Genomic DNA, 136,893 nt, shown 5'->3' on the forward strand with positions numbered 1-136,893 from the left:
GACTCAGGCTGAGGCAGCAGCCCTGTGAGGTGAGGCTGGAGAGCAGAGACAGAGCGATGGGGATTCCAATCCTGGCCGCAGCACCCCCAAGCTGGCCGACTCTGCTGCACTCCCATCCTCTTTTGGACCTCAGTTTTGGTTAAGTGTAAGATTAGAGGTCAGAGAAGAGACGGCTGCCTCTCTCCATTGCGGGGTCCATGTCAGACATTGCTAATCAATCCCCCCGCCCTCAACCCCCAAGCTTGGATGAGCCCTACGAATCCTTTTCAACACAGTGCCCTGGGTGTTTACTACCAATTGGATTTGAGCAATGCAAAATAAGACCTACTTCCCATCCTGGGACATCTCCAAGGGGCCAACGTGAAGTGGGTACTCAAAAAATATTTATTAGATGAATAGAATTTTTTTTTTTTTTAGTCCTTACTACATGTTCTAAGTCCTTTCTAAGCAGTGAACAAAACAGAGTTCTTGACCTTAATCCAATGTGTCGGGGAGACAGGCAATAAGCAAATAAGCAGAGAAATATATGTATCAGACGTCAGGTGATGACCAATGCTGTGAAGCAAAAAGAACCAGAGTAAAACAACAGAGAGTGATAGAGTGTGGGTGTGGCGGAGGGGGGGCACATTGTAGATAAGGTCATCAGAGAAGGTCTTCCGAGGAGGTAATAGCCAGCAGAGAACTCAACAGAGTGAGAAATCTCTTAAGATTCCATCGCTCTAAGACTATGAGTGGTTTGACACTGCGATTCTAATTCTTGTTGTGTAAGATTCTAGAATCCCATGAATCTAGGAACCTGTAACTAAACTGCTTTCACATTCCATGACAATGATTCCAGAATTTTGTGACTCTGAAATTCTAGGATTCACTGAAGCATCTTTTTGCTTGAATAGACCAGGATTCATTGCCTACCCTCTCCCTGCTACCCCTAGGAAACGGAGCTGAAAATAGAAGCCGTCAAAACAACAAGCCATTCCAGCTCTAAGTGCCATAGTAAAGAAATGGTCCAATGTTGCTCCAATGGTTTAATTGCAGCAGCCCATTCATGAAGGATCTTCAGTTGATGAAGAGGAATGAGGCCTCGGGGAAAGGCGTGGCTTGTGGCTACCCCTGGGGAGAGGTCTGAAGCACCACCCTGGGTGAGGCTGATGCTCTAGGGAGCTGGCTGGATTTTAGCAGCTAAAGCCCTGTTTGGCTGGATCAAATGCCCTCTGCCTTTGGGAATCAAGAGGGTGGATATTTTAACTAGGAGATTAGGAAAGGCCTCTCTGGGGCGGTGGCATTAGAGCTGGGTCTGAAGACTAAGAGGATGCCTGGTTGACAGACTGCCAGGGGAAGCCAGTTCCAGGCAGAGGGACGAGCAGATGCAAAGATCCTGAGGTGAGAGAGAGCTTGGCTTGTTCCCAAAGCAGTTGGAACACAGAAAAATGAGGAGATGAGACCAGAGGGCAGGAAGGGGCTGGGTCCTATATGGGTTTGTAGGCCAGGACTAGGAATGTGGAAGCTCCTGGGATGTTTTAAACAGAGCAGTGACATAATGTTAATTCCATATTTAAAAGATTCCTAAGTACTCTGAGTAGAATGGACTACTTCGGGCAAGAATAGAAACTCAATCAGAAAGAAACTGGTAATTTGTCCCAGTGAGAAATGACGGTGGCTTGGATTTAGATGGTAGCAGTAAATTCATCTGTTCATCTCTCCCTTCTTCCTTCTCTCTCTTTCTTCCATCGCTCTCTCCATCCATCCATTCATCCATTTATTAACCAAAACACGTATTAAGTGTCTATGGGGAGTCAGGCACAATGCTGGGATTACAAAGATGAATTAAACATGCTTCCCAACCATGAGGAGCTCACAGAATGGCAGGGTGCATGTCATTGCAATGTAACGATGTGAACACTCCAGTCAAGGAATGCACCAAGAAGGGCGCGAGCTCAAGGGAGGAAACGTGTTGAGCCCGGGAAGCTGGAAAAGGCCTCATGGAGGAGCAGTTGATTGAGCTGGGCCTTTTGCAAGGCACAGAGGAGTTGGATAGGCAGGAGAGTGTCCCTGGCAGGGGGGCAGCATGAGTAAAGGCAAGGAGGTAGCCTGAGAGAGCATGGCGTGTACTGGAGATGTGTAGATGTCCAGGCTGGTGGGATCAACAGGTGTGCGGAGGGACACTCTGGGAGAGGCGGAAGGTGTGCTTATGGCTGCTCGGCTCTGCCTGCCCCTAGCAGAGCCGAGTAATTTCATTAAGTACCAGCTCTTAACGAAGATGCAGCTGTTTAGCAGATGTTGCCTTCCACCCCAGATGGAGGTGCATCTTAGCGATGGGCACAGTATTTCTAGGGCGTCTAATTTGTGAGGCTGCAGAGAGGAAAGAAATTCAAATGCCGCCATTATTATCTAATGGCCATCATTCACTCTGCACCCCCCCTCCCCCAGTGCCACTGCCACTGCCGCTGTCAGACATTCCTGTTGGCCTTGGACTGGAGACAGAGAGGTGGGCTGGCAGGTGGGCTGGGAGTTTGACTTGCTGGTTGTCACTCAGAAAACAAGAGAAGAAAGCAAATGAAAAAGGCGCCAATCCACAGAGCCCCCAAGAACTTTTATGGTAGTGGAAAGTGACCTATGCCCCAGAAAAAGGTACAGATAATAACTGCTATCTATTGAACTCCTACTCAGAGCCAGGTGCTGTGCGAGGGGCTTCACAGACCTTGTCTCTGGTTCTCTAATCCTGTCCCCCATGCAAGGTTCCTGCCTCAGGCCCTTTGCCCTTGCTTTCTCCCCTGTCTGGGAATGCTCTTCCCCCAGCTGCCCACATGGCTCATTCCCCCATGTCTTTCAGTATCACCTCCTCACAGAGGCATCCCCTGATCCCCGCCCCCCCACCCCCACATAAAATAGCACCTTCTCCATCATTCTCTACTCCCTTACCTTGCTTTATTCTCCTTCATCACCCGATATGTATATGCTGTTCAGTGTCTGTTTCTCTCCTCTAGAGTTTAAGCTTCTGAGAGCAAGGATTTTTTTCTGTTTTATTCATTGCGGCCCCTCCAGCACTCAAAAGAATGCGTGACACAAGGCAGAACTCTGTAAATATTTGTTCAAAGCGTGGAAGAATGACCAACAGATCTCACTGAACGTATGAGACCAGCGTCGGGGAGAGAAAATCACTTTCCCAAGAGTTACACAGCCGGCAAGGGGCAAGCTTGGATTTGAATTCGGGTCTGTCTGATTCTAAAGCTCTGCCCTTTTCCTTAAAAGTTTCTCTTCCTCTCTTTCTCCATAGCACTTATCACCACTTACTTGTTATTATCTGTTCCTGGGTTTGGTGTCTGTCTCCCCCACTAAAACGGCAGTCCCACTGCAACAGAGTTCATCTGCTTTGTTCACAACTGACTCCTCTCACACTCACACAACTTCTTTAATCCTGGAAGCAATCCTACCTCTGCAAGGTAGGTTTCATCCATGCCATTTTACAGATGGGAAAATTGAGAGTCAATCAGAGAAACAATTTGCCTTGCCCAAGGTCACCCACCCAGTGCGTGGAGAGCTGGGATTTTCATTTGTCCAACCAGAGGCACCAGCTGCCTGGCCAGATGCAACTTACCAGGGCCCGTCTTTCCCCTCAAGTTTGGCAGTGTCAGGGCCAATGTGAAGCTCGCCCTTAATTCACAACTCCCCAGTTTTGTCCATTTAAGTGAGAACTTTCATGTTAGTTTAACCCAAATTCTCCGTTGACTTCAGTGGAAGCTTTGAATCCATGAGGAAGGTCTGACAGCATATTTGGAGGTAGCACAGGCACCCAGTGGAAATCACATTAGCATACTCATTATCTCAACGTCCTTTGAATGTGTTTTTCAGCTGTTCCTTTAAAGTGGCTCAGTGACAATGGATCCTTTCTATTCACTAATTCCTGGGACTGAAGTGGGCTGTGGTTGGCTCCTAGGTGCTTCTCTGTGCTTTCCAAACGGTGACGATGATGTGAACCCGTGTGGCATAAGGTAATGGAGAGAATGTCATCCAGGCAGATACCCTGAAGGTGCGTGAAGCACATGGTCTGAGTTTGGAAGAAACAACTCCTCAAGTCACGTAGGCAGGTGTGGTGGGACCCCGCAGGGGTGGCAGTGGGGGCACAGGTAACAAAAGCTGTTGCTCAACTGCCTTCCAAGGAGGCGGCCCCCGTTAACAGGAGGCCTCTGGAGGCAGCACAGAACCAGGGATGGCTCTGGGTTGACAAGATGGCTGCTCAACTCTGGAAAGTGCCAGAATCACCTGGGGAGCATTTACCAACACTCAGGGTCCAGCACCCCCTCAAAAGACCATTAGGTTCCAAATCTGGGGGACTTGGGGGAACAACTGGGCTTCAAAGATTTTTGAGTTTTCCCCGATGACTCCAGTACGCCAACAGGCAACTAGTAAATGGAGCTAAACTGCTTTCAAACCAGAGGGGAGGGGAAGTGAGAAGTTGGGTGATGGGTGATGGTGGGGAGGGCGGGGGAAATAAGAAGTCCTTCAAGGATGTGTGGCGAAGAAGGAAGGTCAGAGAAAAACACTCTTGGTTTTGTTTTGGTTTTTTTTTAAGAAAAATTTCAAGTACAGCAAAATGGAGAGACTAGTACAATGACCTGCTTACCAGTTACAGTCTCATCAGTTATCAACATGATGTCCCTCCCTGTGGGGGGCGTTGAGGTGTGTGTGGGAGGTGAGGCACCCCAGCTTCCCCGGGAACCTCCTGGAAAGCCAGCGCTTCTCACCGGTGGTTCTGTGACAGTGGATCCCTGGTGGGAACGCAGAGCGCCAGCACCAGCTCTCAGGGTAGGACAAGCTTTGACAGGGGAACCAACAGCTGGGACGCAAGGACTTTTGTATTAAGGAAAAAAAAGTTAGACTTAAGAAGAAATTCCCACCTATTTGAAATAATTCCTCCTTGACTAGTTCTTTGGTTCTGATGTTTTGGGACGGGGCTGTGGGCCTTACCCCTAAAAGGATCAAGGAAGTGAGGGGACTAGCCTGGGAACAACCAGAGGGTGCAGCTAGGGGAGTGGAAACTGGGCTGGGCTGTCTCCAGGAAGCCCTCTGCTGTGTGCTTCTTTGTTCATAGGACAGTGATTCACTGAGCACTTACTACATGCTGGACGTTGTGTTCTTGATGATAAGGACACACTGGTAAACACGATGGATGAAGATGCTTCCCCACAGGCAGCTTACATTCTAGTGCAGGAGATGGACCACAGGAAGTAAAATACACAGCGTGTCAGATCGCACGCAGTGCTGTAGAGAAAAATAAAGCAGGGAACAGCCTGGGTGGGTGACAATTGTTAAGGTACCCAGGGAAGGCCTCTCTGCTGAGGTGACCCAAACAAGATGATGGAGGGAGCCATGTGGGCTGAGGAACTGCATTCTAAGCTGAGGGAACTTCAAATACAAAGGCCCTGGGTATGGGGTTGTGGGTTGGGGCGTTGGGAGTGCTTCTTTCAGGAACAGCAAGCCCCTTGCATGGCTGGAGCAGAGGGAGAGTGTGGGACGGGGCTGGCAGGGAGGCAGATCTATAGGGAAAACTGATGAGGCCAGACATGTAAGACCTTGAAGGCTTTTGTAAAGACTTTTGCTTTTCTGCTGCATGAGAAGGGGAGCAATGGGTGGGTTTTGAGTGAGAGGACTGAAAGATCTGGCTTACATTTTAGTGGGACCTCTCTGGCTGCTGAGTGCAGAACAACCGTGAAAGTGAGCACAGAGCAGGAGAAGGCTATTGCAGTCACCCCAAGTGACAGATGCTGCCAGCTCAGACCGGGGTGGTGGCGGTGGCCTGGGGCAGAAGTGGGCAGGTTATGCGTCACTTTAGAAGGTAGAAGCAATGGGATTGGTTGACTGAAGGAATGCAGGAGTGTGAGATGAGGAGAGCGGTCAGGGATGGTGCCAAGGTGTTGAATCTCAGCAACTAGAATTATGGGGTTGGCTTTCCCTGAAATGGAAATCCTGCAGGAGCGCTGGGTTTCGGAGGAATGGTTGGGAGTTCTGTTTTGGACAGGTTAGACTTGAGATGCCTGGACAACACAAAATGCAGATGTTGATTCATCTGCGGGACATATGAGTCTAGAGTACAGGGGAGAGGCCTGGCCTAGAGTCAACCCTGACGGTGGGTGAGATCACTAAGGGCATGGTCATAGATGGAGAAGTGAACCAAGGACTGACCTGGGGTTCTGGTGTAACAGGCACGGGGCCAGGCTATTTCTCCTGGCCTCCACTGGCCAACACCAGGCCTGGGGGTCTATGGAGGGGTGTCTTAACCCTGCCTTCCCTGGGTATTTACCCTAAGGTTAAAGGCAAAACCTGAACTAGCCTCATTTTGGAAGAGCAGAAACTCTCAGGTTATATGGAGCCCTGGTGATTGCTGTAAAGCTACTTGCAGGGAGTGGAAGGCAAGAGTTTGACCACGCCTCACAGAATGCATCTTAGCCACTGAAAAATCATTCAGCGCTCAGTGCTCCGGGGACTGAGTCCGTGCACGGTGCGCTCAGCAGCAGTAGTCTGCTGGTCTTCACTTCCTCTGTGCCTTCCCACTGTCTTTGCAATAACTGACCTTGTGGGGTCTTTCAGTTTTTATGCATTTTCCCAACTCTGGGATCCAGATTCAAACACACATCCCTGATGGGCGCTGATCGGTTTAGTTAACTGTGCTCAGCCCCACTGGGTGGAGCTTCTGCACCAGGCAATACCGCTGGCAGCTGACTGGCCTATGTTGCAGAAGCATTTGGGTCGGGTGACATCTCCTGCTCCAATAAGCTGTTGTGGCGGTTATGGGGGCACTAGCGGGTACAGAATATAAAGTCTGAACGGGAATGGAACATGGATTAAGGTGGACTCTGGGGCAGAGAAGCCCCCTGTGTTCGGGTTCATACCCAGCCTCCACCACTTACTGTGACCTTGGGTGGGTTATTCGAGCTGACTGTACCTCCGTCTCTGTAAGTGGAGAATAATAATGTTAACTGCATCTTTGGGTTGTGGTGAGGCCTATGTAAGATGATCAATGAAACGCACAGTACAGTATTTAAGTAGAGCTCAAAAAGTGTTCATCACTGTTGCCACTGCTATCAGGGGACAGTTTATCTGCACTAAGTTAGATGCTTTAAATGCACGTTCTCATCCAGTTCTTCACAAAATCCCAATGAGATAGGTTGTCTTTTCAGTCCCATCATATAGGTGTGAAAATGGAGGCACAGGGAAGTTACCTGACTTGTTCTAGGGTCCCTCAGCTATTAAGCATAGAGCCGGGATTCAAACACAGGTTTATCTGGCTCCAGAACCATTGCTCTGATTCACTGTGCCCCCGGAAAGGACACCTATGTATAAATGCCCACCCTTGGCCACTTCTGCAGGGCTGTGGGCAGGAGCTCTACACCTCTCCAGGAGGTGTAGCGAGCTCTCTGAACGTCTCCCCGCCCTGCAGCTGTCCCTGCCCTCCAAGGATGCAATCTGCTGAAGTGGGGACTGCATCCCTCACTGGCTCTGGTCTGCAAAGGCTGTTGCTATCCCTTGTCCTATGTGGTCCTCAACAAGTGGATAAATGAGCAGATTAGGGATTATATTCCTCCCATTTGACAGATGCAGAAACTGAGACTCATCAAAAAGATGGAATCAGAATTTGAACCCAGGTCTGTCTGTCCTTTTCCCTTCCTCCATCCCCCTTGCAGGGCAAAACTGAATCCAAAGGGATCAGGAGCCGCTGTAGGTTCTTGAACAGGGTAAATTAAAGGCAGGAAGAACTTGGGGTCAGAACAGAGAACCTCAGAGCTGGAAGGTGCCTCATTTAATTGGGCCCGGAGAGGCCAGGGGGTCACTGGGTCTGTACCCTGATCACTGCTGAACAATTACCCAGTTCTGCAAAGTTTCTTACTCATGACCTGGGCTTCTTTCAGGGTGTAAAGGAAATGGAAAGAGATGAATTCCAGGTGCCAGTTTAATTCCATGAGGCTCAGTATGCCTGACTGACCCTGGGGTTTCATGCAGGCTCCCTGACTGAAGGATTACAGTGAGGAAGGAGTATCTGCAGGCTCTTGGCTCTTCTAACAATCACACACCAAGCAGGGCCTCGCCCGTCCTCCAGGGTGGTTACCAGTAAACAGTCCCTGGGCTTCACATGTGTGGGTTCCTCAGCACATCCCTGAAATCTGACGTCAAGGATTTGAATCTCTGTCTTGCACCTACTCACTGTGTGACCTGGGGCAAGTCACTTTACCTCTCTGGATTTCTGTTTCCTCATGTACAATCCTCTCGTATTTGGTTACTGTGAGGACTGAGTAAGATGTTCATATAGTGCCTGGTGTAGTGCCTGGTGTGTGACGAATGCTGTTACTGTTATTTTAGGCATTGAAATCCCATGGCCCCCACACAAAAATCTTCAGACACTTGCTGTTGGCATGGGAATGATGAAAAGATTTACCTTTTAGAAACATAAAAGAATAACATAAAAGAATAATTTAGAAAGAAGGGTTATTTTGGTGACAGTGTGGCAGTTGTATTAGGAGGAACAAGACTGAAAATGAAACATGTCCATTAGGAATGTATTTGGCTGTTGGTAGTAAAAAAATCCAACAATGGAACAGATTTCTACTCTTGCCTCAATATTCACTCTCCCTGTCTTCTTTAGGCAATAGAATCCTTAATTTTAGCTGGGCATGTGGCAGTCTAGAATGAAGATGACAGTTCCTAGCTTCCCTTTCATATTTTAGGTATGGCCATGAATTTCTCTTGCCAATGAGAAATGGTTTATGTGATTTCTAGAAAATGTCTTAAAAGGGAGGGTATACACATCACTCCTCTCTTTCTACTTGCTGGCTGGAATTTGACATGTGATGACTGGATCTCAAGCAGCCCTTTTGGACCATGTGGTAAATTAAAGATGGTTGCTAATTCTTTGACCCTCTTTCCTTCAAAAGGAAGAGTCTACTTGAAAGAGTAAATTCACTTCACTTAAATCTGGGCTGGCCTGTGACTTCTTAGATAAACAGAGTAGAATGGAAATGATGTTCTGCCATTCTGGGCCTTGTCCTTAAGAGGACTGGCAGCTTCTGCCATGGCCTCTTGGATCCATGAGCTACCATGGAAAAGGTCAAACCACTCTGCTGGAGAGAACACCTGGAGAGCCCCTGAGACTACAAAGAAAGGGAGAGGGACCCAGCTGGGCTTAGCACTGTAGTCATCCTCACTAAAGCGTCAGGCATCCCAGTAAAACCATCAGCTGAATATGACAAGTGACTAGTTGATGCCTACAGATCAGAAGGATCACCTAGCTGAGCCCGGCCCAAATTTCTGATCCACAAAACTCTAGGAAACAATAAAATTGTTATTGTTTGGGGGTTGTTTGTTATATAGCCAGAGATAACGAGAACAGACCATGAGGTAGAAGCTATTTGCTGAGGATGGTGCACCAATTATACCAGCTCTGGTCTGGCTACCTCCAGATTTCTTGTTACACAAGCAAAGTAAACCCCATTTGTTAAAGCCTTGTGATACCTTGGGTTATTGCTCAAGGCCTCAGTTTCCCAATTGTTAAATTAGACACTAGCTCCTGTCCTATTACTTCCCAAGTGCCCGACAGGATAAAGCAATAATCAGGAGGAGGGGTCCTTTTTCATGTAATATAAACAGTGCTTGTATCCAACAAGACCAATGAGTGACATGCTCACGCTGTTATAATATATCTAACCTGTTCATGATGGGTGTGAACTCACCATGAACCAATTACAAAGGATTTTGGAATCAGACACTAGGGCTTGAGGCTCAGCTCTGCTCCTTTCTAATGTGATGAATTGGGGTAGTCACTAAATCTCTCCAAGCCTAGTTTCCTCATCAATAAAACACAGACGATGCTACTTCCCTTGTAGAGTCTGTGTGAGGATTAAATGAGATTAATCCATCCATTTGTTAAACACTGAATTTCTCCTATGTTCTAGGCCAGACCCACTCCTAATGTTGGTGGGGCCTGGGGCCCACTCACCTCCCAAATCTAAATATTTAAATGTTATATATCAAGCTAATACATTGTTTTAAAAATGTTCTGTCCTTCTTGATGAATATAACTTCATAACAACATGGAAGGCCAGGTTCAATTTGGAAAACTCAGACTCCTCAGACATCTGCACTGAGATGTAGAGTGGCGGTGGGCAGAGCCGCACCCTAGCCTCCAGCTCCCCAGATGCCTCTCCCTTCTCACCCCTGGCTCCATGCCACACTGTGTGACTCACATGTATCCCAGGCTGCCTGTCCCTTCACCTCGTGCTCCACACTGCCTTTTGGCTACATCCTGGGCCTAGTGTTTTGCCTCCAGAGAACAAACTAAGGAGAGGCCTGCACAGGCCCTGGAAGCAGCTGGGACCCTTGGGCAGGGAGCTCAGGGATCCTGGGGCCCCAGAGTGTGCCTAGAAAGAGAATGAAGTCTTGGGTGGGTATGTCCCCTTGGCCCTGTGAGTACATATGCAGCTGGTGGAGGGCCAGAGAGAGGCCCTTTAAAGCATGAGAACCAGGGAGGAGGGCAGGGTCCCCCTTGCCTGGATCTGAGGCCTGTGCTGGTGGACGTACATCAGTGTCTGAAACAGACACCGTCCCTGCCCCTTTCCTTCAGTGTGGTCCTCTGTCTCACCCCTGCCTGTAAGATGAGGGTTTAGCTGATCTGACATCTCCAAGTTTGTGTTGGAGACCAAGGGCTGGGGACTTGGTGAATGTCAACATGAATCTCCTAGATACCAGGAGATCAGATGTGATCAGATGGGTATCAGATGGGTTTAAGACCTGAGTTATCAACTTCCTCCTCCAGCCCAAGCCTGGTAGAACAGGAAGGGCCTCCATTGGCTAGTCCAGCCCATTATTCACACAAAACTTCAGCAGCCATAATAGCAACATGACTTCCCATCACACCTGGAATAAAATCCCAGCTCCTTGCCAAGACCTGCAAAGCCTCTTCCACCCGGCCTCTGGCCACCTTCAGTCTCCTCGCCCACCACCCTTGCCCTTGTTCACTGAGCTGCAGCTCCCTTGACCTCCCTTGTGTTTACGAAATGTAAGGAGTCCACTCCTCCCACCTCTCGGCCTTTTCCCTCACTCTTCCCTCTGCCTGGAGTACCCAGCTCTTTGCACAGCTGGATCCTCTCATTCAGGCATCAACTTAGTAGCCCCATGACGTAGAGATGTTCGGGAATAGCTCTCCTCTAGCCCAGCGCTCTCTTTTTAATGTCTCCATTTTACATCTTTACACCACCAGAAGTGGCAGATGGAGTGATTAAGAGGTCACCCTTGGAGCCGGACTGAGTCTAAAGCTGGTCTCCATCATCTACTGGACACTTGAGTAAATTGTTCAGCCTGTTTTGCCATGAATATATTATTCAACCTCTAATTTTCCTTGAATAGTTAATTCAACCTCCATTTTCCCATCCGTGAAAGGGGGTGATAATTAATCTGTCTCATAGGTCTTTTGTGAGACTGGATGAGCAAACGCACATATTTATAGCATTTAGAACAGAAGACTGGCACTGGCTGTTTGTGTTTGCCATTTTATTAACACTTGTTATTTGAAATTATCTTGTCTGTTTATTTCTTTGTGTATTGCCTCCCTTCTCTCTATGAAAGGCAAACAACTTCTTGTGCTTAGATAAACGGATTCCAGCAAGGAGTGGGCAATTGTGCCGAGCCCTTCTGTACATCTCCGGTACAGATGGGGAAGCCGAGGCAGGGATGGAAGGCCGGGAGCGAGAGCCCTAAGCGGCCAGCCCGCCGCGCTGCCCGGAGCTCTCGGCTGCCCCTTTCGCAGGCGGGCACTGATATGCTCCGAGCGCGAGAGCAGCATGGGGTTCGGCGGTGCCGGCGTTTTGGTTCCCAGCGCGTTGGTCTTTAAGGCCCTACAGAGCGATCGCGGGAAAGCGGCCTGCAGCCCGCGTCAGCTGCGGTCCCGTCCTGTCGACGCCGGAGCAAGAACAAAGGCATTTGCATGAGAACAGGAACTCTGTTTGCTGAGAGGGCCTGTTTGGGGGTGCCCCTTGCGCTCCCGCGCCCCGCAGACTCCCCTCCCCGAGCCTCGGGACACTCTCCTGCCGACTCATCTGTACTCTGAGGAGGCGCCGGAGTCCCGCAGCGGCCGAGCCGGGCAGGAGCGGCCCCAGGCCTCCGTCCGGGTCTCAGCCCCCGCCGGCTTCTCTGTCTGACAGTGCGCAAGCGTTATAAAGCCTAACTCCACGGCAACACAGCCTCCTCCAAGGATGCGCACCTGGCACGTAGGAGGGGCTCAGTGAATACGGGCTCCGATGTCCCTTTCCGACGCTGTTTCTCAGCCATCTCTTTTGAAATCCCACCCAGCTGCCCTCGGAGGCAAGATAAGAGGTAAGAGCAGGGGTTCAGGAGCCTGGGAAACCTGGATTCAAATCCTACTCTGGCGCTTACCAGCTGCGTTGCCAGGAGCAAGTTACTTTGTCTTTTGAGGCCACAGCGTCCTCATCTGTAAAATGGGGATGAAATAGTCTATAGGGTGCTTAGTTCAGTCATTCTCACAGAATAAGTGCTTAATTCACTCTTACAGTCATCACTTCCAGTTTACAGGGGGTCAATGGCAAACCCTCCAGACCTCCTGAGGGTCAGTCTTAAGCGGCCTAAAGGTCGAGATCCCCAAATGGTTTTATAGAGCCAGGTAGAGGTGCGCTCCTCTTCCCTCGTGCTCTCTCCCCAACCCCCAACCCCCAACCCCCATAAGATACACAGGCTTCCATGTGAACTGGAAGAGTAATGGCTGGCTGATCAGTGACTGGAGTGGGGTTCTGGGATGTTTTTCTCCCAAGTCGAAACCTATTATTATTATTACTATTATTACTATTGTTATAACTATTTAATTAAGTACGGAAAGCCCTGGATCTTTCGCTTGGAGACAGCCTGCTATTCAGAGCAGCCCATAATCCCTCCACAGTTCCCTGCCAGGAAGGCAGCCTCACGCTGCCCTCTAGTGGCGGGCAGGGTTGTGCAGGCCCAGTGAAGCGGACCAACAAGGGAACCAGAGAAACAAGCTTCACTTAGTACGTGGTGGAGGCTGTCTGGAAGAGGGAGGGAGAGAATGCAGCCTGGTTCCCCCACCGCTATTTGTGGTCCTGCTGGATCTCTCAGGAACCTTGGGAATAGAGAATAAGACTGAAGAATAAGACTGAATTTGAAAGGCACTGGAGTTTTTCCATTCTGCTTTTATTTATTTTTGAATAAATTACACATTTACATGATTCAAAAGATAAAAAAGACTGTAGAGTGAAAAGGAAGTCTCCTTTCCACTCTTGTTCCCTTGCCATCCAGTTCCTCCTCCTAGAGGCAGCCGTTGTCATGTGTCTTGTGGATCCTCCAGCAGAAAGTCTGCAAATACAAATATTTTACAGGATCGGTAGCTTCCTCTGTATACTCTTTGGCATCTTGCTGCTTCACTTAAAAATGTATCATGGAAGTCCACAACTACTGAGCCCACGTGCCGCAACTACGGAAGCCCGGGCGCCTAGAGCCTGTGCTCCGCAACAAGAGAAGCCACTGCAATGAGAAGCCTGAGCACCACAAAAAAGAGTAGCCCCCGCTTGCCACAACTAGAGAAAGCCCACGTGTAGCAACAAAGGCCCAACACAGCCAAAAATAAATAAATAAATACATAAAATTGCCATCTCTCAAACCACTAAAGAAAAATAGTTTAAAAAAATGTATCATGGGATTTGTTCCATATTGATTCATGCAGATCTGCCTCATTCTTTTGAACAGCTGCATAATATTCCATTGTCTGATCTCATAATTATTTGATCAGTCTTTTATTGGCAAGCCTTTAAATTGCTCCTAATCTTTTGTAATCACATGTTACAATCACAATCTTGTATAGACACTGTTGTGCGTACGAGTGAATCACTTAGCTATTGCTGTATAACAAACAAAAGGCTTTAAACAAAAAGCTTTTGTTATTGCTCATATGGATCGCTGGTGGCTGGGTCAGGCAGGGCTCATTTTGTGTTGCCTCTTGTGCCTGGATCGGAGGGCGGGTCTTGCTGGGGGGGTGGCTAGTCTAGGAAGAATGGGCTCAGTTACAGCTCTGGCAGTTGGCTGGTTATCAGCTGGGGTAAGAAAGGTGCCTGGGCCATGTCTCTCATCATTCAGCAACATGTAAGGCCTCTGGAAACTCAGTGACTGGCATCGCATTCCATTACATTCTGTTGGTCCAAGCAAATCACAGGCTATACTCAAGAGGTGGGGAAATGGAAACCACCTCTCCAAGGGAGAAGCAGCAAAGTCACATTGTAAAAGGTATGACCCAGGGACATAAACTATTGTGGTCGTTAAAAATTATGTTTCAGGGGGCTTCCCTGGTGGCACAGTGGTTGAGAGTCCACCTGCCGATGCAGGGGACACGGGTTCGTGCCCTGGTCCGGGAGGATCCCACATGCTACGGAGAGGTTGGACCCATGAGCCATGGCCGCTGAGCCTGCACGTCCGGAGCCTGTGCTCCGCAACGGGAGACGCCACAACAGTGAGAGGCCCACGTACCGCAAAAAAAAAAAAAAAAAAAAAATTATGTTTCAATAGTGTTTTTATTTTATAATGGTTAGATTTACAGAAAAGTTGTAAAGGTAGTACAGAGAGTTCTTATATACCCCTGCACACAGCTTCCCCTATTGTTAACATCTTGTATTACTGTGGTACATTTGTCACAGCTAATATTGATACCAATATTAATATATTATCATTAGCTCAACTCCATACTTTATTCAGATCTCATTAGTTTTTCCTTAATGTCTTTTTCTGTTCCAGGATCCCATCCAGAATGCCATGTTACACGTAATCATTATGTCTTCTTAGACTCCTCTTGGCTGTAACAGTTTCTCAGACTTTCTTTGCTTTTGATGACTTTTATGGTTTTGAGAAGTGCTGGTCAGGTTTTCTGTAGAATGTTCCTCAATTTGGGTGTTGGGCTTTTTTCCCACGATTAGGCTGGAGTTACGGGGTTTGAGGAAGAAGACCTCAGCGGTGAAGCGTCATTCTAAGCACATTGTATCAAGAGGACATGCCATCAATGTTACTAATCATTAATGATGGTAACCTTAGTCACCTGGCTGAGGTAGTGTTTGCCGGGTTTCTCCACTGGAACATTACTCTTTTTCCCTATTTCTATGTTGTTCTCTGTAAAAGGAAGTCACTATGCACAGCCCACACTTAAGAAATGGAGAGTATTCTCTACCTCCTTGAGGGGGCAGAATCTATATAAGTTATTTGGAATTCTTCTGCTATTTGCTTATTCCATCATTTATTATACCAGTGTGTTTTCTCCAAGGAACATAGTTCCTTTTATTTAAGAATGATATTAGAAACCAAGATCTGGATGCTGAGTGTACTTGTTGCTACCGGGGTCCACTCTCAGTGGGCAGAGCCAGGAAATGCAGGCAGATGGTGGGAACCTGTATGTACACGTAACTATAATTATTTCTACATCTACCCATTAGCATCGATATTAAGTTAAACATGAGCTCACGCTAATGTCTCCAACACAAATTCGTTCATGCAGTTCATTCTATTCTCCTCTCCTTGCTTATCTGTAACCACCCCCCACCACCTCAACAGTAAGAAACCTGCCTCCCACCATCTGCCATCCATTTACTTCACTGTTCAATTCTAGTGCACATGTATGGAAGTTTCAGAATTGTCAACCCATACTCCTGTGAGATGTAATTCTACAAACTAGAGAACTGCTATGGGCAGTTCTTTTGGTCTTTAGTCTTACTGTTTTCAGTTATTTCTAGAGTTATTTAGGTCAGCACACCTATTCCCCATACCCTTCAGTGAGATTATGTCACACATTTGTAATGTAGTTAGATTCTCTTATAAAATTTGAATACATTAAGATTCGCTCTTTGTGCTGTAAAGTTCTATGAGTTTTGACGAATGGATGGTCATGTACCTACCACTGCAGTGCCATGAAGAATGGTTTCACAGCTCTAAAATATCTGCTGTGCTTCACCTGGTCAACCATCTGCCTCTCTCCAATCCCCTGGAAGCCACTGATCTGTTTTTCATCTCTATAGTTTTGCCCTTTTCTTAATCATATAAATGGAATCAAACATTAAGTAATGTTCTGAGTCTGACTTCTTTCACTTAGCAACATGCAATTAAGATTCATCCATACTTCTGTGTGGATTAACAGCTTGTTCCTTTTTTTTAATTAAAGTAGAGTTGATTTACAATGTTGTGTTAATTTCTGCTGTATAGCAAAGTGATTCATTTATACATATATATATTTTATATATTCTTTTCCATTATGCTTTACCACAGGATATTGAATATAGTTCCCTGTGCCGTACAGTAGGACCTTGTTGTTTATCCATTCTATACATAATAGTTTGCATCTACTAACCCCAGACTCCCAGTCCATCTCTCCTCCACCCCTCTTTCCCCTTGGCAACCGCAAGTCTGTTCTCTCACAGCTTGTTCCTTTTGATTGCTGAGGAGTGTTCCATAGTATGGGTGTACCACTGTTTATCCATCCACTTATTAAAGGACATCTTAGTTGCTTCCAGCTTTATTAGGAATATAAATCTGCTAGAAATATTTGTATGCAGGCTTTTGTGTGGACATAACATTTCTCATCAGTTGGGTAAATGTCTAGGAGTGCAACTGCTGCGTCATATGGTAAATCTATGATTAGATTTACAAGAAACTGCCAAACTGTCTTCCAAAGTAATTGTACCATTTTTCATTCCCACCAGCAATGAATGAGTCCCTGTTCCTCTGCATGTTCATCAGCACATGGTATTGCCAGCTTTTTTTGGAATTTGTCCATTTTAATAGGTATGTAATTGTTGTTTCAATTTGCATTTTATTTTAATTGGCATTTCCTTAATCACAAATGATGTTGAGAATCTTTACCTATGCTTATTTGCCACTTGTATATCTTCCTTAGTGAGGTGTCTGTTCATATCTTTTGCCCATTTTTAATTGGGTTTTTTGTTTTCTTATTGTTGATTTCTAGAAGTTCTTTGCATGTTGTGAGTGTGATTTCTTTTTATCAGATATGGGATTAGCCAGTATTTACTCTCAATCTGTGGCCTGTCTTTTCATCCTCTTTACATTGTCTTTTACAGAACACAATTTTAATAAAGTCCAACTTATCAACTCTTTTCTTTTGTGGATTGTATTTTTGGTATTGTATCTAAAAACTTTTCACCAAACCCAAGTAAAGCACAGATTTTCTTCTATGTTTTCTTCCAGAGTTTTGTTGTTTTGTGCTTTACATTTGCATCTATGATATATTTTGAGTTCATTTTAGTTACTTTTCATGCAAGATATAAGATCTATGTTGGGAATCTTTCTTTTTTGCATATGGACCTCTAGTTGCTCCAGCACTAGTTGTTAAAAGGCCATCTTTTCTCCGTATAAGTTCAATCTTTTAAAATGTATTAAGACTTGTTTTGTGGCCTGATATATGGTATCTTGGAAAATGTCTTTCCATTAGAATCTTTAGCATTTTAGTTATAGTTATTTTAAATTCCCTGATAATTTCAACATGAGTTATAGATGAGTTGCTTCTGATGATTGTTTTGTCTCTTCAGTCTATATTTTTTCTTGCCTTTTGGCATATGTGGTAGGCTAAATAATGGATCTTGAGATGGGAAGATTATTCCGGATTATCCAGGTGGACTTTGAGTGCAACCGCACGCATCCTTATGAGAGAGGCAGAGGGAAATTTGGCATAGAGAGAAGAGAAGAGAAGAGAAGAAGGTGATATGACCATGCAGAAAGTGATTAGTCATTCAACCACAAGCCAAGGAATGCTGGCAGCTGCTGGAACCTGGAAAAGGCAAAGAAGGGAGCTCAGCCCTATGACATTTTGATTTCAGCCCAGTGATGCTGATTTTAAATCTCTGGCCTCCAGAACAGTAAGAGAACAAATTTCTATTGTTTTAAGCTACCAAGCTTGTGGTAGTTTGTTATAGCAATCCTGCCTTGTAAATTTTTGTTGAAAGTTGTACGTGTTGTATAGGATAATAAATACTGAGGGAAACAGACCTTTAGTGTGAGGATTGACGTTAATCTTGCTGGGACTCGGGCCACATTTAATGCTTCTTGTAGCTCTAGGCACCTGGGGCTTCACATTCCTTTGTGTCCTTGTTTCCGCCTCCCTTTTGGCTCTGGAGCTCCCCTTTGTACAGCACCTCAGCGTCCGTGTCTTGTAGCTTTATCAGCTGTAATCCACTGTGCTTATTTACACTGGAGCCTTACTGGTGTGGTGGTGGTAGAGCAGGGCAGAGGGAGGGCATTCTTTAATCTTCCAATTAAGTCTCAGCCTTTTTGTGGGCTTACGTCTCGTCTCAGGGATGTGGCCTTTAAAAGTGTTGCTGTGCCTCTTCTAGAGGTAGAGCTCCTGCCATCCCAGCTTCTGGTCCCATCCTCACCCCAGGTGCAACATCCCAGCCTATTTCTTCTGTTGTGTATGGTACGTGGGCCTCTCACTGTTGTGGCCTCTCTCGTTGCGGAGCACAGGCTCCGGACGCGCAGGTTCAGTGGCCATGGCTCACGGGCCCAGCTGCTCTGCGGCATGTGGGATCCTCCCGGACCGGGGCACGAACCCGTGTCCCCTGCATCAGCAGGTGGACTCCCAACCACTGCGCCACCAGGGAAGCCCGTCGTTCGGGTTTTTATAACATCTTGCAGAAAACCTGAATGAACTTTTTGGCCAGCCCAATATATTTATACATTACACACACACACACACACACACATACTTTCCCCCTTAGGTGAAACAGAAGGGCTGGAGAGGGCTGGAGTGGTGCAGAGCTCCTTCTGCCTTAGCTGAGAGAAAGTATCAGACTTGCCCTTTGGCACAATTCTCTCCACTGGAGGTTAGGGAGAAGGTCCAGAAGGGCTGTCCATGGCTGCTCTTTGCCTCCTGCCAGAGCTACATGGGGAACTGATCCTCTCCATTAGAACCTGGTGAGGTTCCTGGAGGAAAACTCTGCAAAAATACGAGGTCTTCCCCACCCCCCATGACCGGGGTCCCCGGGAGTTTCTTTCTCACTCTTATGTTAGCCCACACTCAGCCCTCGGTGATTCATCAGAATTAGTCCTTAAGCGTTCCACTGACTTATGGCGTTGCTACAGGTAGGTCAGTTTTTGGTGCTGTTATCTCTTTGCGTGCACTTGACTCACCAGATTTTTGGGTGGCGTTTGCCCTGCAAGCTCAGGTCTGTGACGGATTCAAGAAAAGTCATTGATTTTCAGCTTGTCTAACTCTTTCTTGTTGTAAGGACAGGAGTAATGACTTTCAAGCTCTTTACAAGTTGGCGTTGAAACCAGAAGTCCCTATTGTGGCCTTTTTTTATATCAATCTCCCACAGAAAGTAAGAAATATTAAGGGTCACAAAAGTCATAGGACTATAATCTTGGAATCATAAAGACTTTGGCATAGACTCAGAGTTTTGCAACTGGGGAAGCATAAATTCTAAGATTAAAATTCCCCAGATTGAAAATCTCCATGGGCTCTTCACTGCTTACAGGATGACACGACATAAAACACTTTTCATTACCTGGCCCATTCCAGCTCTCCAGCCCCATTTCTCACCCACATCTTACCTCCCATCCAGATCCTGTTCTCACTCCCACTCCCCCCAGAAAACAAACTCGGTATCATACTCAGGGTCCAGCCACGTGGTAAACTAATTGAGATTCCCTGATGCACTTTGAACATTACCTGAAACATGGCAACCCCTCACCAATCATTTGTTAATCTAATTAATGAATAAAACAATAAAGCCCTTAGCACAGAGTGTAACACATGGAAGTATTAACAGTAGCCAGTTTCTATCACGTACCTGATTTGTGCCTGACACTCTTCTAAGTACTTCACATGTATTGAGTTATTTTATTTTCATAAGCTTATGTGGTCCATATTCTTCCTATTTTAAAGATGAGGAAACTGAAGTACAGAGAGGTTAGAAACTTGCCCAGGGTTACCCAGATGGTAAGTGCAGAGCTGGGATTCAAACTCAGGGAACCCTCATCAGCGGGTTGTAATCAACACAAAGCTCCTACTGTGCTAATGCTAGATGCATCACGTACATGATCTCTAATCTTATGATAACCTCCATTTAGAAGAAATGGAGGCCAGAGAGGTTAAGTGACTTGCCCAGGGTCACACAGCTAGTAAGAGCTGCAATGAAAGTTCAAACTAGATTTGCCTGCTCTAAATCCCACACTCTTTCCTGTTCTCAGCATGGCTTCCGGCCTGTCTCTTGAGAAAATGAATGCCTTTGGCATCTTGGTAAGCCATCAAACTCCTGTTCTTCCTTCAAGACATAACTTAAGGGTTCCTTCTGCTGTGACACTTGCCCTGACCTCTCCCTCATGCCACCCCAGCTGCCCCAGCCAGTCCCTTCTTCCTTGAGCCTTCACACCCCCACCTCTGCCCTTCACACCACAGTCCAGTGGTTAAAAATGCAGCTCTGCATGCAGGGTGTCTTGGGTTCAAATTATGGGCCTGCTGGGGGACTCTAACTTTTCATGGAACCATCTGACCTTGATTTTTTTCTCATCTGCAAAACGGTGCTGAGAAAAGCACCTCCCTCATAGGACTGGGTGAAATATGCACCAATCTTAGCTGAGGGCTTGCCGAAGCACGTACCATTCTGTATTATAAGTATCTGTTTAAATGTCTGTCTCCATCACTTGACTTGAGGGCAGAAGCTGATTCTGATCTATTTTTTTTTTCCCCTAGCACCCAGAATGGCTTAGAAGAGTATTAAATAAATGTGAAGTAAATGGATGAAAAAGAAATAAATGAATCTTAGAATCTTAGTCTCATAATTTCATCCATAAAATCTAAAAACCTTGCCTCACATAACTACAAAGTAGCAAGGATCTTAGAGATCAGCTTCCTGAGGCTTTTAATCATTTTGACGAGCAACCACAGTTAATAATACACTTTCTACTGCCATCCAATATGCACGCATGTGTGTGTGCGTGCACACACACACACTGAAAGTTTCAAGAAAGAGTACTTTCCCTAACTATGTAGGATAAACCCAGATATTTATTTTTTCTCCCTTCCCATTCTCTCCCCTCCCCACCTCCTTTCTTTTTCATTTTTAAAAAATGTTGGATTATGTCCACTACATTGATTTCATGACCCATGAATGCTTTGTGGTCTATGGTTTGAAAACCTCTTCTCCAATCCAGCTGCTCAGCCTGAATCTTCATCCCTGACGTGGGAAGGGAAGTTCCTGCCTCTGAAGGTAAGAGGCTTCATTGTTGAGCAGCATTATTGTTAGAAGGTCCTCCTTTCTCTTAAGCGAAACGAGTCCCCCATCACTTCCTCTTTGGTTCCCTTCCACCTGCTGCTCTCTAGCTGCACGCTATCAAGCAGTCGCCTCACGTCACTGGGTTTCACTTCCTCCCCTGCTCCCACACATACGCGCCCACAGAAGTGCATGGAGCCTAAAGGTCCATTATCAAAGCCACTTTTGGGGGTTAAGGGCTTGATCTTCACCCGTCATTTCCCATTATTGTATTTGTTTGTTTTCATGGGGCTGGGGGTCACTAGAGCCAATCCACCCATGTGGCTGAAGTCTTCAGTTCCTGGAACAGAGAAGTTGTTGGGATTTGTGGGATGTCAAAGAATCTGGAGGGGTGGTGGGAGAGCGGTGCTAGTGATGTCAGGGACCCGGATGCCACAGAGGGGTCCAGCCAGGGTCCTCAGTTGGTCTTGGCACACAGCAACGTGAGGGGCCTCCTACCCCCTGCCTCATGCCTGCTACCTCTGGGACAAGTTTGCGTCCCCTCACCCCTGGAGGCCAAGGGCATGTGGCAGCACAGGCCACATATTTAGCAGGCCCTGTGCAAACTGAGAATGCAGGGTCCCGTGTTCCAAAAGTATTAAGTGTTTCAAGGCGGTGACAGAAGAGCAGTAAATCAAGTGTGAGCCCTGTGTGTACAGGCCCTGTGCAACTGCAGGGCTCGTACACCCACGATTATCAACCCTGGCACTTTGCCTGGGAGGCAGGCTCAGCAGACAAGGTGGACGAGGCCTGGGCTTGGGCTGGGACTCCAGAGTGCAGGAAGTGAAACCAGGCCCGTGGATATTCAAGGAACAAGGTCCTTAGAGATCACTGGGCCCAAACCCCTCCAACTGTAGAACCTGGGAACCCAAAGATCACATGAAAACTGGTGGCAGAGCCAGATCCCAACCTCAGCCCTGGGACCCTCCCCCTCTGTCCTCTCCATCCTTTCTGAAGTTGGTCTCATCCTATGCAGTGTCTGTGGTTATTTACATGCTTACAACTTGCAAGTTTCCAACCCCTTTCCCCACTGTCCCTCTTTCTTGCCCAGGCTCTAGACTCCTCTAGACTCCCGTGTCCAACTGTCCACAACAGCAATGGCCTCTTGCTTTTTCTCCTCCTTTGCCTCTTCCCTGACCCTCTCCTACCATCCTCATCACAGCCACCAGAGTGGGAGTTTTTAACTTACAAATTGGATCCCCGCACACCTCTGCGCACTGATGTGTTGCACACAGATTGCAATCTCACCTCTTTACCATGACCTACAATGTCAGGCCCTGTGGTTTCTCTCATGATTGTCTGCTTCTCCCTCTGCAAGTGACCTTGCTGTTGATCAGAAGCCCCAGCTCATACCTGCCCCGCAGGGTGGGTCCTCTTCCCCAAGGTCCCCCATGGCCCCAGCCTCTCCTCCCTTTGTCCAGGTCTCAGCTCACACACCCCTTCCCCTGAGGTCTGGTCTTCCTATGCACTGTCCCAAACACACGCCCTCACTCTCTCTCCCACCTTCTTTACTTTCCTTCATAGTGTTAACTCTCCTGAATCACGCTGTACATCTGCTCCTTTGTTTTCAGCCTCCTGTCTAGAACGTAGCTTCCTTGAGGGTGGAGACCTGTCCTGCTCAGTTGCTCGGTGCCTTGAAGGGCACCTGGCACATAGCTGGTACTCTACTAAGAGTTGTAGGAATGAACAAACTGCTAATGAAACGAATTCATTCAGCAAACGTGTGTTCAGAGGCCATTCTGTGTCACGTGCTGTGCTGGGCACTGAGGATTCCGACATGGAGCCAGTGGACAAGAAGGGGTCCCTGCCCTCAAGGAGTCGGGTGACTGTCTTGGGGAGAGACGGAGCTTTGTTTGGAGGAGGCAGCGTGACATGAGTGGTTGTCTAAGCTGAGTCTGAGCCCCTCTAACAGGTGGTGATGGTGAAAGATCATGGGTCCTTGCAGCAAGAGGTTGAATTTTAGGGACCATGCATGCCCCTTTCTGAAGAGCTAGGGCCTCTCTGCCCCTCTCTGGTCCCTCAGCCCATTAGGCCAGGGCTGCGCTGGAGCTCACACTCATGATGAGGGCTCCTGGGGGCCCGGGACCCCTAAGAGGTGGAGCTTGCAGCCTGGGGGACATCCGTGTCCTGTGGCACTGGAATCAGGAAGAAGATGACTTGGCTCCACTCAGAGGAAACTGAGCCTCCCCCAGTGGTCATATGGTCCAGCCTGAGTGAGCCCTGTGGGTACCTTGGCCTCCTTGGACCACCCCCGAGAGGACTCCAATCTCCCCACTTCTCTCAAGGCAGGCAGTCCATGGCTACCCAGCCCCTGCAACCCAGCCCTGGTGTCACCAGTCTCCTCCTTCCATGCAGATGGTGTGACTGAAGCTGAAGGGCAGATGCAGGGGCCCTTGAAGGCAAAATCACTTCCTCCAGGAAGCCGTCTCTGCTTTCTCTTTGGTAGTGCTTCCTCCTTTTCCTTATCCCCATGGCACACATTTCCTCTCTGTTTATTTATCCAAGCATCCATCCATCTATCCATCTAATCAACAAACATTCATTGAGCACCTACTACGCTCTCAGCACTTACAGTAGTGAACAAGAACATAGCCCCTGCCCTCGCAGAGCTTACTGCCTAATGAGGGATATTATGCAACTGGTTGCTAATTAAAAGTTAAATTACAGCTGTGATAAATGCTATGCAAGAGAAGTACCTGAACTTCACTGTAGGAAGGCTTTCCTGAGGAAGGAACATTTCACCCAAGACCATGCTGTCCAATGTGGCAGTGGAGCCCAGCCAGTCCGGAGAAACTGAAGTTTTAATTGTACTTAGTGTTAATTACTTAAACATTTAAAAAACTGAAGCAGTGTAATATATATATTTTCTGTTAATCACAACTTTATTGTTTGGGTAGGACTACATTTCACTGTAACTGTGAAGATCAAAGGAAAAAATAAGGTAATAATACAACAGTATTTTTATCTTTATTTATTTAAATTTTTGAATTTTATTTTATTTATTTTTTTATACAGCAGATTGTTATTAGTCATCAATTTTATACACATCAGTGTATACATGTCAATCCCAATTGCCCAATTCATCACACCACCCCCCCAACCCCCGCAGCTGTCCCCCCTTGGTGTCCATATGTTTGTTCTCTACATCCGTGTCTAAATTCCTGCCCTGCAAACCGGTTCATCTGTACCATTTTTCTAGGTTCCACTTATATGCGTTAATATACGATATTTGTTTTTCTCTTTCTGACTTACTTCACTTTGTATGACAGTCTCTAGATCCATCCATGTCTCAACAAATGACCCAATTTTGTTCCTTTTTATGGCTGAGTAACATTCCATTGTATATATGTACCATATCTTCTTTATCCATTCATCTGTCGATGGGCATTTAGGTTGCTTCCATGACCTGGCTATTGTAAACAGTGCTGCGATGAATACTGAGGTGCATGTGTCTTTTTGAATTATGGTTTTCTCTGGGTATATGCCCATAATGGGATTGCTGGATCATATGGTAATTTTATTTTTAGTTTTTTAAAGAACCTCCATACTGTTCTCCATAGTGGCTGTATCAATTTACATTCCCACCAACAGTGCAAGAGGGTTCTCTTTTCTCCACACCCTCTCCAGCATTTATTGTTTGTAGATTTTTTGATGAAGCCCATTCTAACTGGTGTGAGGTGATACCTCACTGTAGTTTTGATTTGCATTTCTCTAATAATTAGTGATGTTGAGCAGCTTTTCATGTGATTCTTGGCCATCTGTATGTCTTCTTTGGAGAAATGTCTATTTAGGTCTTCTGCCCATTTCTGGATTGGGTTGTTTGGTTTTCTAATATTGAGCTGCATGTGCTGTTTATATATTTTGGAGATTAATCCTTTGTCCATTGATTCATTGGCAAATGTTTTCTCCCATTCTGAGGGTTGTCTTTTCATCTTCTTTATGGTTTCCTTTGTGGTGCAAAAGCTTTGAAGTGTCATTAGGTCCCATTTCTCTAGTTTTGTTTTTATTTCCATTACTCTAGGAGGTGGATCAAAAAAGATCTTGCTGTGATTTATGTCAAAGAGTGTTCTTCCTATGTTTTTCTCTAAGAGTTTTATAGTGTCTGGTCTTATATTTAGGTCTCTAATCAATTTTGAGTTTATTTTTGTATATGGTGTTAAGGAGTTCTAATTTCATTCCTTTACATGTAGGTGTCCAGTTTTCCCAGAACCACTTATTGAAGAGACTGTCTTTTCACCATTTTATATCCTTACCTCCTTTGTCATAGATTAGTTGACCATAGGTGCATGGGTCTACCTCTGGGCTTTCTATCTTGTTCCATTGATCTATGTTTCTGTTTTTGTGCCAGTACCATATTGTCTTGATTACTGTAGCTTTGTAGCATTGTCTGAAGTCAGGGAGTCTGATTCCTCCAGCTCCGTTTTTTTCCCTCAAGACTGCTTTGGCTATTTGGGGTCTTTTGTGTCTCCATACAAAATTTAAGATTTTTTGTTCTAGTTCGGTAAAAAATGCCATTGGTAATTTGATAGGGTTTCCATTGAATATGTAGATTGCTTTGGTTACTATAGTCATTTTCACAATATTGATTCTTCCCATCCAAGAACATGGTATATCTCTCCATCTGTTGGTATTATCTTTAATTTCTTTTATCAGTGTCTTATAGTTTTCTGCACACAGGTCTTTTGTCTCCCTAGGTAGGTTTATTCCTAGGTATTTTATTCTTTTTGTTTCAGTGGCAAATGGGAGTGTTTCCTTAATTTCTCTTTCAGATTTTTCATCATTAGTGTATAGGAATGCAAGAGATTTCTGTGCATTAATTTTGTATCCTGCAACTTTACCAAATTCATTGATTAGCTCTAGTAGTTTTCTGGTGGCATGTTTAGGATTCTCTACGTATAGTATCATGTCATCTGCAAACAGTGACTGTTTTACTTCTTCTTTTCCAATTTGTATTCCTTTTATTTCTTTTTCTTCTCTGATTGCCGCATAAAGGACTTCCAAAACTATGTTGAATAATAGTGGTGAGAGTGGACATCCTTGTCTTGTCCCTGAACTTAGAGGAAATGCTTTCAGTTTTTCACCATTGAGAATGATGTTTGCTGTGGGTATGTCGTATATGGCCTTTATTATGTTGAGGTAGGTTCCCTCTATGCCCACTTTCTGGAGAGTTTTTATGATAAATGGGTGTGGAACTTTGTCAAAAGCTTTTTCTGCATCTATTGAGATGATCATATGGTTTTTATTCTTCAATTTGTTAATATAGTGTATCACATTGATTGATTTGCATATATTGAAGAATCCTTGCATCCCTGGGATAAATCCCACTTGATCGTGGTGTATGATCCTTTTAATGTGTTGTTGGATTCTGTTTCCTAGTATTTTGTTGAGGATTTTTGCATCTCTATTCATCAGTGATATTGGTCTGTAATTTTCTTTTTTTGTAGTATCTTTGTCTGGTTTTGGTATCAGGGTGATGGTGGCCTCATAGAATGAGTTTGGGAGTTTTCCTTCCTCCGCAATTATTTTGGAAGAGTTTGAGAAGGATGAGTGTTAGCTCTCCTCTAAATGTTTGAGGGAATTCACCTGTGAAACCATCTGGTCCTGGACTTTTGTTTGTTGGAAATTTTTTTTTTTTTTTTTTTTTTTTTGCGGTACGTGGGCCTCTCACCGTTGTGGCCTCTCCCGTTGAGGAGCCCAGGCTCCGACGCGCAGGCCCAGCGGCCATGGCTCGCGGGCCCAGCCGCTCCGCGGCATGTGGGATCCTCCCGGACCGGGGCACGAACCCGCGTCCCCGGCATCGGCAGGCGGACTCTCAACCACTGCGCCACCAGGGAAGCCCTGTTGGAAAATTTTTAATCACAGTTTCAATTTCATTACTTGTGATTGGTCTGTTCATATTTTCTATTTCATCCTGGTTCAGTCTTGGAAGGTTATACCTTTCTAAGAATTTGTCCATTTCTTCCAGGTTGTCCATTTCATCGGCATACAGTTGCTTGTAGTAGTCTCTTAGGATGCTTTGTATTTCTGCAGTGTCTGTTGTAACTTCTCCTTTTTCATTTCTAATTTTATTGATTTGAGTCCTCTCCCTCTTTTTCTTGATGAGTCTGGCTAATGGTTTATCAATTTTGTTTATCTTCAGTAAGAACCAGCTTTTAGTTTTATTGATCTTTGCTATCATTTTCTTTGTTTCTATTTCATTTATTTCTGCTCTGATCTTTATGATTTCTTTCCTTTTGATAACTTTGGGCTTTGTTTGTTCTTCTTTCTCTAGTTCCTTTAGGTGTACGGTTAGATTGTTTATTTGAGATTTGTCTTGTTTCTTGAGGTAGGCTTGTATTACTATAAACTTCCCTCTTAGAACTGCTTTTGCTGCATCCCATAGCTTTTGGATCATCGTGTTTTCATTGTCATTTGTTTCTAGGTATTTTTTGATTTCCTCTTTTAATGCTTCAGTGATCTCTTGGTTATTAAGTAGTGTGTTGTTTAGCCTCCATGTGTTTGTATTTTTTACAGATTTTTTCCTATAATTGATATATTGTCTCATAGCGTTGTGATCAGAAAAGATACTTGATATGATTTCAGTTTTCTTAAATTTACCAAGGCTTGATTTGTGACCCAAGATCTGATCTATCCTGGAGAATGTTCCATGAGCACTTGAGAAGACAGTGTATTCCGTTGTTTTTGGATGGAATGTCTTATAAATATCAATTAAGTCCATCTTGTTTAATGTATCATTTAAAGCTTGTGTTTCCTTATTTATTTTCATTTTGGATGATCTGTCCATTGGTGAAAGTTGGGTGTTAAAGTCCCCTACTATGATTGTGTTACTGTCAATTTCCCCTGTTGTGGCTGTTAGCATTTGCCTTATGTATTCAGGTGCTCCTATATTGGGTGCATAAATATTTACAATTGTTATGTCTTCTTCTTGGATTGATCCCTTGATCATTATGTAGTGTCCTTCTTTGTCTCTTGTAATAGTTTTTATTTTAAAGTCTATTTGTCTGATATGAGAATTGCTATTCCAGCTTTCTTTTGATTTCCATTTGCATGGAATATCTTTTTCCATGCCCTCACTTTCAGTCTGTATGTGTCCCTAGGTCTGAAGTGGGTGTCTTGTAGACAGCATATAAATGGGTCTTGTTTTGTATCCATTCAGCAAGCCTGTGTCTTTCGGTTGGAGCATTTAATCCTTTTACTTTAAGGTAATTATCGATATGTATGCTCTTATTACCATTTTCTGAATTGTTTTGGGTTTGTTCTTATCGGTCCTTTTCTTCTCTTGTGTTTCCCACTTAGGGAAGTTCCTTTAGCATTTTTTGTAGAGCTGGTTTGGTGGTGCTGAATTCTCTTAGCTTTTGCTTGTCTCTAAAGCTTTTGATTTCTCCATTGAATTTGAATGAGATCCTTGCCCGGTAGAGTAATCTTGGTTGTAGGTTCTTCCCTTTCATCACTTTAAATATGTCATGCCACTCCCTTCTGTCTTGCAGAGTTTCTGCTGAGAAATCAGCTGTTAACCTTATTGGAGTTCCCTTGTATGTTATTTGTCGTTTTTCCCTTGCTGCTTTCAATAATTTTTCTTTGTCTTTAATTTTTGCCAGTTTGATTACTATGTGTCTCAGTGTTTTTCTCCTTGGTTTTACCCTGTATGGACTCTCTGCGCTTCCTGGACTTCGGTGGCTATTTCCTTTCCCATGTTAAGCAAGTTTTCGATTATAATCTCTTCAAATATTTTCTCTGGTCCTTTCTCTCTCTCTTCTCCTTCTGGGACCCCTATAATGCGAATGTTGTTGCATTTAATGTTGTCCCAGAGGTCTCTTAGGCTGTCTTCATTTCTTTTCATTCTTTTTTCTTTATTCTGTTCCACAGCAGTGAATTCCACCATTCTGTCTTCCAAGTCACTTATCCGTTCTTCTGCCCCAGCTATTCTGCTATTGATTCCTTCTAGTGTAGTTTTCATTTCAGTTATTTTATTGTTCATCTCTGTTTCTTTGTCCATTATTTCTTCTAAGTCTTTGTTAAACATTTCTTGCATCTTCTCAATCTTTGCCTCCATTCTTTTTCCAAGGTCCTGGATCATCTTTGCTATCATTAATCTGAATTCTTTTTCTGGAAGGTTGCCTATCTCCACTTCATTTAGTTGTTTCTCTGGGGTTTTATCTTGTTCCTTCATCTGGTACATAGCCCTCTGCCTTTTCATCTTGTCTATCTTTCTGTGAATGTGGTTTTTGTTCCACAGGCTGCAGGATTGTAGTTCTTCTTGCTTCTGCTGTCTGCCCTCTGGTGGATGAGGCTATCTAAGAGGCTTGTGTAAGTTTCCTGATGGGAGGGACTGGTGGTGGGTAGAGTAGCTGACTGTTGCTCTGGTGGGCAGAGCTCAGTAAAACTTTAATCCGTTTGAGTGCTGTTGGTGGGGCTGGGTACCCTCCTTGTTGGTTGTTTGGCCTGAGGCAACCCAACACTAGAGCCTACCTGGGCTCTTTGGTGGGGCTAATGGCAGACTCTGGGAGGGCTCACACCAAGGAGTACTTCCCAGAACTTCTGCTGCCAGTGTCCTTGTCCCCATGGTGAGCCACAGCCACTCTGACCTCTGCAGGCGACTCTCCAACACTAGCAGGTAGGTCTGGTTCAGTCTCCCCTTGGGGTCACTGCTCCTTCCCCTGGGTCCCGATGCACACACTTCTTTGTGTGTGCCCTCCAAGAGTGGAGTCTCTGTTTCCCCCAGTCCTGCTGAAGTCCTGCAATCAAATCCCACTAGCCTTCAAAGTCTGATTCTCTAGGAATTCCTCCTCCCGTTGCCAGGCCCCCAGTTTGGGAAGCCTGACGTGAGGCTCAGAACCTTCACTCCAGTGGGTGGACTTCTGTGGTATAAGTGTTCTCCAGTCTGTGAGTTACCCACCCAGCAGTTATGGGATTTGATTTTACTGAGGTTGTGCCCCTCCTACCATCTCATTGTGGCTTCTCTTTTGTCTTTGGATGTGGGGTATCTTTTTTGGTGAGTTCCAGTGTCTTCCTGTCAATGATTATCCAGCAGCTAGTTGTGATCTACCACAGTATTTTTATATTGCTTACATGTTGAAATGATACAATTTCAGATGTTGAGTTAAATAAAATATAATTTGTTAAAATTTATTTCATGTGTTACTTTTTACTTTTCCAACGTGGCACTAGAAAATCTAAAACTCCCTACCTGGCTCACACAGTGTTTCCAGGGACAGAGCTGAGCTAAGAGCAGACAGGCATGTGGAGGGTATGGAGATGGAGGGGTCACATTTCTTAGGTTGGAGACTCTTATTTAGCTCCTATTTTGTGCTTAGCACTTTAGACCTTATCTGAATTAGACTCAAACAGTCACGGGTAGATATCATTCGACTCTTGCTACAGATAAGGAAACTGAGGCCCGGGTTTGACCAAGGTCCAGGGGCTGGTGGGACCACTTACTTCACTGCACTGTCTGAACTTTGCAGGGGTGTCACCCTGACCTGGTTTTACTTGTGTACATTGGCTCTGTCACATTTCTCCTGCCTGCCTATCTCTGTCTCTCTGGCAGAGCCCACTGCTTTTGGACACTTGCTCTGTAATTGTTGAATGAATGGGTGACCAGGGATGAATAACTTTATCAAACTTTTAGGGAAAAGTTATTGTGTGAAAGCCCAGTTCAAGCTAGGCTGCTTCCAAAGGCCAACCTTCCATCTAGTGTAATATGAACATCATACCCTCCTTCCCTCACCACGGCCCGGTGCTTCCGCCCAGTCCCTGCTGAGGAATCTGGAAGGGGTGCAGTGAAGAGTTCTTCCATTCCTCCTCCCATCTCTGAATCAGGTCCCAGGTGTGGATCGTTTGGCAGGCCCTTTGTGCGTGCATCAGAGACAGTCAGAGCCAAGGCCAGAGGCTGCAGACGCCTCCCAACTGGAAACCTCAGGTCTCCCTGAGGGTTTGGGGTTTTGGAAGGAGACCTGGGTCACAGTGGCCACTTCTCTCGCTGCAGCTCAAACCACTGCTCCAGGTCTGGGGATGGGTGGGTGGCCAGGACCTGCGAGGTCCGCCCCAGGCTGTTAGGAGACCAGGCAGTGGTTCCTGGGCTCATGTGGAGCCTCATCCAGGGCTTGAAGCGAGCATATTCCAGGGATGCTGGGAGCCTCCTGCCATGACTGCCACACCTGGGCAGGTGCTGGGCACCCTCCTGCTCACCTTTTTGCTAAGGCTCACAGGTGAGTCGGAGTGCTACCCACAGAGACCCTCAGAAAGGGCAGGGATTACCAAACCCAGCCACCTCGTGCTGCAGGGGAGGAGTAGCTACGCTGTTTGCCTGCCTGCCAGGGTGCTTGTTTCATGCCTTTTCCTCAGTGTGGACCTTGTGGATAATGGGGATGATGGGAGCTTTGGGGGTCAAGAGATGGAATATGTGACATGAAGGTAAGGGGCTGGGGAGAGGTCAGGGAATGAAAGAGGAGCACCGCCCCACCCAGTATCTCTGATGTCAGCTCTGGTCTGGGTGGCTACCAGGTCTAGTTCAGAGAGGGTGTGGGGGCGCAAAGACAGAGGGACCAAGAAGCCCCCTGAGTGATGGAGCCTCTGGCATCGTGAAAAGAGTGCTGGACCCACAGTCAGGTGGACATGCTTAACATCCCTCCTTGGCCACTCACAGGCTGTGTGACCTTGTGCAAGTCACTAAACCTCTCTGAGTCTCTGCTTCTTCTGGAAAGTGGGCAATAATACCAGCCTCCCACAGTTGGTATGCAGATGAAAATGAGCACATGCCCCTGAGAGTGTGTTTTTTTTTTTTTGCGGTATGCGGGCCTCTCACTGTTGTGGCCTCTCCCGTTGCGGAGCACAGGCTCCGGACACGCAGGCTCAGCGGCCATGGCTCACGGGCCCAGCCGCTCCGCAGCATGTGGGATCTTCCGAGACCGGGGCATGAACCTGTGTCCCCTGCATCGGCAGGCGGACTCTCAACCACTGCGCCACCAGGGAAACACTCTGAGAGTGTTTTATGATCCACAGGGTGTGGTGTGCGGGAGGGGAGATGATTACCACTAGGATTTACTCAGAGGAGAGCATGATGCAGAGCTGTGTGCTAAGGGGACAGGCTCCCACGGCTTCCTGAACTGCGCTCCATCATCTGTCACCCTGTGTTGTTGCTGCTGGTTTATTTCCCCACCCCCTCCCCCCCAGCACGGGTCCTGTATGATACATCTCTGTGTCCTCAGTACCCAGTTCACACACTGGCACAGAGAAGGGGCTCAGCAAATGTAGTGAAGACTTGGAGAGGCCCCTGCTCTCAGATCTCTGTAGTCTGTCCTGATGGGGAGGGAAGAGTCTAGTCCTGCAGTTGTCAGGATGACTCTAGGAGATAGATCCTAGGTTAGGAGAAGAAGTACTCTGGCCTCACCCTAGCTTGTGAGGGTGGATGAAGCTGCCCCCAGTGCAGCGAGCCCCCTGTCACTGGAAGTGAACAAGCAGAGGATGGAGGCCCAATGGGGTGATAACGGGAAGGCCCTGAGGACGAGGGCCAGCCATGCCTGCCCGCAGTGATTCTTGGCTTCTCACTTATGTCCAAAATGGAAATCTTGATTCCTCACCAAACCTCACCCATCCCAACCTGGTCCATTTAGCCCCATCTCAAAACCTAGAACCACCATCTACCCAAATGCTCAAGAGGAAAACCTAGGAATCATTTATCCATAGTTCATTCTGTGCCTTGGCTCCCCTCCAGTCCATCACGAGTCTTGCTGGCTGTATCTTCCAAATGTACCTCAAATGGGTCCCTCCCTTTCTCACCACCCTGGTCCAGGCACCATCACCTCACACCTGGAGCTCTGTGCTGCCTCCTCGTTGGCTTCCCTTCCCCCAGGTTGCCACCCTCCTTTCCATTCTCCACACAGCAGCCCCAATTATCTTCTAAAACATGCCAGTGAGACCAGCTTGCTCCTCTGTTTAGAATCTCTGATGGCTTCCCATCACTCTCAGAAAGGAATTAAGAGCATCCCCATGTCCCACAGGCTCTTCCCCATCTCGACCTCTCCGCCCATGATGTGGAGGTCCTACAGACATCTCAGTTTCTCAAGCCAACCAAGCTCTGCCAGCCCGAGGTGCTTCTCACCTGCTGTTCCCACTTTCTAGAATGTTATTCCCCTGCCCTGGCCCATGTCTGGCTCCTATCTGTTCCTCAGTTTCAGCTCAAGATGTCACCTCCTCCAGGAATCCTTCTCATACCGCCTTTCCAGAATAAGTCCTCCAGGCATTTCCTATGTCTGCACTCTTTGAGTTTCCCTGAGGTCACTGAGGCCCAGTTGTAGTTCTGTATTTGCTTGTTTACTTGTTAGCATCTGTTTATATGCTCCCCGAGGCTGCAGCCAGACCGGGCACATAGTAAGTCCCCAGGGCTGCACACACCACGGCGCCTCTTTCCAGCTGCTGCTGTGGGACGCGGCGGGCTCTCAGCGCGCAGTCACAGCCATCTCTTTCCTAGACGGGCAGCCCTTCATCTCTCTGGCGGGCCCGGCTCACAGGACAACCCCTGGGAATCCGGTGCCTTTCAACTGCACCGCTGACTCCTTCGGCTCCTCAGACTTCAATGTCACCTGGATGAAGGACAGAGATGAGCATCCAGCCTCAGCTCAGCACCTGGTGACCGGCGACAAAGGCAATTACTCCATCACCAGTAAGGTGTGGAGACACTGTCCCAAGACGTCTTGTCGGAGATGACCTGCGAAGTCACGCACGGGGTCCTGGCAGAGCTCTGCGGAAGAGCACGAACCTCTCTGAATGCTCCAAGCTGCGGAGGCGGAAGGCTGGGTGGGGGCATCGCTATCCTGGATCGACTTTCAGAGTCTTTTGCCCGAAGCCCCCCTTGGACTTCCAGTGGGAAATTGGAATTCCGCCTTGCCGTGGCTGATCCCGCTGTAGAGTTGTTAAAGATACAGGTTCCAGAGGCCCCCATGTGGCTTTAGTCCCGACTGTACCACTTCACAATCAATGTGATCTTCGGTAAGTTAACCTCTTTGTGCCTCAATTTCCCCTTAGAATGAGAATAAAATTATCACCTACCTTGTAGGTTTCATGTGAGTATTAAATGAGCTATTTCTTGTAAAGCACATAGAACACTGCCTGACACTCAGTAAGTTGTTTGTGTATATTTGATTTTATTATTATTATCTGGACTAAGCGCCCATTCCAAACATCTTTGTTTTATTAATATCATTACTATTTTTAATTTTAAATATGTATTCAAAGGGGCTATTCAACACAGATGAATTAATTCTTCCATTCATCCACAATATCTACTGTGTGTCAGGCACTGTTCTTGGTGCTAGGGATATAGAAATGAATAAAAATAAGTCCTTGTTCTCATGGAAATTATAGTTTATAATTCTTAAAATAATATTTCATGATATGAAATATTTCAAATGCACAGGAAATAGCATAGCAGACACCATGTACCCTTACCCATATTTAATGAATGCTAACACTTAGCTCTCTTTGCCTTACATTGAGCATACAAGAAAAATTTATTTCTTTTTCAAAAAAGGTAACTTATTTAAGAATGAAAGCTCTAGGGTTGGTTCCTGGGAGAGAAAGACATAGAGGGCAGGCAGATAGGGGTAATTTCAACAGATGTTCCTTTCTGTTTCTCTGTCCAGTGGTCCCCACCCCGAAGATCACCACCACGAAGCCCTCTGGAATGCAAATCCATGTGCATTAGAGAGTGAATCTCCTGTGCCATGTGAGCCACTTCTATCCATCCCAGCTGCACCTCACCTGGATGGAGTACGCCTGCACGACACAGACCATGAAGTCCCCTCAGGTTGTCAGAAGCCCAGACGAGACCTACGCTCTGGAGCATACCTGGCAGGCAGAGACCATGCTGGACAGCAGCAAATTTGCCTGCTGGGTGGTCCAGGAGGAACAGCCCCCAGTCCAAGCCAACACCACCCTGTGGGCCCAGGGTGGAAAAAGGTGGGTGCAGCTTCTTGCCCAGCCCCTCTGGGCAGCCAGGCTGGAAACAACTGCCATCTGCCTGGGGTGCAGACAGCAGTAGGTCAGGGACTCAGGGCAGCAAGGGATGAAGGTGAAGGAAGGGAGGATGCCCTGGGGTTGTGATAAAACTCAAGCCTTCATCCCCAAGTTCCATTCCCGCCTCCCCTCTATCCTCCTCAAGAAGGAGTAGGACTTCCCCAATGCCATGAACTCTTCAGGTGGAAAGTTCTCTTGACTGCAGGAAAAGGCAAAGATTAAGGAGAGATGGGCACCAAAATCCCTTCCAGGAAAGCTCTAATCAAGACTGGTTCAGCTGAGAGTTTCTGGAGTTCAATTTTAAAGAGAGGTCAGAATTCTTGACAGGATTGCCTGGGAAGCAGGGAGGGTGCAGGTGCAGGATTCTCATTCTCTCTGCTACTGAGTTTGCTCTCTCTCACTTCTTTCTCAGTCTCTTTTTTCTCTCTTCTCCCCTCCTCTGTCCCTCATTTTCCTTCTGCTTCTTCTCTTTCTCACCCCCACCCTATCCAAATCAGATTCTATCTCCTCCTATCTACCTTTTGTGTCCTAGATAACATTCTCCACTAGGGAGAGCTGCCCACCAGCAGTTCAGACCTTGAGGACGGATCTTTCCTTGGTCCAGCTGGAATCAGCTTGGGAGAGTGAATGACTGGGCCAGAAGGGATGAATTGGGGAGAGGAGGAGAGGTGGAGAGATAGGAGTATTAGAATTGGCCAGACCTGGACCAGCCAAGGGTGAGCTAGAGTATGGACTGAGCTCTCCAGAACCACAGGAAGTGGGATAGGACAACTCCCTACAGGCAGCGTGAGCTTCTGGGCCTGCAGCATGTATTACAGCCCAAGCCACCACCAGCAAAAGGGTAGACAGGATGCTGGGCTGCAAAACCACACATCTTCACAACAGGAGCATTGACCCTGCATTCTATTTCTCCCTGAAAGAACTGGCCTTTTCTGCCTGCTCTAAGAATTCTCAGGGGCAATGAACCCACTACCTTTCAACTTCTCAGTGCCTTTTTTTGTGTGTGTGTCTAGAAGAAATAAGAAAAACGTCCACCCAGCGGGATATATAGATCTGTGTGAAAAATTACAGACTGGTCCTTTCTGATCCGAAGCAAGTTACACTATTTCTTTATTGACTCATGCTGAGATTTTTCTCTCTGTCTTACTTTTCTCCTTTGCCTGCATGCATGTATCTGTCCCACTGCTGCAAGGTTAGCCCCGTGAGAGCATCACTTTGATACTACCACTCCCCTGTGTGGTGTTTGATGTGCCTTGTGATCTGCAGCGGGGAAACTTCTTTTTCTGACGTCAGACCCCCTTCTGTTCATTGTTAATGTGTCTTTGCAGCAACACCTTCTCAGCCTGACCCCTAAAGCCCTTCTTCAGCTCTCACCCCTTACACACTCCCACCTCTGTGCTTCTGGTCATGTTTGCTGACACCTGTAGAGCACTTACTGTGTGACAGGCATCCTCACATATGTTGTTTGATGTTTGACAGCCAGGATAGGCAGCAGAGGGACCAGGTCTCAGGGGTCTCAAATAGCAGAGCGTGGATTAGAAGACAGGGCTGTCTGTTCACAATTCAATGTGTTTTCTGTATTTTTTCCTCCATCCTGTCTAAGAATACAAATCTTAGTGTTATCTCAAGTCTTTTGCAAATCCCCCTCTTAAATGCTCTGTATTCATATTTATTTCTTCCTGAATTGTCATGTCTGCCCACATCATTCAGTTCTCACCATTGGCTCTGAAACTATGGGGCCTCTTGCAAGTCCCTACAGGGGGTTTTGTCCATTTATGCGTCTCCTCCGTGCTGAGACCCTCACAGATCTGAAGCAGATACTGGCTCTTAAGTTCGGTCGTGGCCAGACTTTGGAGTCAAATGGATCAGTGTCACCTAGCAGAGCTGCCACGGGCCATCTGGGACCTCAGGCAAAGCACTGCTGTTTCTGAGCTCAGTTACCTCCTCTGAGCAATGAGGACTGCCCACCAGGTGGGGACCAGCTGGGACTCCTTCCCTTGACCCCTGCTTGGCATCCAGACATTGGAACGCACAGTGGGTGCTCTGTAATGACTGATGGCAGTCTTCATGATGCCTAGACCATGCTGGGTTGCAAGCAGGAAATGACTGAAGTTCACTGATTATTATGAAGAAGCTATGGAGAAATAGAGGCAGCTGTGATGTAACAGAAAGAGCCCTTGACTTGGTCTGGGGTTGGAATGTGAGTTCTGTTTGCTGTGAGGGACTTGGGTGAGGTACTAACCCTCTCAGCCTTTCCCCCTCTAACATTAGAAATATGATTAATAACAATTCTTTAGGTGGTGGTTGTGAGTATTGGATGACGATAGTTATCATTTATAGAGTGATCACCATGTGTCTTATATTCTTTACTAGTTACTGTATGTAATTTATTAATTAACTCTGAGAATTAAGAATCAGCCCCATTTTACAGATGAGAAAACTGAGGCTTAGAGAGTTGAGTTGTCCAGGCTTATGCAGTAGAGGGGCTGGGAATGCAAACTTGGGCTGAGTGTGACCCCAAAGCCTGTGGTCCTACCCTGTCTCTGTGCTGTTCTGGGAGCAGTGAGACACCCTTCCCTGTCCAGGGACTGAGGACAGAGCTGAGCCTGGTCACTGAGCACAGACCCTGGGTCCTTACTTCCTGGCTAAGAACCCTGGCTCTACTGACCAGCTGTGGATCTTGGACAAGGTACTTAGGGTCTGGGCCTTAGTGTCTTCGTCTGTGAAATGGGGATAGGAGTAGCTCCCTCCTCTTAGGGCTGCAGTGAGAACTTGGTGGGATAGGTCTCAGAGTCTGTAAGCAGGGTTGTGGGATGTGGGTGTTGGCTGTGAGGTGTGGTTGGGAGTCGGACTCCTTACAAACTGCTGTGGTCCCTGTAGCTTCTTGTCTGGCCTCTGATATCAGCTTTATAACTGAACCGTCAGAATGTAAACTTTAAAGCCTATGGAAGGGGAGGCGATGGGGCTTCTCCACGGTGATGCTGAGGATTTGTTCTCACTGAGTTCGGGCTCCTCTGCATCCTCACAGGTGGGGTCTCTCCTACAGGCAGGAGCAGACACGCTTATGCCCTGCAAGGCCCCCTTCAGTGATCTGAGCCGGGCAGTAGCATCCAACTGACCATGTTCTCTGGATTCTGCACATGTCAGGTTACTGTGACCTGCATTAAAAACACCCACCAGGGCTTCCCTGGTGGCGCAGTGGTTGAGAGTCCGCCTGCCGATGCAGGGAACGCGGGTTCGTGCCCCGGTCCGGGAAGATCCCACATGCCACGGGGCGGCTAGGCCCGTGAGCCACGGCCGCTGAGCCTGCGCATCCGGAGCCTGCGCTCCGCAACGGGAGAGGCCCCAACAGTGAGAGGCCCGCGTACCGCAAAAAAAAAAAAACCACCCACCAGCGATTAAAGCCCTGGACCAGCGTCTACCTTAGTGGAGACACCTACAATGTGACCAGAAGTGTGCTCATCTCTCTGCAGGCTGACAACGTGTACTCCCTTGTCCTCTGCCAAGTCAAGCACAGGTCCACACTGGTTTCCCAGAAAACCATCCAGCTAGACCAGTACCTCCGTGATAAGGACATTCTCTTTGTCCAGACGGGTTAGTGCAGAGTTGGGCTTGAAGTTTCTGAACCTTAGTTTCCTCGACTGATAAATGGGATATCCCTCACTTTGTTGTGGCAAGAATTCAGTGAAATGATACTGGTAAAGTAATTAACACATCTCTTGCTCATTAACCACAGAGAAGTGACAATTGTTATTTGTCTTTATTATTAATATTCACATCACTTCTCAGAACTCAGTTTCTTCAGCTGTAAAATGGAGAAAAAATATCTTCTGGGAATTTAATTTTATTATTATAATTTTTTTATATGAAGAGGATTTAAAGCCCTTTGTGAATGTCTAAATTTTAGATGCAAGGATGATTTTTTTTATCTTTACTCATATCTGGGTAAGGGTCTAATTTTCCATCAGCTTTTTTTAATTGATTTTGATTTTCTTGGCCTAGATCAATACTTGACTGGTCTGCAAATCACATTATATGAAAGCCCTTCATAGTGTACCTAGTAGGAATCTTAGTGATCATCTCATTGTTTACAACTCTAAAGCCCAGAGAAGGCAAGTGAGTTGTCCAAGGCTGCACAGCAGTAACATTAATTCCTTAAATATTTATAGGACTTTAAAGTTTACAAAATATTTTCCTCATTTTTTTGCTATTATTGTGGAGGGAAACACATCATTTTATATGGATAAAATATTGATACTAATGACTCAAATGAGCACAGCACACTGTCAATATACACATCTGTACGGATTGGCTTATTTAATGTGTACAACTGCCCTGTACTGCTTATCGCATTCATGGTTTATAGAAGGAAACTGAGGTTGTAGAAAGTGAAGTCTGCCCGAGGCTGGGAAGCTGGTGAGTGAGAGACCTTTTGACATGAATTCAGGCTCTGACTGCTATTCACCAGCTGTGGGACCTCCTGCTTGTTGTTTAAGTTCTCTGAGTCTCCGTATCTTTGAGTGTAAAATAGGAAAATGATCATTCAGGGCATATTTTATATAATTCCCTGGAGTTAGGACAATTGTTTGGAGAAGCAAAAGTCATAGATAATAAAAATCTTAACAAACAAATTAATTATTTATAAATTAGCTCCCTCATTAAACCCTCCCGGCTCAACACTTCCTGCATCTCAGGTTGGGTTTCCCATCATGGAAATAACTTTCTGGGTGTCTTTCTTTGTGTTTCCCTGGAGGCACAGCCTGAAACTAGGTCTTGGGTGCAGGTGGTTGTGAGATGATTCAGTGAGGCTGGGATAAGAGATGGAGCTAGTGAGACAGGGAATAAGGGACACCCCAGAATGGGTATTATTGAACTGGGTGCCCCTGTGGGTGACTGAGGCTCAGTGCCACTGGGGACCTTCTGAGGAACTCTGTAGACTCTTCCTCAGGATTGTCCATGGAGGGGGAAGGCTGGGATGTGCCTGCATGGGCTGCATGGCATTTCACGATTGTGGAGAACTCCTGAGGCAGAGGATTGCGGAAGAGCTTCAGGAATCTGAGATAGAAGGTGGCACCACCCAGCACTGCTGCCCTGAGATCAGGTGGCTGCAGGAGGTGGTGTGGCACCCAGAAACCCTCTGCTCTAGGGGGTGGGTCTTTCCTTGATTGAAATGTGGCAAACCTCAGACCACATTGTACAATTAGAATCCACATCCATTGCTAAGTGAAATCAGAAACTTGGCAAAGTGTATTTCAAGTAATTGATGTAAATGATATTTTAGAACTGCTGGTATCCCAAGTGAATCTTCCCACATTTAAAGATGAAACAAGAAAGAAAAAAATCTATGATCAAATGATCCTGCGGGCACTTCAAAAGATAAAATTTTGATGAGAAGAGGTCCCTTAAAATTGATAGAACAGTTAAATAATTTCAAATAATTTTTCAAAATTACCTTTTAAATTAAATTTTATTTTTTTATTTTTTTAATTAATTTATTTATTTTTGACATCTTTATTGGAGTATAATTGCTTTACAATGGTGTGTTAGTTTCTGCTTTATAACAAAATGAATCAGCTATAAATATACATATATCCCCATATCTCTTCCCTCTTGCATCTCCCACCCTCACGCCCTCCCTATCCCACCCCTCTAGGTGGTCACAAATCACCTACCTGATCTCCCTGTGCTAGGCTAGCTGCTTCCCACTAGCTATCAGTTTTCCATTTGGTAGTGTATATATGTCCATGCCACTCTCTCACTTTGTCCCAGCTTACCCTTCCCCCTCCCCATGTCCTCAAGTCCATTCTCTAGTAGGTCTGCATCTTTATTCCTGTCCTGCCCCTAGGTTCTTCATGACCGTTTTTTTTCTTTATTTTTAGATTCCATATATATGTGTTAGCATACTGTATTTGTTTTTCTCTTTCTGACTTACTTCACTCTGTATGACAGACTCTAGATCGATCCACCTCACTACAAATAGCTCAATTTCATTTCTTTTTATGACTGACTAATAGTCCATTGTATATATACGCCACATTGTCTTTATCCATTCACCTGTTGATGGACACTTAGGTTGCTTCCGTGTCCTGGCTATTGTAAATAGAGCTGCAATGAACATTGTGGTACATGACTCTTTTTGAATTATGGATTTCTCAGGGTATATGCCCAGTAGTGGGATTCCTGTGTCGTATGGTAGTTCTGTTTTTGGTTTTTTAAGGAACCTCCATACTGTTCTCCATAGTGGCCGTATCAATTTACATTCCCACTAACAGTGCAAGAGGGTTCCCTTTTCTCCACACCACCTCCAGCATTTATTGCTTGTAGATTTTTTTTTATAAATTTATTTATGTTTTATTTATTTTTTGGCTGTGTTGGGTCTTCTTGCTGAGCACAGGCTTTCTCTAGTTGCGGCGAGCAGGGGCTACTCTTCCTTGTGGTGTGTGGGCTTCTCATTGAGGTGGCTTCTCTTGTTGTGGAGCACAGGCTCTAGGTGTGCGGACTCAGTAATTATGGCTCGCAGGCTTTAGAGCGCAGGCTCAGTAGTTGTGGCGCATGGGCTTAGTTGCTCCGTGGCATGTGGGATCTTCCAGGAGCAGGGATTGAACCTGTGTCCCCTGCATTGGCAGGCGGATTCTTAACCACTGTGCCACCAGGATAGCCCCTGCTTGTAGATTTTTTGATGACGGCTATTCTGACTGGTGTGAGATGATATCTCATTGTAGTTTTGATTTGCATTTCTCTAATGATTAATGATGTTGAGCATTCTTTCATGTGTTTGTTGGCAATCTATATTACTTCTTTGGAGAAATGTCTATTTAGGTCTTCTGCCCATTTTTGGATTGGTTTATTTGTTTTTTTGATATTGAGCTGCATGAGCTGCTTGTAAATTTTGGAGATTAATCCTTTGTCAGTTGCTTCATTTGCAAATAGTTTCTCTCACTCTGAGGGTTGTCTTTTGGTCTTGTTTATGGTTTCCTTTGCTGTGCAAAAGCTTTGCAGTTTCACTAGGTCCCATTTGTTTATTTTTGTTTTTTTTCCATTTTTCTAGGAGGTGGGTCCAAAAGGATATTGCTGTGATTTATGTCATGGAGTGTTCTGCCTAAATTTTCCTCTAAGAGTTTGATAGTTTCTGGCCTTACATTTAGGTCTTTAATCCATTTTGAGTTTATTTTTGTGTATGGTGTTAGGGGGTGTTCTAATTTCATTCTTTTACATGTCCAATTTTCACAGCACCAATTATTGAAGAGGCTGTCTTTTCTCCATTGTATATTCTTGCTTCCTCTATCAAAGATAAAGTGAGCATATGTGCGTGGGTTTATCTCTGGGCTTTCTATCCTGTTCCATTGATCTATATTTCTGTTTTTGTGGCAATACCATACTGTCTTGATTACTGTAGCTTTGTAGTATAGTCCAAAGTCAGGGAGCCTGATTCCACCAGCTACGTTTTTCTTTCTCAAGATTGCTTTGGCTATTCAGGGTCTTTTGTGTTTCCATACAAATTGTGAAATTTTTTGTTCTTGTTCTGTGAAAAATGCCATTGGTACTTTGATAGGGATTGCATTGAATCTGTAGATTGCTTTGGATAGTATAGTCATTTTAACAATGTTGATTCTTCCAACCCAAGAACATGTTATATCTCTCCACCTATTTGTATCATCTTTAATTTCTTTCATCAGTGTCTTACAGTTTTGTGCATACAGGTCTTTTGTCTCCTTAGGTAGGTTTATTCCTAGGTATTTTGCTCTTTTTGTTGCAATGGTAAGTGGGAGTGTTTCCTTAATTTTGCTTTCATATTTTTCATCATTAGTGTATAGGAATGCAAGAGATTTCTCTGCATTATTTTTGTATCCTGCAACTTTACCAGATTCATTGATTAGCTCTAGTAAATAGTTTTTCTGGTAGCATCTTTAGGATTCTCTATGTATAGTATCATGTCATCTGCAAACAGTGACAGCTTTACTTCTTCTTTTCCAATTTGGATTCCTTTCATTTCCTTTTTCTTCTCTGATTGCTATAGCTAAAACTTCCAAAACAATGTTGAAAAATAGTGGTGAGAGTGGGCATCCTTGTCTTGTTCCTGATCTTAGTGGAAATGGTTTCAATTTTTCACCATTGAGGAAGATATTGGCTGTGGGTTCATCATATATGGCCTTTATTATGTTGAGGTAAGTTACCTCTATGCCTACTTTCTGGAGAGTTTTTATCATAAATTGGTGTTGATTTTTTTCAGAAGCTTTCTCTTCGTCTATTGAGGTGATCATTTTTTTTTTTTTTTTTTTTTTTTTTTGTGGTACGCGGGCCTCTCACTGTTGTGGTCTCTCCCGTTGCAGAGCACAGGCTCTGGACGCGCAGGCTCAGTGTCCATGGCTCACAGGCCTAGCCACTCCACGGCATGTGGGATCATCCCGGACTGGGGCACAAACCCGTGTCCCCTGCATTGGCAGGCGGACTCTCAACCACTGCACCACCAGGGAAGCCCTGTCGAAGATTTTTAATCACAGCCTCAATTTCAGTGCTTGTGATCCGTCTGTTTATATTTTCTATTTCTTCCTGGTTCAGTCTTGGAAGGTTGTGCTTTTGTAAGAATTTGTCCATTTCTTCCAGGTTGTCCATTATATTGGCATAGAGTTGCTTGTAGTAATCTCTCATGATCCTTTGTATTTCTGCAGTGTCAGTTATTACTTCTTTTTTTTCATTTCTCATTCTACTGATTTGAGTCTTCTCCCTTTTTTCTTCATGAGTCTGGCTAATGGTTTATCAAATTTTTATCTTCTCAAAGAACCAGCTTTTAGTTTTATTGATCTTTGCTATTGTTTCTTTCATTTCTTTTTCATTTATTACTGATGTGACCTTTATGATTTCTTTCCTTCTGCTAACTTTGGGTTTTCTTTGTTCTTCTTCCTCTAATTGCTTTAGGTGTTAGTTACATTGTTTGAGATGTTTCTTGTTTCTTAAGGTAGGATTGTATTGGTATAAACTTCCCTCTTAGAACTGCTTTTGCTGCATCCCATAGGTTTTGGGTCATCATATTTTCATTGTCATTTGTTTCTAGGTATTTTTTGATTTCCTGTTTGATTTCTGCAGTGATCTCTTGGTCATTAAGTAGTGTATTGTTTATCCTCCATGTGTTTGTATTTTTTACAGATTGTTTCCTGTAAGTGATATCTAGTCTCATAGCGTTGTGGTCAGAAAAGATAGTTGATACGATTTCAGTTTTCTTAAATTTACCAAGGCTTGATTTGTGACCCAAGATATGATCTATCCTGGAGAATGGTCCATGAGCACTTGAGGTAAAAGTGTATTCTGTTGGTTTTGGATGGAATGTCCTATAAATATCAATTAAGTCCATCTTGTTTAATGTATCATTTAAAGCTTGTGTTCCCTTATTTATTTTCATTTTGGATGATCTGTCCATTGGTGAAGGTGGGGTGTTAAAGTCCCCTACTATGTTGTGTTACTGTCGATTTCCCCTTTTATGGCTGTTAGTATTTGCCTTATGTATTGAGGTGCTCCTATATTGGGTGCATAGATATTTACAATTGTTATATCTTCTTCTTGGACTGATCCCATTATCATTATATACTGTCCTCTTTGTCTCTTGTAATAGTCTTTATTTTAAAGTCTATTTTGTCTGATATGAGAATTGCTACTCCAGCTTTCTTTTGATTTCCATTTGCATAGAATATCTTTTTCCATCCCCTCACTTTCAGTCTGTGTGTGTCCCTAGGTCTGAAGTGGGTCTCTTGTAGACAGCATATGTATGGGTCCTGTTTGTGTATCCATTCAGCCAGTCTATGTCTTTTGGTTGGTGCATTTAATCCATTTACATTTAAGGTAATTATCCATATGTATGTTCCTATTACCATTTTCTTAATTGTTTTGGGCTTGTTATTGTAGGTCTTTTCCTTCTCTTGTGTTTCCTGCCTAGAGAAGTTCCTTTAGCATTTGTTGTAAAGCTGGTTTGGTGGTGCTGAATTCTCTTAGCTTTTGCTTGTCTGTAAAGATTTTAATTTGTGTATCGAATCTGCATGGAATCCTTGCTGGGTAGAGTAATCTTTGTTGTAGGTTTTTCCCTTTCATCACTTTAAATATGTCCCACCACTCTCTTCTGGCTTGCAGAGTTTCTGCTGAAAGATCAGCTGTTAACCTTATGGGGATTCCTTTGTATATTATTTGTTGTTTTTCCCTTTTAATATTTTTTCTTTGTATTTAATTTTTGATAGTTTGCTTATTATGTGTCTTGGTGTGTTTCTCCTTGGATTTATCTTGTATGGGACTCTCTGTGCTTCCTGGACTTGATTAACTATTTCCTTTCCCATATTAAAGAAGTTTTCAACTATCATCTCTTCAAATATTTTCTCAGTCGCTTTCTTTTTCTCTTCTTCTTCTGGGACCCCTATAATTTGAATGTTGGTGTGTTTAATATTGTCCCAGAGGTCTCTGAGACTGTCCTCAATTCTTTTCATTCTTTTTTCTTTTTTCTGCTCTGCAGTAGTTATTTCCACTATTTTATCTTCCAGGTCATTTATCCATTCTCCTGCCTCAGTTATTCTGCTATTGATTTCTTCTAGAGAATTTTTAATTTCATTTATTGTATTTTTCATCATTGTTTGTTTGCTCTTTAGTTCTTCTAGGTCCTTGTTAAACGTTTCTTATATTTTCTCCATTCTATTTCCAAGATTTTGGATCATCTTTACTATCATTATTCTGAATTCTTTTTCAGGTAGACTGCCTATTTCCTCTTCATTTGTTTGGTCTGGTGGGTTTTTACCTTGCTCCTTCATCTTCTGTGTGTTTCTCTGTCTTCTCATTTTGCTTAACTTACTGTGTTTGGGGTCTCTTTTTCACAGGCTGCAGGTTCATAATTCCCCTGTTTTTTGGTGTCTGCCCCCAGTGGCTTAGGTTGGTTCAGTGGGTTGTGTAGGCTTCCTGGTGGAGGGGACTGGCACTTGTGTTCTGGAGGCTGAGGCTGGATCTTGTCTTTCTGGTGGGCAGGACCACGTCCGGTGCTGTCTTTTGGGGTTTCTGTGAACTTATTATGATTTAGGCAGCCTCTCTGGGTGGGGTTGTGTTCCTTTCTTGCTAGTTGTTTGACACAGGGTGTCCAGCACTGTAACTTTCTGGTCATTAGGTGGAGCTGGGTCTTGGCGGTGAGATGGAGCTCTCTGGGAGATTATTGCTGTGTGATATTATGTGGAGCTGGGAGGTCTCTGGTGGACCAATGTCCTAAACTCAGCTCACCCACCTCAGAGGCACAGGTCTGACGCCCGGCCGGAGCACAAAGAGCCTGTCATCCACTCGCTCAGAAAAAAGAGAAAAAGGAAAAAAATATATATAATCATTGCTCCCAAAGTCAACCTCCTCAATTTGGGATGATTCGTTGTCTATTCAGGTGTTCCACAGATCCAGGGTACATCAAGTTGATTGTGGAGATTTAATCCGCTGCTCCTGAGGCTGCTGGGAGAGATTTCCCTTTGTCTTCTTTGTTCACACAGCTCCGGGGGTTCAGCTTTGGGTTCGGCCCCGCCTCTGCATGTATGTCGCCTGAGGGCATCTGTTCTTCGCTCAGACAGGATGGGGTTAAAGGAGCAGCTGATTAGTGGGCTCTGGCTCACTCAGGCCGGCTGGGGGCGGGGTGGGGGGAGGGAGGTGAATGGAATGCGGGGCGAGCCTTCATGATGTTGCAACAGCCTGAGGCGTGCCGTGTGTTCTCCCGGGGAAGTTGTCCCTGGATCCCTGGACCCTGGCAGTGGCGAGCTGCACAGGCTCCCGGGAGGGAAAGTGTGGATAGTGACCTGTGCTCGCACACAGGCTTCTTGGTGACTGTAGCAGCAGCCTTAGCGTCTCACGCCTGTCTGTGGGGGCCGCGCTGATAGCTGCGGCTCGCGCCGGTCACTGGAGCTCGTTTAGGTGGCCCTCTTAATCCCCTCTCCTCGTGCACTGTGAAACAAAGAGGCAAGAAAGTCTCTTGCCTCTTTGACAGCTCCAGACCTTTTCCTGGACACACTGCCGTCTAGCTGTGGCGCACTAGCCCCCTTCAGGCTGTGTTCACGCAGCCAACCCCAGTCCTCTCCCTGGGATCTGACCTCCGGAGCCCGAGCCTCAGCTCCCAGTCCACACTCGCCCTGGCGGGTAAGCAGACAAATCTCTCGGGCTGGTGAGTGCCGGTCGGCACCGATCCTCTGTGCGGGAATCTCTCCGCTTTGCCCTCCGCACCCCTGTTGCTGTGCTCTCCTCCGTGGCTCCGAAGCATCCCCCCGCTCCGCCACCCGCAGTCTCCGCCCGCGAAGGGGCTTCTAGTGTGTAGAAACCTTTCCCCCTTCACGGCTCCCTCCCACTGGTGCAGGTCCCCTCCCTATTCTTTTCTCTCTGTTTTTTCTTTTTTCTTTTGCCCTACCCAGGTACGTGGGGGAGTTACTTGCCTTTGGGGAGGTCTGAGGTCTTCTGCCAGCATTCAGTAGGTGTTCTGTAGGGGTTGTTCCACATGTAGATGTATTTGTGGGGAGGAAGGTGATCTCCACGTCCTACTCTTCTTCCATCTTGAAGCTCCTCCCTCAAAATTACCTTTTAATGATTGTGTGTGAATTTTAAATGAAGGGTTTGATGGTACTTGGTATAAGTTTTTAAGAAAAAAGTAATGCCAACTTCCTTACACTTCCAACACTTGTTCCTTCCAAGCGTTGGTGCATAGTTGTCATTATATTCTATGCTTAATTAAAATATAACTTAAATAAAATTATTTTAATAATTGAAGTGTTTTTCAAGTTCAAATTTGAATCAATTCCTCTTTGACAATTTCACTGAAACTGGGACATGATTTTGTAGGGTCCTTCTATTGGCTTTTTGTTGTCTTTTCTAATACCAAATAGCTGTATGTGTTTATATCATTTGGTTGTGAAGAATAAATAAGTTAACACATGTGCAGTGACTCAAACATTGCTCTCAGTGCGTGGGAGCAGTTATCCTCAGCTGTGCCTGGGTCTCTGTCCTCCCGACACTGTCCTGGACCCCTTACAGCCCAGAGAGCTCACTGGTGACTGGAGTGGTCTCGCTGAGACCCTCCATCCTTTTATTGGTCCTTGTCACCCTCTGGAGACCATGGCACTTGCTTGGTGGTACCTTGCCCTGGCCTGTTCTCCACAGGCACCACCTAGTTACCAGACCTTCACAATCTGTTCTCAGGGTTCTGCTCTTTCCTTGGTAGGAATCCCTGCCTGTGTGCTGACGGGGAAAGACTGAGAACAGATAGTGACCTTCTAGGGATGGTGTCTTGCTTGGTTGTCCACACATTAGCAGTATCATTGATGTAACCATACAGGTCGAGGTGGGTTGAGTATAAAGAAACAATATTTGGAGAACAAACATATGCTTAGTTTTTTTCAAATTGCACTACATAAAAGGAGTTTCTCTCTCTACCCTAGACCAAGAGCTGAAGTCTGTCTTAACTGGACCCCTGAAAGCTGATCTGACCTTAGACAATTTCATAATAAGGGTCTTGGAAACAGAGGGAAGGTGACCTGCACAGGGTCTTGCATTTGCTTGTGGTTTCAATGCAGGGACCAGAATCTGGTTCTCCCATCCCTTGGTTTAGTGTGAAAACTGCACCGTGCTGTGTGTTCCTATGAATTCTACTGAAGCCCTTAATGGCTTTTAGTAGTTTAGAAATCTCCCAAATTTTCTTCAGTATACATATATTCTACTTCATAGCTGAAAAACCTGGTTGAAAGAAATTCCAGAAGTTTTTAGGTAATAATTCCAGCAGCCTGCAATCATAAATGCTTATAGCCTTATAATTTGGGTGGGTGTCAGAATAGCAAATGGTTAAACCCTGTGTCTGGCATAACTCCTGCTTTGCCACTTGTGACCTTGAGTAAATATTTAACTTCTCCAAACCTAAGTTTCTTCCTCTGTCAAATATTAGTATTGTGGAGTCATGAAGATTAGAAGCTAGGAATCTTCATAAAGTTATAGAGTAAGTGAACTGATGTATAAGTTCTTAAATAGAATTCAGGTTCACCTTTTCCTATTTAATGGCCACAGTGGAAAAGAAAGGAAGGATTAGGACAGCTTCATCATTCCATGCTTCCGTCCAAGCATGCATTCACTCATGCATTCCCACTGTCTTTCAACCATGAGATTATTTATGCATGCATCTGTTAACCAATATCTAACTCCTTCTAAGTGGCAGGCCCTGGGCAGACGACCCCATGCTCAAGGAGCCTCCAGGTTCCCACAGTGAACTTCCTACAGTAATTGTCTGCTTTCTCTGGGCGGTGTCAGTTTCCCCTTGCATGACCGTTTCCAAGTCTTCACCCTCCTTGGACTTGGTGGCTGTTACCTGCCTTGTGCAGTGATTCTATCCACAGAGTATGCATCTCACCTGGTTGAAGAACTTCCGTACGTTCAAAGGAGCTGAGCAACCCAGGTCAAAGCAGAATAGTGATGGGACGTACACCTTGGAAAGCTTGCATTTGGTGAATGTCTCGGTGCAGGTGTCTGAGCGTGTGCTTACCTGTAAGGTGCAGCATGAGGCACAGTCTCACATCCAGGCCAGCCTCATACTGTTCGCTGCATATACAGACCCATTGTATGTGCCCCGGGCACATACAAATGTACTGGGAGCCCAGGTAAGCTCACCTCTACACCTGTGAGAAACTGGGTGACCTCTGTCTCCAAGTGGAGTGAGATATTAACTCACAGAGTCCCATTTGCTATCTTCTCTGCCTATTGTCACCTAGGTCCAGAGATGCCTGCCCTTATCTTTGTGGCTTTCCTCCTGGGCTTCACGGTTCTGCTGGTAATCAGTTTCATAGTCACCTACTTCCACAGGTGCTGGAGCCTATAACAGGTGAGTTGATGGCAGTCTTAATCCTTAGAGAGGGAGATCAGGGCCTTCCTGAACTGGCAAGAGGAATCAAGGGCGAGCCCAAAAGTCACACAGCAATCCAGCCTCAAGGAAGAGTTCTGAACAATCTTATTTCCTCCCAATGTGTCTTGGAATTCTCAGAGGCTTTCAACTCTCATACATTATTTAGTACCCTGGAATTTGAAGTTTTTACAGTTATGTTCGTTGGGACCCTAGAGATGAGGATCCAAGGTATGGAGTTGCGATAAAGGTCCAAGATTGGAGACCCAGACTCCAAAGAGCCCTTCCATAAACTGTTGTATATTCAGTTATCACATGGTATATCCTAGGAATGAATAAGGAAAGTATTATTAAAATCAACTAATGGAACCTATCTGGGGTACTTGGATGTGCTGACTAGTAACACAGGTGAATGTGGGTATGGGAGAGAGTTCACAACTTAGAAAGTGGTGTTGGGTGTAGTGAGTAAGGACTTCATTTCTGATCAGTGCCATGAACCCAGGCCGTGCTGAGTGCCTGCCACATAGTATGTACTCAAAAAACATTTGAGGAATTAATGAATGAATGTTTTCCCCAATAGCTGTTGCATACTCTTCGATACACTGCTTCCTGCCCTGTGCAAGGGGCTCAAGTGGAGAGAAGCTGTAAGGACCAGAGGTGACCCAAGACCGCCCCCCTTCACTCTGCTGTCCCCACCTCCACCATGCACATGCTCCCTTCCACACACCCTCCTATGTTTCTTCTGTCTGAGCTTTGGAGCTGAGTCAAGGATGGACGTAGGTCATGGATATCCGTAATGTCTGACCCTGATGCTTTGAGCTTCAAACTTCCTCCACCCAAAAGAGAAACAAGTAGATCCAGAAAAGAGGTTTCCATTGTGCCCCTGATCGTGAACAACCTTTAATTTTCAGAGCACTTCTTACTTACATCCAGAGCTTTCACAAGTGTGATTTCATTTTAACACATATATATTTAAAACCACTAAGTTGAATAAGCATTTTTCTATTCTGAAATTTATAGAGAATAATATAAAAATATCCATGGACCTATCTACCATGCTATCTTTGCAAACTGTTCACATTTTATTATGATCTGTTGTTCCTTTTAAAATTACTGTCCTGGATTTGGTATTTATAATCTCAATCATGATTTCATACTTCTACAACATATGTATAAATCCTTAAGCAATATATAATATTACTTGCATGTTTTAACTTTTATATAAATGCTATTATACTGTATACAGCATCCTTGAAGTTTTATTTTTATACTTAACACAGTTTGTGGGATTTACTTATGTTAGCATATGTAGCTTCATTTTCTTAATTTCCACTGCTCTATAGCATCTATTATAAGAGTATGCTACAATGTATTGATTTTTTTGTGATGGATATTAAATCTTTAATGTTTTGCTAGTACAATTTTGCACAAATATTTTTATCTTTTCTTCCTTGGCACATATGGGAGAGTCCCTCTTCCTTTGGTGTGGTCCACAAAGCAGACTATTGGTATCATTTGGAGATTTTGTTATATATTTTTTAAAAAAGGTTTTCAATTCTTTTTCTAAAATAATTTTTATTGGAGTATGGTTGCTTTACAATGTTGTGTTAGCCTCCACTGCACAACAAAATGAATCAGCCATACACATACAGATATCCACTCCCTTTTGGACTTGCCTCCCATTTAGGTTCCACAGTGTGTTAGGTAGAGTTCCTTGTGCTATACAGTATGTTCCCATCACTTGTCTATTTTATACATAGTATCAATAAAGGATATGTGTCAATCCTAGTGGTTTTCACTTCTCGATCAAGTTTTGCTCTTTCCATTAATGCCTTTGATCTCACTTTATTTTTCGTGTGTGTGTGTGTGTGTGTGTGTGTGTGTATTACAGGTGGGGATCTTATTGAGATATTATTATTATTTTGATCCACACTGCCCCTTTGCCGTACATCAAGTTTCCATAAATTCCTAGTTCTTTTAATGCAGTTTTCATTCCATTGAGCTCTTTGTCTATCTCTCTGACCAAACTACCCTGTCTTAGTTAGAATAGCTTTATAATAAATTTTAGTACCTCAGTTGGGTAAATCTTCCCACCTTTTCTGGTTGTTCAAAGCTGTCATGGCTATTTTTGGCCCCCATGTGTTTTATTTTACTTTATTTTCTGCTTTTCAGAAATTGAAGTATAGTTGATTTACAAGATTATGTTAGTTTTATGTGTACAACATAGTGATTCAAGATTTTTATAGATTGTACTCCATTTAAAGCTATTACAAAATAATGGCTATATTTTCTTGTGCTATACAATATATCCTTGTTGCTTTTTTTTTTTTTTTACATAGTAATTTTTAGATCTTAATCCCCTTCCCTCTCCCCACTGGTAACTACCAGTTTGTTCTTTATATCTATGAGTCTCTTTCTGTTTTGTTATATTCATTCATTTTTTTATTTTTTACATTCCATGTATAAGTGATAACACAGTATTTGTCCTTCTCTGTCTGACTTAGTTCACTAAGCATAATACCCTGCAGGTCCAACCACGTTGTTGCAAATGGCAGAATTTCATTTTTAAAAATGACTGAGTAACATTCCATTATATATATGTATATAATATATATAATATATATTATATATATATACCACATCTTTATTATCCATTCATCTGATGATAGACACGTAGGTTGCTTCCATACCTCAGCTATTATAAATAATGCTGCTATGAACATTGGGGTTCATGTATCTTTCCAAATTAGTGTTTATGTTTTCTTTGAATAGAGTGGAATTCCTGGGTATATGGTAGTTCTATTTTCAGTTTTCTGAGGAACCTCCATACTGTTTAACACAGTGGCTGCATCAATTTACAATACCACCAACAGTGTACTATGGTTCCCTTTTTTACACATCCTCACCAATATTTGTTATTTGTAGAATTTTTGATGATAGCCATTTTGACAGGTGTAAGATGATGTCTCATTGTGGTTTAAATTTGCATTTTCTGGTGATTAGCAATGTTGAGCATCTTTTCATGTTCCTGTTGGCCATCTGTATGTCTTCTTTGGAAAAACGTCTATTCAGGTCTTCTGTCCATTTTTTAATCAGGTTGTTGTTTGGTATTGAGTTGTATGATCTGTTTATATATTTTGGAAATTAACCCCTTATTGGTCATATTATTTGCAAAATATTTTCTTCCATTCAGTAGGTTGTCTTTTTGTTTTGTCAATGATTTCCTTTGCTGTGAAAAAGCTTTTAATTTTAATTAGGTCCCATTTGTTTGTTTTTCCTTTTCTTTCTTTTGCTTTAGGAGTCAGATCCAAAAAATATTGCTACAATTTATGTCAAAGAGTGTTCTGCCTAGGAGTTTCATGGTTTTGGGTGTTACATTTAGTTCTTTAATCAGTTACAATTTATTTTTGTGTATGGTGTGAAGGAATGTTCTAATTTCATTCTTTTACATGTTGCTATCCAGTTTTCCCAGCACCACTTATTGAAGAGACTGTCTTTTCTCCATTGTATATGCTTGCATTCTTTGTCATAGATTAACTGACCGTAAGTGTGTGGGTTTATCTCTAGGCTTTCTGTTCTGTTCCATTGAGCTATGTGGCTGTTTTGTGCCAATACCATGCTGTTTTGATTACTATAGCTTTGTAGTATAGTCTGAAGTAAGAAAGCATGATACTTCTAGCTTTGTTCTTTTTTCTCAAAATTGCTTTGGGAATTCAGGATCTTTTGTGGTTCCATATAAATTTTAGGATTATTTGTTCTACCTGTATGAAAAATGTCATGGGTATTTTGATAGGGATTGCATTGAATCTGTAGATTGCTTTGGGTAGTATAGCCATTTTCACAATATTGATTCTTCCAATCCACGAACATGGTATATCTCTCCATCTGTTTGTGCCACCTTTGATTTCTTTCATCAGTGTCTTATAGTTTTCTGAGTACAGATCTTTTACCTCCTTAGGTAGGTTTATTCCTAGGTATTTTATTCTTTTGTTGCAACGGTGAACGGGATTGTTTCCTTAACTTCTCTTTCTGATCTTTCATTGTTAGTGTATAGGAATGCAAGAGATTTCTGTACATTAATTTTGTATCCTGCACTTTATCAAATTCATTGATTAGTTCTAGTAGTTTTCTGGTGATATCTTTTTAATTAATTAATTAATTAATTTATTTATTTTTGGCTGAGTTCAGTCTTTGCTGCTGCACCCTGGCTTTCTTTAGTTGTGGTGAGCAGGAGTTACTCTTCATTGCAGTACGCGGGCTTCTCATTGCGGTGGCTTCTATTGTTGCAGAGCATGGGCTCTAAGCATGTGGGCTTCAGTAGTTGTGGCTTGTGGGGTGTAGAGAGCAGGCTTAGTAGTTGTGGTGCCCAGGCTTAGTTGCTCCACAGCATGTGGGATCTTCCTGAACCAGGGCACGAACCTGTGTCCCCTGCATTGGCAGGTGGAATCTTAACCACTGTGCCTCCTGGGAAGCCCTCTGGTGGCATCTTTAGGATTATCTATGTATAGTATCATGTCATCTGCAAACAGAGACAGTTTTACTTCTTCTTTTCCAATTTGTATTCCTTTTATTTCTTTTTCTTCTATGATTGCTGTGACTAGGACTTCCAAAATGATGTTGAATAATAGTTGTAAGAGTGGATATCCTTGTCTTGTTCCTGATCTGAGAGGAAATGCTTTCAGTGTTTCACCATTGAGAATGATGTTTGCTGTGGGTTTGTCATATATGGCCTTTATTATGTTGAGGTAGGTTCTCTCTATGCCCACTTTCTGGACAGTTTTTTATCATAAATCGGTGTTGAATTTTGTAAAAAGCTTTTTCTGCATCTATTGAGATGATTATATTGTTCTTATTCTTCAGTTTGTTAATATGGTGTATCACATTGATTGATTTGCACATATTGAAGAATCCTTGGATCCCTGGGATAAATCCCACTTCATCATGGTATAGGATACTTTTATGTGTCGTTGGATTCTGTTTGCTAGTGTTTTGTTGATGATGTTTGCATCTATATTCATCATTGATATTGATCTGTAATTTTCTTTTTTTGTAGCATCTTTGTCAGGTTTTGGTATCAGGGTGATGGTGGCCTCAAAGAATGAGCTTGGGAGTGTTCCCTTCTCTGCAATTTTTTGGAAGAGTTTGAGAAGATGGATGTTAGCTCTTCTCTAAATGTTTGATGGAATTCACCTGTGAAGTCATCTGGTCCTGGATTTTTATTTGTTGGAAGATTTTAAATCACAGTTTCAATTTCATTACTTGTGAATGGTCTGTTCATGTTTTCTATTACTTCCTGGTTCAGTCTGGAAGGTTATATCTTTCTAAGAATTTGTCCGTTTCTTCCAGGTTGTCTATTTCATTGGCATAGAGTTGTTTGTAGTAGTCTCTTATGATGTTTTGTATTTCTTTTCTTTTTTATTTTTTAAAGGGAATGCTCTTTATTTATTTATTTGGCTGTGTTGGGTCTTCATTTCTGTGTGAGGGCTTTCTCTAGTTGTGGCGAGTGGGGGTCCCTCTTCATCGCGGTGTGCGGTCCTCTCACTGTCGCAGCCTCTCTTGTTGTGGAGCAGAAGCTCCAGACGTGCAGGCTCAGTAGTTGTGGCTCACGGGCCTAGTTGCTCTGCAGCATGTGGGATCTTCACAGACCAGGACTTGAACCCATGTCCCCTGCATTGGCAGGCAGATTCTCAACCACTGCACCACCAGGGAAGCCCCAATGCTTTGTATTTCTGCAGTGTCTGTTGTACCTTCTCCCTTTCCATTTCTAGTTTTATTGATTTGAGTCCTTTTTCTTGATGAGTCTGGCTAAAGTTATCAATTTGTTCATCTTCTCAAGGAACCAGCGTTTAGTTTTATTGATCTTTGCTATTGCTTTCTTTGTTTCTATTTCATTTATTTCTGCTCTGATCTTTATGATTTCTTTCCTTCTGCTACCTTTGGGTTTTGTTTGTTCTTCTTTCTCTAGTTCCTTTAGGTGTAAGGTTAGATTGTTTATTTGAGATTTTTCTTGTTTCTTGCAGTAAGATTGTAGTGCTATAAACTTGCCTCTTAGAACTGCTTTTGCTGCATCCCATCGGTTTTGAATCATCATGGGGTTTTTTTTGTTTTTTGTTTTTTGTTTTTTTTTTTTGTGGTACGTGGGCCTCTCACTGTTGTGGCCTCTCCCGTTGCGGAGCACAGGCCCTGGACGTGCAGGCTCAGTGGCCATGGCTCACGGGCCTAGCTGCTCTGCGGCATGTGGGATCTTCCTGGACCGGGGCACGAACCCACGTAATTTATTTCTAATCTCATAGCGTTGTGGTCAGAAAAGATGCTTGATATGATTTCAATTTTCTTAAATTTACTGAGGCTTGATTTGTGAGCCAAGATGTGATCTATCCTGGAGAATGCTCTGTGTGCACTTGAGAAGAAAGTGCAATCTGCTGTTTTCGGATGGAATGTCCTATAAATGTCAATTCAATCTATCTGGTCTATTGTGTCATTTAAAGCTTGTGTTTCCTCATTAATGTTCTGTCTGGATGATCTGTCCTTTGGTGTAAGTGAAGTGTTATAGTTCCCCGCTATTATTGTGTTACTGTCAATTTCCTATTTTAGAGCTGTTAGCAGTTGCCTAATGTATTGAGGTTCTCCTATGTTGTGTGCATATATATTTATAATTGTTATATCTTCTTCTTGGATAGATCCCTTGATCATTATGTAGTGTTCTTCCTTGTCTCTTGTAACATTCTTTATTTTAAAGTCTATTTTATCTGATATGAGTATTGCTATCCAGCTTTCTTTTCTTTTTCTGTTCTTAAAAATAAATCTTTATTGGAGTATAATTGCTTCACATTACTGTGTTAGTTTCTGTTGTACAACAAAGTGAATCCGCCATATGCATACATATTTCCCCATATCCCCTCCCTCTTGAGTCTCCCTCCCACTCTTCCTATCCCACCTCTCTAGGTCATTGCAAAACACCGAGCTGATCTCCCTGTGCTATGCTGCTGATTCCCACTAGCTAACTATTTTACCTTCGGTAGTGTATATATGTCAGTGCTACTCTCACTTTGCCTCAGCTTCCCCTTGATTTCAATTTGCATGGAATATCTTTTTCCATCCTCTCACTTTCAGTTTATATGGGTCCTAAGGTCCTAAGTGGGTCTCTTGTGGACAGCATATATATGGATCTTGTTTATTGTTTTGGTTTTTTTTTTTAATTTTTATTTATTTATTTATTTATGGCTGTGTGGGGTCTTCGTTTCTGTGCAAGGGCTTCTCTAGTTGTGGCAAGTGGAGGCCACTCTTCATCGTGGTGTGCAGGCCTCTCACTATCGTGGCCTCTCTTGTTGTGGAGCACAGGCTCCAGATGCGCAGGCTCAGTAATTGTGGCTCATGGGCCTAGTTGCTCTGCGGCATGTGGGATCGTCCAAGACCAGGCCTCAAACCCGTGTCCCCTGCATTGGCAGGCAGACTCTCAACCACTGTGCCACCAGGGAAGCCCTGAATCTTGTTTCCATTCGGTGAGCCTGTGTCTTTTGTTTGGAACATTTAATTCATTCACATTTAAGATAATTATCAATATGTATGTTCCTATTACCATTTTCTTAATTGTTTTGGATTTGTTTTTGTAGGTCCTTTTCTTCTCTTATGTTTCCCACGTAGAGAAGTTCCTTTAGTATTTGTTGTAGAGCTGGTTTGGTTGTGATTAATTCTCTTAGCTTTTGCTTGTCTGTAAAGCTTTTGATTTCTCTGTCGAATCTGAATGTGATCCTTGCCGGCTACAGTAATCTTGGTTGTCGGTTCTTCCCTTTCATCACTTGAAGTATATCATGCCACTCCCTTCTGGCTTGTAGAGTTTCTGCTGAGAAATCAGCTGTTAACCTTATGGGAGTTCCCTTGTATGTTACTTGTTGTTTTTCCCTTGTTGCTTTTAATAATTTTTCTTTGTCTTTAATTTTTGTCAGTGTAATTACTATGTGTCTTGGAGTGTTTCTCCTTGGGATTATCCTGCCTGGGACTCTCTGCACTTCCTGGACTTGGGTGGCTATTTCCTTTCCCATGTTAGGGAAGTTTTCGACTATAATCTCTTCAAATATTTTCTCAGGTCCTTTCTCTCTTTTCTCCATCTGTGATCCCTATAATGCAAATATTGGTGTGTTTAATGTTGTTCCATAGGCCTCTTAGACTGTCTTCATTTCTTTTTATTCTTTTTTCTTTATTCTGTTCCATGGCAGTGAATTCCACCATTCTGTCTTCCAGGTCACTTATCCATTCTTCTGCCTCAGTTATTCTGCTATTGATTCCTTCTAGTGTATTTTTCATTTCAATTATTTTATTGTTCATCTCTGTTTCTTTGTTCTTTAATTCTTCTAGGTGTTTGTTCTTTAGTTTTTCTAGGTCTTTGTTAAACGTTTCTTGCATCTTCTCAATCTTTGCCTCATTCTTTTTCCGAGGTCCTGGATCATCCTCACTATCATTATTCTGAATTCCTTTTCTGGAAGGTTGCCTATCTGCACTTCATTTAGTTGTTTTTCTCGGGTTTTATCTTGTTCCTTCATCTGGTACATAGTCCTCTGCCTTTTCATTTTGTTTATCTTTCTGTGAATGTGGTTTTCATTCCACAGGCTGCAAGCTTGTGGTTTTTCTTGCTTCTGCTGTCTGTCCTCTGGTGGATGAGGCTATCTAAGAGGCTTGTGTAAGCTTCCTGATGGGAGGGACTGGAGGTGGGTTAGAGCTGTGTGTTGCTCAGGTGGGCAGAGATCAGTAAAACTTTAATCCACTTCTCTGCTGGTGGGTGGGGCTGAGTTCCCTCCCTGATGGTTGTTTGGCCTGAGGTGCCCTAACACTGGAGGCTACAGCCTCTTTGGTGTAGCTAATGGCGGATTCCAGGAAGTCTAATGCCAAGGAGTACTTCCCGGAACTTCTGCTGCCAGTGTCCTTGTCCCTGCAGTGAGCCACAGCCACACCCCACCTCTGTAGAAGACCCTCCAACATTAGCAGGTATGTCTGGTTCAGTCTCCTATGGGGTCCCTGCTCCTTCCCCCTGGGTGCTGATTTGCACACTAGTTTGTGTGTGTGCTCTCCAAGAGTGGAGTCTCTGTTTCTCCCAGTTCTGTTTAAGTCCTACAATTAAATCCCACTAGCCTTCAAAGTCTGATTCTCTGGGAGTTCCTTCTCCCGTTGCTGGACCCCCAGGTGGGGAAGCCTGATGTGGGGATCAGAACCTTCACTCCAGTGGGTGGACTTCTGTAGTATAATTTTTCTCCAGTTTCTGGGTCACCCACCCAGTGGTTATGGGATTTCATTTTATTGTGATTGCGTCCCTCCTACCATCTCATTGCTGCTTGTCCTTTGTCTTTGGATGTGGGGTATATTTTTTGTTGAGTTCCAGTGTCTTCCTGTCAATGATTGTTCAGCAGTTAGTTGTGATTCTGGTCCTCTTGCAAGAGGGAGTGAGCACACGTCCTTCTGCTCTGCCATCTTGAACCAATCCCTCCTTTGTCTTTTGTTATAGCGTTTCCTTAAAGTCTATTTTGTCTGATATGAGCAATGATACCCCTGTTTTCTTGGCATTTCCATTTGTATGATTTCTCTTTCTCATCCCCTTAGTTTCAGTCTCCAAATGCATTTTAGAATCACTCTTTCAAGTTTCATGAAAAACCATTTTAGAATTATTATTTGATTATATTGAATTTATATATTAATTTGGGAAAATTGAAATCTTTTCCAATATTGAGTTTTCTCATTCATGGATATGATGTAATTCCATTTTTAAAGTAATTTTAAATTCATAGTTTTACAATTTTTCCCCCTAATTGTCTTATGCATCTTTAGTTACAGCTATCTTTAATAATTTCTAGTTTATGTAATCTTTAAAAATTATTATTACTGCTTTCACTAGTTTTGACTACTGGTTGTAATTGAGGTAGATCATCAATATTTGATCCAGCAAGCTTACAAAACTCTCAGCATTGCTAATTGTAAGGGCATTTGTGTGTGTGTAACTCTGTTAACTTTAATCCAATCATCAAAATTAGTTTCATCTTTATCAAAGATTCATATCCAAATGATTTATAAGACAAATAGTTCTACAAGTTCTACATATGAAAACTTGAGTCTCTCTAACCTTCTGCCATTTTCCACCTCTGAGAAGAAACCACTTTCAAATCTTTTAACTGATTATTTTAGGTTTTAATGTCAAATGTCATACAGCATGCTTCTATAGCACTTCTTGTTTTCTCACTCTTAGGCATTATTTATTGATATCTCACTATGGAAGATGGGTATGTAATGTTTTGTTACTCCTGACCTCATGACACATACACACATTTTATATCCTTATCATCCTAAAATAAGCACAGTTTTGGATAACTTAATAGACAGTGTCTATGTTATTGTGTCTATGAAATTCTTAATAATAGCTGAGTTTGTAACATTCTCAGTTTTGTTTCACGTTGATCCTCTTGTGTGTATGTTTGTGTAACCACCACCATGGTCAGGATGCAGAACTTTCCATGACCACAAAGTCTCCCATGTGCTAGCCCTTTAAAGTGACACATCCCCAGCAAACCAAACCTCTGGCAAATGCCATTCTGTTTTCTCCCTATATATAATTTTGAGACTGTTATATCAGTGGAATTGATATGAGATTGTCTTTGTTTACTCAACATAATGCCTTCAAGAGACTTTCAGTTGTTACACACATATATAGCTTATTCCTTTCTATTGCTGAGTAGTATTTCCTGCTATGGATGCACCACAGTTTGTTAAACTATTCACTTGTTGTGAGACATTTTAATTTTTTTCCAGTTTTTTGCTTTACAAAGAAATTTGCTATATCTGCACCAGTTTTGTGTGGACATAGTTTTCATTTCTCTTAGATAAATGCCTGGGAGTGTAATTTCTGGGTCCTATAACCCACTTCCTCTCCTGAAAGAAGTAGGAAATGATTCCTTTTTTAGATGCAGGTGATACAAATTCTGAGGTCCTCATTGCACTGTGCTTTTGGGCTAAGTTTTACCAGTTATATCAATAAAGGGTTGGAATAGAAAGTCATTTCAGGAGCAGATCTAGTTCCACCCCATATTTGAGAGGCCCTGGAGAACCCTCTTCTTTGTTTCAGTTGAGTTGGTCTTTGTTGAGGTAGGTTCCAGAATGAGGCCACAAGCCAGCCACATCCTAGCCTCTTGGGCTTGGGACTTTGGAACACAGCCCACAACAACAGATCCTTCTTGGGATCTGTGAGTTTGCCTGGGGCTTCCAAATAGGGGTTCACCATGAATGGAGTGAGGGGCCCAGTGGAGAGAACAGAGACCCCAAGTAGGGAGCAAGTTTATTTCTGTTAGACTTGTCCAATCCGTCTGAAAACATGAGTAACTCCTCACTTTCCATCTGATTTCTCTGCCTGATTTCCATTTCACCATCTGAAGCAGGAACTGTCTATAACCTAGAAGTGGATTAAGATCTCACAGCCATTTCACCCCATCATAGGCACTTCCTCTTACATCATTGGGAGGTGGGGCTTCCTTCCTTTCCACAGAGCACAGAAGTGCAGGTTCTCCCCAGGACACACATTTGGACAGAGCAGGCTTCCACGATGCCCATCCCTGTCTCTTTGTCCAACCATCCTCTTCCTTGCCTGCTGCTGACTCTACTGCTGGGACTCACAGGTAAGCATTCCTTGGGGTAGGATCCCCTTTCCCTGACCCCTGGACCTCCTCCTGCCCCTGCACTTTTAGGTCTTAAATGTAAACATGGGTGTGCCACCTGGGCAGAAGTCCACAGAAGTCCAAGGACTGGGCATTATTCAAGAGCATGAAATCAGGGATCTGAGCATTTTCTCTGTGGATCCATTGCCTGCAGCTGGTTACCAGAGGCATTGAAACAGATGATGCTTCAAACACCAACAATGACAGCTTTGTGTGTATTAACTTGTTTAATCCTTGTTAATCACAGCATCCTAGTGTGGTAGCTATGAGTATTATCCCTGATTTGCAGATGGGGAAACTGAGGCAGGGGCAGTAACTTGCCTGACATCACCTATCTAAGGCAGTGGAGCACAGGATTCTTGTCCAGGCCATACAGCTCCAGAGTTGATTCTTTTAACCATGTTGTGCTGCTCAGCTTCTCAGAGAAGGCTAATGGAAGAAAAATCAGAAAATTCTGAGAAGGAAACAATAGATTTATCATCACCCGTCATGCCACTCAGAGAAGAGCAGAGTTAAAATCTTGCAATGTGTACTCCCAAATTTTTGTCAATGATGTGTTGGATGGTTTTTCTATGTGTTAAATTTTTTTCTCTAAGTTTTTAACATGTGTGTTAATTTCATTTGATCCTCAAAACAACCAGTACACTAGCATACTAGGTTACACTTTAATACATGTTTGTGGATGCATGTATTAATGTGTGCGTGTGTGTATATATGTGTATAAGTGGGTGTGAGGAATTGTTCCCAGACACATTGGATTTCAAAAAGACTTCCTTATTTTTCCCTTAAATCATTTTTCAGTGTACATGAGATGACATGATCAGATGTTTAGTTTTTGCTGTATTTCAGCAACATCCCTCCTTTTCTACTTCTCTATATAAATCTACCCCTTACCCACACTCAAGACAAGAAAACTTCTCTCCTGGTAAATGAGTAAAATTTTGTGCATTACTATCTTGGAGTCCACTCTTCCATGCTGGATAGGGGTGAGGAAGAAAAGGGGATATCAAAGACACAGAGACTCTTGCCTATATGACCTATATATTCATATCCATATCTGTATCTGTAATTATATTTATATCCATATCTATAACTATCTATAGCTATATCATTGAATGCTAGTTGAAGCCTCCGTGCTTCAAGAAATCTAATGAGTAATAACTATTCATTTTCTTGAACACTCATTGTATGCCAGACACTGCTGGAAATCCCCACAGCTGTTAACTCATGTAATCATTATATCCAAGCTCGATCCTCTTGTCACCCCTACCTTACAGATAAGAAAACTGAGCAAGGAGAAATTCAAGGTCACTCAGTGGTACATGGCAGAGGTATGATTTGAACTCAAGCAATCTAATACTAGAGCTCTTGATTTTAACAATTGCTCTTCTTGATACTGTGGCCCTGCTTCCATCCCATGAAATTTCTTCAGTTTCTACCAATGGGTGTGTAGAAGGGTGGAGTGTGGGGAAGAGGGTTTGTGGTTTGCCTTTTTCTGGGCTCTTCCACTTCCTGCATACATGCAAGTTCCTTTTTATTTTTCACCAACTCGTCTACATGGGAAACTCAGTTTCTGACATAATTTTCACAGAGATTACCCACTTAGAATTAAATGCCTCAGGGAGATGTCACAATGGGCAATTCCCACAACATACATATATTTTTTGCATACTACTATATGCCAGGAACTCTTGTAGGAACGTGGGGTGCCTTGGTGAATAAAAGTCAAAGTAGTTGTCTGCATGGGTATTTATCTTAGTGGAAGAACTGACAATAAACAATAGACTTATAATTAAGTAAATAATGTAGTATATTAGAAAGTGATAAGTGTTAAAAAAAAAAAAGAATAGCCGGATGACAGAATTTGGAGAATCTGTAGCGTGGGATGTATTTTAAACCTGGTAGTCTTGTTGGGGCAGGGGGCATCACTTAGAAGGGGAAATGTGAGCCAAGATTGAAAGAAGGTTCTGGAGTGAGCCATGTGGTTTTCTGGGGGAGGAGACTTCCTGACAGGAAACAGCATGTGCAAAGGTCCTGAAAGTAGAATCATCCTCCTGTGTTGAAGGATTTGGGCTTTTGCTCTGAGTGAAATCGTTGCTATTGCAAAGTTTTGAAGGGAGAAGTGACATGATCTAACATGAGTTTTAATTTATTCTAGCATTTCGTTGAGAATAGACTGCAGAGGACACAGACAGAGGCAACTAGAGCATTTGAGGTCATGACATTCATTCAAAAAAACGTAAAAGTGGGTTGCACCTGGAGAGTACCTAGTAGAGACAAGAGAAGGAGTTCAGATTCTGGATGCACGCCGGAGAGGACGCAACAGGATTTCTTGATGTGTAGGATTTGTGGTGGGAGAGAAAAGCTCCAAGGTTTTGAGACCTGAGCATCTGGAAGAAGAAAGGAGATTCAGGTGAGATATAGAGGGTGTAGGGGAAGTTCAGTTCAGTTTTAGATGTGTTAACTGTGGGATGTTTATTTCTATCCAAAGAAGATGACGAGTGGATAGTTGGACATACAAGTCCAGAGTTCAGGGGAAAGGCCTAGACCAGAGAGGTAATAGGAGAATTATTGATACACAGATTGTAGAGTTTTTGCTATCCCCTGGCTCCTCTCAACTCTCTGATCCCTCTTTTCTCCTCCTCTCCTTTCATTTCTCCCTCCAACATTCTTTCATATTTCTTCCCATTTTTGTCTTAGCAGTTCAGCTTCCCTGACCTCACTCTTCTTCTCCAGACTTAAAAACCCAAACCACTTGATATTCTTGACACATCACAGGACCTGCCCTGTAATAGCATGTGCCCTCCTTAGGTGGCATGATCGGTTAGAAACAGTGCTTAGCGGGTGGGTTTACCAGCTCACACTCTGCAAAGGTGAACCACAAATTTTCTCCCTAAGGAGTAGGGAAGAAATAGAAAAGAACACAGGATTTGCTTGTGGCACCACAACAGCCTGCTCCTCTGGTTTATATCTCTGCAGTTAGACCCATGCCTGTTTAGTGGGACATTTCAGAGAAGATGAAATGTGTTTACATTTCTCTGTATCTCCAGAAACTTCGTAGTCAGTGAGGCTGTGAAATCAACCTGGAAAACTTGCAACTGTAGTTAAATGATTGGCCCAGTGGTGACTCATGTCCCTTCAACTCATAACTCATTGTCCAAACATAGTCAGCCACCCACAGTTCTTTACAAAACACGATTTTGGAGTTTACTGTTTCCTTGCTTGCCTCCATGGTTCCATTTCCCCATTCACTTGTAGGTTTCTCAAATGTATCAGCGTTTAGAACCACACATTTTATTTTATTTTGAGCTATTTAGTCCAATTCAAAGGCTCTGCATGGGGCAATCATCTTATTTCGGTTCACATCTTTTATTGCATTAAAATATACATAACATGAAATTTACCATTTTAACTATTTTGAAGGTTACAAAGTGGCACTATGTTCCTTCACAATGTTGTGAAACCATCACCAGTATACATTTCCAGAACTCTTTCAACATCTGTAGCAGAAACTCTGTATCCATTAAGCTATAACTCCCCATTTCTCCTCCCCTGCAGCCACTGGTAACCCGTATTCTACTTTTTCTCTGTGAATTTGCCTATTCTATGGACTTCATATAAGTGGAATCATCTATTTTCCTTTTGAATCTAGCTTATTTCACTGAGCATATTTTTAATGTTCATATATGCTGTGGAAGGTGTCAGAATATCATTGTTTTTTAGGGCTGAAATATATTGAATATATTTCATACATATTTCATATATATTTATGTGTATATGTGTATATATACAAATATATACATATATATCACATTTTGTTTATCCTTTCATCCATTAATGGAATTTTGGGTTGTTTATACTACCCCTTTTTATTGAAATATAGGTGCTGTAAAATATTACATAAGTTACAGGTGTACAATATAGTGATTCACAATTTTTAAAGGTTATACTCCATTTATAGTTATTATAAAATATTGACTACATTTCTGGTGTTGTACAGTATATCCTTGTAGCTCATTTTATATATAATAATTTGTAACTCTTAATCACCTACCCCTATATGGCCCCTCCCACCTTCCCTCTCCCTGCTAGTTTTTTCTCTATGTCTGTGAGTCTGTTTCTTTCTTGTTATATTAACTAGTTTGTGTATTCTTTAGATTCCACATATAAGTGATATCATACAGTATTTGTCTTTGTCTGACTTACGTCACTTAGCACAATGCCTTCCAAGTCCATCCATGTTGCTGCAAATAGAAAATTTTCATTCTTTCTTACAGCTGAGTTGTATTCCGTTTATACACACACACACACACACACACACACCACATTTTCTTTATACATCCATCAGTTGATGAAATTTTGGGTTGTTTATACTACCTTTTGGTATTGAGAATAATGATGCTATGAGCATTGATGGACAATTGTATGCTTGAACTTCTGCTTTTAATTATTTAGGGTATACACCTAAGAGTGGATTTATTGGATCATATAGTAAATTCTACATTTAACTTAAGAAAATAACAAAGAGTTAAAAAAACGTTTTAGAAAACACTAGTGTTTCCACGGAGATTCCACCATTTTTGCACTCCTATCAGCAATGCACAAGAGTTTCAATTTCTCAACATTTTACCAACCCTTATTTTCAATTGTTTTGTTTTGTTTTGTTTTTGGTAACAGCCATCCTACAGGATATGTAGGGGTATCTCACTGTGGTTTTAATTTGCATTTTCCCAATTATTAGTGATGTTGAATATTGTTTCACATGCTTATTGATCATCTGTATATCTTCTTTAGAGAAACATCTATTCAATTCTTTTGTTCATTTTTAAATTGAGTTGTTTGTTATTTTGTTGCTGAATAGTAGGATTTTTTTAAGTATTCTTGATACATATCCCTTATGAGATATATGCTTTGCAAAGGTTTTCTCTCATTCTGTAAATTGCCTTTTCACCCTCTTGATAGTATCCTCTGATGTAGGAAAGTTTTAATCTTGATGAAGTCAAGATTAAAATTTCTAAAATATTTTTTTGTTGCCTTCGGTGTCATATCCAAGAAAGTATTGCCAAATTCAATGTCATGTTTCACCTGTGAGTTTTTCTCAGAATTTTATAGTTTTAGCTCTTGCATTTAGGTCTTTGATTATACACCATTTTTGCATATGGTGTAAGGTAGCGATCAGCTTCATTCTTCTGCATGTGAATATCAAGTTTCCTCAGATTCATGTACTGAAAACACTGTTCTTTGTCCATTGAATGATCTTGACGCCCTTGTTAAAAATCACTTGACTATATATGTGAGGGTTTACTTCTAGGTTCTCTATTCATTGCCATTGGTCTATATATGTTTCTTAATGTGTGTACCACACTATTTTGATTATTGTAGCTTTGTATTAAGTTTTTAAATCTGGAAATGTGACTCCAAAAATTATGTGCTTTTTTTTCAAGATTGTTTGCTGAATTGAGGTTCCTTGAGATTTCATATGAAATTTAGAATGGGGTATTCTAGTTCTGCAAAAAAAAGTCTTTGAGATTTTAATAGGGATTTTATAGAATGTTGTAGTTTCTTCAGGTAATATTGACATTTTAACAATATTAAGTCTCCCAATCCATAATAACAGGATATTTTGTTCATTTATTAATGTCTTCTTTAATTTCTTTCAGCAATGTTTTGTGCTTTTTCATGCACAAGTCTTTCATTTCCATGGTGAAATTTACTCCTAAGTATTTTACACTTTTGGTAGCTATTACAAATGAAATTGCTAGCTTAACTTCCTTTTTGGATTGTTTCTCACTAGTGTGTAGAAAAGCAACTGATTTTTGTATGTTGACTTTATATCTCAAAAATTGCTGGATTTATTTATTAACTCTAATGTTTTTAAATGTTGGAATCTTTAGAACTGCTACATAAAAAATCATGTCATGTACAAACAAGAGAGTTTTACTTTTTTCTTTCAATTTGAATGACTTTTATATATTTTTCCTGCCTAATTGCTTTTGTTGGAACTTCCATTATTGTGTTGACTAGAAGTGGCAAAAGTGGGCATCTTTGTTCTCTTCCTGATCTTAGGGGAAAAGCTTACAGAATTTCACCATCAACTGGGCTGTTAGCTGTGTGTTTTTCACATATGACTTCATTTATTGGGCAATTTTCCATCTATTCCTAGTTTATTGATTGTTTTTATCATGGAAAATGTTGACTTTTATTAAATGCTTGTTCTGCGTCAGATGAGATGATCTTTTTTTCCTCTTTATTCTATTAAAGTGGTAAAATGAATTGTTTGATTTTCATATGTTGAACCATTTTCACAATAGATCCCAGTTGGTCATGGCGCATAATTCTTTTAGTATGCTATTGAATTGGGTTTGATAAAATTTTTTTGATGATTGTTGCATCAATAGTCATAAAAGATATTGGTCTGTATTTTCTTCTTATGCCTTCTTATGCCTTTGTCTGGTGACACCTTTGGTGTCAGAATAATGCGGAGAATGAGTTTTAATAGGCTCTGAAAAAATTAAGAAGTCTTCCTTCCTCTTCACTTTTTTGGAAGTGTTTGAGGAGGAATAATGTTAGTTTTCTTCAAAAGTTTGGGAGACTTCAGCAGTGAAGCCAAGTGGTCCTGGGCTTTCTTTCTTGGGAGGTTTTTGATTATTGATTGAATCTCATTGCTAGTTATAGGACTACTCTGATGTTATATTTCTTCATAATTCAGCCTTGGTGTAGTGTATTTCTAGAAATTGGTCCGTTTTATCTAGGTTATCCAATTTTTTGGTGTTTAATAATTCATAGTACTCTTTTATAATCTTTTTTATCTCTGTAAAATTATTAGTATGTTCTTTTATTTCTGATTTTAGTTATTTGGGCCTTCTCTCTCTCTTTCTCCCTGTTCTTTTTTTTCTTAGTCAATCTAGCTAAAATTTTGTCAATTGTATTAATCTTTGTGAAGAACCACTCCTGATTTTGTAGATTTTCTCTGTTTTATTTTAAATTCACATTTTATTTTTCTCTTCACTAATCTTGACTATTTCCTTTCCTTTCTAGCTTTGGGTTTTGGGTTTACTTTAATCTTCTTTCTCTAGTTTCTTATGGTGTATAGTAAAGTTACTGTTTTGTGATCTTTTCTTAAATGTCTGCATTTTCAGCCATAAATTTCCCTTTAGGGTTGCTTTCTGTGCATCTCACACGTTTTGGTGTTATGTTTTCAATTTTCTCTAGGCATCTAATTTCCCTTTTGACTTTTTCATTGACCTACTGATTTTTTTTTTTTTTTTTTTTTGCGATGCGCGGGCCTCTCACTGTTGTGGCCTCTCCCATTGCGGAGCACAGGCTCTGGACGTGCAGGCTCAGCAGCCATGGTTCATGGGCCCAGCCGCTCCACAGCATGTGGGATCTTTCCGGACTGGGGCACGAACCCGTTTCCCCTGCATCGGCAGGCGGACTTTCAACCACTGTGCCACCAGGGAAGGCCTGAGCTACTGATTTTTTAAGAGAAGGTTGTTTGATTTCTATGTATTTGTGAATATTTTATTTCCTCTTCTATCATTGATCTAGTTTAATTTTACAAACTATTTGACCAGTGCGCTGCTTGAATAGCCCTTCTTCATATTCCACTAAGTTGCCTTGTCATTCATCCTCTGTGACAATGACACATATATAGAGTTTTCTTTTTTTTTTCTTAACATCTTTATTGGAGTATAATTGCTTTACAATGGTGTGTTAGTTTCTGCTTTACAACAAAATGAATCAGTTATATATATACATGTGTTCACATATCTCTTCCCTCTTGTGTCTCCCTCTCTCCCACCTTCCCTATCGCACCCCTCCAGGCGGTCACAAAGCACCGAACTGATCTCCCTGTGCTATGCGGCTGCTTCCCACTAGCTATCTACCTTAAGATTGGTAGTGTATATATGTCCATGCCTCTCTCTCACTTTGTCACAGCTTACCATTCCCCCTCCCCATATCCTCAAGTCCATTATCTAGTAGGTCTGTGTCTTTATTCCTGTTTTACCCCTAGGTTCCTCATGACATTTTTTTTCTTAAATTCCATATATATGTTAGCATACAGTATTTGTCTCTCTCTTTCTGACTTACTTCAGTCTGTAGGACAGACTCTAGATCTATCCACCTCATTACAAATAGCTCAATTTCGTTACTTTTTATGGCTGAGTAATATTCCATTGTATATATGTGCCACATCTTCTTTATCCATTCATCCGATGATGGACACTTAGGTTGTTTTCATCTCTGAGCTATTGTAAATAGAGCTGCAATGAACATTTTGGTACAGGACTCTTTTTGAATTTTGGTTTTCTCAGGGTATATGCCCAGTAGTGGGATTGCTGGGTCATATGGTAGTTCTATTTGTAGTTTTTTAAGGAACCTCCATACTGTTCCCCATAGTGGCTTTACCAATTCACATTCTCACCAGCAGTGCAAGAGTGTTCCCTTTTCTCCACACCCTCTCCAACATTTATTGTTTCTAGATTTTTTGATGATGGCCATTCTGACTGGTGTGAGATGATATCTCATTGTAGTTTTGATTTGCATTTCTCTAATGATTAATGATGTTGAGCATTCTTTCATGTGTTTGTTGGCAGTCTGTATATCTTCTTTGGAAAAATGTCTATTTAGGTCTTCTGCCCATTTTTGGATTGGGTTGTTTGTTTTTTTGTTATTAAGCTACATGAGCTACTTATAAATTTTGGAGATTAATCCTTTGTCAGTTGCTTCATTTACAAATATTTTCTCCCATTCTGAGGGTTGTCTTCTGGTCTTGTTTATGTTTTCCTTTGCTGTGCAAAAGCTTTGAAGTTTCATTAGGTCCCATTTGTTTATTTTTGTTTTTATATCCATTTCTCTAGGAGGTGGGTCAAAAAGGACCTTGCTGTGATTTATGTCATAGAGTGTCCTGCCTATGTTTTCCTCTAAGAGTTTGATAGTTTCTGGCCTTACATTTAGGTCTTTCATCCATTTTGAGCTTATTTTTGTGTAAGTTGTTAGGGAGTGATCTAATCTCATACTTTTACATGTACCTGTCCAGTTTTCCCAGCACCACTTATTGAAGAGGCTGTCCTTTCTCCACTGTACTGTCCTTTCTCCTTTAGCAAAGATAAGGTGACCATATGTGCATGGGTTTATCTCTGGGCTTTCTATCCTGTTCCATTGATCTATTTTTCTGCTTCTCTGCCAGTACCATACTGTCTTGATTACTGTAGCTTTACAGTATAGTCTGAAGCCAGCGAGCATGATTCCTCCAGCTCCGTTTTTCTTTCTCAAGATTGCTTTGGCTATTCGGGGTCTTTTGTGTTTCCATACAAATTGTGAAATTTTTTGTTCTAGTTCTGTGAAAAATGCCAGTTGTAGTTTGATAGGGATTGCATTGAATCTGTAGATTGCTTTGGGTAGCAGAGTCATTTTCACAATGTTGATTCTTCCAATCCAAGAACATGGCATATCTCTCCATCTATTTGTATCATCTTTAATTTCTTTCATCAGTGTCTTATAATTTTCTGCATACAGGTCTTTTGTCTCCTTAGGTAGGTTTATTCCTAGATACTTAATTATTTTTGTTGCAATGGTAAATGGGAGTGTTTTCTTGATTTCACTTTCAGATTTTTCATCATAAGTATATAGGAATGCCAGAGATTTCCGTGCATTAATTTTGTATCCTGCTACTTTACCAAATTCATTGATTAGCTTTAGTAGTTTTCTGGTAGCATCTTTAGGACTCTGTATGTATAGTATCATGTTATCTGCAAACAGTGACAGCTTTACTTCTTCTTTTCCGTTTTGGATTCCTTTTATTTCCTTTTCTTCTCTGATTGCTGTGGCCAAAACTTCCAAAACTATGTTGCTAAGAGTGGTGAGAGTGGGCAACCTTGTCTTGTTCATGATCTTAGTGGAAATGCTTTCAGTTTTTCACCATTGAGGATGATGTTTGCTGTGGGCTTGTCATTTATGGCCTTTATTATGTTGAGGAAAGTTCCCTCTATGCCTACTTTCTGCAGGGTTTTTTTTTTTTATCATAAATGGATGTTGAATTTTGTCAAAAGCTTTCTCTGCATCTATTGAGATGATCATATGGTTTTTCTCCTTCAATTTGTTAATATGGTTTATCACATTGATAGATTTGCGTATATTGAAGAATCCCTGCATTCCTGGAATAAACCCCACTTGATCATAGTGTATGATCCTTTTAATGTGCTGTTGGCTTCTGTTTGCTAGTATTTTGTTGAGGATTTTTGCATCTATGTTCATCAGTGATATTGGCCTGTCATTTTCTTTCTTTGTGATATCCTTGTCTGGTTTTGGTATCTAGGTGATGGTGGCCTCGTAGAAGGAATTTGGGAGTGTTCCTCCCTCTGCTATATTTTGGAAGAGTTTGAGAAGGATAGGTGTTAGCTCTTCTTTAAATGTTTGATAGAATTCACCTGTGAAGCCATCTGGTCCTGGGCTTTTGTTTGTTGGAAGATTTTTAATCACAGTTTCAATTTTAGTGCTTGTGATTGGTCTGTTCATATTTTCTATTTCTTCCTGATTCAGTCTTGGCATGTTGTGCATTTCTAAGAATTTGTCCATTTCTTCCAGATTTTCCATTTTATTGGCATAGAGTTGCTTGTAGTAATCTCTCATGATCCTTTGTATTTCTGCAGTGTCAGTTGTTACTTCTCCTTTTTCATTTCTAATTCTATTGATTTGGGTCTTCTCCCTTCTTTTCTTGATGAGTCTGGCTAGTGGTTTATCTATTTTGTTTATCTTCTCAAAGAACCAGCTTTTAGTTTTATTGATCTTTGTTATCATTTCCTTCATTTCTTTTTCATTTATTTCTGATCTGATCTTTATGATTTCTTTCCTTCTGCTAACTTTGGGGTTTTTTTGTTTTCTTTCTCTAATTGCTTTAGGTGCAAGGTTAGGTTGTTTATTCGAGGTGTTTCCTGTTTCTTAAGGTAGGACTGTATTGCTATAAACTTCCCTCTTAGAACTGCTTTTGCTGCATCCCATAGATTTTGGGTCGTCTTGTCTCCATTGTCATTTGTTTCTAGGTATTTTTTAATCTCCTCTTTGATTTCTTCAGTTATCACTTCGTTATTAAGTAGTGTATTGTTTAGCCTCCATGTGTTTGTATTTTTTACAAATCTTTTCCTGTAATTGATATCTAGTCTCATAGCGTTGTGGTCGGAAATGATACTTGATACAATTTCAATTTTCTTAAATTTACCAAGGATTGATTTGTGACACAAGGTATGATCTATGCTGGAGAATGTTTGATGAGCACTAGAGAAAAATGTGTATTCTGTTGTTTTTGGATGGAATGTCCTATAAATATCAACTAATTCCTTCTTGTTTAATGTATCATTTAAAGCTTGTGTTTCCTTATTTATTTTCATTTTGGATGATCTGTCCATTGGTGAAAGTGGGGTGTTAAAGTCCCCTACTATGAATGTGTTACTGTCGATTTCCCCTTTTATGGCTGTTAGTATTTGCCTTATGTATTGAGGTGCTCCTATATTGGGTGCATAAATATTTACAATTGTTATATCTTCTTCTTGGATCAATCCCTTGATAATTATGTAGTGTCCTTCTTTGTCTCTTCTAATAGTCTTTATTTTAAAGTTTATTTTGTCTGATATGAGAATTGCTACTCCAGCTTTCTTCTGGTTTCCATTTGCATGAAATATCTTTTTCCATCCCCTTACTTTCAGTCTGTATGTGTCTCTAGGTCTGAAGTGGGTTTCTTGTAGACAGCAAATATATGGGTCTTGTTTTTGTATCCATTCAGCCAATCTGTGTCCTTTGGTGGGAGCATTTATTCCATTTACATTTAAGGTAATTATCAATATGTATATTCCTATTCCCATTTCCTTAATTGTTTTGGGTTCGTTATTGTAGGTCTTTTCCTTCTCTTGTGTTTCTTGCCTAGAGAAGTTCCTTTAGCATTTGTTGTAAAGCTGGTTTGGTGGTGCTGAACTTTCTCAGTTTTTGCTTGTCTGTAAAGGTTTTAATTTCTCCAGCAAATCTGAATGAGATCCTTGCTGGGTAGAGTAATCTTGGTTGCAGGTTTTTCTCCTTCATCACTTTCAATATGTCCTGCCACTCCCTTCTGGCTTGCAGAGTTTCTGCTGAAAGATCAGCTGTTAACCTATGGGGATTCCCTTTTATGTTATTTGTTGTTTTTCCCTTCCTGCTTTTTATATGTTTTCTTTGTATTTAATTTTTGACAGTTTGATTAATATGTGTCTTGGTGTATTTCTCCTTGGATTTATCCTGTATGGGACTCTCTGTGCTTCCTGGACTTGATTAACTATTTCCTTTCCCATATTAGGGAAGTTTTCAACTATAATCTCTTCAAATATTTTCTCAGTCCCTTTCTTTTTCTCTTCTTCTTCTGGAACCCCTATAATTCGAAAGTTGGTGCATTTAATGTTGTCCCAGAGGTCTCTGAGACTGTCCTAGTTCTTTTCATTCTTTTTTCTTTATTCTGCTCTGCAGTAGTTATTTCCACTATTTTATCTTCCAGGTCACTTATCCGTTCTTCTGCCTCAGTTATTCTGCTATTGATCCCATCTAGAGTATTTTTCATTTCATTTATTGTGTTGTTCATCATTGTTTGTTTCATCTTTAGTTCTTCTAGGTCCTTGTTAAATGTTTCTTGCATTTTGTCTATTCTATTTACAAGATTTTGGATCATCTTTACTATCATTATTCTGAATTCTTTTTCAGGTAGACTGCCTATTTCCTTTTCATTTGTTTGGTCTGATGGGTTTTTATCTTGCTCCTTCATCTGCTGTGTGTTTCTCTGTCTTCTCATTTTGCTTATCTTACTGTGTTTGGGGTCTCCTTTTTGCCGGCTGCAGGTTCGTAGTTCCCGTTGTTTTTGGTTTCTGTCCCCAGTGGCTAAGGTTGGTTCAGTGGGTTGTGTAGGCTTCCTGGTGGAGGGAACTAGTACCTGTGTTCTGGTGGATGAGGCTGGATCTTGTCTTTCTGGTGGGCAGGTCCATGTCTGTTAGTGTGTTTCGAGGTGTCTGTGGACTTATTATGATTTTGGGCAGCCGCTCTCCTAATGGGTTGGGTTGTGTTCCTGTCTTGCTAGTTGTTTGGCATAGGATGTCCAGCACTGTAGCTTGCTGGTCATTAAGTGTAGCTGGGTGCTGGTGTTGAGATGGCGATCTCTGGGAGATTTTTGCCATTTGATATTTTGTGGAGCTGGGAGGTCTCTTGTGGACCAGTGTCCTGAAGTTGGCTCTCACACATTAAAGGCACAGCACTAACTCCTGGCTGGAGAACCAAGAGCCTTTCATCCACACAGCTCAGAAGAAAATGGAGAACAAGTAGAAAGAAATAATTAGTAGAAGTAGAAAGAAAGAAAGGAGGGAGGGAGGGAGGGAGGAAGGAAGGAAGGAGGGAAGGAAGGAAAAATAGAAAGAAGATAAAGTAAAATAAAATAAAGTAAGATAAAATACAATAAAGTTATTAAAATAAAAAATAATTATTAAGAGAAAAAAACAAAGAAACAGATGGATAGAACCCTGGGACAAATGGTGGAAGCAAAGCTATACAGTCAAAATCTCACACAGAAGCATACACATACACATTCACAAAGAGAGGAAAACGGGAAAAAATCATAAATCTTGCTCTCAAAGTCCACCTCCTCAATTTGGGATGATTCGTTGTCTATTCATGTATTCCAGAGATGCAGGGTACATCAAGTTGATTGTTGAGCTTTAATCCGCTGCTTCTGAGGCTGCTGGGTGAGATTTCCCTTTCTCTTCTTAGTTCTCACAGCTCCCAAAGGATCAGCTTTGGATTTGGCCCCGCCTCTGCGTGTAGGTCGCTGGAGGGCATCTGTTCTTCGCTCAAAGAGGACGGAGTTAAAGGAGCCGCTGATTCGGGGGCTCTGGCTCACTCAAGCCTGGGGGAGGGAGGGGCACGGAGTGCAGGGCGAACCTGCGGCGGCAGAGGCCAGAGTGACGTTGCACCAGACTGAGGCACGCCGTGCGTTCTCCTGGGGAAGTTGTCCCTGGATCCCGGGACCCTGGCAGTGGTGGGCTGCACAGGTTACCTGGAAGAAGAGTGTGGATAGTGACCTGTGCTCGCACACAGCCTTCTTGCTGGCGGCAGCAGCAGCCTTAGCATCTCATGCCCGTCTCTGGGGTCTGCGCTTTTAGCCGTGGCTCGCGCCCGGTTCTGGAGGTCCTTTAAGCAGCGTTCTTAATCCCCTCTCCTCGCGCACCAGGAAACAAAGAGGGAAGAAAAACTCTCTTGCCTCTTCGGCAGGCCCAGACATTTCCCTGCACTCCCTCCCGGCCAGCCGTGGCGCACTAACCCCCTGCAGGCTGTGTTCATGCCGCCAACACCAGTCCTCTCCCTGTGCTCCGACCAAAGCCCAAGCCTCAGCTCCCAGCCCCGCCCGCCCCGGTGAGTGAGCAGACAAGTCTCTCGGGCTGGGGAGTGCCGGTCGGCACCGATCCTCTGTGCGGGAATCTCTCCGCTTTGCCCTCCGCACCCCTGTTGCTGTGCTCTCCTCCGTGGCTCCGAAGCTTTCCTCCTCCGCCACCCGCAATCTCTGCCCGCGAAGGGGCTTCCTAGTGTGTGGAAACCTTTCCTCCTTCACAGCTCCCTCCCACTGGTGCAGGTCCCGTCCCTATCCTTCTGTCTTTGTTTATTCTTTTTTCTTTTTCCCTACCCAGGTACGTGGGGGGTTTCTTGCCTTTTGGGAGGTCTGAGGTCTTCTGCCAGCGTTCAGTAGGTGTTCTGTAGGTGTTGTTCCACCTGTAGATGTATTTCTGGTGTATATGTGGGGAGGAAGGTGATCTCCGTGTCTTACTCTTCTGCCATCTTCCTGGAAGTCCTAGAGTTTTCTTACAGCAACTGATTTCTGTAACTGTCAGGACAGATGTGTGTGGTAGACAGAAAATACCCCCTCAGTATAGGAGGAGTAATCAAGATGGTGGACTAGGATGATGTGAAGCTCAACTCCTCCCACAAATATATCAAAAATATATCTACACGTGGAATAATTCTCACAGAGTATCTAATGAACACTAGCAGAAGAACTTAGACTTCTGAAAGGGCAAGAAATTCTCCACGTAACCGGGTGGGACAAAAGAAAAAATAATGAAAATGAGACAGGAACCTGGATGGGACCTGTACCCCTTGGAGGGAGCTGTGAAAAAGGAAAGGTTCTGCACCCTGGCAAGTCCCCTCACCAGTGGGGAGATCAGCTAGGACAGGTGGGGAGCTTCAGAGCCTCAGAAGAGAATGTAACAACTGGTTTGCAGCAGCTAGAATGGAGAGAGACTGGCACAGATGGTCAGTGCCACGGCCCTGCACTCCCCATCCTGAGATGTTCATCTGCCCATGCAGTGGGTGGCTGGGTGCTGAAGCTTGGGATTCAGAGATCAGACCCTGGGAAAGGATTGGGGTGGTCTGTGTGGAAACAGACTGAAGGGCCTGGAGCCTGGTGCAACCCCACCTGAGGGTGTATGCAGAGGAAGCATGGGCCACCTTAGAGGCCAGGCACCATTGTTTGGGGGATGTGTGAGGAGAGGAGCAGGACATGCCATTGCAGCCTTTTTCCCCAGGCATGCTTTCAGGTGGCAGGACACTGCCTACACAAGCTCCAGGAGCTATTGTCAGTCACCACCACCAACCCTTTGCTTCAGGAGCAGTCACAAGGAGCAGTTACAATATGCCACTGCTGCCCCGTGGGGCTACAGGAGTGGTTGAGAGCTGCCTCCACTCCCATCACATGCTCCAAGGCACGTGTGAACCAACACTGCTGCCAAGAACCCCAGGACCGGGCACCAACCACTGCATCTGCATACCCCCTACCAAGGGGATAATGGCCAACACACACTGAGGAAAGAGTTGGCAGGCATCCATACTAAAAACAGCCCTCACATCAAAAATGTTAAACCCACACAAGCTACACAGGGACACTCCCACATATAAATAGTCTTCCAAGACCACAGTAGATAATTTTTTCTCCTAAACTCACAGAATAAGAAAAATATAAGTAAAATGAAGATGCAGAGGAGCCAATCCCAGTTAAAAGACCAAGAGAATTCCCCTGAAAGAATAAACAATGAAACAGAGCTCTTTAGTCTAATAGACACAGATTTCAAAAAGGAGATAATGAAAATACTGAAGGAATTAAGAAAGGGTATCAACAGAAATGCAGAACACTGTAAAAAGGAACTAGAAACTATGAAGAGGAACCAAGAAAAAATAGAAAACTCATTTGCTGAGATGAAAAGTGAACTAAAGGAAATGAATAGCAGAATGAATAATGCAGGAGAACAAATAAGTGATCTGGAAGATAGAATAATGGAAATCACCCAATCAGGACAGCAGACAGAAAACCAAATGAAAAAAAAAAAGAAAGGAATATAAGAGACCTATGGGATAATATAAAGCTTGCCACTCTACACATAATAGGGATTCCAGAAAGGAAAGAAAGAGAAAAGGGGATCAAAAATGTATTTGAAGAAATTATGGCTGAAGACTTCCCACACCTAAAGAAGGAAACAGATATCCAGGTACAGGAAGCACAGAGGGTCCCAAACAAGGTAAGCCCAAAGAGACCTACACTAAGATGTATTCTAATAAAAAATGGCAAAAGTTGATAAAGAGTGGATTCTAAAGGCAGCAAGAGAAAAACAAAGAATTAATTACAAGGAAACCCCTATAAGACTATCAGCAGATTTCTCTACAGACACTTTGCAAGCCAGAAGGAAGTGGCAAGATATATTCAAAGCCCTGAAAAGGAAAAATCTGCAACCTAGAATACTCTACACAGCAAGATTATCATTTAGAATCAAAGAAGAGATAAAGAATTTCTCAGACAAGCAAAGCTAAAAGAAAATAGCAATACTAAACCTATTCTAAAGGAAATATTGAAAGGTCTTCTCTAGAAAAGAAGTAAGAATATATAGGAAAGACAAAATCACAGTTAGAAAGCACATCACTTAAATAAGCTAGTATGCAGATTTAAAAAATCAAAAAAATTCTGTGAAAGTGATGATAACCACAATGAACAGCAAAAGGATGAACATAAAGATGTAAAAGAGGACATCAGAATCATACTGATAAAATGTGGGGGAGGAGAGTAAGAAAATGTACATTTGTTTTCATTTCATAGAATGTGTTTGAGCCTCTATGACTACCAGTCTAAGGCAAGTAGATATAGATGGGGTTAATATACTTGAAAAACAGGTAACCACAAATCAAAAACATACAATAGACTCACAAAAACCAGAAAGAAGAGAAATAAGTATAATACAAAAGAAAATCATTAAACCACAAAAAGAAAATGAAAGGGACAAAGAAGAAATACAAAATCAATGGGAAAACAGGCTCAAAATGGCAATAAATACATAGCTATCAATAATGACGTTGGGGCTTCCCTGGTGGCACAGTGGTTGAGAGTCCACCTGCCAAGGCAGGGGACACGGGTTCGTGCCCTGGTCCGGGAAGATCCCACATGCCGCAGAGCGGCTGGGCCCATGAGCCATGGCCACTGAGCCTGCACGTCCAGAGCCTGTGCTCCGCAACAGGAGAGACCACAACAGTGAGAGGCCCGCATACCGCAAAAAAAAAAAAAAAAAATTACGTTAAATATCAATGGAATGAAAGCTACAATCAAAAGGTGCAGAGTGGCAGATTGGATAAAAAAAAACAAGAGCCTACAATATGCTGCCTACAGGAGACCCAGTTGAGGGCAAAAGACACACATAGATTGAAAGTAAGGGGATGGAAAAAGATATTTCATGCAAAAAGAAATGGGAAGAAAGTGGGGGTCACAATACTCATATCAAACAAAATAGACTTTAAAACAAAGGCCCTAAAGATAAAGAAGGACACTATATAATGATAAAAGGCTCAACACAAAAAGAGGATTTTACACTAGTCAACATATATGCACATAATATAGGAGCAGCCAAATACATAAAACAAATACTAACAGAAATAAAGGGAGAAATTGACAGGAATACAATAATTAGATTTTAACACCCCACTCACATCAATGGACAGATCTTCTAGACAGAATGTCCTAAATGATACAATAGAACAGTTGGACTTCATTGATATTTTCAAGACTTTACATTAAAAAAAAAACAGACTACACATTCTTTTCAAGTGCACATAAAACATTCTTTAGGAATGATCACATATTGGGACACAAAACAGACCTCAATGAATTTAAGAGTATAGAAATTATCTCAAACATCTTTTCCGAACACAACAGCATTCAACTAAAATCAACCGCAGAAAAAGAAATGAGGAAAAAGATTACATGGAGACCAAATAAAATGCTACTAAAAACCCAATGGGTTGAGGATGAAATAAAAGAGGAAATTTTAAAAATACCTTGAGACAAATGACAATGAAAACACAACAATACAAAATCTATGGGATGCAACAAATGCAGTCCTTAGAGGGAAGTTCATAGCAATACAGTTCATAGCCTTCATCAAAGAAACAAGAAAATTCTCAAATAAACAACATAGCTTACCACTTAAAAGAATTAGAAAAAAAGAACAAACAAAATGTAAAGCCAGCAGAAGGGAGGAAATAATAAATATCAGAGAGGAAATAAAATAGAGATTAAAAAACAGTAGAAAAAAATCAATAAAACCAAGAATTGGTTCTTTGAAAGGGTAACAAGATTGACAAACCTTTGGCCAGGCTCACCAAGAAGAAAAGAGAGAGATCCTGGATAAACAAAATAAGAAATGAAAAAGGAGACATTACATTTGATACTGCAGAAATACAAAAAAAACATAAGGGAATACTATGAATAATTATATGCCAACAAATTCGACAACATAGAAGACATGGACAAGTTTCTAGAAACATAGAGCCCACCAATAATGAATCAAGAAGAAATAGATAATTTGAACAGACTGATCATGAGAGGTGAAGTAGAATCTGTAATAAAAAACGTCCTACAAATAAAAGTCCAGGACCAGATGGCTTCACAAGTGAACTATACCAAACATACATAAAACAAATAGAAGAATTTATACTGATCCTTCTCAAACTCCTCCAAAAAGTTGAAGAGGAGGGAACACTCCCAAAGACATTCTATGAAGCCACCATTACCCTGATATCACAACCACACAAAGACACCACCAAAAAAGAAAATTACAAGCCAATATCTTTGATGAATACAGATGCAAAAATTCTCAACAAAACATTAGCAAACCAAATCCAACAACACATAAACAATATCATACACCACGGACAAGTTGGATTCATCCCAAGTTCACAAGAATGTTTTGACATACAGAAATAAATCAATATGATACACCCCACAAACAATACCACATGATCATCTCAATAGATGCAGAAAAAACGTTTCACAAAATTCAACATCAATTCATGATAAAAAACTCTTGCTAAAGTGGGTATACAGGGAACAAAACTATTTATGACAAACACACAGCTAAAATAATACTCAATGGTGAAAATCTGAAAGACTTTCCACTAAAAAATGGAAAAAGACAAGGATGCCCACTCTCACCTCTTCTATTCAACATAGTATTGGAAGTCCCAGCTACAGAAATCAGACAAGAAAAAGAAATAAAAATGTATCTAAATTGGAAGGAAAGAGGTAAAATTGTCATTATATGAAGATGACATGATACTATGTATAGAAAATCCTAAAGACTCCACACAAAAACTACTAGAACTGATCAACAAATGCCACAAGGTAGCAGGATACAAGATTAATATAGAAAAATTGGTTGCATTTCTTTACACTCACAATGTAATATCAGGAAGGGAATGTAAAAAAAACAATACCTTTAAAACTCACACCCCCCAAAATAAAATACTTAGGAATAATCCTGACTAAGGAGGTGAAAGACTTATACACTGAGAACTATAAAACATTAATAAAGGAAACTGAAGATTATTCAAAGAAAAGGAAAGATATCCCATGCTTTTGGATTGGAAGAATTAATATTGTTAAAATGGCCATACTACCCAAAGCAATCTACAGATTTAACTCAATCCCTATCAAATTACCCATGAAATTTTCCCCAGAACTAGAACAAATACTCCTAAAATTTATATGGAACCACAAAAGACTCAGAATTGCCAAAGCAATCCTGAATAAAAAGAACAAAGCATGAAGCATAACGCTCCCAAACTTCAGACAATACTACAAAGCTACAGTACTCAAAACAACATGGTATTGGCACAAAAACAGACATATGGATCAATGGAACAGAATAGAGAGCACATAAATAAACCCACACACTTACAGTCAATTAATCTTTGACAAAAGAAACAAGAATACATAATGGGAAAAAGACAGTTTCTTCAGCAAGTGGTGTTGGGAAAGTTGGACAGCTGCATGTAAATCGATGAAATTAGAACATACCCTTTCACAATACAAACAAATAAACTCAAAATGACTTAAAGACTTAAACATAAGTCATGACACCATAAAACTCCTAGAAGAGATGATAGGCAAAACATTTTTTGACATAAATTATACCAAAGTTTTCTTAGGTCCGTCTCCCAAGGCAATAGAAATAAAAACAAACAATGGGACCTAATCAAACTTACAAGCTTTTGCATAGCAAAAGAAACCATAAACAAAACAAAAAAACAACCTACTGAATGGGAGAAAATATTCACAAAGGATTTGACCAACAAGGGCTTGCTTTCCAAAATATACAAACAGTTCATACAACTCAACAACATTTCTCCAAAGAATAAATACAAATGGCCAATAGGCACATGAAAAGATGCTTACTAATTATTAGAGAAATGCAAATCAAAACTAAAATTAGGTACCACCTCACATCAGTCAGAATGGTCACCCTTAAAAGCTCTACAAATAACAAATGCTGGAGAGGATGTGGAGAAAAGAGAACTCTCCTATACTGTTGGCAGGAATGTAATTTGGTACAGCCACTATGGAAAACAATATGGAGGTTCTCAGAAAAATAAAAATAGAATTACCATATGATCCAGTGATCCCACTCATGGGCATATATCCAGACAAACTTTTATCCAAAAAGATACATGCACCCCTATGTTCATATAGCAGCACTATTCACAATAACTAAGACATGGGAACAACCTAAAAGTCCATGACAGATGAATGGATAAAGAAGATGTGGTACCTATATACAATGGGATACTATTCATCCATAAAAAAGAATGAAATAATGTCATTTGCAGCAACGTGGACACAACTAGAGATTATCATACTAAGTGAAGTAAGTCAGAAAGAGAAAAGAGAAACACCATATGATATTTATATGTGGAATCTAAAAGATGACACAGGGAATTCTCTGGTGGTCCAGTAGTTAGGACTCCACATTTCCACTTCAGGGGGCCTGGGTTTGATCCCTGGTTGGGGAACTAGGATCCCGCAAGCTATGCCACATGGACCTCCCCCACAAAAAAAGATGAGACAATGGAACCTATCTACAAAACAGAAACAGACTCACGGACATAGAGAACAAACTTGTGGTTGCCAAGGAGGAGAGGGTAGGGGTAATGTAATCTGTTATATATGGAATGGATAAACAACCAGGTCCTACTATATAGCACAGAGAACTATATTCAGTATGCTATGATAAGCCATAATGGAAAAGAATATATTAAAAAAAGAATGTATATATGTATATACAAGAATATATGTACGTATAAATGAGTCAATTTTGGTACAGCAGAAATTACCAAAACACTGTAAATCAACAATACTTCAGTATAAAAAGTTATAAATCAAGTAAAAAGAAAAAAGTAGCCCCCCCAAAGAGATCTATGTCCTATACTCACCTGTGAATATTTTACTTTACTTGGAAAAGGAGATTTTGTAAAAGTGATTAAGTTAAGACCCTTGCTATGGGGAGAATATCCTAGATTATCATTGTGGGCCCAATATAATCTTATAAGAATGAGGCAGGAAAGCCAAAGTTAGAGAAGTACAAGTGACAATGGAAGCAACATTAGAGTCATAAGAAGATGGAAACCATGCGAAAAGGAGTGTAGACAGTCTCAAAAATTTGGAGAGACAATGATCAGAGCATCCAGAAGAAATGTAGCCCAACTAACTCCTTGATTTTAGTCCAGTAATACCATTTCTGGTCCTTTGACATCCAGAATTATAATAAAACTGTCACTTCAAGCCACTAAATTTTTGATAATTTATTACAGCAGCCTTAGGTAACTAATAAAACATGACTATGTCATTGGGAAAAAATGCTAGGGACTTGAAACAATGTTCTACTTTCTTCTTAAACTAAATGTTCATTGTGTTGGGAGCTCTGCACATCACTGCCACTCAAGTATTCAGGTTGTTGGAGCCAACCTCATCGTGAGAATGTGGATCTCTGGGGAAGATGGAAGTTGGTCCATAAAGCCTCTTGCTGTTAAATGAATAACCTACGAAATATATCCATCACTTCTCCTCACAACTCAGTGGTCTAAAGAAGACATGTGATCCCACCTAATGCAAAGGCCAGAAGTGCAGCACTCCAGGAGGCCACAAAGTGAACAGCCAGAAATATTTGGTGAAGTGTGACACTTCCAATGAGGGCTCAAGTACTCAAACTCATTCTCTGCCACATCATTTAACCTCTCTGTGCCTCAATTCCTCTCTTGTATTAGGGTCTCACGTTATAGGTTCATTGTGCAAGTTGCATGCAATATACACGCAATGGGCAGAGTTCAAGGCTGGCTCATGGTGCACTAAGTTAATGAAAACTGTTGTTGATAAATAACTGAGAAAACCTACTGGATCACCTAAGGATGAATAAATAACTGGATTGTGTTTCCCTCCAGGAGTGGCAGGTGAGGACGAGCTGCAGGTGATTCAGCCTGACAGGTCAGTTTCAGTTGCAGCAGGAGAGACGGCCACTCTGCGCTGCGACGTGACCTCCCTGCTCCCCGTGGGGCCCGTCAGTTGGTTCAGGGGCACAGGGCCAGGCCGGGAGTTAATCTACAGTCTCAGAGGAGGCCCCTTCCCTCGAGTAACAACTGTTGGAAATACTACAAGGAGAAACAACATGGACTGTTCCATCCGCATCAGTAACATCACGCCAGCAGACACCGGTATGTACTACTGTGTGAAGTTCAAGAGAGGAAGCCCTGACGTGGAGTTTAAGTCTGGACCAGGCACTCATCTCACTGTGAGTGGTGAGTATGGCCTGGGTCTATTTTGTCCCCCTGGTCTGTGACAACAAGTCAACAAGAATGCCCTCCACCCTTTGAGAAAAAAGAAAAAAAAGAAGGATCAAGTGCAGCAGTGGGTGTTTATATCATGATCTGATTTCACTCCCTTCTACAGATCAGGGAAACTGAGGCCTGCAGAGGTTGTGCTACTTGTCAAAGGCCCCACAACTGGGAAAGCTGGGAAAAGTCTGGAACCCCAGTCTGCCTGGCTCCACAGCCCTTGCCTTTTCCATCCCATCTAGCCCTTTGGTTCCAGGGCTGAGGGAACTGAAGGTCTGAGCGACTTGCCCCGTCACAGCCCAGGTATCACCTCCTGCCTCCAGAGAGTGCTCCCCTCAATGTGGCTGAGTCTTGTCTTTATTCAGCACCTATCAAGCACCTACTGTGTGCCAGGCCCTGCTCCAGATGTTGTGGAAGCAGCAGTGAACAAAGCAGACAAGGCTCTTCTCCCGTGGAACTTATGTTCTCTTCCCTTCCAAAGAGAAGTCTATCCAGGGCAGGGTTTCTTTATTTCCTCTTCAGAAACATCACACTGAGAAGAAATTCCTAGAGGCATAGGTTCAGTGTTTACTCTGATGGCCCGGGCTAGAGGAGATGCCCAGAGGTTGAGTGTTTCCTGGGGGTCTGTTGGGAAAACCCTCCTGTGATTCAGGGACCGACTCACAGAGTCACTGAAGGCTCCCAGCAGAGCTGGGTCATCTCAGAATGTCCCTCCCCAGGGAAGAGGTTCCCCATGTGGGTGACTTAGGGGCTGCCCCATTGAGGCAGCAAAGGCACTCATTAAGAGTTTTCTCGCAAGGACCCTGGATCCTCTTCCTAACTCCTGAATCCTGGACTGTGACACAGGAGAGACCTTTTGACACTGTCTGCCCAACCCTCCATGTACAGATGGCGGCCTGAGGCCAAGAGGTGACTGGAACCCAGACCACAGTCCCATGGTCAGTGAGTGAGGGGATCCTTCCAGAACCCAATCTGATTCCAGGCCAGGCTCTTTCCTGTACCAGCATTGGAACTGGTTTCATGGAAGAGCCTGGTACATGGAAGTTAAAGAATAAAAGCTCCTTGAATTAACCATTGGACATGATGTTTTCATTGCTTTCCCATAGGGTCAGGAGGCTCCTCGCATTCAGGCCCTAAGTCCTGAGGCGACGGGAAGCTTCTCCCTACTTTCAGCCACATGATCCCAAGTCCCTCATTCCATACCAGCACCTAGAGCTGCGCATTGTTTCAACAGCTACTTAACATTCAGGGTATGGGGACAATCGTTTTCATCTTACAGTCTCCTGTTGACGGATACTAGGGTGTTCCTAACCTCGGGCTATCGAAACAGCACCGCAGTGGATAACCTTTCCATGTGTCACTCTCCTCAAAGGAGAAATACCCACTGGAAGTAGCATTGCTAGATCAGAGAGGATGTGTATTTTAATTTGTGTGATTATCTTGCCAACTTTCCCCCCTAGTCATGGTAGCAAATGAATCTTCCCAGAGCTCCAGGCATGAGCAGGCAAGGTGGCTTTATCCTGATTTTGCCGATATTACTACACTTCCCAGATTGTCGGTTCCTTGCTCAGCCAATCACAGCTAGTAAGTGGTTCCACCACCACTCAGATCTGCTGCCTCCCAGGAGGCTGCTCGTCCTCGTCCCCAGGCCTCCTGCCCAGAGGATTCCCTGGATGAGAAGGGAAGGAGGGGGAGGGGAGCAGCAGCCTGTCAGATTCTGAATCTTCTTCATGGCATTTACTCTTTATAACCAGTGCTCTGAGCGTAGGGCCGTCTGTTGTCCCTTTTACATATGAGGACACTGGGGCTCGGAGAGAGGACCTGATTTGTGAGCAGGTAGAGGAGCCAAGATTGAGCCCAAGTACCTAGACTCACGACCCTGCTCTCTGCACACCCCACTGTGCTTGGCAAGTGTGGAGAAAACTCCAGGCCTGTCCTCTTAAAACCTTGTATTGTTCTGTTCTTTAACAATAAGCATTTTAAAAAGTCCTGTATGGGAGGCAAGTCTAGCTTTACCACAGATCAGACAGATACTACAGGGTCTCACGATGTGCTGAATGTTCCTAAAATGCAGGGCTCAGCACACTTAAAAGCACCAGGAATCTTTTTTCCACCGTTGTTGCGATCTTGCTTCTTCACTAGGCCTCATGGGGGAGCAGCTCCGGGAAGTGTAGTGTGGACAGCACAGAGAGAGGCCAGTGCAGTCCCAGCAACACCATGCACGCCCAATCCTGGCTCTGCAGGCCGACGATGAGGAGGGGGAGGTGCTCCCTAGAGGGCGCTGGGGGCCTCACGTGAGCAAGAGTTCATATTCTAGACTGAGGTGTCAGGGGCCCATGTCTTCCCTTGTTGCTACAGGGTCCCCAGGCCTGGGCACTCAGAGGCCACTCCTCCCTGTAGTTGCTTGAAGTCAAGAATCTCAGAGGGAAAAGGGGAGGGTGGTGGTAGTGTGGGGCTTGTGAAGGTGGGGCGCTTGCTCTGCTGATGGCCATGAAAGCTTGGAGGTGACAGGAAACACTTCTGGGACACAGCGGGTGGGGAGGGTGAGGAGACAGTCCCTTCATTTCTCTCAGCCTCAGTTTTCTCATCTGTAAAATTGTGATCATCATGGTCTCCTTTCAGGAGAGTTGGAAGGATTTGAGGTGCTCTGTCTAAATCACCAGCACAGAGTAGGGGCCCCCCAGTCGAGGTGTTTTTTCAAGGCTGTGACCCAGTTCCCTGTACTGGGCCCCATTTCCTCACGTGTAGAAAGAGGATAATCACACAGCCTTTGCATTACGTCCTGAGGGTACAACGACCTGGTGACAGGACAGCCCCTCAGGGAGCGATGGTGCTGGGCTCCCAGGCTGTGTGATCTTAGCTAGTCTCAGTTCCCTCTAGTCCTCAGTTTCCCCGTCTGTAAAATGGTGGTAATCACGCTGCCTTTCAGGGGTCTGTGATGACTGAAGAGGATCTAGGAAGCCCTGGATGGAGTGGGTTGGGTATCACTGAGATCAGTGCACAGTGGTTGAGAGCCTGGGCCGAGCCTCCCCTGCCTGGGCCTCCATCCCAGCTCTGCCCCGTCCCAGCTCTGGGACCTCTGACGAGTCCCTCTCCACACTGGGGCTTCATATCCTCATCCGTCAGTGACAGCCCTGCCCTCACAGAGCATCTGCAGGAACTGAATGAGGGACGCATGTCTAGAGGTTAGAGCAGATCCTGGCATATGGTACGTGTTCCAACAACGTGAGCTCTGCTGTGCTGGAGCCAGAGGACCTCGGATGGGTCGCTTTCTCTACAGGACTAAGTACAACTGGGGTTGGGATGGAGCTGGGCTCCTTTAGACCTTGGCTACTTATTAGAATCACCTGAGAGATGGTAAAAGATCCCTAGAAATTCTGATTTAATTGGTCAGACGTGGGCCTGCGCAGCTGAGTCTTCTCACTCCTGCAGAGGATGCTGGTGCCCTGCTAGGGCAGAGGAGCCCTGAGTCACGTGTTCTCTGAGGTCAGAGGGAAAGCTGTGGTTTTTCCAGGACAGAGGCGGGTCACCCGTGGTGCCTGGGTTGTACGAACAGCTCTCCTGGGTGTGAGTGCTTCAGAATAGCCCGTGACAGTGACAGCTTTTAGGACGCCCAAGAAAGTCATTCGGAGTCGATTGGCAGGCACACACCCCACCTCCAACAGAGCTCACCTGGGCTGAGAGGTGCGTCCTCCCAACTCAGACCGCCCTGTTCAGACCCAAGCTTCATCACTGGGGAAACCTTCCCATCTTTACACACGTGTGTGTGTAAACAGGCTCTGGAATGCCTGCAGATTCTCCCTGCTCAGCCTGGAGACCTCCTGTCTCAACACGCCACAGTGACACTGACAAAATCTGTTCTTCCTCCTTTCAAAATGCTTACGGCTTCTGTAAAGAGCTGATCTGCAGGAAAATGCCTGTGATCTCTTGCGTAGTTTGAAAACCAATTCCCCAAACTTGTTTCTTGAGGGAATTATTTTTAAAAATGGGAACAGATTTATAATTTGGTGTTTCTACTAGTTTTTTCCTGTGGATTTTTGTATGACAGCTACATGGAGCACGATTTGAGACTCTTCTTGGTGTTTCTGTTGTGCTTTTGTTTTAGAACTAGAATGGCCAGATCTTATGATAACAATCATGGGTGTTGTATCTTGTTCCTTTAGGGGTGTCCAGGATGCTGGTGTTTATACAATTTGACATTTTAAGGTAACTCCTTGCTATGTCCTCAAACGTTTGATGAGTTTTAAGAAGCAAGTTAAGTATTTACAAATGCAAATATTTGTAATGTTTGCTGACTTTTACAGGAGGTGTTGAGTAACAATGAACAATTGGGAAACACCCTACAGGAACCTTCTAAAGAGAGAAAGCACCCTCACGTTTCATTTACCCATTTGTGTGCTTCTGGGTGCATTATAGGCCTGTGCCTGTGTCTCCACAGATTTAATAACAATTAAGAAATTAACCACCACTGGTTTCTCAGCACTCAGTGATCTTTCTTCTCAACCCAAAACTGAACCAAGAGAAGAACCCAGACTCAGAAAAACATCCCTTTGCCCCCTTCCTTTGAAATTCAGGGATTGATACATTAGTCCTACTGAAATATTCGTGGAAAGAATGAAAACTATGCAGTAAATTCATAAACACCTGAAGGGACAGCTCTGGGTATAAATACAGTCCAGGTTAAAGAGATATCTGTGTCTGTTGGTTTTGTGAATCATCTTGTGTTTTACTCGTAGCAAAAATGCTCCCACTGCCTGATTTAACCCTCACTGCAGCCCGGGAAGGGTAATGCCTGCTGTCCCCTTTCACAGACGAGGAGCTGGGAGGTGCCATGGCCACAGCTCTCGTTGGACGGTCAGCCTGGTTCAGCTTCCATGTGGTCCCGCTATGACCCCGCTTCCCCTGCATTTACTTCTGTGAACACTTCTCCGAACTTACCTAAGTTTTCCAGGGGGAGCCCAGCTAGGAACAGTTAATAGGAGAGTAAGACCAATCGGTACTTTTGTTCCTTTGCCCAAACTGGTGGGAAATCACCTGGCAGATGTAAGAAGGTGGACTTTGAACTCAGGCCTGGAATTCGATGTCAGCCCTGCCCCTGACTCAGAGTCACCTCTGGGAACCTGTGTGTCTCCTCTGTCAGATGAGGATGATGACACTGCCCTCCCAGAACTATTTGAGGAATTTAAAACATAATATGTGTGGTGGTTCTTAACTGCGTCACATTTTCATCATTAGTGATGATAATTACAATCATGTTCATCATTTATAAATGTTCCTTTTGTAGCCAAACCCTCTCCTCCTGTGGTATCAGGACCCACAGTGAGGGTCACACCTGAGCAGACAGTGAGCTTCACCTGCAAATCCCACGGGTTCTCCCCCAGAAACATCTCCCTGAAATGGTTCAAAAATGGCAATGAGCTCTCAGCCTCCCAGACCGACGTGGAACCGGAGGGAAACAACGTTTCCTACAGCATCTCCAGCACAACCAAGGTGGTGCTGGCCCCGGGGGATGTTCGCTCCCAGGTCATCTGCGAGGTGACCCACATCACCCTGCAGGGAGACCCTCCTCTTCGTGGGACAGCCAACTTGTCTGAGACCATCCGAGGTAGAAGCCCCTCACGCCAGCCTAAGCCCGCACCTGCCCTCAAGGCCCCAGCCCCTTCCTCCTCCCTGCTTTTTGCTCCAGGCCTCAAATTGCCTGGAATCTACTTCCTGACAGTCCTGCCCCATCACCAGGCTCCTAGATGAGCTGGTCACTAACTACCGTTTTAACGGCAGCTGCCAGGTGGACACCCATCGTGTGCCAAGCACTGTGCTGAGTAGTTTCCTTTACTTTATCGATAGTTTCTCCAACTACTGAGCACCTACTATAAGCCAGGCCCCTATGTGCTTGGCGATCTCATATATTTTGCTGCAGGTATTATATTCCAACTGCATGCCAGGGGCTGTGCTTGTAGATGACACACATCATTAACCTACTAGGAGCCCAGTCCTCGAGCACCTACTGTGCGCCCTGCAGTGTGCTTATGATTTCATTTCTATGCAAAGACACCCCCGGTGTTTGAGCGCCTGCTGCATGCCTGGCTCTGTCCTCTGGTGACTCCCTTGCTGTGCTGGAAGCTGTTACCCAGCCCCTCTCCTGTGACCTGTTGGTTCCATAAGGTCAGAGCTTCTGCCTATGCTGTTTCAGTTCCACCTACCTTGACGATTACCCAACACCCCAGGGTGGGGAACCAGGTGAATGTCACCTGCCAGGTGAACAAGTTCTACCCCCAGCGCCTACAGCTGACCTGGTTGGAGAACGGAAATGTCGCCCGAATAGACATGGCCTCGACCCTCATAGAGAACAAGGACGGGACCTTTAACCGGACGAGCTGGCTCCTGGTGAACTCATCTGCCCACAGGGAGGCTGTGCTGCTCACCTGCCAGGTGGAGCATGACGGACAGCCAGCGATCACCAAAAACCACATCGTGGAGGCCTCTGCTCCCCAGAAGAACCAGGATGCAGATGAACGTATTGGTGAGGCCTCCACTCCAACTGACCCAGTTCTTTACTTTTTTAATTTAATATTAAAGGTAGTAATTCATGCTTATTATAGAACAATCTAGAAGTCAATAGGTGTAAAATAGAATTTTAAAATAAGTTCCCTCCCCTATATCCCACACCCCCAAGAGTGACCACTGGTAAGAGTTTGGCATATTCTTTATAGATCTCTTGACATAAATATCCATGAAAGAAAGTAAGAAGGAGGGAGATCATCCTGTTCATAGAGTCCTGCCTCTCGCTCTCTTCAACTAACAGTAATTATGTTCCTCATTCCCTGTCCGCCCACCCACCTCCCTCCTCCTTGTCCTTTCTAACCTCTGCTTAGTCTCTCTCCAGCCTAGACTTTTCCATCTATATCAGTAACATCACCCCAGTAGACACTTGCACCTAATACTCTGTGAAATTTTGGAAGGGTAACCCTGAGGACATGAAGTTTGAGTCTGAACCTGGTACCCAGGTGACCATGAGTGGTCACTGCACAGGGCTCCTTTGTCCCCTGATTTGTGACAATGGACTAGTAATGATCACAGTCGCTCACTGAACATTTTGTAAATGCAGATCTCAGTTCAGCTGTGATCTCTTTTCCTGCTTCAACAACCCAGAGGGAGACTCAGGGAGAAACGGGGGACGGGGGATGCTGTTGAAGATTTGTTGCCTTTAGTTCAGATGATTGGGCTAAACTAATAGAGGTGAATCTGAGTCCCTGAGGACAGGAACCACCAGGCTTTATAACAGATATGTGCTAATTAAAGACAGGTTCCCCCTCAGCTGGGCATCGTCCCAAGGACAGTCCCCCTTTCTATGAATAAAATATGTCTTATAGGCTGTCATGTAACATCAAGAGAGGGTCGAGTCACATCCAGGAGTCTTTCCTCCAGAAGACCTTTCAAAGTCCCACGTTCCTTCCAACATGCCCGTGGTGTTGTCCTCAACTTCGGGGTCAATGCTAGGTCACTGAGTGACCATGTCCCTGCCTGCTGGAAGAATAAAGAGAGGAAGGGGAGAACAAACAACTTCCCTTAAACAAGAGATATAGAGAAGTTGCATAATTGTGTTCACTTTAACTTACTCCTGAGTGCACAACCAGTTGTCAGTGGAGTCCACAATTGTGTGGTCATACGGTCAAGGACCTTGATTTTCTACAAAAACTAATACCAGTGCACACTTAATATATAATCAATATTAATCCCCTAATATCATTTAAAATGGAGTATAAATTCAAATTTTCCAAAATGTATTTTATTGTTGTTTTTGTGCACCAAAATTTTAATTCATCTGTAAGTTCTTGGCAAAAATTTTCCATGACTCCATCTGGGCCTTGAGAATCTATTTTTTTATTTGAAAAAGAATTTGAATTATTTAAGACTATTCAGATTATTCATTTAATATAGTGTGAGCTGTGGTAGGTTCTGCTTTTTGAGGTATTTGTTCCATTGTCTCTAAGTTGTCAAAGTTCTTTCTGTATAGTTTTTCATAACATTCCCTAACTATCCTTTTGATGTCTGAAGGGTCTGTAGTGATGTCCTCTGTTTCATTCCTGATATTGGAAATGTGTCATTCATTTTTTCTTTGCAGTTGTACTAGAAGTTTTTCAATTTTATTGGTCTTTTAAAAGAACCCACTCTTTTTTTTCCTTATTAGTCATCAATTTTATACACACCAGTGTATACATGCCAATGCCAATCACCCAGTTCATCACACCACCACCCCAAACCCCCTCCACTTTCCCCCCTTGGTGTCCATACGTTTGTTCTCTACATCTGTGTCTCAATTTCTGCCCTGCAAACCGGTTCATCCGTACCATTTTCCTAGGTCCCACATATATGCGTTAATATACGATATTTGTTTTTCTCTTTCTGACTTACTTCACTCTGTATGACAGTCTCTAGATCAATCCATGTCTCAACAAATGACACAATTTTGTTCCTTTTTATGGCTGAGTAATATTCCATTGTATATATGTACCACATCTTCTTTATCCATTTGTCTGTCAATGAGCATTTAGGTTGCTTCCATGACCTGGGTATTGTAAATAATGCTGCAGTGAACATTGGTGTGCATGTGTCATTTTGATTATGGTTTTCTCTGGGTATATGCCCAGTACTGGGATTGCTGGATTGTATGGTAATTCTATTTTTAGTTTTTCAAGGAATCTCCATAGTGGCTGTATCAATTTACATTACACCAACAGTGCAAGAGGGTTCCCTTTCCTCCACACCCTCTCCAGCATTTGTTGTTTGTAGATTTTCTGATGAAGCCCATTCTAACTGGTGTGAGGTGATACCTCATTGTAGTTCTGATTTGCATTTCTCTAATAATTAGTGATGTTGAGTAGCTTTTCATGTGATTCTTGGCCATCTGTATGTCTTCTTTAGAGAAATGTCTATTTAGGTCTTCTGCCCGTTTTTGGATTGGGTTGTTTGTTTTTCTAATATTGAGCTGCATGTGCTGTTTATATATTTTGGAGATTAATCCTTTGTCCATTGATTCGTTGGCAAATGTTTTCTCCCATTCTGAGGGTTGTCCTTTCATCTTGTTTATGGTTTCCTTTGCTGTGCAAAAGCTTTTAAGTTTCATTACATCCCATTTGTTTCTTTTTGTTTTTATTTCCATTACTCTAAGAGGTGGATCAAAAAAGATCTTGCTGTGATTTATGTCAGAGTGTTCTTCCTATATTTTCCACCAAGAGTTTTATGGTGTCTGGTCTTACATTTAGGTCTCTAATCCATTTTGAGTTTATTTTTGTGTATGGTGTTAGGGAATGTTCTAATTTCATTCTTTTACATGTAGCTGTCCAGGTTTCCCAGAACCACTTATTGAAGAGACTGTCTTTTCTCCATTGTATATCCTTGCCTCCTTTGTCATAGATTAGTTGACCATAGGTGTATGGGTTTTCCTCTGGGCTTTCTATCTTGTTCCATTGATCTATGTTTCAGTTTTGGTGCCAGTACCACATTGTCTTGATTACTGTAGCTTTGTAGTATAGTCTGAAGTCAGGGAATCTGATTCCTCCAGCTCCGTTTTTTCCCTCAAGACTGCTTTGGCTATTTGGGGTCTTTTGTGTCTCCATACAAAATTTAAGATTTTTTGTTCTAGTTCCATAAAAAATGCCATTGGATAGGGTTTCCATTGAATATGTAGATTGCTTTGGGTACTATACTCATTTTCACAATATTGATTCTTCCCATCCAAGAACATGGTATACCTCTCCATCTGTTGATATCATCTTTAATTTCTTTTATCAGTGTCTTATAGTTTTCTGCATACAGGTCTTTTGTCTCCTTAGGTAGGTTTATTCCTAGGTATTTTATTCTTTTTGTTGCAGTGGTAAATGGGAGTGTTTCCTTAATTTCTCTTTCAGATTTTTCATCATTAGTGTATAGGAATGCAAGAGATTTCTGTGCATTAATTTTGTATCTTGCAACTTTACCAAGTTCATTGATTAGCTCTAGTAGTTTTCTGGTAGCATCTTTAGGATTCTCTACATATAGTATCATGTCATCTGTAAAGAGTGACAGTTTTACTTCTTCTTTTCCAATTTATATTCCTTTTATTTCTTTTTCTTCTCTGATTGCTGTGGCTACGACTTCCAAAACTATGTTGAATAATAGTGGTGAGAGTGGACATCCTTGTCTTGTTCCTGAACTTAGAGGAAATGCTTTCAGTTTTTCACCATTGAGAATGATGTTTGCTCTGCGTTTGTCATATATGGCCGTTATTATGTTGGGGTAGGTTCCCTCTATGCCCACTTTCTGGAGAGTTTTTATATAAATCAGTGTTGAATTTTGTCAAAAGCTTTCTCTGCATCTCTTGAGATGATCATATGGTTTTTATTCTTAAGTTTGTTAATATATTGTTCATATTGACTGATTTGCATATATTGAAGAATCCTTGCATCCCAGGGATAAATCCCACTTGATCATGGTGTTTGATACTTTTTTTTTTTTTTTGTGGTACACGGGCCTCTCACTGTTGTGGCCTCTCCCATTGCAGAGCACAGCCTCCAGATGCGCAGGCTCAGCAGCCATGGCTCACGGGCCCAGCCGCTCCATGGCAGGTGGGATATTCCCGGACCGGGGCACGAACCCATGTTCCCTGCATCAGCAGGCAGACTCTGAACAACTGCACCAGCAGGGAAGCCCAATGGTGTATGATACTTTTAATGTGTTGTTGGATTCTGTTTGCTAGTATTTCATTGAGGATTTTTGCATCTATATTCATCAGTGATATTGGTTTGTAATTTTCTTTTTTTGTAGTATCTTTGTCTGGTTTTGGAATCAGGGTGATGGCGGCCTCATAGAATGAGCTTGGGAGTCTTCCTTCCTCCACAATTTTTTGGAAGAGTTTGAGAAGGATGGGTGTTAGCTCTTCTCTAAATGTTTGATATTATTCACCTGTGAAGCTATCTGGTCCTGGACTTTTGTTTGTTGGAAGATTTTTAATCACAGTTTCAATTTCATTACTTGTGATGGTCTATTCATATTTTCTATTTCATCCTGGTTCAGTCTTGGAAGGTTATACCTTTCTAAGAATTTGTCCTTTGCTTCCAGGTTGTCCATTTTATTGGCATTGACTTGCTTGTAGTAGTCTCTTAGGATGCTTTTTATTTCTGCAGTGTCTGTTGTAACTTCTACTTTTTCATTTCTAATTTTATTGATTTGAGCCTTCTCCCTCTTTTTCTTGATGAGTCTGGCTAATGGTTTATCAATTTTGTTTATCTTCTCCAAGTACCACCTTTTAATTTTATTGATCTTTGCTATCGTTTTCTTTGTTTCTATTTCATTTATTTTCTGCTGTGATATTTATGATTTCTTTCCTTTTGATAACTTTGGGCTTTGTTTGTTCTTCTTTCTCTAGTTCCCTTAGGTGTAAGGTTAGATTGTTTATTTGAGATTTTTCTTGTTTCTTGAGGTAGGCTTGTATAGCTATAAACTTCGCTCTTAGAACTGCTTTTGCTGCATCCCACAGGTTTTGGATCACCGTGTTTTCATTGTCATTTGTCTCTAGATATTTTTTGATTTCCTCTTTGATTTCTTCAGTGATCTCTTGGTTATTTAGTGAGGTATTGTTTCGCCTCCATGTTTTTGTGTTTTTTACATTTTTTCCCCTGTAATTCATTTCTAATCTCATAGCACTGTGGTCAGAAAAGAAGTTTGATATGATTTCAATTTTCTTAAATTTACTGAGGCTTGATTTGTGACCCAAGATGTGATCTCTCCTGGAGAATGTCACATACACACTTGAGAAGAAAGTATAATCTGCTGTTTTTGGTTGGAATGTCCTATAAATATCAATTATATCTATCTGGTCTTTAAATTGTGTCATTTAAAGCTTCTGTTTCCTTATTTATTTTCATTTAGGATGATCGGTCCATTGGTGTAAGTGAGCTGTTAAAGTCCCCGCATTATTATTGTGTTACTGTCGCTCTCCTCTTTTAACTGTTAGCAGTTGCCTTATGTACAGAGGTGCTCCTATGTTGGGTGCATATATATTTATAATTGTTATATCTTCTTCTTGGATTGTTCCTTTGATCATTATGTAGTGTCCTTCTTCGTCTCTTGTAACATTCTTTATTTTAAAGTCTATTTTATCTAATATGAGTATTGCTACTCCAGCTTCCCCTTGATTTCCATTTGCATGGAATATCTTTTGCCATCCCCTCACTTTCAGTCTGTATGTGTCCCTAGGTCTGAAGTCGGTCTCTTGTAGAGAGCATATATATGTGTTTTGTTTTGTATCCATTCAGCAAGCGTGTGTCTTTTGGTTGGAGCATTTAATCCATTCACTTTTAAGGTAATTATAGATACGTATATTCATATGACGATTTTCTTAATTGTTTTGGGTTTGTTTTTGTAGGTCCTTCTCTTCTCTTGTGTTTCTCCCTTAGAGAAGTTCCTTTAGCATTTATTGTAAAGCTGGTTTAGTGGTGCTGAATTCTCTTAGCTTTTGCTTGTCTGTAAAGCTTTTGATTTCTCCATCAAATCTGAGTGAGATCCTTGCTGGGTAGAGTAATCTTGGTTGTAGTTTCTTCCCTTCCATCACTTTAAGTATATCATGCCACTCCCTTCTGGCTTGTAGAGTTTCTGCTGAGAAATCAGCTGTTAACCTTATGGGAGTTTCCTTGTATATTATTTGTCATTTTTCCCTTGCTGTTTTCAATAAATTTTCTTTGTCTTTAATTTTTACCCGTTTGATTACTATGTGTCTCGGCATGTTTCTCCTTGGGTTTATGCTGTATATGACTCTCTGTGCTTCCTGGATTTGGGTGGCTATTTCCTTTCCCATGTTAGGGAAGTTTTCGACTATAATCTCTTCAAATATTTTCTCTGGTCCTTTCTCTCTCTCTTCTCCTTCTGGGACTCCTATAATGTAAATGTTGTTGCGTTTAATGTTGTCCCAGAAGTCTCTTAGGCTGTCTTCATTTCTTTTCATTCTTTTTTCTTTATTCTGTTCCACAGCAGTGAATTCCACCATTTCTGTCTTCCAGGTCACTTATCCGTTCTTCTGCCTAGTTATTCTGCTATTGATTCCTTCTAGTGTAGTTTTCATTTCAGGTATTGTATTGTTCATCTCTGTTTGTTTGTCCTTCAGTTCTTCTAGGTCTTTGTTAAACATTTCTTGCATCTTCTCGATTTTTGCCTCCATTCGTTTGCTGATGTCCTGGATCATCTTCACTATCATTATTCTGAATTCTTTTTCTGGAAGGTTGCCTATCTCCACTTCATTTAGTTGTTTTTCTTGTTCCTTCATCTGCTACATAGCCCTCTGCCTTTTCATCTTGTCTATCTTTCTGTGAATGTGGTTTTTGTTCCACAGGCTTCAGGATTGTAATTCTTCTTGCTTCTGCTGTCTGCCTTCTGGTGGATAAGGCTATCTCAGAGCCCACTCGTTGTTTCAGTTATTTTCTCTATTGTTTATCTGTTTTCATTTTCACTGATTTTTCTTCTTTCTTTATTATTTCCTCCCTTCTGCTTGCTTTGGGTTTATTTTGCTCCTTCATTTCTCAGTTCTTGAGGCAGGAATTTAGATTATTGATTTAGACTTTTTCTTTTTCCTAGTGCCACACCTGTGTCTCCTTTTGTGCTTGGTTCCTGACTGCTGTGTTCTTCCTCCAGTCCTCAGGTCCCTAGACAGTCTGCCTCCTCTTCCACTTCAGAATCCTTCTGCTTGTCCCGTGTGTTATTTCTAGGGTTCAAGTTGTACTGAACGAGGAGAGTAGGAGAGAAGAGTCCATGCCATCTTGTCTGGTATGGCCTGTAAATGCTTTTTCATCTTCCATCTTCTGCTCAGGCTCAACCAGGGCTGGTACTTCAGGGTGCTGCAGGGTGCCTGACCCATGATGCTTGTTAGTGTAGTAAAGCTGGAAATGTCTTTTGGAGCACCTAGGTTGGCAGGCTGAAGAGAAGTGTAAGATGCTGATGTGATCCTTCTCCCTGGATCCAAAGCCTACCCCGGGCATCTGAGGGCTCCAGCCACTGCAGGCTGCATCCAGTGGGTCTGGTGTGAGGATGCACATCTTATTGTTTGTTTTTATGGTATTGGGGTTTTTTACAATATTTCTAGCCTAATGGACCTCTCTTCACTAGTACAGCATAAGTCAAGATGTTAACGGAGTTTTTGGTTGGTTCATTGGTTGTTTTGTTTTGCTTTGGTTTTTTTTTTTTTTTTTTTTGCAGTATGCAGGCCTCTCACTGTTGTGGTCTCTCCCATTGCGGAGCACAGGCTCGACGCACAGGCTCAGCAGCCATGGCTCACGGGCCTAGTTGCTCCGCAGCATGTGGGATCCTCCCAGACCGGGGCACGAACCCGTGTCCCCTGCATTGGCAGGCGGACTCTCAACCACTGCACCACCAGGGAAGCCCGGTTGGTTGGTTTTGATAGTGGGAGTAATGTTCTGAGTCCTCTAATTCTTTGGTTCTCTTTTGTCTTTCAGGAACCTAAATCCCATCCCCCTGCTTTTTACTTTTTCCCTTTACCTCTCAATTGCCATCAGCACATCTTCCTTCTTCCCAATTTTTCTACCCAGAAGTTATGCACTTTAACTCATGCATATCCATTTATTCATATCTGTTCTCCTTGAATTAGTTTCCTATAGTCAGTGTAAGTAATTACCACATTTAGTGATTTAATACAAGACAAATGCATTATCATACAGTTGTAGAGGTCAGAAGTCTACAACGGGTGGCTGGGCTCTAGAGAAGAATCCATTTCCTTGCCTTTTCCAACTCCCAGAGGTGTCCACAGTCCTTGGCAAAGGGCCTCACATCAGTCTGACCTCTCCTTCTGACATCACATCTCCTCCAACTGTTCTGCCTCAATCTTTTACTTATAAGAATCTTTGTGCTTACATGGCCTCCACTAGGAAAATGTGCCCATCTCAAGATCCTTAACAAATCACTACTGCTAATCCCTTTTGACATGTAAGGTAACATATGCACAGGTTCTGGGGATTCTGTTCCAACCCTTTTAAATCACATATACTTTTAAACCCCTTTCTATGATCTGTGCTCCTTAGGACACTTTTCCAATATTTTCAAAGTTTAGACAAATTTATATTGGTGGTGGTATTTCCAAATAACTCTAGCTGCCTTGTCTATTTCTCCATAATTTTCCTGGTGGCTGGTTGAAGATGGGATGGCAGCCTAGTGAGAGACTATTAGGATTTGCTGAATTTTCTCTTGTCTCACAGTTATTTTCACTTCTGACATTTTCTCTTCAAGTAATAACACCCTTGCAGCCTGAGAAAAGAGAGTAGGAGAATGAGGGACTCCTGTATGCTGATTTCTGCCTCAAGCTTGAGCCCAGGATGCCGGTCAAAGCCTCAGAGTGCTGATGGGCCCAGGTGGCCTCAGATGGAGTAAGTCGAGGCCCCTGGGAATGGCTCCTGTGTGATCCCTCTAATCGCTCCTCTTGTCCCTTGATGATTTCCAGGCCCAGAGCTGTCTTCTCCTCTCCTGGTAGTTCTCCTCCTAGGCCCCAAGGTGCTGTTGGTGGTCGGTGTCTCTGTCATCTTTGTCTACAGGAAGCATTGGGCCTGACTGTAAGTTGGGGTAGGAGGGAGGGCAGGACAAGGTCTGTCCTAGATGACATAAGGTCAGTAAGGGAGCCAGCCCACAGGTCACACAGGGTCAGGGCCCACATGGGGATAAGAGAAGGGGACACACTTCCCTCAATACCCTCAGGAGTATCCTGTTTCCCTCTAAGAGGTGCCCAACTCCCAGGAGGTGTGTGGGGTCCTGGAGGAGGTGGGCTGGATCAGGGGTTTTCAAAGGGTGTCTCTTAGCAGTTCTGTAGAGGAAGTGGGCAGAGGGTGCTGAATGAGGAGGAGCTGAGTGGGTGGTTCCCTTGGAGACCATTTCTAAACACTTGAGTCCTGGGGCTCCTTGGGGCAAAAAGAATCCACATTTTCAGGTTATGTTGAGAACTCTGGATTGGCTATTCTGAGAGCGGCTTCTGCTCTGACCCTCCATGTGACAGAATAGAAGGGCTGGGGATGGGGCATCAGACCTGGGGAGGAGGCTGAGGGGTCAGGGTGCTATCCCAGGGGCTGCTCATCCTCTCAAGACAGGCATCCCAAGAGGAGAACACCTGGGCACATAGGAGGCATGCAAGGAACGTTTCCTGAATGATGAGCAGATAATTAAATATGGACATGTTTCTCACAGCTCTTTCCTTCCTCCCTGCTGGTGTCACCCTCAGTGTCTGCTGCCTCCTTCCCTTCCTGAGGGACCCAGCCCAGGAGAAGGACTCAACTGGGAGCTTCCATGACTCTGCTCCAAATGCCTCCCCTCCGTGGAGACTTGCCTGCCCACATGCCCCTGAAGCCACCAGAGCTGGGTCTTCATACATGGTCCTGAGCAAGGATCATGGGAAGTAGCTCTGGGAGCTGACTCAGGACATTTCCCTGGAATGTGAGAAATAAGTCAGATCAACACAGATCAGGTTATCTCTCATCCATCACCTTGGACTCGGCCATGAACTACACAATAATGCCCTGTGCTGAGGAGTTATTCTGTCCTCTGGATTCCTGCCTTCACCTGACTCCCCACCTTTTGAGGTGCTTTTTTAGTACAAATGACTCTCCATCTTAGTTTTAAGAAAGATTATTCTCCTTCCTCATTGTCTAAATATCCAACTTCTCAAACCCAGAAAATAGTGTTCCCTCCTCTCTCCATGATGGGAAGAGTAGTTTTTCTCTAATCTTGCATCCTTCCCAACCCTATTGCTCATGGTAAATATACTGTGTCCAGAAGCCTAGAGTCATCCTTGATTTCTCTTTCTTTTATATCACGTATTCAATTCTGCCTTCAAAATGTTTATGTCCAGTGGTCAGATGGAACTCTTTAACAATTGACTATCCAAAAGGAAAAAAAAATAAAGAAGTTCTTGGTATAAATACTCCCAATGTGGTCAATTTCAAGTTAGCAACGGTTTAACAACTAGTTTGCAAAATTCCTGAAAATGTAAATATCAGCTCTCATGAGCCAGTCCAATCCCCTCCAGCACACTTCTTAATTGCATTCATAATCTGCACATTCTCACCCCCACCACTGCTCCCTGGTCCCAGCCACCATCATCTCTTCCTGCACCATTGCTATAGTCTCTGACTGGCTTTCCTGTTTCAGCCTCAGTGATTCCTTGGGAATGTAAGTCAAATCCTATCATTCCTCTGCTTCCTCCTCCAACATGTCTGCCTGGCTCACTCTCTTCCTTCATTCCAGCCTCTGCTCAAATATCACTTTATCAAAGGCATCTTCCATATACCATCCTGTATAAAGTATCAGTTCCTCTCTCAGCCTTGCATTCCATGACCTCTTAACCTGATTAACTTGTTTCCTGAACACTTATTACCATCTGACATACAAAGCATAGGCAGTTCTCACTCTGCATGGTAGAGAAGGACCATAAAAATTACCGTGTAAACTGAATCATGGAAAGTGATCTCAGTAATCAATGGGATAAATAAAGATTGTTCTGTGATCATTAAAATTTGATTTCAAAATATTAGGAACTCTCTTACTGTCAGCTACTAATAATATGTAGTTTGACAAATTAGAAACACTGAGAATTAAAGCAATTTATTTCTTTATAAAAACTTATCCAAAGTGTTTGAACGGTGCTTGCCTTCTTCTTCTTGCATAATTTATAATATAAGAGCATCTTTTTTACAACTTGGTGAATTATGCTCCTTGCGAAGTCTGGATCCGTTTCCAACATTTTATGCCTTGTACTCTCAATGTTGTGAAATCTTTGCAAACTTTCTTTAATTCAAAGTATTTGCTGTTGTCACTTCCTCTGGGACATTTTCACTCTTTTCCTCACCACGACTTTCCTCATTTATGTGGTAAGTTTGCCTTTACTAAGTTCTTCTGATTGCCTATGTAGAATCTTTCTAACACTATTAAGGTAACTTGATAAGCTATTTCTTCTGTAATCCATTTATATTGTTTGAATATAACTTCTCGCATCATCATATTTTGTCTCTCCATGGCACTTTCATCTTTGTTGCCAGTTCCCTTTTATAATTATTCACTTTTGTAAATGTCATGTGGGTTTATCACTGGGAGACAGGAGAAAATACAATTACGTATTTTGCTGTCTGTGCCTAAACTGTGTAAGAGAGTCACAGTGACCAATCACTACAGACTTTCAAAGAATTGATATGATTGGTTACTGATCACGATGAGCATCTGTTAGTACATAATGATTTGTGGAATGAAGTATACTTAGCAGCAAAGTTGTACATTATGTATCTTTCACAGTAAAGTTCCTGTGGTGACTGAAATCTGAACCCTGTGTTGGGGGATTGATGTTATTTAACTAAACTGAAATTCATGCACCAGGCAAAATGAACACTGATGTATGTGTTGTCTCTTCCTCAAACAGGGCATCAGTTCTATGAGAAGGGACTCTGAATCCTCAGGTGCCAGAACAGTGACTGCCACATACTAGGCCATTGTTTAATTTAATAAATGAATGAATTAGTTTTTACCAGATGTTGGATTTCAAAATAAAAATTATCTAATTCAATCATCTGGCTCTTGTGTTCTAAAGTTTTTTCATTAAAGGCTAATCTCTCTTCTTTGTGTTCAGAAATCCTATCAAAAATTCAGTATTCTTCAGAACCCAAGGAAGTGAAAAACCAAAAGCAAACAAAACCAAAAAGCAAAAACTGACGTTGATTAGAGTTTGTCAAAGGGCCTCAGAAACAAACTGAAAGAGGTCCCAATGGACAAAGCTGGAACAATTTGGGCAAGAAATATTGGATATATATATATATATACACACACACACATATATATATGTGTATATATATACACACACACACACACACACACACACACACACACACACACACATATATATACATATTCTGAATGTTTTTGTCCCCTCAAAATTCACATTTTAGAATATTAATGCCCAATGTGACCATGTTAGAAGTTGGGGCATTTGGAACATGACTAGTACATAAGGGCTCCTCTGTCATGAATGGGATTAGTACCCTTCTAAAAGATCATCCTAGTTCCTTCTTCCATGTGAAGATACAATGAGAAATCTGCAATCCAAAAGAGGGCCCTCACCCAATCAAACTGCCAAGCTGATAGTGGAATTCGAGCTTCCAGAACTGTGAGCAATAAATTTCTGTTGTAAGTCATCCAGTCTGTCATATTTTGTTATAGCACCCAAATAGGCTAAGACAGATTATAAACCAAAATATAATAAATATCTATGAGTCCATATAGATGTAAATAAATAATTTAATAAATGGAGAATTAAATAAAATCTTCTTTGCAGGAAAGTCTTAAATTATGAAGACACTTCACTCTAAATAAGGGGAAAACAAATTCACTACCCCTGAAGTATGGGCTGCACATGGTGACTCCCTTCCAAAGGGGATGAATGGAAGGAGGAAAAAGGGTTACTTTACAGTGGGGAAACCTGAATAATACGAGTTAGCCAGGTCATCAAGAGCTCACCAACAATAAATCAATATCAATAGGCATAAATCAAGTAGATTTGATGAAAATGGCACGTTTCCTCTGGGACCTTCCCCAAAACCCATAACCCTAGATTAATTATAAGAAAAGCATTAGACAAAATGTAACAGAGGGGCATCCTACAATAAATCTGAGCAGTATTCATCAAATCTGTAGAAATCATCAAAAACAAGGACAGTCAGAGGTGTCACAGCTGAGAGGAGCCTAAGGAGACACAAGTAAATGTGTGGTATTCTGCATGGACCTTGCCACAGACAAGGACTTTATGTAAAACTTAAGGAAGTCTGTTATGGACCGAATGTTTGTATCCCCCCCGAAATTCATATGTTCAAGTCTAACCCCTGAAGTGATGGTATTTGGAGGTGGGTCTTTGGGAATGAATTAAGTCATGGGGTGGAGCCCTTTCCCAGAATGTTGCATAGTTGGAATCATGCAGCATATAGATTTTTCCTTTCAGTTATTAATAAGCATTTAAGATTCCTCCACAGCTTTTCAGGGCTTGAGAGCGCATATAATTTTAGTTCTGAATAATGTTTGATTATCTGGATTTACCAATTTCTTTACCAGTTCACCTACTGCAGGTCATCTTGGTTGTTTTCAAGTTTTTGCAAGTATGAATAAAGCTACTATGAACTTCAGGGAGAATCTTTTCCAGGCCTCTCTCCCAGCCCCTGCTAACCTCAGATATTCCTTGGATTGTAGATGGCATTTCCCTGTGTCTCCACCTCATCTTCTTTCTGTGAATGACAGCTAAGTTAAGCTGTGCCTGAACTCCTGATTCACACAAACTATGAAATAATAGACTTGGTTTTTTTTAAGCCACTATGTTTTTGGTAATGAGTTATTCAGCAATAAAAATCAAATGCATTATATTTGAGAAATCCATCAAGAGAAAGTCCTCCATAGTTTTGTAGAATTCATCTTGCATACACTCTGTGTATCTTCCATGAACTCAATGATAATGCTGCTTGTGTGATCCCCAAGAACACATACCAAGAGCAATTAAATACTGAGGAATAAGATTTTGTTGGATAGGGTTGAGCATTAACATGAAACATTGTGATAGTTAAGATTTTTTCACACTCTAAGAACCAATTTTCACCCATTAGGAAAAATATCAATTTCATGGAGAATGCAAGTCTCAACGTTTATTTTGGATGAGTGGGCTTTTGCATCATGGAGGAGCTTGCAGAAAATGGGAGATGGCTCTTTCTCCAGGTCACTCTCTGAACACAGTATGTTGGTTATGAACACCTTGTCCTTAGCTTGAGGCCTTGTCTCTGATCCCAGAACATAAAGAAAAATCTGACACAAATTCTATTTGACATTTCTCATTTAATAGAAATGCATTTGTCCTCATGGTAAATATGTTTATTTAAGTGCCTGCTATTCTGCAGGCCATCCTCATATCCTGATGCCCAAGGAAGGTGCCATCCTCCTTTCTGTGCATTAGTCTCCTTCTCACCCATAAGGCAACCATATTTATAATTTTTATACTTTGGTGCCAGTACACATGGCTGAAAGGATGTGTAATGAGACCTCATCTTGATCTATACCAGAACCTCAGAACATCTTGGGCCAAGGCAAGGAACATGAACAATGATTTGACATTCCTTACAGGAACTTCAGGTGAAGAGTTCCGGTAAAACAACCTGAGAGTTCGGTGTCAGTCAAAGCTGGAGGTACTGTAAACCAGGGCTGCAAAATGTCTTCTTCAGAGTGCCTGTCTAGTGGTTCAATGGGACTGGGCCAGACGATAAGTAATCTATGGTTTCAGTGGAAGACAATTCCCCAAAGTATTCTAAATGGAAAGCATAATGACCAACCAAACAGATTGATTCCATCTGCATCAGTGATGTGTCACATGGGATGGTGGCACCTATACTGTGTGAAGTTAATGAAAGGGCATCCTGACATGTCCATATATCTGGTCCAGGCACCTATGTGTCCATGAACGGTGAAAATAATCTGATAAACTCCATCCCCTTGTCTGCTAAAAGTAGACTTTTAAAAACTCTGCAATATGCACTACATCATTATCACATACTGGGTCCTGGGCCCCTTCATTCACAAACAGCCCTGTAAGCTGGCATCCTGCTGTTGACCCTTCTGGTTATTCATTCTGGGGTCCTATGTCTAATATTCAATCAAGCCAGTTTGAGAGGCTAGGGCCCTTCTGTGATGGCCAACACCACCAGACACTGAACATAAGACATGGACACTCTGAAGTAAAAAAAATTGGGGGTAGGGAAAAGGCAACTAAGTGTGTGCATTGCATGGTCCAAAACGTTGGAAAACTGGGACCTGGAAGGCTGACTAGTCATTCTGAAATTTCAGGACAAACCTGGGCTCAGAAATATGCATTGTGTCTATTATGACCTATTTTCTGACCCTGAATATTAGAAACAGATACTTGTAGCTATATCTTAGCTTCTGGATTCAGGATGAAATCTCAACCTGGGTGAAGTTTGCCCCCAAATGCCCAATACAGACTGAGCCAAAACAAAGGGATCCTCAGGCAAGCAGAATCTCTTCTAGCCTGCACAATTCCACTCACCTATTTCCAACTGGAATGTGATTGGAACATGGTGGCAAGTACCTGAGGGGTCACCACAATTCAGTCAGGGACCTTGTCCCACCCACAGGAAGTCAATGAGTGGGTGTGTCCTCCTACTATGGCCAGGAGTAGCTCTGGGGAATCATGAGACTAGAAGGAGGGGTTGTGAGTGTCACCCACTTCCAGATCTTTTCTTCCAGAAAAGCCCTCCAGGAGGGGTTAATTAACTCTCCTGCCACTTGCCATTTACCTGGTCTGCTCTGAGAATTGTACTCCAAGCTCTGCTGTTCTTTTATTCTCTGGGGACAATCAGTGTTTTCCTTCCCATTGCCACCATCTGAATTAATATTGTGAAATACTCTGAGGTGAGTGTGTTCCTCTGTTCAGAATACAAAGCCAGCAGAAGGAAGAAAATGAAAAGATTAGAGTAGATTGGAGCAGAAATAAACAAAACCAATGAAAGTCAAAAGAAGGTATTAAGAGAGGAAAGGGGGGAGAAGATGCAAGACATACAGATAATAATTCACAAAATAGCAATAGCAAGTCCTTCCCCATTGTAATTATTTTAAATGTAAATGGATTCAACTCCTCAATAAATAGACATAGATTGACTAAATGGGGAAAAAACAACAAGGATCCAAGTACATGCTATCTATAAGAGATTCACTTTAGATCTATGAGCATACAAAGACTGAAAGTGAAAGAAAGGAAAAACATGTCCATGCAAAATGTAACCAAAAGGTAGCAGGGGTAGCTATACTAATAGTAGATAAAATAGAATTTAAGTAAAAAACTGATACAATAGACAAAGAGGACATTATATAGTGATAAAAGAAAATATAACTAATATTTGTACATCAAATGTCAGAACTCTAAATATAAGAAGCAAATATTTCCAGAATGGGAGAATTTGAGAGAAATAAAACAAGAGAAAGAGATTTTAATACCCCACTTTCCATAATAAATGAACAATCAGAATGAATATTAATAAGGACAGAGAGGACTTTAATAACACTACAAATCAATTGGAAGTCACCGACATGTACAGAACATTCCACTGAACAAGAGCCTAATATACATCCCTCTCAAGTGCACATGGAATGTCCTCCAGGATAGGACACATGGCAGGCAGCAAGACAAGTCTTAAGATGTTTGGAAAGATTGTAATTATAGAAAGTACCTTTTCTGATTACAATTGAATGAAATTACAAATCAATAGCTGAAGAACAGGAAAATCAAAAATATGTGGAAATTAAACAACACACTCTCAAATAACCAATATATGAAAGAAGAAATCACAGGGGAAGTTAAGTAGTACCTTGAGATAAGTAAAAACAAAAACACAACATACCAAAGATTATGGATACAGAAAGCAGTGCTCTAATACTCCTACACCTATTTAATTAATTTAACATTTAGCTCTATTTGCCTTACATTGAGCATCAAAGAAAAAATATTTCTTTAACTTTTTTTAAAAGATAACGTTTTTGAGCATGAGAGATCTTGTGGCTGGTTCCTTGGAAAAGAAGACATAGAGGGCAGGCAGGCTGGGGTAATTTCCATGGATGTTTCTTTCTGTTTCTGTCTTTAGTTATTCCCCCCCCGAAGATCACCACTAAGCCCTCTAGGATGCAAATCCATATGCATCAGAGAGTGAATCTCACGTGCCATGTGAGCCACTTTTCTTTGGTTTTTTCCAGTGTTTTCAACAGTCTTTATTAGTATTATGGTTTGTATTTTATTTTATTTTTAAAATTTTATTGGAATATAGTTGATTTACAATGTTGTGTTAGTTTCAGGTGTACAGCAAAGTGATTCAGTTATACATATACATATATTCATTCTTTTTCAGATTCTTTTCTCATATAGGTTATCATAGAATATTGAGTAGAGTTCCCTGTGTTATATAATAAACCCCTGTTGATTTTCTATCTTACATATAGTAGTGCATGTATGTTAATCCCAAACTCCTGATTTATCCCTCCCCCCTCCCACATTTCCCCCTTAGTAACCATAAGTTTGTTTTTGATATCTGTAAGTCTGTTTCTGTTCTGTAAATAAGTTCATTTGTATTGTTTTTAAAATTAGATCCCACATATGAGTGATATCCTATGATATTTGTCTTCCTCTGTCTGACTTACTTCACTTAGTATGTTAACCTCTAGGTCCATCCATGATGCTGCAAATGGCATTATTTCGTTCTTTTTTATGGCTGACTAGTAGTCCATTGTATATATGTACCACATCTTTATCCATTCATCCAATGATGGACACTTAGGTTGTTTCCATCTCCTGGCTATTGTAAATAGAGCTGCAATGAACATTTTGGTACATGACTCTTTTTGAATTATGGTTTTCTCTGGGTATATGCCCAGTAGTGGGATTGCTAGGTCATATGGTAGTTCTATTTGTAGTTTTTAAGGAACCTCCATACTGTTCTCCATAGTGGCTGTACCAATTCACATTCCCACCAGCAGTGCAAGAGTGTTCCCTTTTCTCCACACCCTCTCCAGCATTTATTGTTTGTAGATTTTTTGATGATGGCCATTCTGACTGGTGTGAGATGATATCTCATTGTAGTTTTGATTTGCATTTCTCTAATGATTAATGATATTGAGCATTCTTTCATGTGTTTGTTGGTAGTCTGTATATCTTCTTTGGAGAAATGTCTATTTAGGTCTGCCCATTTTTGGATTGGGTTGTTTGCTTTTTTGTTATTGAGCTGCATGAGCTGCTTGTAAATTTTGGAGATTAATCCTTTGTCAGTTGCTTCATTTGCAAATATTTTCTCCCATTCTGAGGTGCTGTCTTTTGGTCTTGTTTATGGTTTCCTTTGCTGTGCAAAAGCTTTGAAGTTTCATTAGGTCCCATTTGTTTATTTTTGTTTTTATTTCCATTTCTCTAGGAGGTGGGTCAAAAAGGATCTTGCTGTGGTTTATGTCATAGAGTGTTCTGCCTATGTTTTCCTCTAAGAGTTTGATAGTTTCCGGCCTTACATTTAGGTCTTTAATCCATTTTGAGCTTATTTTTGTGTATGGTGTTAGGGAGTGATCTAATCTCATACTTTTACATGTACCTGCCCAGTTTTCCCAGCACCACTTATTGAAGAGGCTGTCCTTTCTCCTCTGTACATTCCTGCCTCCTTTATCAAAGATAAGGTGACCATATGTGCATGGGTTTATCTCTGGGCTTTCTATCCCATTCCATTGATCTATATTTCTGTTTTTGTGCCAGTATCATACTCTCTTGATTACTGTAGCTTTGTAGCATAGTCTGAAGTCAGGGAGCCTGATTCCTCCAGCTCCATTTTTCTTTCTCAAGATTGCTTTGGCTATTTGGGGTCTTTTGTGTTTCCATACAAATTGTGAAATTTTTTGTTCTAGTTCTGTGAAAAATGCCAGTGGTAGGTTGATAGGGATTGCATTGAATCTATAGATTGCTTTGGGTAGTAGAGTCATTTTCACAATGTTGATTCTTCCAATCCAAGAACATGGCATATCTCTCCACCTATGTGTATCATATTTAATTTCTTTCATCGGTGTCTTATAATTTTCTGCATACAGGCCTTTTGTCTCCTTAGATAGGTTTATTCCTAGATATTTTATTCTTTTTGTTGCAATGGTAAATGGGAGTGTTTTCTTAATTTCCATTTCAGATTTTTCATCATTAGTGTATAGAAATGCAAGAGATTTCTGTGCATTAATTTTGAATCCTGCTACTTTATCAAATTCATTGATTAGCTCTAGTAGTTTTCTCGTAGCATCTTCAGGATTCTCTATGTATAGTATCATGTCATCTGCAAACAGTGAGAGCTTTACTTCTTCTTTTCTGATTTGGATTCCTTTTATTTCTTTTTCTTCTCTGACTGCTGTGGCTAAAACTTCCAAAACTATGTTGAATAATAGTGGTGAGAGTGGGCAACCTTGTCTTGTTCCTGATCTTAGTGGAAATGGTTTTAGTTTTTCACCATTGAGGACGATGTTGGCTGTGGGTTTGTCATATATGGCCTTTATTATGTTGAGGAAATTTCCCTCTATGCCTACTTTCTGCAGGGTTTTTATCATAAATGGGTATTGAATTATGTCAAAAGCATTCTCTGCATCGGTTGAGATGATCATATGGTCTTTCTCCTTCAATTTGCTAATATGGTGTATCACGTTGATTGATTTGCATATATTGAAGAATCCTTGCATACCTGGGATAAACCCCCCTTGATCATAGTGTATGATCCTTTTAATGTATTGTTGGATTCTGTTTGCTAGTATTTTGTTGAGAATCTTTACATCTATGTTCATCAGTGATATTGGTCTGTAGTTTTCTTTCTTTGTGATATCTTTTTCTGGTTTTGGTATCAGAGTGATGTTGGCCTCGTAGAATGAGCTTGGGAGTGGTCCTCCCTCTGCTATATTTTGGAAGAGTTTGAGAAGGATAGGTGTTAGCTCTTCTCTAAATGTTTGATAGAATTCACCTGTGAAGCCATCTGGTCCTGGGCTTTTGTTTCTTGGAAGATTTTTAATCACAGTTTCAATTTCAGTGCTTGTGGTTGGTCTGTTCATATTTTCTATTTCTTCCTGATTCAGTCTCAGAACGTTGTGCATTTCTAAGAATTTGTCCAGTTCTTCGAGGTTGTCTATTTTATTGGCATAGAGTTGCTTGTAGTAATCTCTCATGATCCTTTGTAGTTCTGCAGTGTCAGTCGTTACTTCTCCTTTTTCATTTCTAATCCTACTGATTTGAGTCTTCTCCCTTTTTTTCTTGATAAGCCTGGCTAATGGTTTATGAATTTTGTTTATCTTCTCAAAGAACCAGCTTTTAGTTTTATTGATCTTTGCTATCATTTCTTTCATTTCTTTTTCATTTATTTCTGGTCTGATCTTTATGCTTTCTTTCCTTTGGTAACTTTGGCTTTTTTTTTTCTTTCTTCTTTCTCTAATTGCTTTATGTGTAAGGTTAGGTTGTTTATTTGAGATATTTCTTGTTTCTTGAGGTTAGATTGTATTGCTATAAACTTCGCTCTTAGAACTGCTTTTGCTGCATCCCATAGATTTGGGTCATCGTGTTTTCATTGTCATTTGTTTCTAGGTATTTTTTGATTTCCTTTTTGATTTCTTCAATGATTTCTTGGTTATTTAGTAATGTACTGTTTAGTGTCCATGTGTTTGTATTTTTTACAGATTTTTTTCCTGTAATTGATATCTAGTCTCATAGCGTTGTGGTCGGAAAAGATACTTGATATGATTTCAATTTTTTTAAATTTACTGAGGCTTGATTTGTGATGCAAGATATGGTGTATCCTGGAGAATGTTCCATGAGCACCTAAGAAGAAAGTGTATTCTATTGTTTTTGGATGGAATGTCCTATAAATATCAATTAAGTCCATCTTGTTTAATGTATCACTTAAAGCTTGTGTTTCCTTATTTATTTTCATTTTGGATGATCTGTCCACTGGTGAAAGTGGGGTGTTAAAATCCCCTACTATTTTGTGTTACTGTCACTTTCCCGTTTTATGGCTGTTAACATTTGCCTTACATATTGAGGTGCTCCTATGTTGGGTGCATAAATATTTACAATGTTTTATCTTATTCTTAGATTGATTCCTTGATCATTATGTGGTGTCCTTTGTTTTATCTTGTAATATTCTTTATTTTAAACTCTATTTTGCCTGATATGAGTATTGCTACTCCAGCTTTATTTGCATGCAATATCTTTTCCCGTCCCCTCACTTTCAGTCTGTGTGTGTCCCTAGGTCTGAAGTGGGTCTCTTGCAGACAGCATATATACACATCTTGTTTTTATGTCCATTCAGCCAGTCTACGTCTTTTGGTTGGAGCATTTAATCCATTTACACTTAAGGTAGTTATCGATATATATGTTCCTATTACCATTTTCTTAATTGCTTTGGGTTTGTTACTGGAGGTCTTTCCTTTCTCTTGTGTTTCCTGCCTAGAGAAGTTCCTTTAGCATTTGTTGTAAAGCTGGTTAGGTGGTGCTGACGTCTCTTAGCTTATGCTTGTCTGTTAAAGTTTTAATTTCTCTGTCGAATCAGAATGAGATCCTTGCTGTGTACAGTAATGTTGGTTGTAGGTTTTCCCCTTTCATCACTTTAAATATATCTTGCCACACCTTTCTGGTTTGCAGAGCGTCTGTTGAAAGATCAGCTGTTAACCTTACGGTGATTCCCTTATATGTTATTTGTTGCTTTTCCCTTTCTGCTTTTAATATTTTTTCTTTGTATTTAATTTTTGATAGTTTGACTTGGCGTGTTTCTCCTTGGATTTATCCTGTATGGGACTCTCTGCACTTCCTGGACTTGATTGACTATTTCCTTTCCCATATTAGGGAAGTTTTCATCTATAAGCTCCTCAATTATTTTCTCTATCCCTTCCTTTTTCTCTTCTTCTTCTGTGACCCCTATAATTTGAATGCGGGTGCATTTAATGTTGTCCCAGAGGTCTCTGAGACTGTCCTCAATTATTTTCCTTCTCTTTTCTTTATTCTGCTCTGTGGTCATTATTTCCACTCTTTTATCTTCCAGGTCACTTATCCATTCTTCTGCCTCAGCAATTCTGCTATTGATTCCTTCTAGAGAATTTTTACTTTCATTTACTGTGTTGTTCATCATTGTTTGTTTGCTCTTTAGTTCTTCTAGGACCTTGTTAAATGTTTCTTGTATTTTCTCCATTCTATTTCCAAGATTTTGGATCATCTTTACTATCATTACTCTGAATTCTTTTTCAGGTAGACTGTCTGTTTCCTCTTCATTTGTTAGGTCTTTTGGGTTTTTACCTTGCTCCTTCATCAGCTGTGTGTTTCACTGTGTTCTCATTTTGGTTAACTGACTGTGTTTGGGGTCTCCTTCTTGCAGGCTGCAGGTTTGTTAGTTCCCATTGTGCATGGTGTCTGCCCCCAGTGGGTAAGTTTGTTTCAGTGGGTTGTGTAGGCTTCCTGGTGGAGGGGACTGGTGACTGTTTTCTGATGTGTGAGCCTGGATCTTGTCTTTATGGTGGGCAGGACCACGTCCAGTGGTGTGTTTTGAGGTGTCTGTCAACTTATGATTTTAGGCAGCCTCTGTGCTAATGGGTGGGGTTGTGTTCCTGTCTTGCTAGTTGTTTGGCATGTGGTGTCCCACACTGGAGTTTGCTTGTCATTGAGTGGAGCTGGGTCTTGGTGTTGAGATGGAGATCTATGGGAGAGCTTTCACCGATTGATATTACAAGGGGCCAGAAGTCTCTGGTGGACCAATGTTCTGAATTCCACTCTCCAACCTCAGAGGCTCAGGCCTGACACCTGGCCAGAGCAGCAAGACACTGTCACCCACACAGCTCAGAAGAAAAGGCAGAAACTAAAATAAATTAAATAATTAACTAATTAATTAAAATAAAGTTATAAAAATTTTTTAATATTATTAAAAAAAAATTTTAAGTAATTTTTTTAAAAAGATGAGAACAACCAAGCCAATAAACAAATCCACCAATGATAACAATCACTAAAATCTATATTAAAAAAAAAAACGGGGGGCTTCCCTGGTGGCGCAGTGGTTGAGAGTCCGCCTGCCAATGCAGGGGACATGGGTTCGTGCCCCAGTCCAGGAAGATCCCACATGCCGCAGAACAGCTGGGCTCATAAGCCATGGCCGCTGAGCCTGCGCGTCCAGAGCCTGTGCTCCGCAATGGGAGAGGCCACAACAGTGAGAGGCCCACATTCTGGAAAAAAAACAAACAAACAAAAAAATGAGGGGGAGCAGAGCTTCAAGATGGTGGAAGAGTAAGACGTGGAGATCACCTTCCTCCCTACAAATGCATCAGAAATACATCTACATGTGGAACAACTCCTACAGAACACCTACTGAACGCTGGCAGAAGACCTCAGACCTCCCAAAAGGCAAAAAACTCCCCACGTAACTGGGTAGGGCAAAAGAAAAACAGAGACAAAAGAATAAGGATGCAACCTGCACCAATGGAAGGGAGCTGTGAAGGAGGAAAGGTTTCCACACACTAGGAAGCCCCTTCACGGGCGGAGACTGCAGGTGGCTGAGGGGGGAAGCTTCAGAGCCACAGAGGAGAGCGCAGCAATAGGGGTGCGGGGGGCAAAGCAGAGAGATTTCTGCCAAGAGGATCGGTGCCGACCAGCACTCAGCATCCCGAGAGGCTTGTCTGCTCACCCGCCAGGGCAGGCAGGGCCTAGGAGCTGCTCCGGCTTCAGTGGATCCCAGGGAGACGACTGGGGCTGGATGCAGAAACAGAGCCAGAAGGGGGCTAGTGTGCCACAGCTAGCCAGAGGGAGTCTGGGCAAAAGTTTGGAACAGCCTAAGACTCAGGAGACCATTGCTTCAGGGTGCACGAGGAGAGGGAATTCAGAACACCGCCTAAACAAGCTCCAGAGACAGGCGCGTGCTGCGGCTATCAGCACAGACACCAGAGACAGGCATGAAATGCTAAGGCTGCTGCTGCAGCCACCAAGAAACCTGTGTACAAGCATAGGTCACTATCCACACCCCCTCTCCTGGGAGGCTGTGCAGCCCACCACTGCCAGGGTCCCGTGATTCAGTGACAACTTCCCCGGGAGAAAACACAGTGAACCTCAGGCTGGTGCAATGTCACGCCGGCCTCTGCCACCACAGGCTCGGCCCAAACTCCAATCCCCTCCCTCCTCACAGCCTGAGTGAGCCAGAGCCCCTCAATCAGCTGCTCCTTTAACCCCGTCTTGTCTACGCGAAGAACAGATGCCCTCAGGCGACCTACACGCAGAGGCAGGGCCAAATCCAAAGCTGAACCCCAGGAGCTGTGCGAACAAAGCAGAACAAGGGAAATCTCTCCCAGCAGCCTCAGGAGCAGTGGATTAAATCTCCACAATCAACTTGATGTACCCTGCATCTCTGGAATATCTGAATAGACAATGAATCATCCCAAATTGAGGAGGTGGACTTTGGGAGCAATGGTATATATTTTTTTCCCTTTTTCTTTTTTTGTGAGTGTGTATGTGTATGCTTCTGTGTGTGACTTTGTCTGTATAACTTTGTTCTTACCATTTGTCCTAGGGTTCTGTCTGTCTGTTTTTTTGTTGTTGCTGTTTTCTAGTATAGTTTTTAGTGCTTGTTATCATTGGTGGATTTGTTTTTTGGTGTGGTTGCTCTCTTCTTTCTTTTTTTTTAACTACTTTAAAAAAATTTAATAATTATTTTTTATTTTAATAACTTTATTTTATTTTATCTTCTTCGTTCTTTCTTTCATTCTTTCTTTTTCTCCCTTTTATTCTGAGCCATGTGGATGGCAGGCTCTTGGTGCTCCAGCCAGGCATCAGGGCTGTGCCTCTGAGGTGGGAGAGCCAACTTCAGGATATGGCTCCACAAGACACCTCCCAGCTCCACGTAATATCAAACAGTGAAAATCTCCCAGAGATCTCCATCTCAACACCAACACCCAGCTCCACCCAATGACCAGCAAGCTCCAGTGCAGGACACCCTACACCAAACAACTAGCAAGACAGGAACACAACCCCACCAATTAGCACAGAGCCTGCCTAAAATCATAATAAGGCCACAGGCACCCCAAAACACACCACCAGACGTGGACCTGCCTGCCAGAAAGACAAGATCCAGCCTCATCCACCAGAACACAGGCACTAGTCCCCTCCACCAGGAAGCCTACAAAACCCACTGAACCACCTTAGCCACTGGGGGCAGACACCAAAAAAACAATGGGAACTACGAACTTGCAGCCTGTGAAAAGAAGACCCCAAACACAGTAAGTTAAGCAAAATGAGAACACAGAGAAACACACAGCAGATGAAGGAGCAAGGTAGAAACCCAAAAGACCTAACAAATGAAGAGGAAATAGGCAGTCTACCTGATAAAGAATCCAGAGTAATGATAGTGAAGATCATTACTTTGCTATCCAAGATATTTGATATTTGATCCAAGATATTTCCAAAATCTTGGAAATAGAATGGAGAAAATACAAGAAACGTTTAACAAGGACCTAGAAGAACTAAAAAGGAAACAAACAATGATGAACAACACAATAAATGAAATTTAAAATTCCCTAGAAGGGATCAATAGCAGAATAACTGGGGCAGAAGAATGGATAAGTGAGCTGGAAGATAAAATAATGGAAAAAACTACAGCAGAGCAAAATAAAGAAAAAGAAATGAAAGAATTAAGGACAGTCTCAGAGACCTCTGGGACAACATTAAATGCATGAACATATGAATTATAGGGGTCCCAGAAGAAGAAGAAAAAAAGAAAGGGACTGAGAAAATGTTTGAGGAACTTATAGTTGAAAACTTCCCTAATGTGGGAAAGGAGATAGTTAATCAAGTCCAAGAAGCACAGAGAGTCCCATACCAGATAAATCCAAGGAGAAACACATCAAGACACATATTAATCAAACTATCAAATATTAAATACAAAGAAAAAATATTAAAAGCAGCAAGGGAAAAACAACAAATAACATACAAGGGAATCCCCATAAGGTTAACAGCGGATCTTTCAGCAGAAACTCTCCAAGCCAGAAGGGAGTAGCAGGACACATTTAAAGCGATGAAGGGGGAAAAACTACAACCAAGATTACTCTACCCAGCAAGGATCTCATTCAGATTTGATGGAGAAATTAAAACCTTTACAGACAAGCAGAACCTAAGGGAATTCAGACCACCAAACCAGCTTTACAACAAATTCTAAAGGAACTTCTCTAGGCAGGAAACACAAGATAAGGAAAAGACTTACAATAATAAACACTGAACAACTAAGAAACTGGTAATAGGAACATACATATCGATAATTACCTTAAATGTAAATGGATTAAATGCTCCAACCAAAGATATAGACTGGCTGAATGGATACAAAAAGAAGTCGTGTATATATGCTGTCTACAAGAGACCCACTTCAGACCTAGGGACACATACAGACTGAACGTGAGGGGATAGAAAATGATATTCCATGCAAATGGAAATCAAAAGAAAGCTGGAGTAGCAATTCTCATATCAGACAAAATAGACTTTAAAACAAAGACTATTACAAGATACAAAGGATACTACATGATGATCAAGGGATCAATCCAAGAAGAAGATATAACAATTGTAAATATTTATGCACCCAACATAGGAGCAACTCAATACATAAGGCGAATACTAAGAGCCATAATATGGGAAATCGACAGTAACACAATCATAGTAGGAGACTTTAACACCCCACTTTCACCAATGGACAGATCATCCAAAATGAAAATAAATAAGGAAACACAAGCTTTAAATGATACATTAAACAAGATAGACTTAATTGATATTTATAGGACATTCCATCCAAAAACAACAAAATACAATTTCTTCTCAAGTGCTCATGGAACATTCTCCAGGATAGATCATATCTTGGGTCACAAATCAAGCCTTGGTAAATTTAAGAAACTTGAAGTTGTATCAAGTTTCTTTTCCGACCACAATGCTATTAGACTAGATATCAATTACAGGAAACAATCTGTAAAAAATAACAAACACATGTAGGTTAAACAATACGTTACTAAATAAGCAAGAGATCACTGAAGAAATCAAAGAGGAAATCAAAAAATACCTAGAAACAAATGACAATGAAAACACGATGACCCAAAACCTATGGGATGCAGCAAAAGCAGTTCTAAGAGCGAAGTTTATAGCAATACAATCCTACATTAAGAAACATCTCAAATAAACAACCTAACCTTACACCTAAAGCAATTAGAGAAAGAAGGACAAAAAAAACTCCAAAGTTAGCAGAAGGAAAGAAATCATAAAGATCAGATCAGAAATAAATGAAAAAGCAGTGAAGGAAACTATAGCAAAGATCAATAAAAGTAAAAGCTGGTTCTTTGAGAAGATAAACAAAATTGATAAACCATTTGCCAGACTGATCAAGAAAAAAAGGAGAAGACCCAAATCAATAGAATTAGAAATGAAAAAGGAGAAGTAACAACTGACACTGCAGAAATACAAAGGATCATGAGAGATTATTATAAGCAACTCTGTGCCAATAAAATGAACAACCTGTAAGAAAAGGACAAATGCTTAGAAATGCACAACTTTCTGAGACTGAACCAGGAAGAAATAGAAAATATAAACAGATCAGTCACAAGCATTAAAATTGAAACTATGATTAAAAATCTTCCAACAAACAAAAGCACAGGGCCAGATGGCTTCACAAGGGAATTCTATCAAACATTTAGAGAAGAGCTAACACCTATCCATCTCAAACTCTTCCAAAATAAAGCAGAGGGAGGAACACTCCCAAACTCATTCTATGAGGAGACCCTTACACTGATACCAAAACCAAAGATGTCACAAAGAAAGAAAACAACAGGCCAACATCACTGATGAACATAGATGCAAAAATCTTCAACAAAATATTGCCAAAGAGAATGCAACAGCACATTAAAAGTATCATGCACCATGATCAAGTGGGGTTTATTCCAGGAATGCAAGGATTCTTCAATATATGCAAATCAAACAATGTGATACACTATGTTAATAAACTGAAGGAGAAAAACCATATGATCATCTCAATAGATGCAGAAAAAGCTTTTGACAAAATTCAATAACCATTTATGATAAAAACCCTCCAGAAAGTAGACATAGAAGGAATTTACCTCAACATAATAAAGGCCATATATGACAAACACACAACCATCATTTTCCTCAGTGGTGAAAAACTGAAACCAATTCCACTAAGATTCGGAGGAAGACAAGGTTGCCCACTCTCACCACTATTTTTCAACATAGTTTTGGAAGTTTTAGCCACAGCAATTGGAGAAGAAAAAGAATTAAAAGGAATCCAAATCAGAAAAGAAGAAGTAAAGATGTCACTATTTGCAGATGACATGATACTATACATAGAGAATCCTAAAGATGTTACCAGGAAACTACTAGAGCTAATCAATGAATTTGGTAAAGTAGCAGGATACAAAATTAATGCACAGAAATCTCTGGCATTCCTATACACTAATGATGAAAATCTGAAAGTGAAATTAAGAAAACACTCCCATTTACCATTGCAACAAAAAGAATAAAATATCTAGGAATAAATCTACCTAAAGAGACAAAAGACCTGTATGCAGAAAATTATAAGACACTGATGAAAGAAATTAAAGATGATACAAATAGATGGAGAGATATGCCATGTTCTTGGATTGGAAGAATCAACATTGTGAAAATGACTCTACTACCCAAAGCAATCTACAGATTCAATGCAATCCCTAACAAACTATCAGTGGCATTCTTCACAGAACTAGAACAAAAAAATCTCACAATTTGTATGGAAACACAAATGACTTCAAATAGCCAAAGCAATCTTGAGAAAGAAAGACAGAGGTGGAGGAATCAGGCTCCCTGACTTCAGACTGTACTACAAAGCTACAGTAATCAAGTCAGTATGGTACTGGCACAAAAACAGAAATATATATCAGTGGAGCAGGATAGAAAGCCCAGAGATGAACCCACACACATATGGTCACCTAATTTATGATAAAGGAGGCAAGAACATACAATGGAGAAAAGACAGCCCCTTCAGTAAGTGGTGCTGGGAAAACTGAACAGCTACATGTAAAAGAATTAAATTAGAACACTCCCTAACACCATACACAAAAATAAACTCAAAATAGATTAAAGACCTAAATGTAAGGCTAGACACTATTAAACTCTTAGAGGGAAACATAGGCAGAACACTCCATGACATAAATCACAGCAAGATCCTTTTTGACCTACTTCCTAGAGAAATGGAAATAAAAATAAAGAAATGGGACCTAATGAAACTTAAAAGCTTTTGCACAGCAAAAGAAACCATAAACTAGACGAAAAGACAACCCTCATAATGGCAGAAAATATTTGCAAATGAAGCAACTGACAAAGGATTAATCTCCAAAATTTACAAGCAGCTCATGCTGCTCAATTTCAAAAAACAACAAACAACCCAATCCAAAAGTGGGCAGAAGACCTAAATAGAGATTTCTCCAAAGAAGATATACAGAGTGCCAACAAACACATGAAAGAATGCTCAACATCATTAATCATTAGAGAAATGCAAATCAAAACTACAATGAGATATCATCTCACACCAGTCAGAATGGCCATCATCAAAAAATCTACAAACAACAAATGCTGGAGAGGGTGTGGAGAAAAGGGAACCCTCTTGCACTGCTGGTAGGAATGTGAATTGGTACAGCCACTATGGGGAACAGTATGGAGGTTCCTTAAAAAACTACAAATAGAACTACCATATGACCTAGCAATCCCACTACTGGGCATATACCCAGAGAAAACCATAATTCAAAAAGAGTCATGTACCAAAATGTTCATTGCAGCTCTATTTACAATAGCCAGGAGATGGAAACAACCTAAGTGTCCATCATCAGATGAATGGATAAAGAAGATGTGGCACATATATACAATGCAATATTACTCAGCCATAAAAAGAAATGAAATTGAGCTATTTGTAATGAGGTGGATGGACCTAGAGTCTGTTATACAGAGTGAAGTAAGTCAGAAAGAGAAAGACAAATACTGTATGCTAACACATATATATGGAATTTAAGGAAAAGAATATGTCATGAAGAACCTAGGGGTAAGACAGGAATAAAGACACAGACCTATTAGAGAATGGACTTGAGGATATGGGGAAGGGGAAGGGGAAGCTGTGACAATGTGAGAAAGTGGCATGGACATATATATCCACTACCAAACGTAAAATAGATAGTAAGAAGCAGCCGCATAGCACAGGGAGATCAGCTTGGTGCTTTGTGACCACCTAGAGGGGTGGGATAGGGAGGGTGAGAGGGAGGGAGATGCAAGAGGGAAGAGATATGGGAACATATGTATATGTATAACTGATTCACTTTGTTATAAAGCAGAAACTAACACACCATTGTAAAGCAATTATATTCCAATAAAGATGTTTAAAAAAAAAACAGACAGACAATGCTAGGAGAAATGGTAAAAGCAAACCTATACAGACAAAATCACACAAAGAAGCATACACACTCACAAAAAGAGAAAAAGGAAATATATATATATATATATATATATAAAGGAAGAGAGAGCAACCAAATCAATAAACAAATCTAGCAATGATAATAAGCTCTAGATACTAAAATAATATAAACATAAAACTGAAAACAAATTAGATGAAGAAAGAAAACCTCAAGTCTACAGTTGCTCCCAAAGTCCACCGCCTCAGTTTTGGGATGATTCATTGTCTATTCAGGTATTCCACAGATGCAGGGTACATCAAGTTGCTTGTGGTGATTTAATCCGCTGCTCCTGAGGCTGCTGGGAGAAATTTCCCTTTCTCTTCTTTGTTTGCACAGCTCCTGGGGTTCAGCTTTGGATTTGGCTCTGCCTCTGCATGTAGGTCGCCCTCTGGCGTCTGATCTTCACCCAGACAGGAAGGGATTAAAGGAGCAGCTGATTGGGGGTTCTGGTTCACTCAGGCTGCGGGGAGAGAGGGCTACGGAACGCGCGGCGAGCCGGCAGAGGCCGGCGTGACGTTGCAACAGCCTGAGGCACGCTGTGTGTTCTCCCGGGGAAATTGTCCTTGGATCACGGGACGCTGGCAGTGGCGGGCTGCACAGGCTCCCAGGAGAGGGGGTGTGGACAGTGACCTGGGCTTGCACACAGGTTTCTTGGTGGCTGCAGCAGCAGCCTTAGCATTTCATGCCGGTCTCTGGTGTCCGCGCTGATAGCCATGGCTCTTCCCTGTCTCTTGAGCTTGTTTAGGCGGTGTTCTGAATCCCCTCTCCTCGAGCAACCCTGAAGCAATGGTCTCCTGGCTCTTAGGCTGTTCCAAACTTTTGCCCAGACTCCATCCTGGCTAGCTGTGGAGCTCTAGACCCCTTCCGGCTGTGTTCGTGCAGCCAACCCCAGTCCTCTCCCTGGCATTTGACCTCCGAAGTCCGAGCCTTAGCTCCCAGTCCCCACCTGCCCCCACAGGTGAGCAGACAAGCCTCTTGGGCTGCTGAGAGCTGGTTGGAGTGATCCTCTGTGCAGGAATCTCTCTTTGCCCTCTGCACCCTTGTTGCTGCGCTCTCCTCTGTGGCTCCGAAGCTCCACCCCCCATACCGCTCTGCCCACCCTCCCCACCCCACCCCCGTCTCCTCCAGTGAAGGGTTTTCCTAGTGTGTAGAAACTTTTCCTTCTTCACAGCTCCCTCCCAGAGGTGCAGGTTCCGTCCCTATTCTTTTGTCTCTGTTTTTCCTTTTTTCTTTTGCCCTACCCAGGTATGTGGGGAGTTTCTTGCCTTTTGGGAAATCTGAGGTCTTCTGCAACGTTCAGTAGGTGTTCTGTAGGAGTTGTTCCACATGTAGATGTATTTTTGATGTATTTGTGGGGAGGAAGGTGATCTCCACGTCTTACTCCTCAGCCATCTTGAAGCCCACTCTAAACTGGGATTTTTCCCAGCACCACTTAATGAAGAGACTGTCCTTTCTCCACTGTACATTCCTACCTCCTTTATCAAAGATAAGGTGACCATATGTGTGTGGGTTTATCTCTGGGCTTTCTATCCTGTTCCATTGATCTATCTTTCTGTTTTTGTGCCAGTACCATACTGTCTTGATTACTGTAGCTTTGCAGTAAAGTCTGAAGTCAGGGAACTTGATTCCTCCAGCTCCGTTTTTCGTTCTCAAGATTGCTTTGGCTACTCGGGGTCTTTTGTGTTTCCATACAAATTGTGAAATTTTTTGTTCTAGTTCTGTGAAAAATGCCAGTGGTAGTTTGATAAGGATTGCATTGAATCTGTAGATTGCTTTGGGTAGTAGAGTCATTTTCACAATGTTGATTCTTCCAATCCAAGAACATGGCATATCTCTCCATCTATTTGTATCATCTTTAATTTCTTTCATCAGTGTCTTATAATTTTCTGCATACAGGTCTTTTGTCTCCTTAGGTAGGTTTATTCCTAGATATTTTATTCTTTTTGTTGCAGTGGTAAATGGAAGTGTTTTCTTGATTTCACTTTCAGATTTTTCATCATTAGTGTATAGGAATGCCAGAGATTTCTGTGCATTAATTTTGTAAGTGGTGCTGGGAAAACTGGACAGGTACATGTAAAAGTATGAAATTACATCACTCCCTAGCACCATACACAAAAATAAGCTCAAAATGGATTAAAGACCTAAATGTAAGGCCAGACACTATCAAACTCTTAGAGGGAAACATAGGCAGAACACTCCATGACATAAATCACAGCAAGATCCTTTCTGACCCACCTCCTAGAGTAATGGAAATAAAAACAAAAATAAACAAATGGGACCTAATGAAACTTCAAAGCTTTTGCACAGCAAAGGAAAACATAAACAAGACGAAAAGACAACCCTCATAATGGCAGAAAATATTTGCAAATGAAGCAACTGACAAAGGATTAATCTCCAAAATTTACAAGCAGCTCATGCTGCTCAATTTCAAAAAACAACAAACAACCCAATCCAAAAGTGGGCAGAAGACCTAAATAGAGATTTCTCCAAAGAAGATATACAGAGTGCCAACAAACACATGAAAGAATGCTCAACATCATTAATCATTAGAGAAATGCAAATCAAAACTACAATGAGATATCATCTCACACCAGTCAGATGGTCATCATCAAAAAATCTACAAACAATAAATGCTGGAGAGGGTGTGGAGAAAAGGGAACCCTCTTGCACTGCTGGTAGGAATGTGAATTGGTACAGCCACTATGGGGAACAGTATGGAGGTTCCTTAAAAAACTACAAATAGAACTACCATATGACCTAGCAATCCCACTACTGGGCATATACCCAGAGAAAACCATAATTCAAAAAGAGTCATGTACCAAAATGTTCATTGCAGCTCTATTTACAATAGCCAGGAGATGGAAACAACCTAAGTGTCCATCATCAGATGAATGGATAAAGAAGATGTGGCACATATATACAATGCAATATTACTCAGCCATAAAAAGAAACGAAATTGAGCTATTTGTAATGAGGTGGATGGACCTAGAGTCTGTTATACAGAGTGAAGTAAGTCAGAAAGAGAAAGACAAATACTGTATGCTAACACATATATATGGAATTTAAGAAAAAAAAATGTCATGAAGAACCTAGGGGTAAGACAGGAATAAAGACACAGACCTATTAGAGAATGGACTTGAGGATATGGGGAAGAGGAAGGGGAAGCTGTGACAATGTGAGAAAGTGGCATGGACATATATATCCACTACCAAACGTAAAATAGATAGTAAGAAGCAGCCGCATAGCACAGGGAGATCAGCTTGGTGCTTTGTGACCACCTAGAGGGGTGGGATAGGGAGGGTGAGAGGGAGGGAGATGCAAGAGGGAAGAGATATGGGAACATATGTATATGTATAACTGATTCACTTTGTTATAAAGCAGAAACTAACACACCATTGTAAAGCAATTATACTCCAATAAAGATGTAAAAATAAAATTAAAAAAAATAAACTGGGTTTTTAAAATTCTATAATATTGCTTTTCGTTGTTGTTGTTAAAACAAACAAACAAACAGTATTTACTCTTGTAGCTAAATTGCACATCTAATACCATAGAAAACCTTCTAATGGAATAACTTGTAAAATCTCTACCCCAACTAATTAATTCAGTGTCTAGGGAGCACCCTATTGAAAAATAGTGGATTAAGTCCTACAGTGTCTGTAATTGAGTTTTAATAATTGGTGCGTTGCTATACTGAATACAAAAATGTGAAAGAAAGGAGTCAGGCCTTGTAAATGGCTGGATAAACAAGTTACTTTTATAGCTAATTAATTCCATTAGACTTGCTAAGTAGTAGCATGATTCAAAATATTGATTGGCTTTAGTTATGGAAAAATAACAATTAAAGTACTAGTGAAGACACAAAAAAAATTCCTTTGAGATGGAGATTCATTCATGGACAAGTACATTTGTCTTCCGTTTCTCAATCACAATAGTCTGTGTGTCACTCCCTGGTGGTATATATTCAGGAGGTCTAGGATTGGATATTGTGTTCTGTACTTTCTAGTGTTAATAGTTGTCCTTCCACCACTGAAGGGTTGGTTATGAGATGAATATATTTCTTGTCTCAATTTCGAGAGTTCCTCTGACTGACACTTTATAAGGGAATCCTTGTCTTCCTGCAAGCTTGTCAGATCATGAATCTTGAATTAGAAGTCACTGAAACGTCCTTCTCTTCTTGAAACATCTTTTTGGTACTGATTTAATTGAGTCCTTAGTTTGAGGATCTCTCCATCTTTCTCCGTTCTTAAGTTTTTTACCATCTCCATGTAATGGTTGCCAATCTCATCCATTTTAGCCTGCAGCATTGGGCCTGTGCAAGTCTCAGAAACTTGCATTCTAAGATTTTTCTTCTCTTGCTCTAAATTATGCTTACAGTATTCCAGTTCTTTTAGTCTATATTCTATGTCTGATAACATACGCTGAAGAGAGAGATTGTTTTCTTCCAATGCTTGGCACTTTGCTTGGCATTTTGAGGTTGAGTCTTGAAGTCCTTGCTGCTGCTGGTGATTATTTGCTCTCACTGATGCCAAGAGTTCTTCATACTCTTTTATTTGAGTTTCTTTGAATGCCAAGTCTTTCTCAAGTCTTATCTTGTCATTTTCCAGGGATGTCAAGTCATTGTGAAGATGTCCTCACTCCTCCTGTATGTTGCTGAACGTGGACAGCACTAGCCGTAGTGATTTATCAGACATACCCCTCATCTGCAGCATACAGTGAATTTGCTGTTCTGTAAGTTCTTACAGTCTTTTTGGAATCACTGATTCAATGTCTTCTGACTCATCTGTAGACTCAAAGTCCTGTTTGCTTCCTCCAGTTCTCTGCATATGTTCTAATAAGGTCTGTATTTTTACAGCTTAGATCAGCAAGCAACTCTCCAAAATACTTGGGGGTCAATTTTTCACGGCCATCATCCTGAATTATCACCTGCTCATGTGCCTGGTTTCAGCCACCATGACACAGTTCAATTCCAGTGTTTGTAGAAATTGAATCACTTCCTGTGATGGTTTGGATTTGCTGGCTAGAATGTGATTGTTGACAGTGTGGAGAGTGGATGATCTGGGGCTGTTGGACAATGTGATGATGATTGAACCTGAGGATAGCATTCCTGATCCATATTTAGCTTTTCCACTTTTCTTATGGTTTTTTCATAAATAACATTATCTCCTGGAAAGAAATGGCCTCCTCTTAGGAATGGAGACAGTGGTTCCTGTTCAGGATTTTGCACTCTATATCACCTAAAAATGGTCTGTGGATATGCAGTGACTCTCACTGTTGGAGAATGGAGTTCCTGTTCAGTATTTGGGGTTGCACGTAGAGTGCTTGGGGCACAAGTAGATATTTTCAGAGTTGGAGAATGAAGTTCCTGGGAACAGTCACTCCAAACCAAGCTTTTGTAGGGGGAGGTAGTTTTGAGAGGGGAGAGCACTTCCCACGAGCTGATGGGGTCCAACTCCTGAACCACCTTGTTCATGGGCCCACTGTAAGTCCTCAGTCACTCATGCACAACATTTTTTCTGGAGGCTGCTGGGCTTGGCTTGACTGATGGTAGGAGTGGTAATTCTGGGGCTGGCACTGCAGCACCTCTGGGGACTGCTGAGTCCCACAGCTGCTGCTGCTCATCTCACTCCAATAGCTTGAGTTCATCATCTTCTCAGTGGTCAGCAAAGTTCTCCCCAGATGCTCTCCATGACAGCAGCAGAAGCAGGTCTGGCCAAAACTGGATCCCAAAAGACGTCTTGGGACAATTGGCAAAACTAGGAGGGGATCTGAAGATAAGATGATAGTAATATTTCAGTGTTCCTGATTTGGAAGGTATTGTGACAATGCAAGAGAATGTCCTTATTTGTAGGAAATACACACAAATATTTAGGGATGATAAGGCAAAGTGTCAACTATTTATTCACAGATATTTCTGAAAAAAATAGTTCTTTGTATTATACTTGCAGACTGTCTTTAATATTGAAATTATTTCCAATATTTTTAAAAAATAGTGACATTCTTTTGTAATGGAAAAACTCATATCTGTTATAAAACCAATAACCAGCTAACATGTACTGGGAGCTTATTGTGTGCCAGACTTTGTTTTGAATGCTTTACACGTATGAATTCTTTGTCTTCACAAAGAGCAGATGCAGTGTGGCCAATAACTATCTTCATTTCACAGCTGAGGGACACAAAGTTTCAGTAACTTGCCCTAGTTCACGTAAATGGTAAGTGACTGACTGGGATTTGAACCCAGGCAGTCTAGTTTAAACTCCCTCACTCTTAATGACCATATACTCTGATCCTCTTGTCTAGGTCAGTGACCTTAAATACCATGGATAACCCAAGAACTCCTAAAGTTATTCTTCCATCTGGGACCTCTGTCTTAAATATTATAACTAACTACCTACTCAGTAGCTCCACTTAGAAAGCAAATTTAATATTTCAAAACTGACCTTCTCATCCCCCTAAAAGCTGCTACACCCATAGGCTTCCCCATTTCAGTAATTGGGAACCCCCTTCGTCCAGGTGTTTGACCAAAAATCTAGGAATTTTGTTGATTCTACCTTAAAACACATCCAGAATCCAACCACGTCTCTCCATCTCCACTGCTTAGATTCACCCACCACCCTCTTTTCTAGATTGTTGCAATTAGCGCCTCACTGGTCTCCCTGCTTCTGTCCTTGCCTCATCCATTCTCAATAGAGCCAGCAGGGGACACTTTTAAACAAAAGCCTGATCCTGTCCCTCCTCTGCTCAAAACCTTGCAATAGCTGCTCTCGTCACTGAGAGAAAACTACAAAGTCCTTACCTGGACCCCCATGGGCTCACCTCATCTCCTTTTCCTTTCTCTATGCTTTTTTCATAGGACTTATCACTTTCTAACACACTCCATCATTTACTTATCTGCTTTATTTATTATTTATTATGTATGGCTTGCCTTTCCCCCTACACCCTAAAATGTAAACTCCAAGAAGGCAGCGAGTTTTGTCTGTTTGGTCCACTGGTAATTCCTAAGCACCAAGAACCTGGTACATAGTGGGTGCTCAATACTTGTGGAGTGAATGAATGAATGACTACACTACAGTCTTTCATGCTGAATAGGTGAAAGAAGGAATGCAGGGAAGGGTAAAAAGAAGGCAGGAGACAGAATGGGAGGAAAAGAAGAGAGAATCCTCAGTCTAGGACTGCAGAGAAAGTTCCCTGGTCCTGCCAGCTCCTCCAGCTTATCCCATGATCTGTGACTAGAAGTTTCTAGGAAACCACAGTGTTTAGGAAAATCATTCTTTTGGGAAGACAGCGATGAGTACTTGACAGTAAGGAAGGTTTGACAATGAGATAGTTCTAGGCTCAAATCTAGGGCTCACCAACGTCTGTCATTTCCCTTGTGGCAGAAAGGCAATTTTCTTTTTTTTTTGCGGTACGCGGGCCTCTCACTGTTGTGGCCTCTCCCGTTGCGGAGCACAGGCTCCGGACACGCAGGCTTAGCGGCCATGGCTCATGGGCCCAGTCGCTCCACGGCATGTGGGATCTTCCCGGACCGGGGCACGAACCCGTGTCCCCTGCATCGGCAGGCGGACTCTCAACTACTGCACCACCAGGGAAGCCCAGAAAGGCAATTTTCTGACATGGGATATTGTCATGTGCCTTCACCTAGTTTCCGGGGGGGGGAAGGCTGGGAAGAAGCAGCCCTTTACTTCACCTCCTGTGAGGTGTAGGGCTGAAATCCTTTCCTGTCTAGTCTCTGGCCCCAGGCACTGTCCTGCCCTTGCTCCTTTCTCAGGGTAAATCTTCTGGTTATCAGAACATGGGATTCCAGGTACCATGGCTGGCCACATCCAGGCAACCCACATCACTGCCCCTGGTTGCCGCTACTGTGGACCCTACTCCCAGGATGGCCCTGTGAGTGGAATGAGGGACAGAACAGGAGTGTTGGGGAGCTAAACCCAGAGGTCTCTGACATTGCAGATCAAGACAAAGGTAGACAGGGAGAGTCTACACAAATGACTTTTCCCCACCTCTATCGAGAAACTCAGACTCCAGGGAAGATTCATCGGAATGAGGTCTCCCAGGGGTCCTCATCCTGGTACCAAGACCCAGCTCTACCCAACAGCCTATGAACTCCAGTGCTGGAAGCCCCAGGCCAAACAACCAGTAAGACAGGAACACAATCCCACCTATCAAAAAAAAAAAATGAGATGACAAAAAAATATATCATAGATGAAGGAGCCAGGTAAAAACCTACAAGACCAAATAAATGAAGAAATAGACAACCTACCTGAAAAAGAATTCAGACTAATGATTTTAAAGATGATCCAGAATCCCAGAAATAGAATGGAGGCACAGATCAAAAAAATACAAGAAATGTTTAACAAAGATCTAGAAGAATAAAGAACAAACAAACAGACATGAACAACACAATAACTGAAGTGAAAAATACACTAGAAGGAATCAATAACAGAATAACTAAAGTAGAAGAATGAATAAGTGAGCTGGAAGACAGGATGGTGGAAATAATGGCTGAGGAGTAGAATAAACAAAAAAGAATGAAAAGAATTGAAGACATTCTCAGACACTTCTGAGACAACACTAAACACACCAACATTCGAGTTATAGGGGTCTCAGAAGAAGAAGAGAAAAAGAAAAGGTCTGAGAAAATATTCAAAGAGATTATAGTGGGAAACATCCCTAACATGGGGAAGGAAATAGTCACCCAAGTCCAGGAAGCACAGAGAGTCCCATACAGGATAAACCCTAGGAGAAACACACCAAGACACATATTAATCAAACTAAGAAAAATTAAATTCAAAGAAAAATATTAAAAGCAGCAAGGGAAAAGCAAAAAATAACATAAATAGGAATTCCCATAAGGTTACCAGATGATTATTCAGAGAAACTCTTCAGGCCAGAAGGGAGTGGCAGGATATACTTAAAGTGATGAAAGAGAAAAACCTACAATCAAGATTACTCTACCCAGCAAGGATATCATTCAGATTCGACAAAGAAATCAAAAACTTTACAGACAAGCAAAAGCTAAGAGAATTCAGCATCACCAAACGAACTTTACAACAAGTGCTAAAGGAACTACTCCAGGCGGAAACAGAAGAAAAAGACCCACAAAAACAAACCCAAAACACCCATTTATGATAAAAACTCTCCAGAAAGTGAGCATAGAGGGAACTTACCTCAACATAATAAAGACTATATATGACAAACCCACAGCAAACATCACTCTCAATGGTGAAAAACTGAAAGCATTTGGATTAAAATCAAGAACAAGACAAGGATGTCCCCTATCAGCACTCTTATTCAACATAGTTTAGAAAGTCCTAACCATGACAATCAGAGAAGGAAAAAAAAATAAAAGGAATCCAAACTGGAAAAGAAAAGGAAAACTATCATTGTTTGCAGATGACATGATATTATACATAGAAAATCCTAAAGATGCCACCAGAAAACTACTAGAACTAATAATGAATCTGGTAAGGTTGCAGGATACAAAATTAATGCACAGAAATCTCTTGCATTCCTAAACACAAACAATGAAAAATCAGAAAGAGAAATTAAGGAAACAATCCCATTTACCATCACAACAAAAAGAATAAAATACCTAGGAATAAACCTACCTAAGGAGGCAAAAGACTTGTATTCAGAAAACTATAAAACACTGATGAAAGAAATCAAAGATGACATAAACAGATGGAAAAATATACCATGTTCTTGGATTGGAAGAATCAATATTGTGAAAATGACTATACTACCCAAAGCAATCTACAGATTCAACGCAATCCCTATCAAACTACCAATGGCATTCTTCACAGAATTAGAACAAAAAATTTTACAATTTGTATGGAAACACAAAAGACATTGAATAGAAAAAGCAATCTTGAGAAAGAAAAACAGAGCTGGAGGAATCAGACTCCCTGACTTCAGACTATAGTACAAATCTACAGTAATCAAGACAGTATGGTACTGGCACAAAAACAGAAATATAGATCAATGCAACAGGTTAGAAAGCCCAGAGATAAATCCATGCACATATGGTCACCTAACTTATGAAAAAGGAGGCAAGAACATACAACAGAGAAAAGACAGCCTCTTCAATAAGTAGTGTTTGGAAAACTGGACAGCTACATGTAAAAGAATGAAATTAGGGGCTTCCCTGGTGGCACAGGGGTTAAGAACCCGCTTGGCAATGCAGGGGACACGGGATCGAGCGCTGGTCCAGTAAGATCCCACATGCTGCGGATCAACTAAGCCCATGTGCCACAACTACTGAGCCTGTGTGCCACAACTACTGAAGCCTGCACACCTAGAGCCCATGCTCCACAGCAAGAGAAGCCACCACAATAAGAAGCCCACACACTGCAATGAAGAGTAGCCCCCACTTGCCACAACTAGAGGAAGCCCATGCACAGCAACAAAGACCCAATGCAGCCAATAATAAATAAATAAATAAGAATGAAATTAGAATACTACCTAATACCATAAACAAAAAAATAAACTCTAAATGTATTAAATGCCTAAATGTAAGGCTGGACACTATAAAATTCTTAGAGGAAAACATAGGCAGAACACTCTTTGACATAAATCACAGCAAAACCTTTTTTGATCCACCTCCAGGAGTAATGAAAATAAAAACAAAAATAAACGAATGGGACCTAATGAAACTTCAAAGCTTTTGCACAGCAAAGGAAACCATAAGTAAGACAAGAAGACAAGCCTCAGAAGGGGAGAAAATATTTGCAAACGGGGCAACAGACAAAGGATTAATCTCCAAAATATACAAACAGCTCATGGAGCTCAATATCAAAAAAAAAAAAAAAAAAAAAAGTCCTATTACAAAATGGGTGGAAGACCTAAATAGGCATTTCACCAAAGAAGACATACAGATGGCCAAGAGGCACATGAAATGATGCTCAACATCACTAATTATTAGAGAAATGCAAATCAAAACCACAATGAGGTATCACCTCACACCAGTCAGAATGGCCATCATCAAAAATTCTACAAACAATAAATGTTGGAGAGGGTGTGGAGAAAAGGGAACACTTTTGCACTGTTGGTGGCAATGTAAATTGATACAGTCACTATGGAGAACAGTATGGAGTTTCCTTAGAAAGCTAAAAATAGAACTACCATATGACCCAGCAATCCCACTACTGGGTATATACCCTGAGAAAACCATAATTCAAAAGAACACATGTACCCCAATGTTAATTGCAGCACTGTTTAGAATAGCCGGGACATGGAAACAACCTAAACGTCCAACGACAGATAAATGGATAAAGAAGATGTGGTACATATATACAATGGAATATTACTCAGCCGTAAAAAGGAATGAGGGCTTCCCTGGTGGTGCAGTGGTTAAGAATCCGCCTGACAATGTAGGGGACACGGGTTCAAGCCCTGGTCCGGGAAGATCCCATATGCTGCAGAGCAACTAAGCCTGTGCGCCACAGCTACTGAGCCTGTGCTCTAGAGCCCACAAGCCACAACTACTGAGCCTGAGTGCCACAACTACTGAAGCCCGCTCGCCTAGAGTCCGTGCTCCACAACAAGAGAAGCCACCGCAATGAGATGCCCACACACTGCGACAAAGAGTAGCCCCCACTCGCCACAATTAGAGAAAGCCTGCATGCAACAACGAAGATCCAACACAGCCATAAATAAATTAATTAATTATTTTTTTTAAAAAACCTCAATATCTTGAGGTGGTGATTACATGCGTGTATACAGAAATTTTAAAAATCTAAAATTTCAGTGAGCTACATTTTTGTTCCGTTACATACACTACTCTGTAAGTCATACCTCAACAAAAATTAAAGCAATACCAACAAACATGTCATGGGATTTGACATAAAATAAGAAAAAATAGACAGAAAAGGGGAATCAAGCCACAGGACAGGACAAGTTGCAAACAGCAGAGAGTCAGGTTCAAGGACCTAGAGGCTTCAGTATTAATGAGACACCAAATGCTCTTCTAAATAAAGAGAATGGGCTTCCCTGGCGGTCCAGTGGTTAAGACTCTGCTGTTCCAATGCAGGGGGCGTGGGTTCGATCCCTGATCAGGGAACTAAGATCCCACATGCAACGTGGCCCAGGCAAAAAATGAAAGAAAGAGAGACAGAGAGGGAGACAGAGAGGGAGAAAGAAAGAAAGAAGAAAGAAAGGAAGGAAGGAAGGAAGGAAGGAAGGAAGGAAGGAAGGAAGGAAGGAAGGAAGGAAGGAAGGAAGGAAGGAAGGAAGAAAAAGAAAATGGCTGAAATGATGCTAGATGAATTCAAGTTCAGGTCAAAAAAAGAAAAAAAGCCATGCAATCCTGCTTTATTCTCATGGAAACTGGGAGATTTGTTGCATACAGAACACTGGACATCCTCACTGCTTTAGCTCCCTAGTTTATTCCTAGTTTCGGAAGAACCAAGAATCTGCAATATTCATAGGAACCCACCACCAGTGGTCACAGCTGCCTGTGACTTACAAGTGATTTATGGAAGATTTATGGTGGGGGCCACTGCAAAACCTCACATTTGTCACCTTCTGATGCCCACACATCTTCCCCTCTCCATTTCTAGAGGGGCAATCATGCCTCTCCTTCTCTTTCACCTTCCAAATCTAATGCAAGCATCTCTCCTCAGTAGAACTGAATCTCAAGCAAACCTGGCAAGGAGTTCTGAAAAATGTGGTCCCCAGGGTTTAGCTCCTCTGATAAAGAGGAGAACAGAGAAAGGAATGGAGATAAATGTTGATTACAAAAACACCAGTGCTGTTTTTTAATTTTTTTTGTTTGTTTTTTGTTTGTTTTTGCTGATGAGGTTGAATATTTTCCCTAGATTTGCTTACTGGGTTTTCCATTTTGTGGTAAACAATGAAGAAGCTGTTGTTTTACAAAGTTCCGTTTTTGCAGAGAGAAAAAAGTCAATGTTAAGTGTGGACTTGTGATTTATATATACCTCAGTTGCCCCTTTTGAAAACAATTTAGACTAACTCCTCAAGCTAGTAATAGACACCACCATTCCTGCAACAACCAAGTACCAAGTCCACTAAACCAGGAGGAGAATCATTGCTCCTAGATACTGAGAAATTACTGGGAGCCAGTGCCCCACATGCTAATCATATGGCATCTTTTTATGGTGAAGGGACAAGTTTAATATTTTTTATATACTTCCTTGTGCATTTTTCCTCCTCACAGTAGTCCAGTCCTTCCTGTGCAGCTCTGTCCCTTATCAAAGATGGAGCCTAAGACTTGTTGCCTCAATGAGGGGGCCAAAGGGATTCCAGCCAAAACAAAGAAGACCATCTGCTCAGAAGACAGTTGAGGTTAGGAAAGTCCCTACAGAAAGAAAGAAGGGGGTGTCTTCCCTATGATTTGATGAGGGTGGCAAGTAAGGGGGAGGAAGAGCAGGAGTTGAGATGCTAGGGTCCTGGCAACCATACCCTGGGGTCAAAACTCTGGGGTGTGGTGAGAATGGCGTATACAAACCCCAAGTGTATTTAGAAATCCTAGGGAAGAAGGGATTTGACCTGGCTTCTTAGGGTGTCCAGGAACCTTCCTAGGGTGCCACAGACCACACAAGGGACCATGTTCAACCTGACATCTGAGCAACAGATCAGAAATAGTGAGGGAACTGAATGTCTCCAGAAACTTGCAACCATGGTTAACCCTAGGGAACGTAATATTAGGGAGCCCTATGAAGGAGACTTTAAATCGTGTGAATTTTGAACCCCATGGATGCCTGTGGTAAATTACAAAAATATATATAATTCTTTACCCCCTCCCTGTATCCATGCCCTTTGCGATCTGATTTTGCAGCTCCTCTTATTAAGAGGTGAAGTCTATTTTCCATCCCTTGAATCTGGTCTGGTCTTGTGACTTCCTTTGGCCAAAAGAATGTGGCAGAAGTGACACTGTACCTTAGAACTTCTGCTCTTTCTCAAAACTGTCCCTCTCAACTGCACAAGCCCAGACTAGCCTCCTGGAGAATGAGCGACCATATGGAGGAAAACTGAGGTGGCCCAGGCAACAGTCAGCCAACCCCAGTAGCAAAGCAGTTTAGCCAACCTGATGCAGATCTCGAATGCATGGCAATACCAGTCAAAAATCAGCAGAGATATGAAGAACAATGGAGCTGAGCCCAGATGAAATTATCAACCCACAGAATCACAAGTTAAATAAATGGTTATTGTTTTAAGTCACAACATTTTTGGTATGATTTGTTACTCAGCAGTAGCTAACCAATACAATGCCTTACCTATTAAAATAAATTAAACTAATTTTTAAAAAACTTGAGAATGAAAGAAATAGCTGAGAATGGAATTCACACAGATAAGTGGCTGATTCAAAAGTTCCCCTGTGAGGATGACATGGAGGTCCTGAGGGTCTGGTGGAATTTTCTAGGCCTGTGATCTGTTCAAAGAGGTTCCAATAGATGGGCCTCCTCAACAGGAGAACAAGTAGAGGAAGCAATGCAGTTTAGCAGTGGTGCCAATGAAAGGTCCCAAAGGCCATACAGGACCAGCCACACCTTGACAGACCCAGTGAAAAGTGCTCAGGGATGAAACTAGACCAACCTCCAAGACAGACCCAGACGCCAAGACAGTGTTCAAACCCAAGGCCCACTATTCTACCCCAGAAAGAAACTTCAGCTTCCTCTGCACCCAGGACCATCTGCATTAGGAAAGAAGAAGGGAAGAACTGAAAGCTTGACCTTCTTTTATTTTCTAGAAAAGACTGAGTTAACCTAAGAGA

At 42.1% G+C, this 136,893-nt stretch overlaps 1 protein-coding gene and 1 pseudogene across 1 annotated transcript; one reads left to right on the forward strand and one right to left on the reverse strand.

Annotated features, from left to right (window-relative positions):
* Positions 1-34,006: 34,006 nt before the first annotated feature.
* Positions 34,007-100,657, forward strand: LOC137208046 (signal-regulatory protein beta-1-like). Its single transcript, XM_067708499.1, has 8 exons — positions 34,007-34,207; positions 35,053-35,261; positions 37,078-37,228; positions 38,792-38,912; positions 84,681-85,034; positions 90,355-90,675; positions 91,261-91,590; positions 100,549-100,657. The coding sequence occupies exons 1-8, from the start codon at positions 34,007-34,009 to the stop codon at positions 100,653-100,655; spliced, it is 1,794 nt and encodes a 597-aa protein (XP_067564600.1). The 3' UTR covers positions 100,656-100,657.
* Positions 100,658-126,051: 25,394 nt separating this feature from the next.
* Positions 126,052-127,808, reverse strand: LOC137207632 (protein POF1B pseudogene; annotated as a pseudogene).
* Between the last annotated feature and the right edge of the window lie 9,085 nt (positions 127,809-136,893).

The sequence above is a fragment of the Pseudorca crassidens genome, chromosome 15, assembly GCF_039906515.1.
Source record: "Pseudorca crassidens isolate mPseCra1 chromosome 15, mPseCra1.hap1, whole genome shotgun sequence".
NCBI classification, from domain to species: domain Eukaryota; kingdom Metazoa; phylum Chordata; class Mammalia; order Artiodactyla; family Delphinidae; genus Pseudorca; species Pseudorca crassidens.

Bases quoted from the DNA above. Each gene is read 5' to 3' on its own strand.
- LOC137208046 (XM_067708499.1), top strand. From the start codon at position 34,007: ATGACCTGCGAAGTCACGCACGGGGTCCTGGCAGAGCTCTGCGGAAGA. The intron at 35,262-37,077 runs GTGGGTGCAGCT...AAGTCCCTACAG, and splicing joins TGGGCCCAGGGTGGAAAAAG to GGGGTTTTGTCCATTTATGC. The intron at 85,035-90,354 runs GTGAGTATGGCC...TTCCTTTTGTAG, and splicing joins CACTCATCTCACTGTGAGTG to CCAAACCCTCTCCTCCTGTG.